Source organism: Pelobates fuscus, chromosome 10 (genome assembly GCF_036172605.1).
Source record: "Pelobates fuscus isolate aPelFus1 chromosome 10, aPelFus1.pri, whole genome shotgun sequence".
Taxonomy (NCBI): Eukaryota; Metazoa; Chordata; class Amphibia; order Anura; family Pelobatidae; genus Pelobates; species Pelobates fuscus.
Window position 1 is genome coordinate 152,233,746 of NC_086326.1, and position 144,179 is coordinate 152,377,924.

The following is a 144,179-nucleotide window of genomic DNA, read 5'->3' on the forward strand; positions in this document are numbered from 1 at the left end:
CTCACAGGTTTGGCAATAATTCCGGACGTCATCAGATACCCCAGGCCAGAAGTAGTATTTCCAAATGCCCTGCCAACGGGACGTCATGTCCAATATGTAATAACTCCCGCCGGTACTTCCTCGGGATTACTAGCTGGCGTTTTTGCCGGGGTCTGGGTGCATTGACCCAGGTCTCCGTAAGCCTATACAATCGATCATTTTCCCAGACTAATTGTTCCCCTCCTAGCCCCCCTAGGCCTACCCTAGCCTTTTCCCTGTATTTCCTTAGAGTGGTCCCCCACTAATTCCCTCCCAAAGTCCTCCGGGGTATACCAGGGAAGGGGCTCTACAGTTAGGGGTGGGGTAGGCTGGATTACCTGGGTCCCGGTGGGAGGCGGATGGCTCTCGGCAGCACGGCTTTGGGGTCTGGTGGTCACGGCTTGAGCCTCGTGAATAGTTGTGGGTACAAAAGCGGAGGTTAGTGGCCCAATGTCATTGCCCAATATGACCTCTGCGGGCAACTCTTTCATAACTCCCACATAGACATTGCCGGCTCCAGCACCCCAGTGTAGGTGGACCTGGGCAGTGGGAATCCGATAAATAGCCCCCCTGCCACTCGAATAGCAATAGATTTCCCTGGTCGTTCCGAATTGTCAATCAATTGCCTTTGGACTAGGGTGATGGCAGTTTTCCCATTGACCATCACTAACTGACAATGGTGTTTCCGGTTGTCAGTGATGGTGGACTGGACCAGGTGGGCTTCGTATAGCGTGCCTAGGGGTTCCTCACGGCTTAACTCCTTGGCGTCCCAAGCAGAAAGTAGGGGTTAGTCCACGCAATGGGCCGCGGCCCGGGGGTTGGAGAACCCAGGGTAAATCCAGTTGGACCTGGGGGCTTCCAGTGGGCAGTTGTTGCACAAGTGCCCCAGTTGATTGCAGCGAAAACAGTGGGGCTCGTTGCCAGCTGGGCGCCATGGGTTGGAGGTTATCGGTCTGCTGGGGGGTTGGTACCTGGTTACTGCTGGTTGTGGTGGTGTCTCGGTCGGAAGGGGTTGGTTTGCATGTTCCGTCACATTATTAATCACCTGCAGGATGATTTCGGTAGTTGGATTTGGCCCGAACAGTGCCCTGATCTCCCTGTTGATTGGTAGTTCGTTGACACAGCCAAGTTCTCCCGGTCTAGCTCCATAGTTCAGTAATTATGACCCGCTTGGCTTTGTTGCTGGCAATACCTCCACGAACTCCCAATAGTTCCTTTAATGTGCTGCGCTTAAGCTGTGTGTACCAGCCTTCCATTCACTGTACACCAGTGCCTTCCTTGGATTCTCTGTGCAGGAAAAAGGGATGATCCTGCTGCTGCAAACCAGTTGTGACAGTCTGAATGTGTTACCGTCTGTCATTCCCTTATTCTGATAAAGTAATATAGCCAATAATCCACAGGGTAAAATATCGCTGGTGTCGCGTAATAATCCACACATGAGCCAAAGCTTAATGCTGGAACAAGACTGGTTTAATGGCAGCTGGGGGTTGTGTATATATAAGCAGGCAACTTGGCCATAATAAACCAGTCCCTTTACACCCATCACTCAGTCTGGGCTAGTTTTGGGGTTGATCAGCTATACTATCTGCCTTAGAGCTTAATCACTTGCAGCTGTACCCAGGACCCTGTTCAAGGGCGGAAATCGATGGAGAGAACCCAGCCAAGCTGCGGCAGCTAGGGGCTGAAGCACTCCTGTGTCCCAAAGGAGAGCTAGGAGGTGAGCTTTACGGAGGTACCCAGTCGGGGTGCCAGGCTGTCCGTTACAGTCTGATATATAGATATATATGCATTAGAATATGTTTTTATCTTTTGTATTTTTGCACTTTAGTTTTCTTTCACTCTGATATAAATATATATATTTACTTTTCTAAGTGGTGGGGAAACACGGTCTTATAAACCAGTGCTTTTGTACATTTTACTCACATATTGATTGAGGCGCCCTATGCACTTATTCATTTTGTGGAAATAAAATATATAATTTTACTCACCTTTAGTCCCCCAGCACAACAGTCTCACTGTGGCCACAGATCCTTTTTCACGATTCCGGGAACCACACACGCTAACACACACAGAAAAGGTGCAGTACCGGATCTTAGAGTGGCCGGGCTAAGCACACAAAGAATAGTCAGGAGACAAGCCGAGTAAGGGGAACCAGAAGACAGGATAACGAGAAACAAGCCGAGGTCAAAGGGTAGGAGAAAGTCACAAAGTCGGATAAACAAGCCAGAGAGTACGTAACCAGAAACACAAGTTCAGTAGCAATACAAGCAAGCAAAGACCACAACAGGGCAGAGAGGAACAGGAAAGGTAAGTATATAAATCCATAGGTTAATTCTGATTGGATAATTTCCAATCAGAATTAACAATCACACGTGGGAGATATCTAGACCTCCCACTGTGATTGAGGCACTGTGCCTTTAACGCCGGGTCAGGTGGCTGACCCCGGCGTTTAATAAAATGGGCGGTCTCCCAGCGTGCAGCGTCATGCATGCTGCCGCTGGGGGACGCAGAGGAAGACGCGGGCGGCATCCGTGTCTTGGAGGTTGTCGCCCACCGAGCGCACACCAGGAAGGGGACCGCGGACGGCTGGAGGGTGAGTGCTGCGAGCGGACTGCAGCCTCTTCTCGCAGCCGCCCACGGGATCCTGACATCCGTCACTGGCTGAAATCATCAATAATCTTATCAGCCATTCCAGTGCTGCATTCAATCATTCCATCTCTGTGTGGTGCATTCAGCGATGCCGTAAATCAATCTTGCACCAGCAAGCCGCTAGAAGTGGTCCTAGGGACAAATGTAAACACTGCCTTTTGTCAAAGTGCAAGGAGCCTCTTTGCATAAGAACCATTTTGAGCTGTAGTCTTTCTGGTGCTCAGAGTTTCTCTTTGACAAAATGAGTGGAGTTGCAATTTCGGATCACTAATGAGGTACTTTCTCCAAATTGTGGCCTTGGAGGTCAATTTGGAATGTTCCATCCAATCTCTGTCATAATGTGACTGCCTCATGATGGTTACTGGTTAATTACACTCCCAATAACTGCTGCGAGCTCTGCCAACCTCCATAGAGGTATGATGGTCTGTAAACGTTATTTTCCCACAAAAAGAAAATACAAAAGAGTTTTTCTGTCTAATATTTCATCTTTAAAAACAGTGAAGAGAATTTACGTCCATTATTCCCACTACACTCCAGCACACGTAAATAAAATCCTCATATTAACATAAATATTCAGATGAATGATACGATTCTGACAAAAACAGTCTTGTGTATCGACTAAATCATTATACAGGCACCTTGTGGGGAACATTAAAGCCTTCTTTTTAGAGCTTACATTTTCTTATTAAAGTTTAATGAAACACTATAAAGTTAGTAACATAAATGCTTATTCATAATGCCCCGGGGAGGCTTGTGCACATGCACAGGAAAACACCAATCAGATGGTCGCTCAGATTTTTTTAAAGCTATTTCAGAGGATAGCCACTAGAAACATATTTAAGTCCTGCAGAACAGACATGTTTTACATTGCAGGGTCAACGCTAAAGGGACATGGCACACAGACATTGGTCTGGGTGCTAATCACGTCCCATTATTAATGCAGATTAATATTTAGAGCTTATTTGAAACTAAAACTTTGTATAGGCCCTACTTAACATACTTTTTTTTCAGTAATTAGGATGATTTTACCGCTACGGGTGATATTTTCCCATGAGTCCACTATAAGAAAAACAACCTGCTAAACACATTAAGAACACGGGGAGGCTTTATTTCCTGGCTGAATCGAGTGTATGTCTAAGAAGTGTCAAACTATCCACTCTCAGAAAAAGAATGGATTTTCACAGAACCATGTCAAGGTGAACGCTAGTCTTTTACTTATTTTCCAAGATCATCAAAATAATCATCAAAATAAATAGCATTGAGTTGAGTAAACAATAACATTTATACCCAAGGACAGTAAAAAGAGGCGACTACATCATTGTACCGTTTTCACAAAAATACTTTGCTATTACTGTGTGTATTCTTTCCATGTAAAATAATTCATCCAGCTTGGCAAGAGCACTTCTATTATTCTGCGCATTTAAATGCATTTCCTCCTGTGTGAACCCATTTATTTGAAGCAAGACTTGAGGCCCTAGTATAACATTTTCCACATTCATTGCATTTTGGTGGTTTTTCTCCTGTGTGAATCCTTCGATGTGCAGACAGATTCGTGGCTCGAGTAAAACATTTCCCACATTCATTGCACTTAAATGGTTTTTCTCCCGTGTGACTAGTTCTATGCAAAGTGAGGTTTGAGGCTTGGGTAAAACCTTTCCCACATTCAGTACATTTATATGGTTTTTCTCCTGTGTGAATCCTTTTATGTGAGGCAAGCTGCCCAGCCTGAGTAAAACACTTCCCACATTCAGTGCATTTGAAAGGTTTTTCTCCTGTGTGAATTCTCCTATGTGCAGCAAGATTTGCAGTCCGGGTAAAACACTTCCCACATTCCTTGCATTTAAATGGTTTCTCACCTGTATGAATTCTCTGATGAGAAATAAGATCATGTTTTAGGGTAAAGTATTTACCACATTCATCACATTTAAATGGTTTTTCTCCTGTATGAATCCTTTTATGGGAAGCTAGACTTGATGCCTGAGTAAAACATTTCCCACAGTCAGTGCATTTAAATGGTTTTTCTCCTGTATGAATCCTTCTATGTAAAGCAAGAATTTTTGCCCGAGTAAAACCCTTCCCACATTCATTGCATTTAAATGGTTTGTCTTCTGTGTGAATCCACTTATGTGATGCAAGATGTGTAGCTCTGGTAAAACATTTCCCACATTCAGTACATTTAAATGGTTTTCCTTCCGTGTGAAGCCTTTGATGAGCAATAAGACTGGCCTTCACAGTAAAATGTTTTCCACATTCAGAACACAAGAATGGATGTTTTCCTGTGTGAATTCTTTTATGTGTAACAAGGTGTGACATATGGGTAAAATTCTCCCCACATTCAGAACAAGAAAATATATTCCCTCCACTGGGAGATGAATTACATGTAATGTCACACTCAGGAATATAGGCTTTTCCAGTTTCAGAAATAATAATGTGATTCCCCTTATGAACGAACGGACGTGTAACAAGCTCTGCATTACTGTTAAAGATTTTTGGACACTCTGAACATTTAGATATTGCCTCTGTGTTGTGTACATCCTGAACAATAGTAATATTTTTGTCAGGTTCAGCTTTGGGCTTGTTAGCGTTTATTGCTTGTGAATTTACATAACCTTCAGTGTCACCATCCCTCACATTTCCTTCACACACAGCTGATTCCATCTTTATATCAGTAGATGGATGTTCGTTATGCATATAAATGTAAGTGTCTTTGAGTTTTCCTTCTTCACACGAGGCTGGTTCCTCCTTAATATAAGTAGATGGATATTCTGTCTGTGGATGTTCTGTGGGTGTAGAAATGTGTTTGAGATTTCCTTCTTCACACAAGGCTGGTTCCATCGTTATATTAGTAAATGGATACTCTGTCTGTGGATGTTCTGTGGGTATAGAAATGTCTGTGAGATGTCCTTCTTCACACGAGGCTGGTTCCACCTTTATATTAGTAGATGGATACTCTGTCTGTGGATACTTTGTGGGTATAGAAATGTCTATGAGACTTCCTTCTTCACTCGAGTCTGGTTCTAGCTTTGTATTAGTAGATGGATACTCTGTCTGTGGATGTTCTGTGGGTGCAGAAATGTCTATGAGACTTCCTTCTTCACACGAGGCTGGTTCTATCTTTATATTAGTAGATGGATACTCTGCCTGTGGATGTTCTGTGTGTGTAGAAATGTCTGTAAGATTTGCTTCTTTACATGATGGAGATTTTTGTGTTTCAGCTCTTATTTCTCTGTTCTTTGGTTTGTTCATTTTCAAATATTTTTCTAAATTGTGTTTATTTATAGTTTCATACTTGGTTCCAAAATTGGGAAAAGCAGCACGGGTGCATAATCCACTAGGTCCTATGGGAAGAAAGAGAACATTAGTAACTTATAAAATACTTTTAAAGATCAAGAATAGACGCACAAACATAATTCATGTGCACCTTTTAATAACACATTCTCTCTGCCAATACAGTGGTGGGAGAAAGTTTGAACATTTTTGAAAATGACCTGAATGTAATTTGAATGTGTCAAAGTACTGATATAAAATTAGAAGCTACAGGGTGGGGTTGTCATTTTTTGTAGGTTTAATATAATACAATGGTCATGTTGATCTTATTCTATACTATCCCACATTTGTGTCTTAAATGCCACCTATAGTCTAGCCAATCTACATAAGTGTGATACTGTCCATGCAGAATTAAAGGCAGAGAGAGCTAAGTTAACAGGGTTATGGTTCCCTTACGTAGCCCTTTAAAGAGATACTCTAAACGTTTTAGACTTCGTGAAGTGCTTTAGGGATTAGCTGCATGTCCTTTTCTGTTTGTTATAATAGTCACTAAAAACTATCAGCAGAAGAGAGTGCATTTTTTTAATGCAAAAATGGGTGAGGGATACATTTTAAATAAACACTTTGACATTAGGGGTGTTCCTTTTAAGGAACACACCAACCACCATAACATCTTAAGCTCATTTAACATGTTACGGGGCAGGCATAAGCATCTCACATTCAAAGGGTTAAAGCATTTAGCAACAGTTTAAACTTGCAGTTGGGCTCAATTACCTCCCGGACACCTTTCTCTCTGTGCTGAAGTAGGTGAAGGATACAAGGATATAATGAGGAGGTAATATGGCAGGTCACAGGAGAGTAAAACAGCCATACAATACAGATTTAAGAAACCCGATCTTGCGTCTATGGTATATTTCGTATCCTATAAATGATACATTGGCAAAGAACAGAGTTCCAGCTTTGCAGTGCTGTACTATATTAATCTCAATGATGATTCCCAATCCATGTTATGTGTACCTCTGACCCCACAACCAAGGAAAAACACATTTAAGGCGTTAGGGTAAATTTACCAAGTCTAATTGCAAGAATACCATTGAATATGGTCTTAGTGTGACGATAGTCACCACCTCCTGTGGTTTTTATATGGACACTTTTTGTAGGACCCTGGACTATGCCTAGGTCTATGTCACCCTGTGTCCATTAGAGGTGCAGGGTGTGTATTGTTGTTTTATTGTTGGATGTTTTGTCTGCTCTCCTGTCCTGCTGATGCTTGCGACCAACTAGGTGGATTTAGCTGTGGAGCCCGTACAACGCCACCTTTTGGGTGCAACAGCAATATACACTACCTGAATAGCAAGGCTTTTTAATTTCCATCATCAGGTAGATTTGGATATTACGGTTGCTGTGGGCGGGAGAGAAATTTCATGTTCGTTGTCTTCCTCACCCCTTTTATTAATATGTTTATGTGTTATTAGGAGTACCTGTATGTTTCTTCACATGATTTGGTGAGTGTCACAGTTAGCTTTATGTAATTAGCATATGGGCTAGTCTCAAGTAAAAATATGGCTTTGTAAGTGTTCCTTTTGCAACATGTGTCCTTGAGTCCTGTGGATTTTTAAGGATCACAGTAACCAAGTCGTCAGACCTGTTGGCTGGATGCACCATTTTTCTATCCCTGGGTTAAAGCGGCACTGTCATGCCGAATTCCGTTTTTTTTTTAACCCCCCTCCCGCCTCAACTACATCCAATCGACCCCCTAGTCATCCCCAAATGCCCCTATGCCCCCCACATTACCTATTTTTTATTCTTTATTTTCTGCCCGATCTTTATTCAGGGCGCCGCCATCTTTGTGTGGGTAGGTGAAGTCCCTGTGGGACACGTCATCTGCCCACACTAGATAGCCCTGAGATTCCCGCACATGCCCAGTGAAACATCTGGACATGCGAACGGGAATTTCACCTATTCATTCATTCATCAGACAGACGAATGAATGAATAGAAAAAATCAGACGAACAAACTAACACTGTGTATCAGTGTTAGTTTGTTCGTTCAGTTTATTACAAGGAGGGAGCTACCGGCGTGCAGCTCCCTCCTTGTAATATGTAACTATAGAAGCGGCAGTTACATATAAGCCCCCCAGGTCCCCCCCTCACTCTATGGGGGTCAATATGACCCCCATAATAGCACAAGGGAGATTAAAATCTCCCCAATGCCCCTACTCGCTATATCGCGAGTAGGGGCATGTCCACTAAACAGTGAGCAGCCTGTGGCTGCTCACTGTAAAAAAAAAAAAAAAAAAAAAGGGTAATGACGGGGGGCCTACTGTCCTCCCCCGCCGGCCCCCACCCCTGGACGGCGGGTGGGGGCCATAATGGGAATGAGGGGGGACCTACTGTCCTCCCCTCAGGCCCCCACCCCTGGGCGGCGGGTGGGGGCCATAATAGTAATAGGGAGGGGGGGGACCTACTGTCCCCCCCCGGCCCCCACCCCTGGGCGGCGGGTGGGGGCCATAATAGTAATAAGGGGGGGGGGGACCTACTGTCCTCCAGCCCCCGGCCCCCACCCCTGGGCGGCGGGTGGGGGCCCTAATGGAAAAAAGGGGGGGGGGGACCTACTGTCCTCCCCCCCGGCCCCCACCCCTGGGCGGCGGGTGGGGGCCATAATAGTAATAAGGGGGGGGGGATCTACTGTCCTCCCCCCCCCCGGCCCCCACCCCTGGGCGGCGGGTGGGGGCCATAACGATAATGGGGGGGGACCTACTGTCCTCCCCCCGCCCCCACCCCTGGGCGGCGGGTGGGGGCACTAAGTAAATTCCCCCCCCCCCCCATCAAGGTGACTAGGGGTGCCCAAGCCCCTAGTCACCCACCCCCCACCCAAATAAAAAATGCCCCTACCTACCCCCCTCACCCTAAAAAATAGTGAGGGGGGAATAAAATTGCTAACCTGTAAAGTAAAATTAAACTTACCATTCGACGTCTTCTTTTTTCTAAAATCTTCATTTTTCAGCCCGAAAAAAGGCCAAATAAAAAACCATCATAGCCGTCGAACTAAAAATAAAATAAAAAACCCGAGCGCAAAAAAAAAAACCCGACGAAAAAGAAAAAACCCGAGCGCACAAAAAAATAATCCATCTTCACCCATGGAGGGCTCCGCGCAGACTGAGCTCCGCAGGGCGGGGCAAGGCTTATAAAGCCTTGCCCCGCCCTGCAATTAGCCTAAGAACACTCTGATTGGTGGGTTTAAGCCAATCAGAGTGCTCTTTGTCATTTTACAAGCGTGGGAAAGTTCTTTGGAATTTTCCCACGCTTGTAAAATGTCACAGAGCACTGTGATTGGATGGCTTGAAATCCATCCAATCACAGTGCTCTGTGTCATTTTACAAGCGTGGGAAAGTTCTTTGGAATTTTCCCACGCTTGTAAAATGACACAGAGCACTGTGATTGGATGGATTTCAAGCCATCCAATCACAGTGCTCTGTGTCATTTTACAAGCGTGGGAAAGTTCTTTGGAATTTTCCCACGCTTGTAAAATGACACAGAGCACTGTGATTGGATGGCTTGAAATCCATCCAATCACAGTGCTCTGTGTCATTTTACAAGCGTGGGAAAGTTCTTTGGAATTTTCCCACGCTTGTAAAATGACACAGAGCACTGTGATTGGATGGATTTCAAGCCATCCAATCACAGTGCTCTGTGTCATTTTACAAGCGTGGGAAAATTCCAAAGAACTTTCCCAGGCTTGTAAAATGACAAAGAGCACTCTGATTGGCTTAAACCCACCAATCAGAGTGTTCTTAGGCTAATTGCAGGGCGGGGCAAGGCTTTATAAGCCTTGCCCCTCCCTGCGGAGCTCAGTCTGCGCGGAGCCCTCCATGGGTGAAGATGGATTATTTTTTTGTGCGCTCGGGTTTTTTCTTTTTCGTCGGGTTTTTTCTTTTTTGCGCTCGGGTTTTTTTATTTTATTTTTAGTTCGACGGCTATGATGGTTTTTTATTTGGCCTTTTTTGGGGCTGAAAAATGAAGATTTTAGAAAAAAGAAGACGTCGAATGGTAAGTTTAATTTTACTTTACAGGTTAGCAATTTTATTCCCCCCTCACTATTTTTTAGGGTGAGGGGGGTAGGTAGGGGCATTTTTTATTTGGGTGGGGGGTGGGTGACTAGGGGCTTGGGCACCCCTAGTCACCTTGATGGGGGGGGGGGGGAATTTACTTAGTGCCCCCACCCGCCGCCCAGGGGTGGGGGCGGGGGGGGGAGGACAGTAGATCCCCCCCCTTATTACTATTATGGCCCCCACCCGCCGCCCAGGGGTGGGGGGCGGGGGGGGGAGGACAGTAGGTTCCCCCCCCCTTTTTTCCATTAGGGCCCCCACCCGCCGCCCAGGGGTGGGGGCCGGGGGCTGGAGGACAGTAGGTCCCCCCCCCTTATTACTATTATGGCCCCCACCCGCCGCCCAGGGGTGGGGGCCGGGGGGGGGAGGACAGTAGGTCCCCCCCCCTATTACTATTATGGCCCCCACCCGCCGCCCAGGGGTGGGGGACGGGGGGTGGAGGACAGTAGGTGTCCCCCCCCCCTTTTTTCCATTAGGGCCCCCACCCGCCGCCCAGGGGTGGGGGCCGGGGGCTGGAGGACAGTAGGTCCCCCCCCCTTATTACTATTATGGCCCCCACCCGTCGCCCAGGGGTGGGGGCCGGGGGGAGGACGCCGGGGGGGAGGACAGTAGGTCCCCCCCCCCCCTTTATTACTATTATGGCCCCCACCCGCCGGCCAGGGGTGGGGGCCGGGGGGGGAGGACAGTAGGTCCCCCCCCCCTACTACTATTATGGCACCCACCCGCCGCCCAGGGGTGGGGGCCGGGGGGGAGGACAGTAGGTCCCCCCCCCCTCATTATCTTTATGGCCCCCACCCACCGCTCAGGGGTGGGGGCCGGGGGGGGGGGGGGGGACAATAGGTCTCCCTCCGTTATTTTACTTTACGGCCCCCACCCGTCATTTAGGGGTGGGGGGCAATATTTTTTTTATTTTTTTTCTACAGTGAGCAGCCACAGGCTGCTCACTGCTTACTAGACATGCCCCTACTCGCGGTATAGCGAGTAGGGGCATATTATTTACTAATACTAAGTAATCTTTACTTAGTATTAGTAAAGTTGGCTGAAAGACCAATTTAGGTCTTTCAGCCTTTTAGTAGATAGCTCCCTGATACCGTGGGAATTAGGGAGTTATCTACTAAGCGGCTGCAAGATGCAGCCACAGCAATGAATAGGATCGGAGTTTCATTCATTAGAATGAAATTCCGATACGATCAAAGTACCGAATTGCATCCTAACACCAATGGAGAAACGGTGCTCATTCTGTTAGGATGCAATTCGGCAGTTTTGCCGGCGTTCTGTCTAAGTGACAGGACGTTCGGCAATACTGACAGGAAGCATTGTGGGAACTGGGAGGAAAGCTAGGGATCATGGGAAAATTGCTCTGACCAGCGGAAATGAAGCACACTTTGCTCCTCCGCTGGTCAGAGCTGGTCAAGCGGAGGAATCCCATAAGACAAAGAGTCCCTACTTTGTCTTATGGTTTTAAAGAAAACTAAAGAAGACAGGAAGAAAAGAATAACAGATCCTGAGAGAGGGGGAGAAGAGGAAGAGATTGAGGAAAGGTAAGTTCGGCATGACAGTGCCGCTTTAAATCAAGAGAGCTAAGCCTGAGACCCGCAAGTGCCTTTGTAAAGGCAATAGAAATCACATTGCAGGCAGAGGTGGATACCTGCCTAGAAAAAGGGCTGCAGCGGAATAGGCAAAGGTGACGATATTTGCCTGGAAGAAGGGCTGCAGCAGAATAAGCAACGGAGACAAAACTTGCCTGGAAGAAGGGCAGCAGCGGAATATGCAGAGGGGACGATACCTGACTGTGAGAAGAGTCTTGTCGGGTGAAAGGTCCAGAGAAACCCCAGTCAAGCTTCTACGACTGGGGCTGAAGCATTCCAGGACCCCTTCCAAACATCTAGGAAGCGGATTGGGCAGAGTTACTTGGTCGGAGTACAGGAGCTATGCTACAATTAGGGTGCCAGTAGGCCTCCGGGCTCACTTTTACCTCAATGGGTTAAACCATTTTCAAAAGTTTCAGCAAGTGCTGATCTTAGCTTATTGGATGATATAGTAGGGGCGCCCCAGCCCAGCAGCACTCTATGGTCCACTTAAGATGATGTTTTGGTGCCTGGAGTGCTCCTTTAAAGCAATTTGTTTCAAAGTCACGAATAAAAAAAAAAACTGGTAGCCACCACTAGCTGTGGGCTACTCCAATGGCAGCAGATGGAAAGCAATGAAGCCAGTGGGCAACCTAAACTGCCTTAGATGATCTTCTGCATAACTTACAAGAGTGGCAGCAGTCTCAGACAGGAAGTTATTTCTATCCACAGAAACCAGCAGTTGACAGATACCATCACATCTGTCTACACCTTGTTTCTTGACGACTACGGGCACCTTTACAAAATATGTTTGCACCTCAAAGACAATGAGACACTACTAAAACTTTATTTTAATGAAAATAAAAAATGTTGTTTCTGATCTGAGAGCTTTGGGTGGTGACTAACATAACATTCAGCCCTCCATCTCTTTATGGTTAAGATCAGAGGGGCAATAGCCTCCTTAACAGCCCCGCCATAGCATCAAGTCTGAGTTGCAGTTGAAGATCACATGTTAGTGGTGCCAGCTGATCAAGAGCCGGTTCCAGTTGTACCAATAGGAGTTTGTCCAATCTCTCATGTATCAAACACGCATTCCAGTATAAGGAAGAAAAAACTGCAACACACATGAAGAACATCAGAATGCTTTATTTCCTGGCTGAATCTACTGTATGTCTAAGAAGTGTCAAGCTATCCACTTTTAGAAAATAAAAAGGTTTTCACAGAACTTTGTCAGAGTAAACGCTAGTCAATTACCTTTTTCCAATATCATCAAAATAAATAGCTGTTGAGTTGAGTGAAAAATAACATGTATACCCAAGGCCTGTAAAAAGAGTCATCGAGAAAAATGCTTTGAGACGGTTAGCATTCTTGTTTCTAAATGGCTTTACGCACCTCTACAAAATCTGTTTGCGCCTCAAAGACAATGAGACACTACTAAAGTGCAGTGACCTCTTCTCTCCAACACAAGGCAATTCCTGGTGAATACATAGCATGCAGAGTCCTGCATCTCTTCATGGTAGATACCTGGGGTACAAATACCAGCCCTGCCATAGTTTTTAGTTTGAGCGGTAGCCGAAGACCACACTTTAATGGTGCCAGCTGAGCTAGTTGTACCAGTTTGCGTTAGTCCAATCTCTCATGTCAAGCAAAAAAACAGGGCGCACGAGTATACTGAGAATCTCTCATGTCTCAAACATGCCAGGGCCAATCTAGCCGCCCAGTATTATTGAACATGACCATTCCCCTTTTACTTTGAGAAAGAATGCCATTTTTTTTTTTAACATTACACAGGAGTCTACCTAACGCAAGTGTACATATTTGTATTAAAGGGTTACTTATACCACCATGAGCGTTTCAGTGATTTTAAGTAGTTATGGTGTTAATAATCTGCTTGTTGCACCCCTGGCACAGATTAATTTGGAAGCCTGGAACTCAGAATTGCCAAATGTACATTTTGTGCAATAATTACATCTGTAGTCCACGCGTAATGCACAGTGCCAATGGATGCAATTCACTTCTCTCTTATAGGTAGAGCCTCCCAAGTATGGGTTTTGTTTGTTAAGCCCCCTCATCTGCTCAGAGGGTGTACATTCAGTTGGCAAAATGGTCCAGTCACAGGTTTCTGGACCGATTGAGGACAAGGAAGTTATAAAAAGCTTTTTTCACCTTTTAAGGGGATGACCTAGCAAGAAATGCCTAATAGGACATTATAAGGTAAAACATAACTTAATAAAGACAAAGGGTTGGAGAAACTCTTTAATCCACTACAAATAAGACTACAAGATACGGCATATACACAAAAAATTGTATGACACCCACAAAAAGTATGACACTCCAAACAAAGTTTTTATTAATTTATTTTAACGATGGAATGAACATAGAAATACTTTGCTTGCTTTCAATATTTCCAACAAGAGACCATCTTTTTCTAGGATTCAATAATACTCTAAAATTAATCCTCAATGGTAAGAAATGTCTCAGGAAGTGTAAAAAATACTTTAAAAGAACAGATAGACAATGTTGGTTATTTAGCCTTCCAACTGATGTGGTAGAGGCCAGGGACTAATGAAAGTATTTAGAAAATTGGGCAGACTAGATGGGCCGAATGGCTCTTATCTGCCGTCACATTCTATGTTTCTAATTTTTCCAGTTGTTGTAGCTCTGTTTCAGGCTCCATGTCCCTTTGCATCAGCTAACGGCTTTCAGATTTTTACCAAACAATAATTTATTTGAAGTGATGTAAGAAGTCTGGTGGATCCATTCTACAAATTTCAGAGGTTGCCTTTACCTTCTCCGGAACAGATATATTAACACTTCTCAATTTGGTCTTCACATGCCAAAGCTTTATTCTATTTTCCTTCTAATGGTGATTGGAGGCTCCTTATATATGGATTTAAAATGAAGGAGGGACCCTCTCCCCTAAGCTTATCCATCCCATTTTATTCTTTAAATTAACGAATCCCAATATTGCCTGATGCACTTGTAATCGTTTAATCGTCTTTGAAACTGCTTAGCATTTGACTCTCATTCTTCCCACTAACCTCTATCTTTTTCTTCCCATTCTCCCCTAGTCCCAGCCTTCTTTCGCCTCTTTTATACAATAGCAAGAGAATTAAGGTTTTGTGGACACAACTGTAAACAGGAATGTGTTAACAAGGGCATATCTGCCCAGAAGAAGACATTGCTATTACATGGTCCGTCTCATAAAAATAAACATTTAATTAGATACTTTAAAGAGAACATAGAGAAAGTGTGAACTAGCTCCAGAATTGTGTTTTATTATGTTAAGACCTTCGCAAATGTAAATCTACGATAGCTAATGTTGTCCTGTAAGTGTATGGTACTTCTATTGGGGTGACCACAGACATTTGCCATTGGATTCTTCCCTCCTATGGAGAGCACTGTATCTGGAGTACTTTACAGCTCGATCCATATCTCTGGACTCTTTCTATACTGGCTTGGTTTCTCTAAAGTACTAGTGCCTTTTGGTGACAGTATCGGACTTCGTTTTCAGTCCATGCGGTTCTACATTATTGCTGGTTTGGATTTGGCTCATTGATCCTGTGACTTTTTTGGGCAGATTTGATTGTCCTTACGTCTGTGCTGGGTTATGGTTCCCATTTGTTTTTTGTTTAACTTGTAATATGATACAGTCGGTAGATTCTTGATGGATACCTGGCATATACACTTGGTTTAGCTCAGGCCGCTCCAAGCAGATATGAAAAAGAAAAAAAAAACAACCCACTCCTTTACAAAAAAACTAAAACTTACTACGGGGTATGGAAGAAAAAAAAATCCCTTACCCCTAGGTGACAAATGTAAACTACAGGAATTATCTACTAAATATTTCTCTAAAAACTGGTATAAAAAGGCAACCAAAAACCTCTCAAAAGAAGAAATAACACAAGGTAAAAATCATGTGTGGTACCAGGAGCAAATATCCCGGGAGAAAAAATAAAGACAAAAAAGGCAAATGACAGATTGTGGGCAATGCAAATAAAACAAGTCGAATCTGGCTAAAAGTCGAAAAACCACATTAAACATTTATTGAAAAGTCTTAAAAACGAATATGCATAAAATTAGCAGCAACAAATAATGTGAACATATTCTCTCTTGTTCTTCACTTCTTAAACAAATAGTGCAGTATGATGACGTTTCTTTCTGACTTTATACCTGTGAATTTTCGATACTACTTGAAAATGTCTCCATATTTCGGTTTGACATACAATGCACTACTAAAATAAAGAATAAACAAACAACTTGGGTGAGCCTTCTGGTCCTCCACCTTCTTGGAATATAATCAGTATCTCCACCCAGTCGCAAAAAAATATAAAAATTAAAACGGTCTCAAAAACACTCAGGATAAAAGATACTTCTCATTGATAAAAGGTACTTTTACTTAAGTCATAGCATATGCACATTTGAGAAATGGTAAGATCACCACACAGGGTCTTCTTTGGTCACTAAATCACAGTCCACCATATCTCCTGCTCGAATACGCCTTTTTCAATCCTAGCCTAACCAAATCTGTACTGAAGTGGTGCAGAGCTCTATAATCCAATATTAGGTCATGGCTTTGGTGTCATGAGCCTTAATAGCCTTTTGAAACAAGGAGTAACTTCCGCTTTAGGAGCTTATTGACTTCTTACATCGGAGTGAGCTAGGTTCTTTGACATCTAGCCAGTGACTATTTGGAGGCTGCCTTTCAGTCGGCTGCACCGTGATAATGGACAGATTGCAGGACCCGGTTAACTTCATACAGCAGCACTGAAACGTGGACATCAGCTGATGTTTTTCCTCTATCTGAATACAGAAGGAAGGCCGCAATTTCCTGCTTTTTAATGTCCTACTTGAAACCATTTATCTACACCCATTTTTTTTATTTTATGGATAAAAAAAAAACTGGGTGTGAATTTGATATAGAAGAAAAAAAAAAAATGAAAAAATAAAAAACCCCACAGCTTACCTGGAATCCTCACTAGTTCCCCACCTCACCTGTTGTCACAGCATGTCACTATTGAGGTGCAATGGAATGCTTCTTATAGAGAAATATTTGATAAGACCAATCTTCCAGGCTCAGAATGCCTGCGCACGCGTTTTCAATGTTTAACACAAATAAAAGAAAAAAATCCAATTTCAGAAAATGCAGGGTGGGAGCGCACCAAGGAACGTAGGCAACACGGGGACTTCCCCTTTAACCCCTTAAGGACACCGATTCCCTTTTATTCCAGAAGTTTGGTCCTTAAGGGGTTAATAGGGGATTGTCAATGCGGTCGGAATAGCCCTGATAGAGGTTTTAGCATGGAAAGAATGTCAGAGTGGGCATCTCCCAATGGCCATCTTCAGCAGTCAAACATTTTGATGTGTCACTACAGATGCTCCTGCAACATTCTTCAAAATGAGATTTCCACCTTCTTGTCTATGGGTTCCTCTAAGCTCACTGTATCTCCAAGGGGAAAGCACTATTCTTTGATTGCTAAGCTACAGTCATATCTACTTTGGGCAGGATACCTCAATCCTTACAAATCTGCATTCTAGATAGGATGTTACCATTCTCTTTAAATCAACTGCACAAAATTCAAATAGACAATGCAAGGCATTGAACTTCCTCCAATAACCTGTATACTACCCCTGATCAGTCTGGGATTCTGCAAAAGCCATAGGTTTTGTCAGATTAATTATTTGAGAAAGAGGATGGATATGAAGACCAGCATTCACTTGATGAAAGCTCATACACTCGTGGCTTTCGCTACCTCATTACTGGATGGCTAAGATATTGAAAAGACATCGGAATACCTAGCAGAATGAATGGCTGCATTCTTAACTTTCACGAAGGATTGCTTAAGACCGATTTCAAACAAATACTAAAAGGCAAAGATTCCTCTCCCTAGGCAGTTTCCATAGCTTCCCTGGTACAGGTTCAGCAGCAATATTTCTTATTGTCCTCTGGAAAAGAAGTACTCCAGGTGCATAGTTCGAGGGGACATTGCTGAATTGGACAGCTACAGATTTAAAAAAAAAAATAACCCCACCATCTCCTATTGAAGACATTCGATTTAGAAGGTCTTCCTGTGCACAAATGGACAGGAGTGGAGCAAACCGTATACTTACTAGCTCTATTGCAGTTAGGATATTGAGAAGACTTTAAAGGATCACTATAGTGTCATAAAAACAAAGTGTTTTTTCTGACACTATAGTGCCCTGAGGGTGCCCCCACGAACACATGGCGGCGGCCATTTTAATGCAGTCGAACGCGGTCAGCGGTGTGTGCCGTCAAATCCCTGGAACGGAAATCGGCCACACATTTGAACGAACACCGCTGACCTGTACCTTCCCCTGCACTTCGACACTGCGGCTGGAGACTAAGTCCTGTTCGAACGGGACTTTGTCATTTTGGATGTAAAATAGACCTCCAGTAGACAATTGAACACCACGGAAACGCAACCCTGGTTTCACTTCGACAGAAGTCGAAGTGCGTTCAATAATTCGAATGCCGCCTTCGGATGGGACTTTGTTATTTTTCAGGGCAGAAATAGACCGACCGCACAGCCTGAATCTGTGGAACTGTTTTGGGCATGCAAACAGGTGTGCAGTCGGTCCAAAGAGACTTTTTCCATATCTCTGGAACCACTGAACCGATATGTACAAATTATTTATATGTTTGTCCCCAAGTTGTGTTGTTCATAAAAATATAAGTTTTATTCCTGTGTGATGAAAAATCATAAAGTTATAAAAATGCATTAAAAAAAGTATAAGTTTTAGCTTGGAGATAATTGAGTAGATACAGTAAGAAACTCAATTATCTCTTAAGCAGAGGAGGGAATCTGTGGGATGTAACCGTTGTCTGATTGGTTAATGCCTAATTGCCTGTGGGCGTCTCCCTTGCAGGGGAGCACTGCATAAAAGCAGAGTACCTGCCATTAAATATCAGTTCTTCTTGACCCTCAACACGTAGTCTTGTCTCATGATTGGAGGGGACAGCTATATTCACACTGGGGATTGCTTTGCTCTGCATACTCCCTTGGGCTTCAATCACTTAGCTCTTCTAAGAGCTTGTTCCTGTTACGCTCTCCTTGGAGGAGAGGTCTTCCCCACACGGTCCTGGAGGACAGAAGCTGATCTAGGGTGGACGGAAGACGGCGAGGCTCCAGTAAAGCTACGGCGGTTGTGGAGTCTGCGGTGGTTGTGGTGTCCAGTACGGTGCTTGTGGTCCAGAAGACAGCCACTAGAGGCTGGATTAACCCGGAAACTGCTATGTTTACATCTGAAGGGTTAAAACCTGAGGGACCTGGCACCCAGACCACTTCATTGAGCTGAAGTGGTCTGGGTGACTACAGTGTCCCTTTAAATAGCTGCCAGAAATTCTTGCACCAAAAATCTATTCCTAGTATATAGGCAGTAATACCCGAGAATGGCCACACATTGCAACAAAACCTGAGAGAGTGACCCACTTACAACTCTGCCTCTTCTGATATCTCTACAATCTGGATTGGCATCTTCTAGCATCCTGGTAAAAGGCAAACACCTTTGGCATGTGTTACACCTAGTGTTAGTGGAGGGAGCATATGGAGTACATGCCAAAATCTTTCTGATGCACCTCAGAACCGCCGGACAAACCTACAGAAGCACTACGCATCCTGTCTGCATATAAGACATGAGAAGATGGGATTTGGTGAAGGTGGTCATTATATACCAGAAAGGGAAGAAAGTGCCCAAGTTTTCTTGAGAGTCAAGCTGTCCATGCCATCAGACAGAAAGGAGAAACAAGCTGTGAGCACTGCCAAATTAAAACTACAAATAAATGATTGTGGTTAAGAAGAAGAATTTAAAAGGCAACTGCACAGATATAAAAGACATTGGAAGTTGAAGAAAAATAATACAGAATTAATAGCCAAGCAGTCAGCAAAATTACCTAATCCCAAAAGAAAACGAGGCAGAAGAGCCAGTGCAAGCAACAACTGACAACCAGAGCCAAATAAGCCAAACAGCACCAATGCCACCAAGTCTATCAATATAAAGTAAGGACACTAATTATTTACACGTGATTAGCTTGTTGACACATTTCTCAATTCTAAACTCCTTTAGCAGAATTTTCGATTACTGTCAAACCACTTGAAAACTATTTGCACGTTATAGGTGATGGCACCAAGGGCATGCTAGCATCTTAACCACTACATATGGTGTTGGCATGTGCCTTTAACATTTCACCACATTAAACCCATCTCAGGAAAGTGTTGGTGATGGTTACAGCATTACTACAAGCACTACTCCTGCATGGAATGCCAAGTTTTTTTGGCAACTACCAACGTTATGCTATTTATTTCATTCTGTACCATCATTATGGGTTTACAATCCTTTGATTATCACGGAGTATGGCGCTGGAAGTCATCTTACCCACTGAGATGAGGGCCTGGTGGTTCTCCATTATCAAGTCTTTGTAGAGATCATTGTGTCCTTCAATATAATCCCACTCCTCCATTGAGAAATAGACAGTGACATCCTCACACCTTATGGGAACCTGAAACACACGATACAGTCACAGTCCAGACACATCCCTTAGTTTTACTGTTTAGTGTACCATTCCCAGCAGCCTCACCTCTCCAGTCAGCAGCTCAATGATCTGATTGGTCACTTCCAGGATCTTCTGATCATTGTTTCTCTCACCGGTCAGGGAGGAAGGTGGAGGCACTGTGGTGGGGCTCCGGGTCCTGCAAAGTCCTTTGGGTATACAGGGGCTGCTGCTAGGTGAGATACTGTCACAGGTCTTCTTTACAACCATATGATCCTAAATATTGAAAGGGATAGAAGTACACACATTGTTCCTCATGTCCTCTATGCACCTCTCAATCCGATGTAAAAAAAAAAAAAAAAAAAAAAAAAAAAAAAAGGCCAAAGTTGCAAAATACAATCCCTCACCTCTCCAGTCAGCAGGTAGATGATCTCCATACTGACATTACCCAGAATCCCTCACCTCTCCAGCCAGCAGGTAGATGATCTCCATAATGACATTACCCAGAATCCCTCACCTCCCCAGTCAGCAGGTAGATGATCTCCATACTGACATTACCCAGAATCCCTCACCTCTCCAGTCAGCAGGTAGATGATCTCCATACTGACATTACCCAGAATCCCTCACCTCTCCAGCCAGCAGGTAGATGATCTCCATGGTGACATTACCCAGAATCCCTCACCTCTCCAGCCAGCAGGTAGATGATCTCCATACTGACATTACCCAGAATCCCTCACCTCTCCAGTCAGCAGGTAGATGATCTCCATAATGACATTACCCAGAATCCCTCACCTCTCCAGTCAGCAGGTAGATGATCTCCATAATGACATTACCCAGAATCCCTCACCTCTCCAGTCAGCAGGTAGATGATCTCCATACTGACATTACCCAGAATCCCTCACCTCTCCAGTCAGCAGGTAGATGATCTCCATGGTGACATTACCCAGAATCCCTCACCTCTCCAGTCAGCAGGTAGATGATCTCCATAATGACATTACCCAGAATCCCTCACCTCTCCAGCCAGCAGGTAGATGATCTCCATGGTGACATTACCCAGAATCCCTCACCTCTCCAGTCAGCAGGTAGATGATCTCCATAATGACATTACCCAGAATCCCTCACCTCTCCAGTCAGCAGGTAGATGATCTCCATGGTGACATTACCCAGAATCCCTCACCTCTCCAGTCAGCAGGTAGATGATCTCCATAATGACATTACCCAGAATCCCTCACCTCTCCAGTCAGCGGGTAGATGATCTCCATGGTGACATTACCCAGAATCCCTCACCTCTCCAGCCAGCAGGTAGATGATCTCCATACTGACATTACCCAGAATCCCTCACCTCTCCAGTCAGCAGGTAGATGATCTCCATAATGACATTACCCAGAATCCCTCACCTCTCCAGTCAGCAGGTAGATGATCTCCATACTGACATTACCCAGAATCCCTCACCTCTCCAGTCAGCAGGTAGATGATCTCCATACTGACATTACCCAGAATCCCTCACCTCTCCAGTCAGCAGGTAGATGATCTCCATAATGACATTACCCAGAATCCCTCACCTCTCCAGCCAGCAGATAGATGATCTCCATAATGACATTACCCAGAATCCCTCACCTCTCCAGTCAGCAGATAGATGATCTCCATAATGACATTACCCAGAATCCCTCACCTCTCCAGTCAGCAGATAGATGATCTCCATAATGACATTACCCAGAATCCCTCACCTCTCCAGTCAGCAGGTAGATGATCTCCATGGTGACATTACCCAGAATCCCTCACCTCTCCAGTCAGCAGGTAGATGATCTCCATACTGACATTACCCAGAATCCCTCACCTCTCCAGTCAGCAGGTAGATGATCTCCATACTGACATTACCCAGAATCCCTCACCTCTCCAGCCAGCAGGTAGATGATCTCCATATTGACATTACCCAGAATCCCTCACCTCTCCAGTCAGCAGGTAGATGATCTCCATGGTGACATTACCCAGAATCCCTCACCTCTCCAGTCAGCAGGTAGATGATCTCCATAATGACATTACCCAGAATCCCTCACCTCTCCAGTCAGCAGGTAGATGATCTCCATGGTGACATTACCCAGAATCCCTCACCTCTCCAGTCAGCAGGTAGATGATCTCCATGGTGACATTACCCAGAATCCCTCACCTCTCCAGTCAGCAGGTAGATGATCTCCATACTGACATTACCCAGAATCCCTCACCTCTCCAGCCAGCGGGTAGATGATCTCCATACTGACATTACCCAGAATCCCTCACCTCTCCAGTCAGCAGGTAGATGATCTCCATGGTGACATTACCCAGAATCCCTCACCTCTCCAGTCAGCAGATAGATGATCTCCATAATGACATTACCCAGAATCCCTCACCTCTCCAGTCAGCAGATAGATGATCTCCATAATGACATTACCCAGAATCCCTCACCTCTCCAGTCAGCAGGTAGATGATCTCCATAATGACATTACCCAGAATCCCTCACCTCTCCAGTCAGCAGATAGATGATCTCCATAATGACATTACCCAGAATCCCTCACCTCTCCAGTCAGCAGGTAGATGATCTCCATACTGACATTACCCAGAATCCCTCACCTCTCCAGTCAGCAGGTAGATGATCTCCATGGTGACATTACCCAGAATCCCTCACCTCTCCAGCCAGCAGGTAGACGATCTCCATACTGACATTACCCAGAATCCCTCACCTCTCCAGTCAGCAGGTAGATGATCTCCAAGGTAAGATTCAATATCTTCTCAGCAACCTCATTGCTGTCCTTGTTCATTATAAAACAGTTGACTCCAATGCCCTGACAATGGGCTCTGCTTTTCCTGTGAAGGATTGGTTACAGTATTTCTAATAACAAATGAAAATGATGTGATTTAAAACAAGGAGCAAGGAGTAGCACACATTTATAGAATTTTCTAAATAATATGAAATGCCTGATTGGATTGATTGAATGAATGAAATGGTCGGTTCCATTGGAACGCTTGATATACAGATAAGACTTCAGCAAAGCACATAATGCAGGCACCTGGCACTTTCTTTCACACAATTTTTATAATTTATATTCCAGTCTAAAATGTTAAAAGGTTACTTCAAATATCATAAGTAGACGTGCATTATCGGACAAACCAAACGTCAAATGCTTCCGAAATCCGCCACAATTAAGGGAACCAAATTAGGGTTGTTAATATATTGCTATCTATACATTAAAGGGACACTATAGTCACCTGAACAACTTTAGCTTAATGAGGTTGTTCAGGTGAGTGCTACAGCTACCCGGAGCCTTTTTCTTGTAAGCACTGTATTTTCTGAGAAAATGCAGTGTTTACATTGGAAGCTTGGAACACCCCTTGTTGAAGTCAATCAGACGGCCACCAGAGGGACTTCCGAGTTCAGAGGCCCTAAAAAGGCCTCTCGTCCGATGCATTCTGGGTGAATACATCAGACGGGCTATCAGCACACAAAGCACTGTGAACGCGCTTTGTGTGCTGATAGCCTGTCAGCACTGCTGTGGAGCCCGAACTCACAGGGATGCTGTCTGGCCACAATAGTGGTTGAAGGAGGGGGGGGGGGGGGGGGAAGACCTACCTACTGGCCCCCCCCCCCCCTGGCCCCCACCCCTGAGCGGTGGGTGGGGGCCCTAAAATTCACAATAGGGGGGGACCTACTGTCCCCCCCGGCCCCCACCCCTGTGCGGCGGGTGGGGGCCCTAAAATTCACAATAAGGGGGGGGACCTACTGTCCCCCCCGGCCCCCACCCCTGAGCGGTGGGTGGGGACCCTAAAATTATCAATAATGGGGGGACCTATTGTCCCCCCCGGCCCCCACCCCTGAGCGGCGGGTGGGGGCCCTAAAATTATCAATAAGGGGGGACCTGTTGTCCCCCCCGGCCCACACCCCTGAGCGGTGGGTGGGGGCCCTAAAATTCACAATAGGGGGGGACCTACTGCCCCCCACCCGGCCCCCACCCCTGAGCGGTGGGTGGGGACCTACTGTCCCCCCCCCCGGCCCCCACCCCTGTGCGGCGGGTGGGGGCCCTAAAATTATCAATAAGGGGGGACCTGTTGTCCCCCCCGGCCCCCACCCCTGAGCGGGGGTGGGGACAATAGGTCACCCCCTTATTGATAATTTTAGGGCCCCCACCCGCCGCTCAGGGGTGGGGGCCGGGGGGGACAATAGGTCCCCCCATTATTGATAATTTTAGGGTCCCCACCCACCGCTCAGGGGTGGGGGCCGGGGGGGACAGTAGGTCCCCCCCCTTATTGTGAATTTTAGGGCCCCCACCCGCCGCACAGGGGTGGGGGCCGGGAAGGGACAGTAGGTCACCCCCTATTGTGAATTTTAGGGCCCCCACCCACCGCTCAGGGGTGGGGGCCGGGGGGGGACAGTAGGTCCCCCCCTTATTGATAGTTTTAGAAAGCGAGCTGAGATGTCAGTCAGACAGCTCAGCTCGCGAACGCGCATTCCGCGCACATGCGCGGTAAAGCGCTCAGGTTCTTCATAGGGCGGCTGTCAATGCCGCTCTATGAAGAACGCGATTGGTGCAGCGCGAAGCCGCGCATGCGCACCACATCACGATGACGCTTCTCTCAGAGAAGCGTACTATTGGGCCCCGCGATTTCGTCATTTTGACGAAAAAGGGGGCGCGGCATGGCTGGGAGCTCGGCGCTGGAACGGAGGTAAGTTTTTAATATAAAAACGCCTCATATTTTTTTTTATTAAATGTAAGATCATATAAAAGCAAGAAGGAAGGCTGGGGGACCGGTCTTTCTTTCTTTTATATGTTGACTATAGAGTCCCTTTAATATAGCGATACTGAGTATCTTATATTACTATAATCCCTATATCCCTATATATTGCTAACTATACACCGATATAGCGATACTGAGTATCTTATATTACTATAATCCCTATATATTGCTATCTGTACACCGATATAGCGATACTGAGTATCTTATATTACTATAATCCCTATATATTGCTATCTATACACCGATATAGCGATACTGAGTATCTTATATTACTATAATCCCTATATCTCTATATATTGCTAACTATACACCGATATAGCGATTCTGAGTATCTTATATTACTATAATCCCTATATCTCTATATATTGCTATCTATACACCGATATAGCGATACTGAGTATCTTATATTACTATAATCCCTATATATTGCTATCTATACACCGATATAGCGATACTGAGTATCTTATATTACTATAATCCCTATATATTGCTATCTATACACCGATATAGTGATACTGAGTATCTTATATTACTATAATCCCTATATCTCTATATATTGCTATCTATACACCGATATAGCCATACTGAGTATCTTATATTACTATAATCCCTATATCTCTATATATTGCTATCTATACCCCGATATAACCATACTGAGTATCTTATATTACTATAATCCCTATATCTCTATATATTGCTATCTATACCCCGATATAACCATACTGAGTATCTTATATTACTATAATCCCTATATCTCTATATATTGCTATCTATACACCGATATAGCCATACTGAGTATCTTATATTACTATAATCCCTATATCTCTATATATTGCTATCTATACCCCGATATAACCATACTGAGTATCTTATATTACTATAATCCCTATATCTCTATATATTGCTATCTATTCACCGATATAGCCATACTGAGTATCTTATATTACTATAATCCCTATATCTCTATATATTGCTATCTATACACCGATATAGCGATACTGAGTATCTTATATTACTATAATCCCTATATCTCTATATATTGCTATCTAGACACCGATATAGCGATACTAAGTATCTTATATTACTATAATCCCTATATCTCTATATATTGCTATCTAGACACCGATATAGCCATACTGAGTATCTTATATTACTATAATCCCTATATATTGCTATCTATACACCGATATAGCCATACTGAGTATCTTATATTACTATAATCCCTATATATATTGCTATCTATACACCGATATAGCCATACTGAGTATCTTATATTACTATAATCCCTATATATTGCCATCTATACACCGATATAGCCATACTGAGTATCTTATATTACTATAATCCCTATATCTCTATATATTGCTATCTATACTCCGATATAGCCATACTGAGTATCTTATATTACTATAATCCCTATATATTGCTATCTATACCCCGATATAGCCATACTGAGTATCTTATATTACTATAATCCCTATATCTCTATACCGATATAGCCATACTGAGTATCTTATATTACTATAATCCCTATATCTTGCTATCTATACACCGATATAGCGATACTGAGTATCTTATATTACTATAATCCCTATATATTGCTATCTATACAGCGATATAGCCATCCTGAGTATCTTATATTACTATAATCCCTATATCTCTATATATTGCCATCTATACACCGATATAGCCATACTGAGTATCTTATATTACTATAATCCCTATATCTCTATATATTGCTATCTATACACCGATGTAGCGATACTGAGTATCTTATATTACTATAATCCCTATATCTCTATATATTGCTATCTATACCCCGATATAGCCATACTGAGTATCTTATATTACTATAATCCCTATATCTCTATACCGATATAGCCATACTGAGTATCTTATATTACTATAATCCCTATATCTCTATATATTGCTATCTATACACCGATATAGCGATACTGAGTATCTTATATTACTATAATCCCTATATCTCTATATATTGCTATCTATACACCGATATAGCCATACTGAGTATCTTATATTACTATAATCCCTATATATTGCTATCTATACACCGATATAGCCATACTGAGTATCTTATATTACTATAATCCCTATATATTGCTATCTATACAGCGATATAGCCATACTGAGTATCTTATATTACTATAATCCCTATATATTGCTATCTATACACCGATATAGTGATAATGAGTATCTCTATATATTGCTATCTATACACCGATATAGGCATACTGAGTATCTTGTATTACTATAATCCCTATATATCGCTATCTATACACCGATATAGCCATACTGAGTATCTTATATTACTATAATCCCTATATCTCTATATATTGCTATCTATACACCGATATAGCGATACTGAGTATCTTATATTACTATAATCCCTGTATCTCTATATATTGCTATCTATACACCGATATAGCCATACTGAGTATCTTATATTACTATAATCCCTATATCTCTATATATTGCTATCTATACACCGATATAGTGATGCTGAGTATCTTATATTACTATAATCCCTATATATTGCTATCTATACACCGATATAGCGATACTGAGTATCTTATATTACTATAATCCCTATATCTCTATATATTGCTATCTATACACCGATATAGCGATACTGAGTATCTTATATTACTATAATCCCTATATCTCTATATATTGCTATCTATACACCGATATAGTGATACTGAGTATCTTATATTACTATAATCCCTATATATTGCTATCTATACACCGATATAGCGATACTGAGTATCTTATATTACTATAATCCCTATATATTGCTATCTTATATTACTATAATCCCTATATCTCTATATATTGCTATCTATACACCGATATAGCGATACTGAGTATCTTATATTACTATAATCCCTATATCTCTATATATTGCTATCTATACACCGATATAGCGATAAGGGTATCTTATATTACTATAATCCCTATATCTCTATATATTGCTATCTATACACCGATATAGCGATACTGAGTATCTTATATTACTATAATCCCTATATATTGCTATCTATACACCGATATAGCGATACTGAGTATCTTATATTACTATAATCCCTATATCTCTATATATTGCTATCTATACACCGATATAGCGATACTGAGTATCTTATATTACTATAATCCCTATATCTCTATATATTGCTATCTATACACCGATATAGTGATACTGAGTATCTTATATTACTATAATCCCTATATATTGCTATCTATACACCGATATAGCCATACTGAGTATCTTATATTACTATAATCCCTATATATTGCTATCTATACACCGATATAGTGATACTGAGTATCTTATATTACTATAATCCCTATATATTGCTATCTATACCCCGATATAGCCATACTGAGTATCTTATATTACTATAATCCCTATATCTCTATATATTGCTATCTATACCCCGATATAGCCATACTGAGTATCTTATATTACTATAATCCCTATATCTCTATACCGATATAGCCATACTGAGTATCTTATATTACTATAATCCCTATATATTGCTATCTATACACCGATATAGCGATACTGAGTATCTTATATTACTATAATCCCTATATCTCTATATATTGCTATCTATACAGCGATATAGCCATACTGAGTATCTTATATTACTATAATCCCTATATATTGCTATCTATACACCGATATAGCCATACTGAGTATCTTATATTACTATAATCCCTATATCTCTATATATATTGCTATCTATACAGCGATATAGCCATACTGAGTATCTTATATTACTATAATCCCTATATCTCTATATATTGCTATCTATACACCGATATAGTGATACTGAGTATCTTATATTACTATAATCCCTATATATTGCTATCTATACACCGATATAGCGATACTGAGTATCTTATATTACTATAATCCCTATATCTCTATATATTGCTATCTATACACCGATATAGTGATACTGAGTATCTTATATTACTATAATCCCTATATATTGCTATCTATACACCGATATAGCGATACTGAGTATCTTATATTACTATAATCCCTATATCTCTATATATTGCTATCTATACACCGATATAGTGATACTGAGTATCTTATATTACTATAATCCCTATATATTGCTATCTATACACCGATATAGCGATACTGAGTATCTTATATTACTATAATCACTATATCTCTATATATTGCTATCTAGACACCGATATAGCGATACTAAGTATCTTATATTACTATAATCCCTATATCTCTATATATTGCTATCTAGACACCGATATAGCCATACTGAGTATCTTATATTACTATAATCCCTATATATTGCTATCTATACACCGATATAGCCATACTGAGTATCTTATATTACTATAATCCCTATATCTCTATATATTGCTATCTAGACACCGATATAGCCATACTGAGTATCTTATATTACTATAATCCCTATATATTGCTATCTATACACCGATATAGCCATACTGAGTATCTTATATTACTATAATCCCTATATATTGCTATCTATACACCGATATAGCCATACTGAGTATCTTATATTACTATAATCCCTATATATTGCCATCTATACACCGATATAGCCATACTGAGTATCTTATATTACTATAATCCCTATATATTGCCATCTATACACCGATATAGCCATACTGAGTATCTTATATTACTATAATCCCTATATCTCTATATATTGCTATCTATACTCCGATATAGCCATACTGAGTATCTTATATTACTATAATCCCTATATCTCTATATATTGCTATCTATACACCGATATAGCCATACTGAGTATCTTATATTACTATAATCCCTATATATTGCTATCTATACCCCGATATAGCAATACTGAGTATCTTATATTACTATAATCCCTATATCTTGCTATCTATACACCGATATAGCGATACTGAGTATCTTATATTACTATAATCCCTATATATTGCTATCTATACAGCGATATAGCCATACTGAGTATCTTATATTACTATAATCCCTATATCTCTATATATTGCCATCTATACACCGATATAGCCATACTGAGTATCTTATATTACTATAATCCCTATATATTGCTATCTATACACCGATGTAGCGATACTGAGTATCTTATATTACTATAATCCCTATATCTCTATATATTGCTATCTATACCCCGATATAGCCATACTGAGTATCTTATATTACTATAATCCCTATATCTCTATACCGATATAGCCATACTGAGTATCTTATATTACTATAATCCCTATATCTCTATATATTGCTATCTATACACCGATATAGGCATACTGAGTATCTTATATTACTATAATCCCTATATATCGCTATCTATACACCGATATAGCCATACTGAGTATCTTATATTACTATAATCCCTATATATTGCTATCTATACACCGATATAGCGATACTGAGTATCTTATATTACTATAATCCCTGTATCTCTATATATTGCTATCTATACACCGATATAGCCATACTGAGTATCTTATATTACTATAATCCCTATATCTCTATATATTGCTGTCTATACACCGATATAGTGATACTGAGTATCTTATATTACTATAATCCCTATATATTGCTATCTATACACCGATATAGCGATACTGAGTATCTTATATTACTATAATCCCTATATCTCTATATATTGCTATCTATACACCGATATAGCGATACTGAGTATCTTATATTACTATAATCCCTATATCTCGATATATTGCTATCTATACACCGATATAGCGATACTGAGTATCTTATATTACTATAATCCCTATATCTCTATATATTGCTATCTATACACCGATATAGTGATACTGAGTATCTTATATTACTATAATCCCTATATATTGCTATCTATACACCGATATAGCGATACTGAGTATCTTATATTACTATAATCCCTATATCTCTATATATTGCTATCTATACACCGATATAGCGATAAGGGTATCTTATATTACTATAATCCCTATATCTCTATATATTGCTATCTATACACCGATATAGCGATACTGAGTATCTTATATTACTATAATCCCTATATCTCTATATATTGCTATCTATACACCGATATAGCGATAAGGGTATCTTATATTACTATAATCCCTATATATTGCTATCTATACACCGATATAGCGATACTGAGTATCTTATATTACTATAATCCCTATATCTCTATATATTGCTATCTATACACCGATATAGCGATACTGAGTATCTTATATTACTATAATCCCTATATCTTTATATATTGCTATCTATACACCGATATAGCGATACTGAGTATCTTATATTACTATAATCCCTATATATTGCTATCTATACACCGATATAGTGATACTGAGTATCTTATATTACTATAATCCCTATATATTGCTATCTATACACCGATATAGCCATACTGAGTATCTTATATTACTATAATCCCTATATATTGCTATCTATACACCGATATAGTGATACTGAGTATCTTATATTACTATAATCCCTATATATTGCTATCTATACCCCGATATAGCCATACTGAGTATCTTATATTACTATAATCCCTATATCTCTATATATTGCTATCTATACACCGATATAGCAATACTGAGTATCTTATATTACTATAATCCCTATATCTCTATGTATTGCTATCTATACACCGATATAGCCATTCTGAGTATCTTATATTACTATAATCCCTATATCTCTATATATTGCTATCTATACACCGATATAGCAATACTGAGTATCTTATATTACTATAATCCCTATATCTCTATGTATTGCTATCTATACACCGATATAGCCATTCTGAGTATCTTATATTACTATAATCCCTATATCTCTATATATTGCTATCTATACACCGATATAGCAATACTGAGTATCTTATATTACTATAATCCCTATATCTCTATATATTGCTATCTATACACCGATATAGCCATTCTGAGTATCTTATATTACTATAATCCCTATATCTCTATATATTGCTATCTATACACCGATATAGCCATACTGAGTATCTTATATTACTATAATCCCTATATATTGCTATCTATACACCGATATAGCGATACTGATTATCTTATATTACTATAATCCCTGTATCTCTATATATTGCTATCTATACACCGATATAGCCATACTGAGTATCTTATATTACTATAATCCCTATATCTCTATATATTGCTATCTATACCCCGATATAGCCATACTGAGTATCTTATATTACTATAATCCCTATATCTCTATACCGATATAGCCATACTGAGTATCTTATATTACTATAATCCCTATATCTCTATATATTGCTATCTATACACCGATATAGCGATACTGAGTATCTTATATTACTATAATCCCTATATATTGCTATCTATACACCGATATAGCGATACTGAGTATCTTATATTACTATAATCCCTATATCTCTATATATTGCTATCTATACAGCGATATAGCCATACTGAGTATCTTATATTACTATAATCCCTATATATTGCTATCTATACACCGATATAGCCATACTGAGTATCTTATATTACTATAATCCCTATATCTCTATATATATTGCTATCTATACAGCGATATAGCCATACTGAGTATCTTATATTACTATAATCCCTATATCTCTATATATTGCTATCTATACACCGATATAGTGATACTGAGTATCTTATATTACTATAATCCCTATATATTGCTATCTATACACCGATATAGCGATACTGAGTATCTTATATTACTATAATCCCTATATCTCTATATATTGCTATCTATACACCGATATAGTGATACTGAGTATCTTATATTACTATAATCCCTATATATTGCTATCTATACACCGATATAGCGATACTGAGTATCTTATATTACTATAATCCCTATATCTCTATATATTGCTATCTATACACCGATATAGTGATACTGAGTATCTTATATTACTATAATCCCTATATATTGCTATCTATACACCGATATAGCGATACTGAGTATCTTATATTACTATAATCACTATATCTCTATATATTGCTATCTAGACACCGATATAGCGATACTAAGTATCTTATATTACTATAATCCCTATATCTCTATATATTGCTATCTAGACACCGATATAGCCATACTGAGTATCTTATATTACTATAATCCCTATATATTGCTATCTATACACCGATATAGCCATACTGAGTATCTTATATTACTATAATCCCTATATCTCTATATATTGCTATCTAGACACCGATATAGCCATACTGAGTATCTTATATTACTATAATCCCTATATATTGCTATCTATACACCGATATAGCCATACTGAGTATCTTATATTACTATAATCCCTATATATTGCTATCTATACACCGATATAGCCATACTGAGTATCTTATATTACTATAATCCCTATATATTGCCATCTATACACCGATATAGCCATACTGAGTATCTTATATTACTATAATCCCTATATATTGCCATCTATACACCGATATAGCCATACTGAGTATCTTATATTACTATAATCCCTATATCTCTATATATTGCTATCTATACTCCGATATAGCCATACTGAGTATCTTATATTACTATAATCCCTATATCTCTATATATTGCTATCTATACACCGATATAGCCATACTGAGTATCTTATATTACTATAATCCCTATATATTGCTATCTATACCCCGATATAGCAATACTGAGTATCTTATATTACTATAATCCCTATATCTTGCTATCTATACACCGATATAGCGATACTGAGTATCTTATATTACTATAATCCCTATATATTGCTATCTATACAGCGATATAGCCATACTGAGTATCTTATATTACTATAATCCCTATATCTCTATATATTGCCATCTATACACCGATATAGCCATACTGAGTATCTTATATTACTATAATCCCTATATATTGCTATCTATACACCGATGTAGCGATACTGAGTATCTTATATTACTATAATCCCTATATCTCTATATATTGCTATCTATACCCCGATATAGCCATACTGAGTATCTTATATTACTATAATCCCTATATCTCTATACCGATATAGCCATACTGAGTATCTTATATTACTATAATCCCTATATCTCTATATATTGCTATCTATACACCGATATAGGCATACTGAGTATCTTATATTACTATAATCCCTATATATCGCTATCTATACACCGATATAGCCATACTGAGTATCTTATATTACTATAATCCCTATATATTGCTATCTATACACCGATATAGCGATACTGAGTATCTTATATTACTATAATCCCTGTATCTCTATATATTGCTATCTATACACCGATATAGCCATACTGAGTATCTTATATTACTATAATCCCTATATCTCTATATATTGCTGTCTATACACCGATATAGTGATACTGAGTATCTTATATTACTATAATCCCTATATATTGCTATCTATACACCGATATAGCGATACTGAGTATCTTATATTACTATAATCCCTATATCTCTATATATTGCTATCTATACACCGATATAGCGATACTGAGTATCTTATATTACTATAATCCCTATATCTCGATATATTGCTATCTATACACCGATATAGCGATACTGAGTATCTTATATTACTATAATCCCTATATCTCTATATATTGCTATCTATACACCGATATAGTGATACTGAGTATCTTATATTACTATAATCCCTATATATTGCTATCTATACACCGATATAGCGATACTGAGTATCTTATATTACTATAATCCCTATATCTCTATATATTGCTATCTATACACCGATATAGCGATAAGGGTATCTTATATTACTATAATCCCTATATCTCTATATATTGCTATCTATACACCGATATAGCGATACTGAGTATCTTATATTACTATAATCCCTATATCTCTATATATTGCTATCTATACACCGATATAGCGATAAGGGTATCTTATATTACTATAATCCCTATATATTGCTATCTATACACCGATATAGCGATACTGAGTATCTTATATTACTATAATCCCTATATCTCTATATATTGCTATCTATACACCGATATAGCGATACTGAGTATCTTATATTACTATAATCCCTATATCTTTATATATTGCTATCTATACACCGATATAGCGATACTGAGTATCTTATATTACTATAATCCCTATATATTGCTATCTATACACCGATATAGTGATACTGAGTATCTTATATTACTATAATCCCTATATATTGCTATCTATACACCGATATAGCCATACTGAGTATCTTATATTACTATAATCCCTATATATTGCTATCTATACACCGATATAGTGATACTGAGTATCTTATATTACTATAATCCCTATATATTGCTATCTATACCCCGATATAGCCATACTGAGTATCTTATATTACTATAATCCCTATATCTCTATATATTGCTATCTATACACCGATATAGCAATACTGAGTATCTTATATTACTATAATCCCTATATCTCTATGTATTGCTATCTATACACCGATATAGCCATTCTGAGTATCTTATATTACTATAATCCCTATATCTCTATATATTGCTATCTATACACCGATATAGCAATACTGAGTATCTTATATTACTATAATCCCTATATCTCTATGTATTGCTATCTATACACCGATATAGCCATTCTGAGTATCTTATATTACTATAATCCCTATATCTCTATATATTGCTATCTATACACCGATATAGCAATACTGAGTATCTTATATTACTATAATCCCTATATCTCTATATATTGCTATCTATACACCGATATAGCCATTCTGAGTATCTTATATTACTATAATCCCTATATCTCTATATATTGCTATCTATACACCGATATAGCCATACTGAGTATCTTATATTACTATAATCCCTATATATTGCTATCTATACACCGATATAGCGATACTGATTATCTTATATTACTATAATCCCTGTATCTCTATATATTGCTATCTATACACCGATATAGCCATACTGAGTATCTTATATTACTATAATCCCTATATCTCTATATATTGCTATCTATACCCCGATATAGCCATACTGAGTATCTTATATTACTATAATCCCTATATCTCTATACCGATATAGCCATACTGAGTATCTTATATTACTATAATCCCTATATCTCTATATATTGCTATCTATACACCGATATAGCGATACTGAGTATCTTATATTACTATAATCCCTATATATTGCTATCTATACACCGATATAGCGATACTGAGTATCTTATATTACTATAATCCCTATATCTCTATATATTGCTATCTATACACCGATATAGCCATACTGAGTATCTTATATTACTATAATCCCTATATATTGCTATCTATACACCGATATAGTGATACTGAGTATCTTATATTACTATAATCCCTATATCTCTATATATTGCTATCTATACCCCGATATAGCCATACTGAGTATCTTATATTACTATAATCCCTATATCTCTATATATTGCTATCTATACACCGATATAGCAATACTGAGTATCTTATATTACTATAATCCCTATATCTCTATATATTGCTATCTATACACCGATATAGCCATTCTGAGTATCTTATATTACTATAATCCTTATATCTCTATATATTGCTATCTATACACCGATATAGCCATACTGAGTATCTTATATTACTATAATCCCTATATATTGCTATCTATACACCGATATAGCGATACTGAGTATCTTATATTACTATAATCCCTGTATCTCTATATATTGCTATCTATACACCGATATAGCCATACTGAGTATCTTATATTACTATAATCCCTATATATTGCTATCTATACCCCGATATAGCCATACTGAGTATCTTATATTACTATAATCCCTATATCTCTATACCGATATAGCCATACTGAGTATCTTATATTACTATAATCCCTATATCTCTATATATTGCTACCTATACACCGATATAGCCATACTGAGTATCTTATATTACTATAATCCCTATATATTGCTAACTATACACCGATATAGCGATACTGAGTATCTTATATTACTATAATCCCTATATCTCTATATATTGCTATCTATACACCGATATAGCCATACTGAGTATCTTATATTACTATAATCCCTATATATTGCTATCTATACAGCGATATAGCCATACTGAGTATCTTATATTACTATAATCCCTATATCTCTATATATTGCTATCTATACCCCGATATAGCCATACTGAGTATCTTATATTACTATAATCCCTATATCTCTATATCTTGCTATCTATACACCGATATAGCCATACTGAGTATCTTATATTACTATAATCCCTATATCTCTATATATTGCCATCTATACACCGATATAGCCATACTGAGTATCTTATATTACTATAATCCCTATATCTTGCTATCTATACACCGATATAGCCATACTGAGTATCTTATATTACTATAATCCCTATATCTCTATATATTGCTATCTATACACCGATATAGCCATACTGAGTATCTTATATTACTATAATCCCTATATCTCTATATATTGCTATCTATACACACCGATATAGCCATACTGAGTATCTTATATTACTATAATCCCTATATCTCTATATATTGCTATCTATACAGCGATATAGCCATACTGAGTATCTTATATTACTATAATCCCTATATCTCTATATATTGCTATCTATACCCCGATATAGCGATACTGAGTATCTTATATTACTATAATCCCTATCTCTCTATATATTGCTATCTATACACCGATATAGCCATACTGAGTATCTTATATTACTATAATCCCTATATCTCTATATATTGCTATCTATACACCGATATAGCCATACTGAGTATCTTATATTACTATAATCCCTATATCTCTATATATTGCTATCTATACCCCGATATAGCCATACTGAGTATCTTATATTACTATAATCCCTATATCTCTATATATTGCTATCTATACCCCGATATAGCGATACTGAGTATCTTATATTACTATAATCCCTATATATTGCTATCTATACACCGATATAGCCATACTGAGTATCTTATATTACTATAATCCCTATATATTGCTATCTATACACCGATATAGCCATACTGAGTATCTTATATTACTATAATCCCTATATATTGCTATCTATACCCCGATATAGCCATACGGAGTATCTTATATTACTATAATCCCTATATATTGCTATCTATACACCGATATAGCCATACTGAGTATCTTATATTACTATAATCCCTATATATTGCTATCTATACACCGATATAGCCATACTGAGTATCTTATATTACTATAATCCCTATATCTCTATATATTGCTATCTATACACCGATATAGCCATACTGAGTATCTTATATTACTATAATCCCTATATCTTTATATATTGCTATCTATACCCCGATATAGCCATACTGAGTATCTTATATTACTATAATCCCTATATCTCTATATATTGCTATCTATACACCGATATAGCCATACTGAGTATCTTATATTGCTATAATCCCTATATCTCTATATATTGCTATCTATACAGCGATATAGCCATACTGAGTATCTTATATTACTATAATCCCTATATCTCTATATATTGCTATCTATACCCCGATATAGCGATACTGAGTATCTTATATTACTATAATCCCTATCTCTCTATATATTGCTATCTATACACCGATATAGCCATACTGAGTATCTTATATTACTATAATCCCTATATATTGCTATCTATACCCCGATATAGCCATACTGAGTATCTTATATTACTATAATCCCTATATCTCTATATATTGCTATCTATACCCCGATATAGCCATACTGAGTATCTTATATTACTATAATCCCTATATCTCTATATATTGCTATCTATACCCCGATATAGCGATACTGAGTATCTTATATTACTATAATCCCTATATCTCTATATATTGCTATCTATACACCGATATAGCCATACTGAGTATCTTATATTACTATAATCCCTATATCTCTATATATTGCTATCTATACACCGATATAGCCATACTGAGTATCTTATATTACTATAATCCCTATATCTCTATATATTGCTATCTATACACCGATATAGCCATACTGAGTATCTTATATTACTATAATCCCTATATCTCTATATATTGCTATCTATACACCGATATAGCCATACTGAGTATCTTATATTACTATAATCCCTATATATTGCTATCTATACACCGATATAGCCATACTGAGTATCTTATATTACTATAATCCCTATATCTCTATACCGATATAGCCATACTGAGTATCTTATATTACTATAATCCCTATATCTCTATATATTGCTATCTATACCCCGATATAGCCATACTGAGTATCTTATATTACTATAATCCCTATATCTCTATATATTGCTATCTATACAGCGATATAGCCATACTGAGTATCTTATATTACTATAATCCCTATATCTCTATATATTGCTATCTATACCCCGATATAGCCATACGGAGTATCTTATATTGCTATAATCCCTATATATTGCTATCTATACACCGATATAGCCATACTGAGTATCTTATATTACTATAATCCCTATATATTGCTATCTATACACCGATATAGCCATACTGAGTATCTTATATTACTATAATCCCTATATATTGCTATCTATACACCGATATAGCGATACTGAGTATCTTATATTACTATAATCCCTATATCTTGCTATCTATACACCGATATAGCCATACTGAGTATCTTATATTACTATAATCCCTATATCTTGCTATCTATACACCGATATAGCCATACTGAGTATCTTATATTACTATAATCCCTATATATTGCTATCTATACACCGATATAGCGATACTGAGTATCTTATATTACTATAATCCCTATATATTGCTATCTATACACCGATATAGCCATACTGAGTATCTTATATTACTATAATCCCTATATATTGCTATCTATACACCGATATAGCCATACTGAGTATCTTATATTACTATAATCCCTATATCTCTATATATTGCTATCTATACCCCGATATAGCCATACGGAGTATCTTATATTACTATAATCCCTATATATTGCTATCTATACACCGATATAGCCATACTGAGTATCTTATATTACTATAATCCCTATATCTTGCTATCTATACACCGATATAGCCATACTGAGTATCTTATATTACTATAATCCCTATATCTCTATATATTGCTATCTATACACCGATATAGCCATACGGAGTATCTTATATTACTATAATCCCTATATATTGCTATCTATACACCGATATAGCCATACTGAGTATCTTATATTACTATAATCCCTATATCTTGCTATCTATACACCGATATAGCCATACTGAGTATCTTATATTACTATAATCCCTGTATCTCTATATATTGCTATCTATACACCGATATAGCCATACTGAGTATCTTATATTACTATAATCCCTATATCTCTATATATTGCTATCTATACCCCGATATAGCCATACTGAGTATCTTATATTACTATAATCCCTATATCTCTATACCGATATAGCCATACTGAGTATCTTATATTACTATAATCCCTATATCTCTATATATTGCTATCTATACACCGATATAGCGATACTGAGTATCTTATATTACTATAATCCCTATATCTCTATATATTGCTATCTATACACCGATATAGCCATTCTGAGTATCTTATATTACTATAATCCCTATATCTCTATATATTGCTATCTATACACCGATATAGCCATACTGAGTATCTTATATTACTATAATCCCTATATATTGCTATCTATACACCGATATAGCGATACTGATTATCTTATATTACTATAATCCCTGTATCTCTATATATTGCTATCTATACACCGATATAGCCATACTGAGTATCTTATATTACTATAATCCCTGTATCTCTATATATTGCTATCTATACACCGATATAGCGATACTGAGTATCTTATATTACTATAATCCCTATATCTCTATACCGATATAGCCATACTGAGTATCTTATATTACTATAATCCCTATATCTCTATATATTGCTATCTATACACCGATATAGCGATACTGAGTATCTTATATTACTATAATCCCTATATATTGCTATCTATACACCGATATAGCGATACTGAGTATCTTATATTACTATAATCCCTATATCTCTATATATTGCTATCTATACACCGATATAGCCATACTGAGTATCTTATATTACTATAATCCCTATATATTGCTATCTATACACCGATATAGTGATACTGAGTATCTTATATTACTATAATCCCTATATCTCTATATATTGCTATCTATACCCCGATATAGCCATACTGAGTATCTTATATTACTATAATCCCTATATATTGCTATCTATACACCGATATAGCAATACTGAGTATCTTATATTACTATAATCCCTATATCTCTATATATTGCTATCTATACACCGATATAGCCATTCTGAGTATCTTATATTACTATAATCCTTATATCTCTATATATTGCTATCTATACACCGATATAGCCATACTGAGTATCTTATATTACTATAATCCCTATATATTGCTATCTATACACCGATATAGCGATACTGAGTATCTTATATTACTATAATCCCTGTATCTCTATATATTGCTATCTATACACCGATATAGCCATACTGAGTATCTTATATTACTATAATCCCTATATATTGCTATCTATACCCCGATATAGCCATACTGAGTATCTTATATTACTATAATCCCTATATCTCTATACCGATATAGCCATACTGAGTATCTTATATTACTATAATCCCTATATCTCTATATATTGCTACCTATACACCGATATAGCCATACTGAGTATCTTATATTACTATAATCCCTATATATTGCTAACTATACACCGATATAGCGATACTGAGTATCTTATATTACTATAATCCCTATATCTCTATATATTGTTATCTATACACCGATATAGCCATACTGAGTATCTTATATTACTATAATCCCTATATATTGCTATCTATACAGCGATATAGCCATACTGAGTATCTTATATTACTATAATCCCTATATCTCTATATATTGCTATCTATACCCCGATATAGCCATACTGAGTATCTTATATTACTATAATCCCTATATCTCTATATCTTGCTATCTATACACCGATATAGCCATACTGAGTATCTTATATTACTATAATCCCTATATCTCTATATATTGCCATCTATACACCGATATAGCCATACTGAGTATCTTATATTACTATAATCCCTATATCTTGCTATCTATACACCGATATAGCCATACTGAGTATCTTATATTACTATAATCCCTATATCTCTATATATTGCTATCTATACACCGATATAGCCATACTGAGTATCTTATATTACTATAATCCCTATATCTCTATATATTGCTATCTATACACACCGATATAGCCATACTGAGTATCTTATATTACTATAATCCCTATATCTCTATATATTGCTATCTATACAGCGATATAGCCATACTGAGTATCTTATATTACTATAATCCCTATATCTCTATATATTGCTATCTATACCCCGATATAGCGATACTGAGTATCTTATATTACTATAATCCCTATCTCTCTATATATTGCTATCTATACACCGATATAGCCATACTGAGTATCTTATATTACTATAATCCCTATATCTCTATATATTGCTATCTATACACCGATATAGCCATACTGAGTATCTTATATTACTATAATCCCTATATCTCTATATATTGCTATCTATACCCCGATATAGCCATACTGAGTATCTTATATTACTATAATCCCTATATCTCTATATATTGCTATCTATACCCCGATATAGCGATACTGAGTATCTTATATTACTATAATCCCTATATATTGCTATCTATACACCGATATAGCCATACTGAGTATCTTATATTACTATAATCCCTATATATTGCTATCTATACACCGATATAGCCATACTGAGTATCTTATATTACTATAATCCCTATATATTGCTATCTATACCCCGATATAGCCATACGGAGTATCTTATATTACTATAATCCCTATATATTGCTATCTATACACCGATATAGCCATACTGAGTATCTTATATTACTATAATCCCTATATATTGCTATCTATACACCGATATAGCCATACTGAGTATCTTATATTACTATAATCCCTATATCTCTATATATTGCTATCTATACACCGATATAGCCATACTGAGTATCTTATATTACTATAATCCCTATATCTTTATATATTGCTATCTATACCCCGATATAGCCATACTGAGTATCTTATATTACTATAATCCCTATATCTCTATATATTGCTATCTATACACCGATATAGCCATACTGAGTATCTTATATTGCTATAATCCCTATATCTCTATATATTGCTATCTATACAGCGATATAGCCATACTGAGTATCTTATATTACTATAATCCCTATATCTCTAAATATTGCTATCTATACCCCGATATAGCGATACTGAGTATCTTATATTACTATAATCCCTATATATTGCTATCTATACCCCGATATAGCCATACTGAGTATCTTATATTACTATAATCCCTATATCTCTATATATTGCTATCTATACCCCGATATAGCCATACTGAGTATCTTATATTACTATAATCCCTATATCTCTATATATTGCTATCTATACCCCGATATAGCGATACTGAGTATCTTATATTACTATAATCCCTATATATTGCTATCTATACACCGATATAGCCATACTGAGTATCTTATATTACTATAATCCCTATATCTCTATATATTGCTATCTATACACCGATATAGCCATACTGAGTATCTTATATTACTATAATCCCTATATCTCTATATATTGCTATCTATACACCGATATAGCCATACTGAGTATCTTATATTACTATAATCCCTATATCTCTATATATTGCTATCTATACACCGATATAGCCATACTGAGTATCTTATATTACTATAATCCCTATATATTGCTATCTATACACCGATATAGCCATACTGAGTATCTTATATTACTATAATCCCTATATCTCTATACCGATATAGCCATACTGAGTATCTTATATTACTATAATCCCTATATCTCTATATATTGCTATCTATACCCCGATATAGCCATACTGAGTATCTTATATTACTATAATCCCTATATCTCTATATATTGCTATCTATACAGCGATATAGCCATACTGAGTATCTTATATTACTATAATCCCTATATCTCTATATATTGCTATCTATACCCCGATATAGCCATACGGAGTATCTTATATTGCTATAATCCCTATATATTGCTATCTATACACCGATATAGCCATACTGAGTATCTTATATTACTATAATCCCTATATATTGCTATCTATACACCGATATAGCCATACTGAGTATCTTATATTACTATAATCCCTATATATTGCTATCTATACACCGATATAGCGATACTGAGTATCTTATATTACTATAATCCCTATATATTGCTATCTATACACCGATATAGCGATACTGAGTATCTTATATTACTATAATCCCTATATATTGCTATCTATACACCGATATAGCCATACTGAGTATCTTATATTACTATAATCCCTATATATTGCTATCTATACACCGATATAGCCATACTGAGTATCTTATATTACTATAATCCCTATATCTCTATATATTGCTATCTATACCCCGATATAGCCATACGGAGTATCTTATATTACTATAATCCCTATATATTGCTATCTATACACCGATATAGCCATACTGAGTATCTTATATTACTATAATCCCTATATCTTGCTATCTATACACCGATATAGCCATACTGAGTATCTTATATTACTATAATCCCTATCTCTCTATATATTGCTATCTATACACCGATATAGCCATACGGAGTATCTTATATTACTATAATCCCTATATATTGCTATCTATACACCGATATAGCCATACTGAGTATCTTATATTACTATAATCCCTATATCTTGCTATCTATACACCGATATAGCCATACTGAGTATCTTATATTACTATAATCCCTATATCTCTATATATTGCTATCTATACACCGATATAGCGATACTGAGTATCTTATATTACTATAATCCCTATATCTCTATATATTGCTATCTATACACCGATATAGCGATACTGAGTATCTTATATTACTATAATCCCTATATATTGCTATCTATACACCGATATAGCGATACTGAGTATCTTATATTACTATAATCCCTATATATTGCTATCTATACACCGATATAGCTATACTGAGTATCTTATATTACTATAATCCCTATATCTCTATATATTGCTATCTATACCCCGATATAGCCATACTGAGTATCTTATATTACTATAATCCCTATATATTGCTATCTATACACCGATATAGCCATACTGAGTATCTTATATTACTATAATCCCTATATCTTGCTATCTATACACCGATATAGCCATACTGAGTATCTTATATTACTATAATCCCTATATATTGCTATCTATACACCGATATAGCCATACTGAGTATCTTATATTACTATAATCCCTATATATTGCTATCTATACACCGATATAGCGATACTGAGTATCTTATATTACTATAATCCCTATATATTGCTATCTATACACCGATATAGCCATACTGAGTATCTTATATTACTATAATCCCTATATATTGCTATCTATACACCGATATAGCCATACTGAGTATCTTATATTACTATAATCCCTATATCTCTATATATTGCTATCTATACCCCGATATAGCCATACGGAGTATCTTATATTACTATAATCCCTATATATTGCTATCTATACACCGATATAGCCATACTGAGTATCTTAATCCCTATATCCTGCTATCTATACACCGATATAGCCATACTGAGTATCTTATATTACTATAATCCCTATCTCTCTATATATTGCTATCTATACACCGATATAGCCATACGGAGTATCTTATATTACTATAATCCCTATATATTGCTATCTATACACCGATATAGCCATACTGAGTATCTTATATTACTATAATCCCTATATCTTGCTATCTATACACCGATATAGCCATACTGAGTATCTTATATTACTATAATCCCTATATCTCTATATATTGCTATCTATACACCGATATAGCGATACTGAGTATCTTATATTACTATAATCCCTATATCTTGCTATCTATACACCGATATAGCCATACTGAGTATCTTATATTACTATAATCCCTATATCTCTATATATTGCTATCTATACACCGATATAGCGATACTGAGTATCTTATATTACTATAATCCCTATATATTGCTATCTATACACCGATATAGCGATACTGAGTATCTTATATTACTATAATCCCTATATATTGCTATCTATACACCGATATAGCGATACTGAGTATCTTATATTACTATAATCCCTATATATTGCTATCTATACACCGATATAGCTATACTGAGTATCTTATATTACTATAATCCCTATATCTCTATATATTGCTATCTATACCCCGATATAGCCATACTGAGTATCTTATATTACTATAATCCCTATATATTGCTATCTATACACCGATATAGCCATACTGAGTATCTTATATTACTATAATCCCTATATCTTGCTATCTATACACCGATATAGCCATACTGAGTATCTTATATTACTATAATCCCTATATATTGCTATCTATACACCGATATAGCCATACTGAGTATCTTATATTACTATAATCCCTATATCTTGCTATCTATACACCGATATAGCCATACTGAGTATCTTATATTACTATAATCCCTATATCTCTATATATTGCTATCTATACACCGATATAGCTATACTGAGTATCTTATATTACTATAATCCCTATATCTCTATATATTGCTATCTATACCCCGATATAGCCATACTGAGTATCTTATATTACTATAATCCCTATATCTCTATATATTGCTATCTATACACCGATATAGCCATACTGAGTATCTTATATTACTATAATACTTATATCTCTATATATTGCTATCTATACCCCGATATAGCCATACTGAGTATCTTATATTACTATAATCCCTATATCTCTATATATTGCTATCTATACACCGATATAGCGATACTGAGTATCTTATATTACTATAATCCCTATATCTCTATATATTGCTATCTATACACCGATATAGTGATACTGAGTATCTTATATTACTATTTATTATTTATTTATTTATTAAAAATTCTTAAGAAACGCAGTCTTATTACCCATAGGGTCTCGATGCGCATACCAGCAATAAAAAACAGACAAAACAATATCCAGCAAACAACAGCATTATAATCACATGCATTTGGACCAAGTTAAAAATTTTCATGTCATCCCGTACGCCTGAGCAAATAAAGCTGTTTTTAAGCTCCGGCGGAACTTCAGTAGATCGTTCTCAAGCCTTACTGACAGTTGGTGGCCAGTGGTAGCTTGCTTGTCTAAAGCCTTACTGACAGTTGGTGGCCAGTGATAGCTTGCTTGTCTGAAGCCTTACTGACAGTTGGTGGCCAGTGATAGCTTGCTTGTCTGGAGCCTTACTGACAGTTGGTGGCCAGTGATAGCTTGCTTGTCTGAAGCCTTACTGACAGTTGGTGGCCAGTGATAGCTTGCTTGTCTGGAGCCTTACTGACAGTTGGTGGCCAGTGGTAGCTTGCTTGTCTGGAGCCATACTGAGTATCTTATATTACTATAATCCCTATATCTCTATATATTGCTATCTATACACCGATATAGCCATACTGAGTATCTTATATTACTATAATCCCTATATCTCTATATATTGCTATCTATACCCCGATATAGCCATACTGAGTATCTTATATTACTATAATCCCTATATCTCTATATATTGCTATCTATACCCCGATATAGCCATACTGAGTATCTTATATTACTATAATCCCTATATCTCTATATATTGCTATCTATACCCCGATATAGCCATACTGAGTATCTTATATTACTATAATCCCTATATCTCTATATATTGCTATCTATACACCGATATAGCGATACTGAGTATCTTATATTACTATAATCCCTATATCTCTATATATTGCTATCTATACACCGATATAGCCATACTGAGTATCTTATATTACTATAATCCCTATATATTGCTATCTATACACCGATATAGCGATACTGAGTATCTTATATTACTATAATCCCTATATCTCTATATATTGCTATCTATACACCGATATAGTGATACTGAGTATCTTATATTACTATAATCCCTATATTTCTATATATTGCTATCTATACACCGATATAGCCATACTGAGTATCTTATATTACTATAATCCCTATATCTCTATATATTGCTATCTATACCCCGATATAGCGATACTGAGTATCTTATATTACTATAATCCCTATATCTCTATATATTGCTATCTATACACCGATATAGCCATACTGAGTATCTTATATTACTATAATCCCTATATCTCTATATATTGCTATCTATACCCCGATATAGCCATACTGAGTATCTTATATTACTATAATCCCTATATCTCTATATATTGCTATCTATACACCGATATAGCCATACTGAGTATCTTATATTACTATAATCCCTATATCTCTATATATTGCTATCTATACACCGATATAGCCATACTGAGTATCTTATATTACTATAATCCCTATATCTTGCTATCTATACACCGATATAGCCATACTGAGTATCTTATATTACTATAATCCCTATCTCTCTATATATTGCTATCTATACACCGATATAGCGATACTGAGTATCTTATATTACTATAATCCCTATGTCTCTATATATTGCTATCTATACACCGATATAGCCATACTGAGTATCTTATATTACTATAATCCCTATATCTCTATATATTGCTATCTATACACCGATATAGCCATACTGAGTATCTTATATTACTATAATCCCTATATCTTGCTATCTATACACCGATATAGCCATACTGAGTATCTTATATTACTATAATCCCTATCTCTCTATATATTGCTATCTATACACCGATATAGCGATACTGAGTATCTTATATTACTATAATCCCTATATATTGCTATCTATACCCCGATATAGCCATACTGAGTATCTTATATTACTATAATCCCTATATCTCTATATATTGCTATCTATACCCCGATATAGCCATACTGAGTATCTTATATTACTATAATCCCTATATCTCTATATATTGCTATCTATACACCGATATAGTGATACTGAGTATCTTATATTACTATAATCCCTATATATTGCTATCTATACCCCGATATAGCCATACTGAGTATCTTATATTACTATAATCCCTATATCTCTATATATTGCTATCTATACCCCGATATAGCCATACTGAGTATCTTATATTACTATAATCCCTATATCTCTATATATTGCTATCTATACACCGATATAGCGATACTGAGTATCTTATATTACTATAATCCCTATATCTCTATATATTGCTATCTATACACCGATATAGCGATACTGAGTATCTTATATTACTATAATCCCTATATCTCTATATATTGCTATCTATACACCGATATAGCCATACTGAGTATCTTATATTATTGTTATTTATTCTATCTCTCTCTATATTGCTATATAAACACACTGTTACCATGGTTACTGTAATACCCACCTCACTGGGTGTCCCAGCCCTGTATCCACTCCCTCTCTTGGCTCCAATGTCCTCAGTGAAGCCACTTCCGGTCTGTCTGGAGCACAATGGCTGCTCTCACTGCGCATGCGGCTCCTATTAAGAGGGCAATGACTCTGACGTCATGACGTGCTGTTTAGCTATCGGCCATGTTGGATGAGGGCATTGGTCCGGTGGCTGTGTATTAAACAGTAAGGGCAGAGAGTGACACCTGGTGGTCAGTCCGGGGAGACATTGTGGGTTATGGGTTTAATAAGGAAATAATGTATCTGGACAGGTCTAATGTCTGATCTCTGGGAGTAAGAAAAGGTGCTATTAATCAGGCAATAATCAACCTGGAGAACCCTGAGAGTGGGGAGTCAGCTCATAAACACACAGCCTCTAAACCCACAGTCTCCACAATCCACAGCCTCCTTAACACACAGCCTCTAAACACACAGCCTTCTAAACCCACAGCCTCCTTAACCCACAGCCTCCTTAACCCACAGCCTCCTTAACCCACAGCCTCCTTAACCCACAGCCTCCTTAACCCACAGCCTCCTTAACCCACAGCCTCCTTAACCCACAGCCTCCTTAACCCACAGCCTCCTTAACCCACAGCCTCCTTAACCCACAGCCTCCTTAACCCACAGCCTATCCAACACACAGCCTCCTTAACCCACAGCCTCCTTAACCCACAGCCTATCCAACACACAGCCTCCTTAACCCACAGCCTCCTTAACTCACAGCCTATCCAACACACAGCCTATCCAACACACAGCCTCTAAACCCACAGCCTATCCAACACACAGCCTCCTTAACCCACAGCCTCCTTAACCCACAGCCTCCTTAACCCACAGCCTATCCAACACACAACCTCTAAACCCACAGTCTCCACAATCCACAGCCCCCCCCAACCCACAGGCTCCTGAACTCACAGCCTTCTCAACCCACAGCCTCTACAACCACCACAAGCCACAGCCTCTAAACCCACAGTCTCCTGAACTCACAGCCTCCTTAACCCACTCTCTCCACAGCCTCCTGAACCCAGTCTCCCCAATTCACACTCTCCAAAATACAGCCGCCTGAACTCAAAGCCTCCCCAATTCACAGCTTTCTTAACCCACAACCTCCTCAATCCACAGCCTCCTTAACCCACCGCTTTCACAATCAACTCACAGCCTCCTGAACTAATAGCGTTTACAACCCAAAGCCCCCATAACCCACAGGTTCTCCAGCCCTCAGCCTGCTCAACATACAGCCTCTCACACCCACAATCTCCTTAACTCGCAGCCTCCCCAAACCACAGCTTCTCCACTTCACTCCCTCATCCCACAACCTGCAGCCACCTCAATTCAAGCCCCCCACCCTCCTCAACCCACAGCCTCTCCAGCCCTCAGCCTGCTCAACATACAGCCTCTCACGCCCACAATCTCCTTAGCCCACAGCCTCCCCAACCCACAGCTCCCTTAATCCATAGCCACCACTGTAGCGGATTGGTACCGGGCTGTCCCACAACATGTATGAGAATAATTGTATTTGGTCATATTGCTGGTTTAATGTGTGTGAACATGTATAGAAATCATGGTATCCGGTTATATGGACAGTTGAATGTATGTAAAGAACTGTATTCCTCTAGTTGTTCGGTAGAATCATTCATATAAAACAAGGGAATGAAACTACCGAACAACCAGACCACCCTGTGTAAAGTGTGCCTTCAATTACCGTTTGCAACAATGTTGCAAACGGGTAATTACCTATTCGTGCAGTGTGGTCTTTGTCCTCTGGGTGGCCGCCATTCGGGATACGAACACGTGGCGGCGGCCATCTTAAACTGCCGAACAGCGGTGTTTTGCCGTCGAGTGTCTGGAACCGAAATCGGACACTTGACTAGGCAACCACCGCTGAGACCTCCAGACTCCTAATACTTTGTGGGGAAACTACCGAACGGCCCGCCGTTCGGTAGGAAGAACCCCACGAACTAGGGGATTCATCCGACTCCCCGTCAGGCCACTTAACAGCAATATTTCACCCATTTGTATTCGCCTGTTTATGACCGACCGCAGGGCCAAAATGCATGGAACTGTTTTCGGATACTTTACCTCTGCGGTCGGTCCAAACTTCAAAGTCCCATAACTCCCGAACGCTTTATCCGAATGGGCTGATTTTAAAGTATGTTGGTCCCCCAGAATAGAGCTATCTGGGGATATTAGATTTGTGGATGTACCCCAAGTATTTAGGGTACATCCAAAACTCGGGGAAAACTATGTACCTGCTAAGGGGATTATGATGCTAGAGGAGGGGAGGAGATCTGTGGGAGGTTACTGCTTGTAGATTGGATAATGTCTTAAGTGATAGAACCTCCTCCCTTGCATGGGAGAGGGCTTTATAAGGAACTGTGAAATAAAGCTTGTCAGTTCTACTCCTGAAACTGTGTGTCGTCCAGTTATTGGGATTGCGATGGGGATATTGCTGTATTACTCTACCTGCTAGAAACCTTGCCTGTGGACTGATCATCACCTTGTTCCTGAGCCTCACTGGGATCTCTAGTGGAGAATAGCTGTGCAAGATCGGCTCTCCGCTACATTGGTTGGCAGCGCTGGGATCCAAACTCACAGAGGAACAAGCGTAAATGGAGTACGGATGGAGATTGATTTTTCTGCGCTAAAACGCTCCACGCTAAAGGACCTCCTAGAGGCAAGGGGTATACAAGCCAGCAATAAGAAGAAAGCAGTACTTGTTACAGAACTCATGGCAGAGTACAGAATGGAGGGCGATTCAGTTCCGGCACAGAGGGAGCCGGGAGGAACACCACAAGGATCGGAATTCCAGAGGCAGGTTCAGTTCAGGCTATCCCTTTATGGGGAAAACCCCCCAGCAGAAATTGTTACCAGGACAATGGCCGAGGTACAAGAATTCATCCTAAGGACACAGGCACCAGAACAAAGCTCTGCAATTAATGTGCCACAGGAAGGTAAGCCTAAAATACCGTACCAGGCTTTTAAAACATATGTGGAGGCAGAGGAAGATATAGACGCTTTCCTGCAAGACTTTGAGAGACTGTGTGCACTGCATAAAATTAACGCAGAGGACTGGGTACCTATTTTGGCCGGAAGGTTAACCGGGAGGGCAGCAGAGGCATATCGGACTGTACCTAATGACGAAATAAGGAATTACAGTAAAGTAAAAGAAATTATACTCGCCAGGTATGCTATAACACCCGAGGCATACCGGCGGAGGTTCCGGGATCTAAAGAAAGCAGAGAAGGACTCGCACGCAGAGTGGGCATGCCGATTACAGGGGGCAGCACTCGGGTGGGTGCAAGCTAGCAAGGCACGTTCTATGGAGGATGTAATACAGATGTTGCTGATGGAGCAGTTCTATGAGGGAGTAACCAGTGAGGTCCAGGAATGGGTAAGGGACAGAAACCCTACTTCCCTCACCGAGGCTGCTAGAAAAGCGGATGACTACCTGGATGCACGCAGGCCACAAAAACCTGCAGCTCCAAAAGCAACCTTTAAAACATTCGGGGGAACCACCTACACCCCAGCTCCACCGAGACCACTACCACCACCACCACCACCCGCTGCACAGCCCCGGTTCCGACAACCCACCGCTGGCCCCTGTTATCACTGCCAGAAGTGGGGACATTATAAAAGGGAATGCCCACAGCTACGGGACCGTTCCACCTGGATTCGTCCAGGCCCACCTCCACCCAGGGCGGCCGCAGCCCACCACTACCAGGACCTAGTTACCACCCCGTATGGTTCCGCAGTCCCCATTACCACTGTGGAACAATGGGAGGTACTGCACGAGGCAGATCCTGTCCAGGCCAATGTGGATAATCTACGGCACCATCGACAGACGGTATATCTGAATGGTACAGCAGTCCGGGGATTACGAGATTCGGGAGCCACCATCACTTTGGTACAGAGCCACCTGATTTCAGATCAGGCAAAACTGAACAAAACTGTTGCCGTCCGGGTAGCTGGGGGAGCAGTGTACCGGCTACCTACAGCAAGGGTACATTTACATTGGGGAGCGGGGGCAGGGGAAGTGGAGGTGGGATTGATGCCTCATTTACCGGCGGAGGTTTTATTGGGGAACGATCTGGGGAGGCTCACTTCTGCTTTTGAGCCCCAGTCGCCCACCACAGGGGAGGTCAACCCTGTAGTCACCCGACAACAGGCCCGCACCCAGGACCACAACACACTGCCGGAGGTCCAGGTAAGCAACCCTACCCCCCCTCTAGAATGTGTCCCCTGGGCTCCACCTAATGAATTTGTAGCTGAAGTTGCAACAGACCCCACGCTTCAGGTGTATAGGGACAAGGTTGTCACGGGTTCCCCCGGGGCGGAGGGAGAGAGGTTTATCTGGGATAAACAACTTTTGTACAGGGAAACAAGCAAACAGATTACGGGGTCAGACCCGATAGCGAGGAGACAATTAGTGGTACCGCAGCGGTACCGGGCTGAATTACTCCGGATAGCGCATGATATTCCGCTATCCGGACATCTAGGGGTTAGTCGCACCAGGTACAGACTAACCCAGAGTTTCTTCTGGCCAGGGATTAGCCAGGAAGTACGCAGATATTGCACGACTTGCGATACCTGCCAGAGAGTGGGAAAAAGGGGAGATCGCAGGAAGGCTAAACTTCACCCCTTACCCATAATAGAGGAACCTTTTAGCCGAATAGCGGTGGATCTGATAGGCCCCCTCAATAAAGCTAGCCCGTCAGGAAAACGGTATATTTTAACGGTAGTAGATTATGCCACCAGGTATCCAGAGGCAGTGGCTCTGACCAACATCCACGCTGAGACGGTCGCGGATGCCCTCATGCGGATATTCTCCCGGATGGGATTACCCAGGGAGATTATCTCGGATCAGGGTACCCAGTTTACCGCAGAATTCACCCAACACCTCTGGAGGATCTGTGGCATTAAGCCTATTATCAGTGCCCCTTACCACCCCCAGACGAACGGGCTCTGCGAACGATTCAATGGTACCTTGAAGCAGATGCTCCGAACCTTCGCAGAGACCCACAAGGACTGGGAACGATTCCTGCCGCATCTCCTATTCGCATACCGGGAGGTGCCGCAGGAATCCACAGGGTTCTCCCCGTTTGAATTATTGTTTGGGAGGAGGGTCCGAGGCCCATTAGATCTTATTAGAGAGCATTGGGAGGGAGACCGGAGCACAGATGGCACTCCCATCATACCATATGTGTTGGCCTTTCGGGACCGCCTAGAAGCGCTGACCAAGACGGTGAGGGAAAACCTTCAGGAGGCCCAGACCCGCCAGCGCACATGGTATGATCGGGGAGACAGGGACCGTAGCTTTCAGGTCGGGCAGAAAGTACTAATTTTAAAACCTGTCCGACATGATAAGTTACAGGCCGCCTGGCAGGGCCCATATAAGGTGGTGGAGCAAAGATGTGATACCACCTATATTATCGGCCCCTGCACAGGGACTGGGGGGCGACGCATGCTCCATGTGAACATGCTGAAACCCTACCACGAGCGTACTGAGGAGGTAACCACCATCTGTGCCCCTAACACGGAAGAGTTTGACAGCTTACCCCTCCCCGATTTGCTGGGGGATGGGCAGTTGTCCGGAGATTTAGGGGAGGTCACGCTGGGAGATCGGCTGAGCCCACAGGAGCGGATCGAGGTACAGCAACTATTAGAAGAGAAACGCGACACGTTCTCTAATGTACCTGGATACACGCCTCTGGCAACTCACCGGGTCGAGGCCCCAGGGCAACTACCCATGCGCCAGACGCCCTACCGCATCCCAGAAGCGGTACGGGCAAACATGCGTAAGGAGATCGACGAGATGCTCCAACTGGGGGTGATTGAACCCTCAGACAGTCCTTGGGCATCTCCTGTAGTCCTCGTACCAAAGCGAGACGGTACGACCCGCTTCTGCGTGGACTATAGGAGATTGAACGAGAAGACTGTATCCGACGCCTATCCGATGCCCCAGATAGACGAGTTACTGGACAGAATGGCCAGGGGCCAATACCTCACCACTATTGACTTGTGTAAAGGTTATTGGCAAATCCCCCTGGCCCCAGACGCCATCCCGAAGTCGGCCTTTGTCACCCCATTTGGCTTGTACCAGTTTAAAGTCATGCCATTTGGGATGAAAAACGCCCCAGCCACCTTCCAAAGGATGGTGGATCGACTCCTGGATGGATTGCAGGACTATACCTGTGCATACCTGGACGATATTGCTATTTTTAGCGATACGTGGCAGGAACATTTAGCTCACATAGGAGCTGTGCTAGATAGGATAAGGGAAGCAGGTTTGACCTTGAAGCCGGCCAAGTGTAGTATCGGAATGGCTGAGGTACAGTACCTGGGACATAGAGTAGGGTGCGGTAAACAGAAACCCGAGCCCGCCAAAGTAGAGGCTGTAGCCCAGTGGCCCACCCCTAGGACTAAGACCCAAGTTTTAGCATTTCTAGGGACAGCGGGGTATTACAGGAAGTTTGTTCCCAATTATAGCGCCCTGGCCAAACCCCTCACTGACCTGACCCGTAAGAACCTTCCCCGCCAAGTAAACTGGACCCCGGAGTGTGAGCAGGCATTCCAACAATTGAAAAATGCACTGATAAATGCCCCTGTCTTGGCAGCTCCCAATCCAACTAAACGTTTTCTTGTTCACACAGACGCTTCTATGTTTGGATTGGGGGCAGTACTGAGTCAAGTCGGGGCCGATGGCGGAGAACATCCAGTGGCTTACATCAGTCGCAAACTGTTACCTCGAGAAGTAAGCTACGCCGCCATCGAAAAGGAGTGCCTGGCTGTGGTGTGGGCCCTAAAGAAACTGCAGCCCTATTTATATGGACAGCCCTTTTCCTTGCTCACGGATCACAACCCGTTAGTCTGGCTGAACCGGGTGGCTGGGGACAACGCCAGGCTGCTGCGCTGGAGTTTGGCGCTACAGCCTTTTGACTTTAATATCCAGTACCGGCCGGGTAAGCAGAATGGAAATGCTGACGGGTTGTCAAGACAAACTGACTTAGAGAAATGATCCGTGAGCCCCCGGACATCCCCAAGCCGATCCGTGTTGGATCAGACTGTGTATGCCGGCTTGTGGGCAAGGGGGAGCAGTGTAGCGGATTGGTACCGGGCTGTCCCACAACATGTATGAGAATAATTGTATTTGGTCATATTGCTGGTTTAATGTGTGTGAACATGTATAGAAATCATGGTATCCGGTTATATGGACAGTTGAATGTATGTAAAGAACTGTATTCCTCTAGTTGTTCGGTAGAATCATTCATATAAAACAAGGGAATGAAACTACCGAACAACCAGACCACCCTGTGTAAAGTGTGCCTTCAATTACCGTTTGCAACAATGTTGCAAACGGGTAATTACCTATTCGTGCAGTGTGGTCTTTGTCCTCTGGGTGGCCGCCATTCGGGATACGAACACGTGGCGGCGGCCATCTTAAACTGCCGAACAGCGGTGTTTTGCCGTCGAGTGTCTGGAACCGAAATCGGACACTTGACTAGGCAACCACCGCTGAGACCTCCAGACTCCTAATACTTTGTGGGGAAACTACCGAACGGCCCGCCGTTCGGTAGGAAGAACCCCACGAACTAGGGGATTCATCCGACTCCCCGTCAGGCCACTTAACAGCAATATTTCACCCATTTGTATTCGCCTGTTTATGACCGACCGCAGGGCCAAAATGCATGGAACTGTTTTCGGATACTTTACCTCTGCGGTCGGTCCAAACTTCAAAGTCCCATAACTCCCGAACGCTTTATCCGAATGGGCTGATTTTAAAGTATGTTGGTCCCCCAGAATAGAGCTATCTGGGGATATTAGATTTGTGGATGTACCCCAAGTATTTAGGGTACATCCAAAACTCGGGGAAAACTATGTACCTGCTAAGGGGATTATGATGCTAGAGGAGGGGAGGAGATCTGTGGGAGGTTACTGCTTGTAGATTGGATAATGTCTTAAGTGATAGAACCTCCTCCCTTGCATGGGAGAGGGCTTTATAAGGAACTGTGAAATAAAGCTTGTCAGTTCTACTCCTGAAACTGTGTGTCGTCCAGTTATTGGGATTGCGATGGGGATATTGCTGTATTACTCTACCTGCTAGAAACCTTGCCTGTGGACTGATCATCACCTTGTTCCTGAGCCTCACTGGGATCTCTAGTGGAGAATAGCTGTGCAAGATCGGCTCTCCGCTACAACCACCAACCCACAGCTTCCTGCAACCTTCAGCTCCCAAAACCCACAGCCTCCTCAACCTTCAGCCACCTCAATTCAAGCCCCCCACCCCCACAGATTCTCCAGCCCACAGCCTGCTTAACCCAATGGCCACCCCAACACACAGCCTCTTCAATTCACAGCCTCCCCAACCCACACCCTCAAAAACACAGTCTCCTCAATTCACAGTATCCCCTGCCTACAGCTTCCTTAATTTACAGCATCCCCAACTCACAGCCTCCTCAATTCTTAGCCTCCACAATTCACAGGGTCCTACACCCACACCCTTCACAGCACAGCCTCACCCATTCACAGCCTCCTGTACTCTCAGCCTCCACAATCCACATCCTCATCAACTCACATCCTCATCAACTCACAGCCTCCTCAATCCACAGCCTCCCCAACCCTCAGCCTGCTCAACAGCCTCTCATCCCCAACAGCCTCCCCAACCTACAGCCTTTTCAATTCACTGCCTCTCATACCCTCCTTAACCCACAATTGATATTGCCAATATAGAAGTGGTATAGCAAGCTGGCATTGGGCCTGCAGACCACTCAGAAAGGGTTTGAGCAGCCATTTAGTACTGTAACCAACCCATACATGATGATACTGGTTGTGGTACTTTGAGAAGATGGATGATGCATTCACTGTCCGGGAGCACATACTATCCTGCATACACTGTCCAGGAGCACATACTATCCTGCATACACTGTCCGGGAGCACATACTATCCTGCATACACTGTCCGGGAGCACATAATAACCTGCATACACTGTCCGGGAGCACATAATATCCTGCATACACTGTCCGGGAGCACATACTATCCTGCATACACTGTCCGGGAGCACATACTATCCTGCATACACTGTCCGGGAGCACATACTATCCTGCATACACTGTCCGGGAGCACATACTATCCTGCATACACTGTCCGGGAGCACATACTATCCTGCATACACTGTCCGGGAGCACATACTATCCTGCATACACTGTCCGGGAGCACATACTATCCTGCATACACTGTCCGGGAGCACATACTATCCTGCATACACTGTCCGGGAGCACATACTATCCTGCATACACTGTCCGGGAGCACATACTATCCTGCATACACTGTCCGGGAGCACATACTATCCTGCATACATTGTCCGGGAGCACATACTATCCTGCATACACTGTCCCGGAGCACATACTATCCTGCATACACTGCCCGGGAGCACACGATATCCTGCATACACTGTCCATGAGCACACGATATCCTGCATACACTGTCCGGGAGCACACGATATCCTGCATACACTGTCCGGGAGCACATACTATCCTGCATACACTGTCCGGGAGCACATACTATCCTGCATACACTGTCCGGGAGCACATACTATCCAGCATACACTGTCCGGGAGCACATACTATCCTGCATACACTGTCCGGGAGCACATACTATCCTGCATACACTGTCCGGGAGCACATACTATCCTGCATACACTGCCCGGGAGCACATACTATCCTGCATACACTGCCCGGGAGCACATACTATCCTGCATACACTGTCCGTGAGCACACGATATCCTGCATACACTGTCCGTGAGCACACGATATCCTGCATACACTGTCCGGGAGCACACGATATCCTGCATACACTGTCCGGGAGCACATACTATCCTGCATACACTGTCCGGGAGCACATACTATCCTGCATACACTGTCCGGGAGCACATACTATCCAGCATACACTGTCCGGGAGCACATACTATCCTGCATACTGTCCGGGAGCACATACTATCCTGCATACACTGTCCGGGAGCACATACTATCCTGCATACACTGTCCGGGAGCACATACTATCCTGCATACACTGTCCGGGAGCACATACTATCCTGCATACACTGTCCGGGAGCACACAATATCCTGCATACACTGTCCGTGAGCACACAATATCCTGCATACACTGTCCGTGAGCACACAATATCCTGCATACACTGTCCGTGAGCACACAATATCCTGCATACACTGTCCGTGAGCACACAATATCCTGCATACACTGTCCGTGAGCACACGATATCCTGCATACACTGTCCGGGAGCACACGATATCCTGCATACACTGTCCGGGAGCACATACTATCCTGCATACACTGTCCGGGAGCACATACTATCCAGCATACACTGTCCGGGAGCACATACTATCCTGCATACACTGTCCGGGAGCACATACTATCCTGCATACACTGTCCGGGAGCACATACTATCCTGCATACACTGCCCGGGAGCACATACTATCCTGCATACACTGTCCGTGAGCACACGATATCCTGCATACACTGTCCGGGAGCACACGATATCCTGCATACACTGTCCGTGAGCACACGATATCCTGCATACACTGTCCGTGAGCACACGATATCCTGCATACACTGTCCGTGAGCACACGATATCCTGCATACACTGTCCGTGAGCACACAATATCCTGCATACACTGTCCGTGAGCACACAATATCCTGCATACACTGCCCGGGTGCACACAATATCCTGCATACACTGTCCGGGTGCACATAATATCCTGCATACACTGTCCGGGAGCACATACTATCCTGCATACACTGTCCGGGAGCACATACTATCCTGCATACACTGTCCGGGGGCACATACTATCCTGCATACACTGTCCGGGTGCACATAATATCCTGCATACACTGTCCGGATGCACATAATATCCTGCATACACTGTCCGGATGCACATAATATCCTGCATACACTGCCCGGGAGCACATAATATCCTGCATACACTGCCCGGGAGCACATCATATCCTGCATACACTGCCGGGGAGCAAATAATACCCTGCATACACTGCCCGGGAGCACATCATATCCTGCATACACTGCCCGGGAGCACATCATATCCTGCATACACTGCCGGGGAGCAAATAATACCCTGCATACACTGTCCGGGAGCACATAATAGCCTGCATACACTATCCGGGAGCACATACTATCCTGCATACACTGCCCGGGAGCACATACTATCCTGCATACACTGTCCGGGAGCACACAATATCCTGCATACACTGTCCGTGAGCACACAATATCCTGCATACACTGTCCGTGAGCACACAATATCCTGCATACACTGTCCGTGAGCACACGATATCCTGCATACACTGTCCGGGAGCACACGATATCCTGCATACACTGTCCGGGAGCACATACTATCCTGCATACACTGTCCGGGAGCACATACTATCCTGCATACACTGTCCGGGAGCACATACTATCCAGCATACACTGTCCGGGAGCACATACTATCCTGCATACACTGCCCGGGAGCACATACTATCCTGCATACACTGTCCGTGAGCACACGATATCCTGCATACACTGTCCGGGAGCACACGATATCCTGCATACACTGTCCGGGAGCACACGATATCCTGCATACACTGTCCGTGAGCACACGATATCCTGCATACACTGTCCGTGAGCACACGATATCCTGCATACACTGTCCGTGAGCACACAATATCCTGCATACACTGTCCGTGAGCACACAATATCCTGCATACACTGCCCGGGTGCACACAATATCCTGCATACACTGTCCGGGAGCACACGATATCCTGCATACACTGCCCGGGAGCACATACTATCCTGCATACACTGCCCGGGTGCACATAATATCCTGCATATACTGTCCGGGTGCACATAATATCCTGCATACACTGTCCGGGAGCACATACTATCCTGCATACACTGTCCGGGAGCACATACTATCCTGCATACACTGTCCGGGGGCACATACTATCCTGCATACACTGTCCGGGTGCACATAATATCCTGCATACACTGTCCGGGTGCACATAATATCCTGCATACACTGTCCGGATGCACATAATATCCTGCATACACTGCCCGGGAGCACATAATATCCTGCATACACTGCCCGGGAGCACATCATATCCTGCATACACTGCCGGGGAGCAAATAATACCCTGCATACACTGCCCGGGAGCACATAATAGCCTGCATACACTATCTGGGAGCACATACTATCCTGCATACACTGTCTGGGAGCACATACTATCCTGCATACAATGTCTGGGAGCACATACTATCCAGCATACACTGTCTGGGAGCACAGAATATCCTGCATACACTGTCCGGGGGCACATAATAAAGGTATACATCATTCGGCCTAGTTAAAGTGGATGGCACTATTGGGGTCTTCGCATATTTTGCTAAAAGCCTCCAATTAGGGCCCAGAGGCCGTTGGGTGCAGAGGAAGGTAGATTTACTTGCCTTAAGTGGTTCCTCGCAGCCACCGCCATTTTCTTCCTCCAGACTTTGGATCCTGTAACTTCTGTAAGGAACTGTGGCAGTGTCGGGCATACAAGAAAGCACAACACTGAAGTCTATAGATGTTCCTGCGAGACCCTCCACAGATTACATTTCGTGATGAGGAAGATGATGCCCAAATCACACGGCCGTTACTTGTGACGGCAGCTGGGGTTGGACAAAGGTTGACGGTGGCGTTCCACTTTTTGTTGAGCTCAGGCTTGCCCTTAATACGCAGTAGCCCCTACTTTTTCATAAAGGGATACTACAGACATTAAAACAACGTTAGCTCAATGAAGACGTTTAAGTGTATATATCATGCCCAGCAGGCTCACTGGTCCGTTCTCTGCCATTTAGGAGTAAACTCATTTTTGTTTGTGCAGCACTAGTAACACCTTCCCTAGCTTTGAATCGCACATCCTGCATAAAAAATGGTTTAATTTTCAGTCAAACGGTAACTTGCTCTGTGAATTAAACTTTAAAAATGAACAGGAGACTCTGACAGGGTCAAGACGACTATTAACAGAGCAGGAGACCAGAAATTCTAAATTAAACAGACTGTGCAATAAAGGAAGTTTAAGCATTAGATCTCTTTACAATTAGTGTTTAGGAAGACTCTGCAAGTGACATACAGGTAGGTGTGACTAGGGCTGCATAAGCAAAATTATCCAACTCCTAAATGGCAGAGACATAATCTATACACCAAAACGGCTTCTTTAAGCTAACGTTGTTTGGGTGCCTATAGAGTCCCTTTAAGGTATCTTTAGATGACATTGGCGTTTCAATGAATATCCAATGCAGTCAGCATGAGTATTTCATAAAGGTATTGATAGGAAATTCTCAGAACTGACAGAGCCACTATAATTCATGGGTCAGTGTTATAAATTGAAGATTATATTAGCTTTAGTGTACTAATAATCTTAATTTTAATAATGACAGGAGGCAAATATTTGCATAACTTTCTTTACTGAAATCTCCAGCAGCATAGAAACAGAAAAAGTTAGGATGCCCATAAAAGGCCCTGTCTATGACATCACTTCCTCTTTCTTTGAAGCGAAAACCAACAGATAAACATATGTAACGTAATCATAAATTCCAACAGTTCAATATAACAGTAGAGTTCCAATCCCAAGTAGATCCTTGATGTAGAGACATGGGAGGTGAATCTTTGTCTTGACGATAAGACATTCACACTGAAAGAAAAAGTAAAAAGGTGAAAGGTCTCTGATGTGGCAAGTTGCCCGCATATAATAAACATTATGAACATGACATAACATTGAATGCATGAGCTGACCAATTCTAGAATTATGTTATTTAACTAAACAACATTCTACAGGTACATGTCTAAGTTATTTAACCATATCACAATATATACTGATACAGGTCTTCCTGAACATAAAGGATGTATTCTATTTAACTTGATTTATGATATGGGAGGGGCCCAATAGGGTGGGAAATATTCGCCTCCTGTCATTATTAAATTAAGATTATAAGTACACTAAAGCTAATATAATCTTCAATTTTATAACATGACAGGAGGCTTCATATTTGCATTTTTAAAGCTTAGAATTAACCAATGTGAAGGAAGCATGAGATGTTTGACGAAAATAAAATGTCCTAAATGTACTCTTGCGCGTCCAATCCGCGCAAAGCATAATATCGGCTAGGAAGGCACCTGCCGTGAGGTGACCGCACCTCTGACCGAGTACGCCCCAAAGCAAGATTCAACGCCAGCTAACGATAATAGCCAGCGGACCCATCTAGCCAGTGTCGTCGTAGACACTGGTCCGTGAGGCTTTACGTATGAAATCAGAAGCTGACTCGTCTAAGTAGTTCAAAGGGGAGCTGAGATTTCGGTATATATCATCAGTGCCCTGACTACACATAGTAGATCACGTTGAGGGATCGATATGATCGACCCAATGAGAACAGATGAGACAGGTAGTTAAGGATTAGTGGGACAGGCGCAGTATAAGGATCGGAGTCCCTTTCCAAACACCAATTACACCAGGCTGACCAAGTGGAAATATAGCATTTTCTGGTGCCGGGAGCCCATGAGTCCCATAGGAGGTCTTTAGCCGATTGTGATAGGCTGTGGACTGACCAGGATCCCATGAAATCGTCCAGGCCACTAGGTCCAGCTGCCCTTCCAGGACGAGGGTGTGAGCTTCCCCTCGAGGTCCTGTCAGCAGTAGAGGGAATGTTGGTAATAGTAGTGGGGCTTCGTGAGACATTTCCAGAAGATCCGGAAACCATGGTTGACTCTGCCAGAGAGGTGTTATGAGAAGGAGCGATAGCCTGTGGGTGCGTGTATACAGTGGGACGGTGGGAATGCATATGCCCCTTGGTTGGGCTAAGTTTGCAGAAATGCGTCCGCTGCTTGGCATTTCGGATCCGGGAGCCAACTGTATCTCGGTAGTTGGTGATTGGTCCTGGAGGCGAACAGATCTAGTAGTAGTGGGTCTTTCCACCGTCTTAGTTCCTGGAATATCTCTTTGTTGAGTTGCCAGTCGCTGTTGTCTCGCCAGTGGTGCGAGAACCAGTCCGCCGTCAGATTGGAGATTCCCAGTAGGTATTCTGCCTGTAGCGTGATGTTCCGCGATAGGCAAAATCTGTAAATGTCCTTCGTGGCTTCTTTCAGAGCCCGTGACCTGGCTCCGCCCAGGTGGTTGATGTACTGTACCGACCGAGATATTGTCCATGCGGAGCAGGATGCAGCAGTTCGACTTGTCTTTGGCCAGGCTGCGAAGGACCCTGCGATCAGTTCCAGGCAGTTGATGTGCAGGTCGGTCTCCTCCCCTTGCCATGGGCCTCCTGTGGAGGCATCCGCGCAGTGGGCGCCCCAGCCCCACTGGCTGGCGTCCGACTCCACGATGAAGTCCAGGGAAGAGCCAAAGATCGCCATGTGAAGTAACCACCATTGAAGTTCCGTTCTCACTTCTGAAGACAGTGGGATCCAGTGGTCCTATGAATGACCGGTGCGTAGATTTCTCGCCTTCAGTCGTTGCATGGCCCTGTAGTGTAGTGGGCCCGGGAATATCGCTTGTATGGAGGAGGAGAGGAGTCCCACAATCCGGGCGAGCATTCTGAGAGGGATCGTATCCATCTTTAGTACCCATCTGATTTCCATCCGTATGGAGACTATCTTTGCTGAAGGTAAACGTAGAACGCAGTCCTTCGAATCGATGTCAAAGCCGAGGAATTGGACCGACTGGGAGGGAGAGAGAGACGATTTTTGTCTGTTCACCACGAAACCCAAAGATTCCAGAAAGTGAACCACAAATTTCGTCTGCAATCGCAGTCTGGTAGCGGATTCGCAAAAGATTAGCAAATTGTCCAGGTACACAAGACATCGTATGCCAAAGGTTTGGACGTGTGCCATCACTGGCTTCAGCAGCTTCGTGAAGCACCACGGAGCCGAACTGAGGCTGAATGGCAGACATGTAAACTGGCATATTTGTCCTCTCCACCGGAAACGGAGAAAGCGCCGGCAGTATACGGCCATCGGTACCGACAGGTATGCGTCCTTGAGGTCCAGGAGCGTAAACCAGTCGTTCTCGATGAGGAGGTCCTGTAGAAGATGGATTCCTTCCATCTTGAAATGTCTGTATATTAAGTGGGAGTTCAACTGCCGTAGGTTGGTAACTGGTCTGTAGTCACCTGTTTTCTTCTTGACCAGGAAGATATTGCTTAGGAAGCCTCCCTCTCCTGGTGCGTATTGTATCGCGCCTTTCTTGAAGAGTGCGTGGATCTCCTCATCCACCAGGCGTTCCTGTTCCGCCGACATGTGTATTGGAGGTGGAGGGGCGATTTGAACAGGCTGTGAATAAAACTCTATGACATAACCTTGTACCGTCTGCAGAACCCAGGCGTGTTTGGTAATCAACTCCCAATTCTGTAAGAAAAGAGACAGGCTGCCTGCTACAAAATTGGCGACAGTTAGGTATGTAGGTGTACTCACCATTAGAGAAACGGCCGCGTCTTCGACCTCTGAAGCCTCTGGCCCTATCTGCACCTCTGTATGCTGAGGGCCTCTGTGTTGTAGATGGGAAGAAGTTTGAAGACTGCAGGTACAATCTGGAACCTGTCGTCCAAAAGCGGCTGGTGGCTCGGTTCCGCTGCCGACCAGCCCTCCCACAAACACCTCTTCCAGTGGGGGAGCAGAAAACTTGCTTTAGTGAGGTTTGGGCTTTATTCAAGGTGGTGAATAGATTCACATGTTTCTTGAGCTCCGCAATGAAAGTGTCGCCAAATAGCAGTCATTGTGCTTTTGGGACGAATTCCTTTGCTCCTAGATCCAGGAGCTTGTTATCTATGCGGATCAGCGCCGACTTGCGTCTCTCGGTGCACAATGCATTGCCCAGAAGACATATCGATTGCTGAGCCCACTCTCTTTTGATGTTAGGGTCGCGTTGTGAACCGTGACTGAGTGCTAGATTGCCAAAAAAGAGCACCTTGGTGATGGGGCCGAGCAAGTCCAATACTTTGTCTTGTGCCGCCTTCATGCCTTTCTCCTCACCCTTTCGAGGGTCTCGTCCCGAGCGTGACATAAAGATCACTACTGTGTTGTCGAACGCGGGCGTAAGTGATACTTTGTCTGGTTGCAGTGGCCTAGGACATTCGGCCTTGGGGCGGGCGCGTACCTCTTTTTCCAGAGGTTTGCGCAGTCAATAGTGCACGAACCGTGTCAGATGTTCCGTGAGGCTCCACTCTGAAGAGCGTGGGTGTCGGATGTTGCGGGGATCAAAGAGTGGGATCCCTTGTTCAGTTATGAACATTCCTTCTGTCATTCCGGCGCTGGTGCCACTGGGGCTCTCTCTGTCTCGGTCGCTGTCGCCGAGTAAGGCCTCTCTGACGTACCTCGAGGAGGTGGGGGGGTAGGTCCTGCCACTCTTCCTCCTCTGATGGTGATCCGTCCTCGTGCCATTCATCTACCACTCCCAAGGTGCGTGGTGCATAATAGTCTTCCTCATCGGAAGATTGTAGTGGACGGGATTTGGGTTCCCAGTGTTCCGTACACTTGATCCGTTTAACGGGTGTCTTGCCCTTGATTTTAGTGGAAGAGGGGCTGGAGCCCTTCCATTGTCATTTTGCTTTGGAGACTTTGGAGCCTGAGGCTTCCATCAATTCTGAGGGGCTTGTGTCGCCCTAGCTTTGGGGTAGAGCCCGCAATAGAGATTTTTCTACCGAGGCCGCTACTTGGCTGGTTTGAGTGTCTTCCATGACTCGATTCTGTCGTCCATTTGGGCGATAGTGAGAGTCAGTGAGGGTAGTGGAAAAGGGTTAGTATATAAAATGCCAGACTCCTGGTACAACTGGGGGTCGCCTAGATAAGCTGAATTGCTTATATAAGAGTTTTGAGTGTATGAATTTTGGTGCCTAAGTTTGGTGGTCACCTGTAGTAGATTAGTCTGGCACAGTATGGTGTCAATGGAAGTGGTGAGTTGGGTTCACCACAGTTGTACGCCAGAGCTGTATGCACGGTGTTACAAACTGCCATTTGTAACTGTTATTTTATTTGACAAATTGCCCTGCTTCCCTGTGTTATGGAGAAGCCTAATTGCCAGCCTTCTGCCCCATGACTATGGACCTAGTGTGTATGGCGATTTGACTGTATTTGTGGGATCTGAGCGCTGTTTGGATATATTGAGCGCTCAGATCCAAGCTATCTGGGGATAGGCTGAATGTGGGGGTTCTGTTCAGTATGATAGGAGTTATGTATTTTTGTGTATTTTTGCTGTTGTTGTGAATGGAGATATTTTCTGTACCTGGAGATAGCTGGCTTACCACACCCAGTTAAGCCAATTATCTCCAGGATAGAGGACTCCGTGGAACTGGTTTGGGCTGGAAAGCCATGCTTCAGTTGTCCACAAAGTATTTCGACCTAACTTTTAAACCACTGGAGGGAATTACATACAAAACAAGCACAATGGATGGAGCAATACTAGTCCTCTCTTCTCAATGGAAGTTCTGTGGAGACAGAGGGGTATACACAATAGTGCAGATGGCTACAGCCAACTGAGGAAGCCACAGGGGCGAAACTCGTTTTGGCTATTATCTTTAACTTATCTTTCCAAAGTTATATTTTATTTTTAAATGTACCAATAAATTGTATTTTATTTTCAATCAAGTTGAATCCCTTCAGTTTATGGTGGAATACGAAATCATCCTTGGATATCCAGAACACCCACAGAGGGATTTGGATCACCCCTAAAAGATCCTGAAGCCAGTGACACCAGAGCCAGGTTCAATTGGCTCTAATTTTGTGAGTGTTTCCATCTATTGCCTATTTTTATTTGTGAATAGCCATCTGCACTATTGTGTATACCCCTCTGTCTCCACAGAACTTCCATTGAGAAGAGAGGACTAGTATTGCTCCATCCATTGTGCTTGTTTTGTATGTATATTACAGTGTTGGTATAGGGGATCCTACACGGGTGTTTTAGAGCAATCCACTTTTGTCACTATTTAGTCATACCATTTATATTTGTTTTGTGCACTGGATGGAATTGTCTGATTTTTGGATATGTTTGTATTTTAAGTATGTTTGTATTTTATCTGTGATAATTATGTTAAACCATTGTGTAACATAATTATATCACAGGCAGAGGGGAGGATTTTGTGTGTAATTGCTGGGAGTGTTTTCTGTAATGTACGTGTGTTATTGGTTGTTTTGTAACACCCTGTGGGTGGTTCTATCTAAGGGGATCCTGCATAAAAGAAGATTATTTTGGTGCCAATAAACAGAATGACTTGACCCTCTAACTTGCAGCCTTGACTCATGTTTGTAGGGAACAGCTCATAATCACTACAGGGATTGCTATGCTCTTCATACTCCCTTTGCTACTGAGTTCTGGTAAGAGCTCTTGTTCCTGATCCTGCTTCGCTCTGCAGAAGGAAGAGAGATCACCCACTGGACCCTGGAGCCTGGTTGTAGGTCCAGGGCGCAGAGCAGACGGCAAGATACCAGCCCAGCAGCGGTGGTTTGTGGAGTCTGCAGTACTTATGGTGGCTATGCAGTAGTTATGGTGTTTACTGTGCTGATGGTCCTTTGGTGATCGCTAGGAGCATCCTTTTCTACGGTCCAACTTCCAGCCAGCCTGGAGGCAACCGCAACACACGGTTCATTAGCAATCAGAAAATATACTTGTAAAATGTCGTAAGACCCTCGTGCCTGTGGCTGGGGGGTCACCCCAGGTGGTGTGCCGTGGTAACCCAAAGGATACCCACGTTATAGTTATTGGTCTGTGACCGACATTGCATGCATATCTGGGGGGTCACCCCAGGTGGTGTGCCATGAAAAAATACCCAGAGGACACCCACGTTAAAAGTGAACATTAGGTACAGTAAATATATATATGTCCCTGTGCAGGGTATATTAATACACTCAGTCTCCTTTAATGCTTTGCATGCCCCATATATCCAGCAAGTGGAATGGAAAATAAATTATATGTGTGAAGCTGACAGTTCAGTGTAAAACGTGAGCTGTTTGATCCAGTGAGGGCACTCCTGAGAGGAAAATGTGATGGGGATTGCCATGCAGTTTAAACCAATATATGGTAGATGCAGCTTAAAACAGAGGGTAACCGTCCTGTGGGGAAATTATTTAGTGCTGAACGTGCAGATCGGGTGATTCCCGATCTGCAGAGCGAGCAGGGAAAATGGCCGTCTTGGATCTCGCGAGCCGCGAGATCCAAGATGGCCGCCGCTTGCGCAAGGGTGTGCAACGGACTCGCTCGTCGAGGTTCCGTAGCGCGAAGGAAAACCAACACCGTCCCGGCCTCCCTCCACCCGTCCCCACACAGTCCCAACAAACGCCGACAAGCAGTACAAAGGCAGGTCCGCGAAGCAGACGCGGCACGGGCAGTGGTGACGCCCGCGGACCGTAATAGGGGAGAAATGCAACCTGCAAATTACTGAGAATACAAGGGGACTAGAGGAGAAATCGTGGAAAAAATGAGAAGGGACAGGTATAGGAGAGCCAGGGGTAACTAAGGTAAGATTAAAAGACAAGGAAATTCATAGATAATCAGTGTAAAATTAGGCTATTCAGGAGAGGCAAAATACTGACCTGTGTAGGCTGGAGCAGCAAAGCAAGAGGAAGTGATGTCATAGACAGGGCCTTTTATGGGCATCGTAACTGTAACAGATCCCTACCAACCTCTGGTGGATGTGAAGCAAACAAGGGAATTACAACTTACACATCCATTCGTTTCATTCCTCTGTTCGTCTGGTTCCGTGCGAATTTCGTGTGTAATATATAGGTGGCCGCCATTTCGGGACTTTGCACGTGTTCGCGGCCATCTTGTGTGCGAACAGCGGTGTTTGCCTGTAACCGCATGGAACTGAAAACGGATACGCAAACAGGCGAAAACCGCTGAGTCCTCCAGACCTCCATAAGTTCGTACGGAAACTACCGAACGTCCCACCATTCGGTAGTTATACTCAATCATCTATGGGGATTCCAGCGAACCCCGCGATTCGAATGGATGGCAAGATTTTCGTACCTTTTTACCGTGCGAACGGAGACCGACCGCAAGGCCAAAACTCATGGAACTAATTTCGGCTAGTTGGTCTGTGCGGTCGGTCAAAACTTTGGAACGTTGTATCTCCCGAACTATACATCCGAATGGGTTGATTTTTGGATATATTGTCCCCCTGAAGGAGAGCTATCCAGCGCTACCGGATTTAAAGCTGTACCCCCTGTTTTTGGGGTACATCCAGAACTTGTGGAAAAATGTGGACATTTTAATTATGTTATGTAGTTATCTGAGGGGAGGAGACGTGGGGGTGTTACCATCTGTATTATTGGTTGTTTTCATCCTCCCCCTGGGAGTGTCCTGTATGTATCTGTTTCTAATAAAAAGCAGGCTGGGTGTTCCAGTCCTCAGTTCATCTTGACCCTTCAAAACGTAGCCTCGTCTCGTTCTTGGAAGGGGATTATTTGGGAATATTATTCTGCTCCTGTTTACAGCTGAACCTGCCTCTCTCTCTGGATATCGTGGATGGGATTACACCAGCTCTACTTCTCCACAGCAGCCTGCCCCAAAAAGGACGTCTACAACGGCTGATACCCTCTCTCTCACTGGGTAGCCGTTACAGTAACTTTTTCTGATTGGTTGTTCTGTTTCTATGCTGCTGGAGATTTTAGTAAAGAAGGTTATGCAAATATGAAGCCTCCTGTCATGTTATAAAATTTATAATTTTTTCAAGGACTGAATATGTTAAGCAGGTAAAGTATGCAATTGCTTTCAGACAGTGCAAATCATTTCAAATCTTAATAGAGAATACTGTTCACGTATTTGGAAAATGTGACGTGCTGGTGTTCATTGTCCAACTAAATAAACCCCTTAAATCTCACAGCAAGCTAATTTGTTTCCTAATGGTTTCTATTTCTACCAATACATCACCCAACCCCACTGCCTCCACCATTCTACACTCAGAGGAGGTTTCTGCTCTGCTCAGGTGCTCCCGCCCCACCACCTGTTCCCTAGATCCTATTCCCTCGTATCTCGTCCGCACTTTGTCTCCCTCTCTTGCTCTTCCTCTCACAAAAATTTTCAATCTCTCCCTTTCCTCAGGCACATTTCCCTCATCCTTTAAACATGCAACTGTAACCCCCGATCCTGAAAAAGCACAGCCTTGACCCAAACTCTCCATCCAACTACCGCCCTATCTCACTATGGCCATTTGCCTCCAAGATCCTCGAGAGAGTTGTGTACATCAGACTGACTGACTTTCTCGAATCCAACTCTCTGCTTGACGCCCTTCAGTCTGGATTCTGTGCTGGTCATTCTGTCGAAAACGGCAGTGACCAAAGTACCCAACGATTTAATTGTTGCTAAATCTCGCGGCCATTACTCTATCCTAATTCTCCTTGATCTTTCTGCTGCCTTTGAAATGGTTGATCATCAACAGCTTCTTCGCATTCTCCGTAATTTTGGTCTACAGGATACTGCTCTCTCCTGGTGCTCCTCCTACCTCTCCCAGTGCTCTTTCAGAGTTTCTTTCTCTGACTCTGCCTCTTCCCCCCAACCACTCTCTGTTGGCATCCCCCAAGGTTCTGTCCTCGGTCCCCTACTGTTCTCTATCTATACTGCCTCCCTGGGTAAACTCATCAGTTCCTTTGGCTTCCATTATCATTTCAATGCGGATGACGAGCAAATCTACCTGTTCTTTCCTGATCTCTCTTCGCCCATCTTGACTCGTGTCTCTGACTGCCTCTCTTCGATTTCCAACTGTATGGCTGCTTACTTCCTTAAACTCAACCTGTCCAAAACAGAACTTCTGGTCTTTCCTCCCTCAAATGTTACTACTCCCGTGTCGGTCTCCCTCCACGTCAACGGCGCTACCATCACCTCTACTTTGAAGGCTCGCTGCCTGGGTTTTTTTTTTTTACTCCAACCTCTCCTTCAGCCCTCATGTCCAATCAATCGCCAAATCCTGTCGCTTCCATCTCAAAAACATAGCACGCATTCGCCCCTATTTAACCCCAGATGCAGCTAAGGTGCTGGTCCATGCTCTTGTTCTCTCTCGCCTTTACTACTGCAATACCCTTCTCAGTGGTCTTATGTGTTCCCAGATTGCACCTCTGCAATCTATAATGAATGCGGCGGCAAGGCTCATTTTCCTGTCCGCTCGCACCTTCCACGCCTCCCCCCCCTCTGTCAGTCCCTGCATTGGCTTCCAGTTATAGGGCTCAATTTAAAATTCTGGTGCTCGCTTACAAGTCCCTACATAATGCTGCTCCAACCTACCAATCCTCCCTAATACACAAGTATGTCCCGTCAAGGCCTCTACGCTCTGCCAAAGACCTACGTATATCCTCTGTCCGTACGCCCACCTCTAATGCTCGCCTCCAAGATTTCTCCAGGGCTGCACCTCTTCTGTGGAACTCCCTTCTCCATAAGACTTTCACCCAGTCTCCACTCATTCAAAAACTCATTGAAAACTCAAGAAAGCATATCAATTAACTGTTAGCAGGTTTTCATCCCCCACCCCCTCCCCCCCATGACTCCTCTCCTGCAACTGTCAAAAATTACCTACTAAGCCCTCAGCGAATACATTTCTAACAACCTACTTTTACCCTTTGTGTCACTATACCCCACTCCCTCTAGAATGTAAGTTCATTGAGCAGGTCCCTCCACCTCTCTGTTCCTGTACGTCCAAATGTCTGGTTTAAATTACATGTCTGTTAGTCCACCCATTGTACAGTGCTGCGGAATGTGATGGCGCTATATAAATAATAATAATAAAAAGAATAAGTGGATTCTCAATCTATTTGTTGATATAAATATTAAGGCTGTCTTAGCAACTCATAATAAAACCATGTTAACAATGTGTTTACTTTTGTTCAGTGTCTCAGTTCATGCGTATGCTTTTTTCCTTTGGATTGCACTTGGCTTTGACATATTAATAAACAAAAAGAAAATTGTCTTGTGTGTACATTGTTTTCCATATCTGCCACAAGAGTATGATTTATAATCTATAGGAATTCTTGTCAGTTTAATATAAGTAAAATGATTTGTAGAGCAGTATCCAGATTAATTACTTAAGACTGGCTCTCTCATGCCTGAAATGAAGTCCAAGCATTGACTTTCTGAAACGTAGTGATTGGTTTTGCTAGCCATGAGGATAAATTCTGTTTCTCATCAACAAAATGACTGCAAAAATAAATATCTTAATTCCAAAACAGTGAATTCCAAAATCAAATACATTAATACTAGTCTCCTGTATGAAGCTTTTTATGTGACGCAAGACTTGAGGCTTGGTTAAAACATTTCCCACATTCAGTGCATTCAAATGGTTTCTCTCCTGTGTGAATCCGCTTATGTGCAACAAGATTTGTGGCCCGGGTAAAACTTTTCCCACAGTCTGTGCATTTAAATGGTTTTTCTCCGGTGTGAATCCTTTCATGTAAAGTAAGACTTGAAGCCTGAGTAAAACCTTTTCCACAGTCAGCGCATTTGTATGGTTTTTCTCCTGTGTGAATCCTTTTATGTGTAGCAAGACTTGAGGCTTGGGTGAAACCTTTCCCACACTCAGCACATTTATATGGTTTTTCTCCTGTGTGAATCCGTTTATGTGCCGCAAGATTTGAAGCTCGAGTAAAATATTTACCACATTCATTGCATTGAAATGGTTTTTCTCCTGTGTGTATTCGTACATGTAAAGCGAGAATTTTGGCACGCGTAAAACATTTCCCACACTCATTGCATTTAAATGGTTTTTCTCCAGTGTGATTTCTCTGATGAGTGATAAGATCATGTTTTAGTGTAAAACATTTTCCACATTCATTGCATTTAAATGGCTTTTCTACAGCATGAACCCACTTATGTGAAGCAAGATGTGTGGCTCGAGTAAAACTTTTCCCACATTCAGTGCATTTAAATGGTCTCTCTCCTGTGTGAATCATTTGGTGAGCAATAAGACTGGCCTTTTCAGTAAAATGTTTTCCACATTCAGAACAAGAGTAGGGTTGCTCTCCTGTGTGAATCCTATGGTGTATAACAAGATGTGTTACATTATTAAAATTTGCTCCACATTCAGAACATGAAAATGGTTCAATGCCTCTGTGATCTCTCTCACGCGTAACAAGGTCAGACTCCGAAAAAAATACTTTTCCCATTTTGGGAGAAGTCATATTGCTTTCTTTGTGAACTGACTGATGTTTCACAAACTCTGAGTCACTAAGAAAACACTTTGAACACTTAGAACATTTAAATAGAGCCTCGGTGTTGTGTCGATTTTGGGAAACGTTAACATTTCTGTCAGGTTCAACTGAGGATATGTTAGAAGTTATTTGTGAGTTGGTATAACTTTGTATATTGCGACCTGCAGGATTTCCATCATGCACAGATTCCTCCTTCACAAAAATGGATCGATATTCTGTCTGTGGATACACTGTGTGTGTATAAAGATTGACTTCTTCCCAACGTTCCTCCTTGATATGAGTCGACTGATTTTTTATTTTTGTATGTTCTGAGAGTGCAGAAATGTTATGATCTATGATATTCCCTTCTTCCCACGAAGCAGACTCCTCCTTAATATGAGTAGATGTATATTCGGTCTGTTCGGTGGGTGTAGAAATGTCAGTGAGATTTCCTTCTTCACATGAGGCTGGTTCCTCCTTAATATGAGTAGATGGATATTCTGTCTGTGGATGGTCTGCAGATGTAGACAGGTCTGTGGCATTCCCGTCTTCATGTGACAAAGATTCATTCAACGTGTGTGTCACAGATTTAGTCTCTCTGTCTTTTTGTTGGTTAATTTGCTGAGATTTTCCTCCAATATTGAATTTACCTAGCTTGTATTTGGATACAAAACCGAGCAAAGCAGCATCAGTGTGAAATCCAGCAGTTACAGGTTGAGCTATGGGAAGAAAGAAAATACATTAATTGTTGACAATTCTTTTTATGAACATCGAGAACATGTGGAATTACAGAACAGTAAATGTGCATTTCTTTCAATATATTTTCTCTGCTATTACAGGACATTCAATCTTACATAGAATAATACTAAAGTACAATATAAGGTGATAATACAATAGACAAAATAAGAATATAAAATATAACAATAATAACAAGTTGAAGGACAGGAAGCAATCTAGAACCAGAGCCGGTGGCAAGGATTTCTGCCACCCTAGGCAAAAGAAAGATTTGCCACCCCCCAGTGACATCACAATGCCCCACCCATACGATCTGCCATATGAACTAACGCCAGTGCTGCACACAGTGTGTGTTTACATTAAAAAGCCTGCAGGGACCGGCTATAGACACCAGAACCACTTCATTAAGCTGCAGTGGTTCTGGGGACTAAAGTGTCCCTTTAATGTGAGGTTAATTAGAGATTAGTGTCACTAATAATATACTAGATTGCCTACTTACAACCAGATGAGGATGGTGATGGGCTCTGGCTGCAGTCTGGCTCCACTGATCTGGTGTAGAACCGGATCTCTGGAGGCTGTTTGCAACTGTGGTCACACAATTCAATGTTCTGGGAGAACGTCAAGCAGCTCCATTTTTGGGGCCCGTTACACAGCTCAAGGTCTGGGCGCCAGGGCCTGACAGTGAGTATGCCAATAAGGCCCACCCATAAGTCCACCTACATGTTCCACCCATGAGTTCGTTCACAGGGAGTGGAGTGTGTAGGGGATGTGTTATGTGTTACTGTAGTGTAGAGGATCTAATGTGGGTGCTTATGGAATGTAGTGTATAGAGATACCAGTTTGTGTAGGTGATGCAGTGTGTTTTTGTGTAAGGGATAGAAAGCAGTGTGTGTTTGTGTATAAGGGATGTATTGTGTTTCTTGTTGTGTGTAAGGGATGCATTGTGTGAATCTGTGTTTGTATGCATAAGGTACGCAAAGTGTGTTCCTGTGTATGTAAGGGATGCAGTGTGTGTCTGTAAGGGGTGCATTGAGTGTGTGTAAGAGATGCATTGTGTTTCTGTGTGTGTGTGTGTGTGTGTGTGTGTGTGTGTGAGAGAGAAGCAGTGTGTGTTTGCATGTGTGTGTAATGGATGCATTGTGTGTTTCTCTGTGTGTAAGGGAAGCATGCTGTGTTTCTGTGTGTATAGGGATAGATTGTGTGTGTGTGTGTGTGTGCGCGTGTGTAAGGGAAGCATGCTGTGTTTGTGTGTATAGGGATAGATTGTGTGTGTGTGTGTGTGTGCGTAGTGTGAAAGAGCTCCCTGTCCTGCCCCCTGTCCTATAGAGCTCTCCCTTCCATCCCTTAGAGATCTCCCCAGCCCCTTAGTGGTCTCTCCTCTCCTCCCCACCTCCCTTAGTGGTCTCCTTTTCTCCCCGACTTTCCATTAGTGGTCGTCTCCCCCTTAGTGGTCTCTGCTCTCCTCTGCCCCCCCTTTCCATTGGTGGTCTCTCCTCTCCCCCCACCCTCCCCTAGTGGTCTATCTTCCAACCCCCTCCCTTAGCAGTGTCTCCTCACCCCCCTCCCCTAGTGGTCTCTCCACCACCCCCTCCCTCCTTTAGTGGTCTCTCCCTCCCCCATGTTCTCCTCAACCCTGTGTTCTCATCTCCCCCCCGTGTTCTCCTCTTTTTCTCCCCCCCGTAATCTCTTCTTCTCCCCCCGTAATCTCTTCTTCTCCCCCCTCCCTGTAATCTTCTCCTCTCCTCCCTGTAATTTTCTCTTCTTCTCCCCCCTTCCCTCCCTGTAATCTCTTCTTCTCATCCCCTCCCGCCCTGTAATCTTCTCCACTCCCCCCTCCCTCCCTGTAATCTTCTCCACTCCCCCCTCCCTCCCTGTAATCTTCTCCCCTCCCCCCTCTCTCCCTGTAATCTTCTCCCCTCCCCCCTCTCTCCCTGTAGTCTTCTCCACTCCCCCCTCCCTCCCTGTAATCTTCTCCACTCCCCCCTCCCTCCCTGTAATCTTCTCCCCTCCCCCCTCCCTCCCTGTAATCTTCTCCCCTCCCCCCTCCCTCCCTGTAATCTACTCCACTGAGTGTGCACTTCCCGTCAGTCCTGCAGTCACATATTGTATACCGCTTTTTAAAGGACAAAAAAGGGCTTTAATTTTATGTAACATACAGATATAAATGCTTATTTATCATTAAAGGGACACTGTAGGCACCCAGACCAGTTCTGCTCATTGGAGTGGTCTGGGTGCCAACTCCCACTACCCTTAACCCTGCAAGTGTAATTATTGCAGTTTTTTATAAACTGCAATAATTACCTTGCAGGGTTAAGTCCTCCCCTAGTGGCTGTCTATTAGACAGCCACTAGAGGGAACTTCCTGCTTCATAGCACAGGTTTTCTGTGCTAGAGCGTCGCTGGACGTCCTCATGCTGTGTGAGGACCTCCAGCGTCGCTCAATTCCCCATAGGAAAGCATTGAAAATCGTTTTCAATGCTTTCCTATGGGGTGCGCTAATGCGCATGCGCGGCATTGCCGCGCATGCGCATTAGGTCTCCTCGGCCGGTGGGCGGGATCAGTCTCGCCCACCGGCCGACGTAGGCAGAAGGTGGAGCGGCGGGGGAGGAGCAGGCAGCGACGAGGGACCTGTCCCTGCCTCTGGTAAGTCACTGAAGGGGTTTTCACCCCTTCAGCAACTGGGGAGTGGGAGGTGGGAGGGAGAGGAATCCTGCAGTGCCAGGAAAACAGATTGTTTTCCTGGCACTGGAGATTCACTTTAAAAAAAAAATAAATAAAAAAAACACAAGTTGCCACACAAAAGTATATATTTATATAAAGTAGACATCACAGGCTATTTACCTAAGGTTGTTTTGACATGTTTTACGTAGCCATTTCATCACCAAGAGAGATGAACACAGAGAGTGCTGTGTGTGTGGGGGAGGGTAGGGTGCTGTGTGTGTGTGTGTGTGGGGGGGGGGTAGGGTGCTGTGTGTGTGTGTGTGTGGGGGGGGGGGGGGGGGGTAGGGTGCTGTGTGTGTGTGTGTGTGTGGGGGGGGGGTAGGGTGCTGTGTGTGTGGGGGGGTAGGGTGCTGGGTGTGTGGGGGGTAGGGTGCTGTGTGTGTGGGGGGGTAGGGTGCAGTGTTTGTGTGTGGGGGTAGGGTGCTGTGGGTGTGGGGGGGTAGGGTGCTGTGGGTGTGGGGGGGTAGGGTGCTGTGGGTGTGGGGGGGTAGGGTGCTGTGGGTGTGGGGGGGTAGGGTGCTGTGGGTGTGGGGGGTAGGGTGCTGTGTGTGTGGGGGGGTAGGGGTAGGGTGCTGGGTGTGTGGGGGGGGTAGGGTGATGTGTTTGTGTGTGGGGGTAGGGTGCTGTGGGTGTGGGGGGGTAGGGTGCTGTGGGTGTGGGGGGGTAGGGTGCTGTGGGTGTGGGGGGGTAGGGGTGCTGTGGGTGTGGGGGGGTAGGGGTGCTGTGTGTGTGGGGGGGGGGGTAGGGGTGCTGTGGGTAGGGGTGCGAGTTGAAGATGCATTAAATTTTTTTTTTTTTTTTAAACATAAAATATTTATTAAATCAGTACCCCCCCTTCCCTTCTTCTTACTTTTGGTGAAGGGGAGGGGGGGGAACACAGCCATCCCTGGTGGTCCGGTGGTGGTATGCAGGACAGGAGGACAGGTCCTGCAGCTCTCCTGTCCTCCCGCGTGATGCTGTGTGGAGCGTTGCCATGGTAATGCGTGGCAACGCTCCACACAGCTCGCGGGAGGACAGGAGAGCTGCTTCCTCGATCCCTCCCCCCTGCTTCCGATCCTCCCGACACGGAAGCAGAGTAGGCGCCTGCCGTTTCAGGCAGGCAGGCGCCTACTCTGCAGTGATGGCAAACCTATGGCTGCGTGCCCACAGAGAGGGCACGGCGTGCCACCTGTGGCACGCGTGCCATAGGTTCGCCATCACTGGCCTATGATACACTTGCTAAATTCCCCATTTGAGATTGGGATTATTTTTATGTTATATATGTTATAAGTTTAAGGCCGAAGGCCTGTATTTGTGGGAGGAGTTAGTGTTCCTATATAAACGCTACTCCCCCCTTTCTACCTTGCCGTATGCACGCTGTTTACTCCTGGTCCTCGCTTCTCCTCGACTCGCACTTCCGGTTTCCGGCCGTCGGCCGCACGTCCTGCCAAGTTCAGAGTCTCCCCTCCGTTCGGGGAAACTCAACTGAAACACTTCCAGCGACGGAACGCAAACCATACGAACGCCAAGGTAACTGTCGGGAATAGCCACGTTCGGGCTATTCCCGCCGTTCACATATACAATTACTTCACGTTTTAATGTTGATCCGGTACGAATATCTGTCAGACCTGTCATACCAGGTAAATTCATTATCAACCACAATATATATAGCAGTCTGTTGAATCTGGTGACCAAGGAATTAGAACAGGGTGCATAAATGCGCTTTCAGTACAATTCCTGTTGGTGGGTTAGCTCAATTACTCTATACAATGGAATGGAAATGTCTAAATTAGGGTACCAACTTGATTTAAAGTAGTGGAGCTGGACAAAGTTAATCTAACATTGGATAGTAAAGTAGTATCTCTCTTGGTTGTCTCTGCCCTGCATGTTTTCTGAGGAGTACCATAATTCATTAATCGTAAATGGGTTATATGAGTTGGTAAATGTAAGCATCATGACCTCTCAAGTCTCTGAACAAAGATCCTAAGCAAAACTGGACACTATGCCCTCTCAGAAGTCAGGTTAATACTTTGTCGCTTACCAACCTGTCCCATTGATTTATTTTGGTAAATCAGCCCTCAGTACCTGTTCAAGTGGGTACGCTAGCATCTACCCGAATATGCGATCTGTACCTAATTAATCTTAATTCACATCGCTATTCACTGCCACTCCGTGAGCTCAGCATAGCGAGCCTGCAGATCACTGCCCTTAAAAATGCCTTGCGCACACAGCGTCTGCTTCATTACCTGTTCGGGTCCTGCACTATCCGCATGGATCACCACTCCCATCACAATCAGCACCAAGTAAGGCAGATTTTATACAGCAGCTGAGTGTGATAAGCCTTATGTACAAGTTAAATTAACAGTTAGTTTGGAGTATAATGTGGCTGCCTGAATGTGTTGAGAGCTATTCTCCTCAACAGCTGCCTATTGTCTGTCTCAGACTGCAGTTTTCCTAATTGAAATCACCTGTACCTCCACACAGCCCAAACTTTAAGAAGAAAAAAGTTATACATTAGTTTCGCAAATTACTATTGTTGTTGCATATTGTCATCTGCCTCTATTAGACAAATTACTGGTTCGCGATTGTCGCCTGTTTCTATCAGGTATAAATAAGTTTTTCGTTCACATTCCAGACAACTGCCTCTACAAGGCCACGTTGTTACACGATTAGGTATTGGGGTATGGGGGCTTGATTCCCGCCTTGCCTCGTCAGGCCACGGCTTCACTTGACAACTCGTCATACGTTCAGTCAAACACTATCCGTAACATTTGTCCTGTTATTCACTACCTTGCTAATTTCACCCTCCTCTCTCCGTCAGGTACTATCACGCTTTCTTGGCACAACGCCTTCCTACATCTCGCTTCAGGAATATATAGAAGCCATCACGAGAATCTTCAGCACCCTAAGGGTCTAAGGATACTGTACTATCAGCTATATCTCCAAGAACTGCACTATACTGCATTAAATTTTCTTTCCCTCGACCACAGTTCCTTTCCTCTTATTTCTTCCTCCTTTCCCTCCTTTTCCTTTTCTCTTTCTCCGACTGGGAATCTCCAGGTACCTATCATTAACCACAAATTGGGTTTGCCAAGCATGTTACGTTACCCCCTTATCAAGCCCCCATCTAGGGTCAGAGAACTGGCTATCTAGGGTTAGGAGCTGGCCTTAGCTGTACAACGTAGCTGGTCCCGCGAGGCCAACTCCCCAATCTCCACACAGAGATTTTCACCCCTCGGTCCAAATCATAGTTAGAGCCTCGCATTCACCCACCTATCGGGTTAATAGTTAGGGCGTCACCTGACATGGCCACACGTTTTGGATCTTTTACTGTAACCGAGAGGCCGACACCCCGCCACCACGCTAGTGGCTCGAGCCCCACGCCCAAATCATAGGTAGAGCCTCTCACCAGCCGCTTGGCAACTAGCAGGGCCTCACTTGTCAGGGGGTAGAGCGCTTTTCGCTTCGGCACTAGTTAGCCAGCCAGTTCTATATTAATTAACCGTATTGTGTTTAATCAGTTCATTGTTGTTGTCATGTTCTTTTTCAGTATGTCCTAAGAAGGCAACATCGGACAAGGGATTGCAGCATTTACATAACTATTAGGGATTACTGACCAAGAGACACTCGGTCTCGTACCTCACCCAACTGACAACACCCGAGCATAATCCGCATTTCAGCATCCCCATCCGGCCACTATTGGGGCTCGACAACGTTATCACATATAGCATTATTCGCTTGCACTAAGATACATACGACAGAGACGTGACATACTTCCAAGACTCAGTGGAACACAACATCCACAGGCATACCGATCAACTTGTAGTCTTTTCTGCATTTTTTGCCACCTTTCATTCAAACCCTCATACAACACTATCGCACCAATCAGACATACAACAACACATTTTGACAAGACTTCCAAACCATACCCAGTCCTCTTAAACGCTTAACATAAGAGATCATAGGTAAAAATAGTTGCTTTATCACTCTACAATTACATACATCCACAGATGGGAATTCCAGGCAGTATTATACTCCCTAAACAGCATCCGTACCACACATACCTGGTCTTAAACCTCTGTGCCTTTAACCTTCCAAGGGTTCCGGAGCCCTACAACTTCACGCTCACAGCTAATCAGACTGGCAAGTCATGTCTCCTCAAGGGAATTTAAGAAGGCACAGACACTACCTCATGTCACGACAACATTCAAACCAGACAATCAAGACAATTGATCTACTAAATATTCCGCTAACTACTTCTAAATGCGGTTCTACATTCATACTCCTTGCGTTAGATTAGGTTGGAACCTCTGGCTCCTATTTAGAACATCCTATCATCAAGTACAGCATCCAGTAGCAGTACGCCGGTATACATAATAATTAGTCATTGGAATCAGCAACGTTATACAGAAACATTCTGAACGGATAAGATGTAAGGCAAACGAATCTCATGGGATAATTAGATTGCAATATACCACCTACGTCGGTTCAGGCACACCACGCCGACTTAATCCAGTCACAAGGTATTTCACGATACGATATTAAACGACCACAAATGTATTTTGTAGATTCATGTTTTATGTCTAGCTCTGGGCCAGGGGCGGTTGGACATTTGGGGACCGCCGGCATTGGTTAGAGATGAATTGATTTGAATGGTCAGGTTTATTTCTATCAATGCACAGGGTCTTAACTCATTCCAAAAAAAGGAGTTTGCTTCTTGATATGCTAAAAAAAAGAAAAAGTTCAAATGGGATGTATACAGGAAACACACTGGGGATTACATTGCATACAAAGCATTTTTTCCCCTTATGATCTAACAATTTAGTCCTCTCTTAATAATACATTTTTTTTTTTTAAAAGAGGGGTGGAGCAATAATTTTCTCCAAAAATATTAATCCGATAATTACATTCCAAGACATAAATACGGATCAAGGAAGATGGATTATTTTGATTTGTGAGATTCCTTATGTATTGTACACCATAGAAAATGCAACAGTTATATAACCTGGCGATCGCGGTATGGGGGACTTACCTGGGAGCCCAGGGAGTCCCCCTCTGTCCTCTTCGGACCCCCAGGGCCATGTGATCGCGAGGTCCTTGCGAGGACCCCGCGATCACATGGACGGCATAGCCGTCCATGTCAATGCCAGCAGGGGGAGTGCCTGTAATGACAGGTACTCCCCCTGCTGTCTGAAAAAAATAAAAAAAATGTTAAAACAGTGTAAAAATAAATTATATATACTTAGATCATATATATATTTATTATATATATGATCTAAGTATATATATACACACATATACATAAATATGCATACACTGTCTACGTGTATTTTAATATTAATATATACATAATTATATATATATATATATATATTAATATCAAAATACACGTACAATGATATTGATTAAATATATATATAATTTTCATTATATATATTTATATATAATAAAAAATAAATAAATATAGAAATACGTTAAAAAATTAAATGAAAAAAATAATAAAAAATAAATAGATACAAAATATATAAACATGCGTAATTTCGTTCTAACTGTATTTTAAAATGAATATATATATATTGATATCAAAATACATGTAGAATAAAATAATATATATAATCTATATACATAAGTATATACGTATATATCACTATATATATACCTATATATAAATAAAAATAATAAAAAAAATTATATACATAAATATATATACACATCCTGATGAAAGTCCTGTTGTAGGACTGAAACGTTGATCACCTTTGGTTGTTGCAGAATAAAGCTAAGTTTATTTTCACCTATATGAAGTCCTTGGAGTGCTTTTCAAAACTACTATGTATATATATATATATATTTACACACATATATATATACACACACACACACACATATAATAATTCTACGCATATATTTATGTAATAATTTTTCATAATTAGGTCCTTTTATTACAATTAGCGGGACCTGCCTGACAACACAGGCCGAAAGTTCAGGGAATTAAATTTGCTAGCACTATATTTAACCCTATAACTTTCCAAGACACCATAAAACCTGTACATGGGGGGTACTGTTTTACTCGGGAGACTTCGCTGAACACAAATATTAGTGTTTCAAAACAGTAAAATATATTACAACGACGATATCGTCAGTGACAGGGACTTTTTTTGCATTTTTCACACACAAATGGCACTTACACTGACGATATAATTGTTGTGATACGTTTTACTGTTTTGAAACATTAATATTTGTGTTCAGCGAAGTCTCCTGAGTATAACAGTACCCCTCATGTACAGGTTTTATGGTGTTTTCAAAAGTTACAGAGTAAAAATAAGGTTTGTGTTTCAGTTTTTTCCAGGGCTCGAGTCCTGCAGGAACGCGTGGGAACGGCGTTCCTGCACTTTTTTCACAGCAGGAACGCCGTTCCCCCTGCAGGCACTCAGGGGGCGGCAAAAAATGCCGCCCCCAAATGCCCTCTGTTCCCCCTGTCATGGGGGGGCCACCTGATTGCCCCCCCTCCTCACCCCCGGCGGGCGGCTCTCTCCCTGTCACACGCGGCGAGGGAGCTGTGTCCTCTCTGCTCCCTCTCGCCGCGTGGGTTGTCTGCTGATGCCGGGAGCCGGAATATGACGTCATATTCCGGCTCCCTGCATCAGAAAACGGCGCGCGGCGAGAGGGAGCAGAGAGGACACAGCTCCCTCGCCGCGTGTGACAGGGAGAGAGCCGCCCGCCGGGGGGGAGGAGGGGGGCAATCAGGTGGCCCCCCCCATGCCAGCCTCACTGCAGCCCCACTGGACCCCAGGGACCCATCCATGCCAGCTTTCCTGAAAGGTAGGGAGGCTGGGTGGGTGGGAAATGTTTATTTGAATAATTTGTATGTGTGTATGTCTGTTAGTGTATGTGTATGTATGTCTGTTAGTGTATGTGTATGTATGTCTGTGTGTATGTCTGTTAGTGTATGTCTGTTAGTGTATGTGTGTGTATGTGTATGTATGTCTGTGTGTATGTCTGTTAGTGTATGTGTATGTATGTCTGTGTGTATGTCTGTTAGTGTATGTGTATGTCTGTTAGTGTATGTGTGTGTCTGTTAGTGTATGTCTGTTAGTCTATGTATGTGTGTATGTCTGTTAGTGTATGTCTGTTAGTCTATGTATGTGTGTATGTCTGTTAGTGTATGTCTGTTAGTGTATGTGTGTGTCTGTTAGTGTATGTCTGTTAGTCTATGTATGTGTGTATGTCTGTTAGTGTATATCTGTTAGTGTATGTGTATGTATGTGTGTGTATGTCTGTTAGTGTGTGTGTGTGTGTGTGTGTGTGTATGTCTGTTAGTGTATGTGTGTGTATGTCTGTTAGTGTATGTGTGTGTCTGTTAGTGTATGTCTGTTAGTCTATGTATGTGTGTATGTCTGTTAGTGTATATCTGTTAGTGTATGTGTGTGTATGTCTGTTAGTGTGTGTGTGTATGTCTGTTAGTGTATGTGTGTATGTCTGTTAGTCTATGTGTGTATGTTAGTTCATGTCTGTTGGTGTATGTATGTGTGTGTTTGTGTCAGTGTGTGTGTATGAGTGTATTTACGTCTGTTATCATATGTACGTGTGTGTGAGTGTATGTGCTTCTGTTAGTGTATGCATGTTTGCGTGTATGTGCTTCTGTTAGTGTATGCATGTGTGTGTGCGTATGAGTGTATGTGCTTCTGTTAGTGTATGCACATGTTTGCGTGTATGTGCTTCTGTTAGTGTATGTTTGTAAGTGTCTGTCAAATCAGTGAGAGTCTGTTTGTCATTTAGTGTGTGTGTGACTATTAGTGTGTGTCTGTCAGTGTGTTTGTGTGTGTCTCTCTGTCAATGAATGAGTGTGTGTCAGTGAATGTGTGTGTGTGTCAAATCAGTGACGTCTGTGTGTTTGTCACGTAGTGTGTGTGTTACTGTCAGTGTGTATCTGCCAGTGTGGGTGTCTGTCAGAGAGTGTGCTTAGAGGGACACTATAGGCACCCAGACAATTTCAGCTCATTGAAGTGGTCTGGGTGCAGTGTCCCAGTCCCCTTAAACCTGCAAGTGTAATTATTGCGGTTTCTCAGAAACTGCAATAATTACCTTGAGGAGTAACTCCACCTCTAGTGGCTGTCTATCAGACACTAGAGGGACTTTCGGGTGGTTAGGTGACCAAAATTCGCCTAACTGATGCTGGACGTCCTCACCCCTGTGCATGAGGACATCCAGCATCTGCTAAATACCCATAGGATTTTAACCCCATCAGTGTCGAATGAGGGAGGGGGGGCACTACAGGGAATTATAGTGCCTGGCACTATAGTATTTCTTTAAAAGGAGCAGGAAAAGGTGGAGTCTAAAGAGGAAGGGGTGGGTTCTTAATCAGGAAGCGGTGCGCCCTTGACAGGAAGGGGTGGTAAATTTAGATTAGGGGGTGCTCCGGTATAGTCATGCCTAGGGCAGCACAAAATTAAAATACACCACTGTGTGAGTGTCTGAGTATGTGTGTGCGTCTGTGAGTGTCTGAGTGCATGTGTGTGTCTGTGAGTGTATGTGTGTGCACGCGTTTATATATGCATACGAGTGGGGGAGAGTTCCCACACTTTTTTCCCCAGGACTTGACCCCTGTTTTTTTCACATTAAAATTCGCCAGGTTGCCTTTGAGACCGTGTGGTAGCCCAGGAATGAAAATTATCCCCATGATGGCATACCATTTGCAATAGTAGACAACCCAGGGTATTGCAAATAGGGTATGTTCAGTTTTTTTTAGCAGCCACTTAGTCACAAACACTGGCCGAAATTTGCATTCAAATTAGTTTTTTTGCATTTTCAAATATTAACACTAACTTTGGCCAGTGTTTGTGACCAAGTGGCTACTACAAAAGACTGGACATACTCCATTTGCAATACCTTGGGTTGTCTACTTTTGCAAATGGTATGCCATCATGGGGGTAATTCTTATTCCTGGGCTACCATATGGTCTCAAAGGCAACGTAACCAATCTGGCGAATTTCAATGTGAAAAAAATTAAATATGTAACGTGCTATATTTGACCCTGTAACTTCCCAAAACACCATAAAACCTGTACATAGGGGGTACTGTTTTACACGTGAGACATCGCTGAATACAAATATGTGTATTGTATTGCAGTAAAAGCAAACAGTATTTTGACATTCACAGTTAAAATGTCACGTAGAATTAAAACAATTTTAAAAAAAATCATATTTTCTCCCATTTTTTTATAGATTTTTTTCATATTAAATTATGTTCCATACCTAAATATTTGATGTTAAACTAAAGCCCTGCTTGCCCTGAATAAAATGATATATAATAAGTGTGGGTGCATTTAATATGAAAGAGGTGAATTACGGTTGGACAGACATATAGCGCAAATTCCAGGTTTTGTTTATGTTTTTTTTGGATCATAACTTGTACATTTGGCTGCAATCTTAAGGGGTTAAGGCCACTAAAAATGGCCCCAGATGGTAGAGGGGAGTCCCAGGTATCCATTGATAGCTGGAACCCCCTGATGTGCACAGGGATTTAACCATGAACACACTGCACAATGTAACAATGGGAAATTTAAATCCTCAATTAGATGCCTGTTTGCAGTGCTCACTTTGAACACACAGCTTCGGTCAGTCTAAGGCCACTATTTTTGGCCCCTGTCTAAGAGAGGGGAACCCCAGGAACGAATTGGTCCCTACTGTTTACATACAGCGTGACAAATATTCGGTCATGCATTCTTAAAGGGACACTGTAGGCACCCAGATCACCAATATCAGAATTATTAGAAACTAAACACCAATCAGATCACATTCATGAATGCATACTGATGAATTGATGGGGTCACATATTTTCTCCTAGTAATGCATACACACCAATTAAAAATATTAATCTTACCCATTAAGCTGTGGAACTGGTGGTTCGCCATCATGATGTCCTTGTAGAGCTCTTTGTGTCCGTCTATATAGTCCCACTCCTCCATGGAGAAATATACCGTGACATCGTCACATCTTATAGGAACCTGATACACACAATGATACAGTCACCATCCAGACACATCCCTTGGTTTTACTGTATGATGTCCCATTCCCAGCAACCTCACCTCTCCAGTCAGCAGCTCAATGATCTGATTGGTCAGTTCCAGGATCTTCTGATCATGGTTTCTCTCATTGCTTAGTGAGTGTGGTGGATGAGGCATATTATAGATTAAGTTCCTCTGTGAACCTTCAGGCGCATGAGAACCGTTGTTAGGCAAGTCAAAATTACTGGGCTTCTTCACAACCATGTGATCCTAAAAATTGAGAGTAAACAATACAAGCACGATACGGGCTACCTTCCAATTGTATCTCAAGTACATGATCTCCAGGTTGAAATTACCCAGAATCCCTCACCTCTCCAGTCAGCAGGTAGATGATCTCCATAATGACATTACCCAGAATCCCTCACCTCTCCAGTCAGCAGGTAGATGATCTCCATAATGACATTACCCAGAATCCCTCACCTCTCCAGTCAGCAGGTAGATGATCTCCATAATGACATTACCCAGAATCCCTCACCTCTCCAGTCAGCAGGTAGATGATCTCCATAATGACATTACCCAGAATCCCTCACCTCTCCAGTCAGCAGGTAGATGATCTCCATAATGACATTACCCAGAATCCCTCACCTCTCCAGTCAGCAGGTAGATCATCTCCATACTGACTGTGACGGAACCAATCTCGCCACATTGTTTTGGAGGAGCCTGGTTGCCCGCCTGCTGCCTTTGGACTATGGCCCTGGGAGATTGGGCCCTTTAAAAACAGTATACGGCCATACCAGAGTGTATGTCACTCATTCTGACCCTTTAAATACAGTGGGGTCATTTGGTACTTGCCCTGTGTGAGCTGTGGTAACCCAGATAGCTATGCCATGGAGCCTATTTGTGTGATTAAAGACTTTGGCTCTATGGCGATCAAACTGTATTCGGTTGGTCTGAGTGCCATTCACCTAATAATGTGCACTCAGACCTGAGCTATCTGGGGATATGTGAAATGTCTGTGTGTATGTGTAAAATGTGACTTCATGTATTTTAAAGTGTTTTATGTCGTTTTGCAACCATGTGGTTAATGGAGTCTGCCTCTAGTCCTGGATAATTGGATTACTTCTCCAATTATCTCCAGGGCAGAAGGGAGGAAACCGGGATGCATTGTGGGGATGTTTTTCTGCCAGCCAGGGGGAACAAAAGATACTTTTACTAACTTTTGAACCCCTGGTCTGATTCATGCCATTTTTTAATATGTTGTTCCCCTGAATGGATTGATTGAGGATATGTATTTTTATGTGAATGTGATGTATGGTTTTAAAGTTATGAAAGTTGTGTAAAAGTATATTTTGAACTGTATGCATGATGGGATTATGTGTCACACTAAGGGGAGGGGATGTGTGGGATGTAACATCTATGTCATTGGTTATTTTATGCCTCCCCCTGGGTGTGGCCTGTATGTGTACTCATGTAATAAAAACCAGGCTGGGTGCCCCAGCACCTCAGACCACTGCTTGACCTTCAACACGGAGCCTTGTCTCGTTCTTGGGGGGATTCACTGTATGCTGTTGGAGATTGACTGCTAGGAGTGTAAGCTGATGTCTGCTTTTCCTATTCATCTGCTAGCAGCTATTCGGGAGGTTCCAGCTTGGAGTGCTATCTTATTCCCTGGTATTCAGTTCGGGAGTTTGATGCATTCACCTATATCCAATTCGTGAGTTTTTGATGTTCTGCAGTAGCTGTGCCTTTCTGAGAAAAGGGGATTATCGCCTAAACGGATTTTATTCCCTTTTATGCTGAAATGGTCCGTTACACTGACATTACCCAGAATCCCTCACCTCTCCAGTCAGCAGGTAGATGATCTCCATACTGACATTACCCAGAATCCCTCACCTCTCCAGCCAGCAGGTAGATGATCTCCATGGTGACATTACCCAGAATCCCTCATCTCTCCAGTCAGCAGGTAGATGATCTCCATGGTGACATTACCCAGAATCCCTCACCTCTCCAGTCAGCCGGTAGATGATCTCCATAATGACATTACCCAGAATCCCTCACCTCTCCAGTCAGCAGGTAGATGATCTCCATGGTGACATTACCCAGAATCCCTCACCTCTCCAGTTAGCAGGTAGATGATCTCCATACTGACATTACCCAGAATCCCTCACCTCTCCAGCCAGCAGGTAGATGATCTCCATACTGACATTACCCAGAATCCCTCACCTCTCCAGTCAGCAGGTAGATGATCTCCATAATGACATTACCCAGAATCCCTCACCTCTCCAGTCAGCAGGTAGATGATCTCCATGGTGACATTACCCAGAATCCCTCACCTCTCTAGTCAGCAGGTAGATGATCTCCATAATGACATTACCTAGAATCCCTCACCTCTCCAGTCAGCAGGTAGATGATCTCCATAATGACATTACCCAGAATCCCTCACCTCTCCAGTCAGCAGGTAGATGATCTCCATGGTGACATTACCCAGAATCCCTCACCTCTCCAGCCAGCAGGTAGATGATCTCCATAATGACATTACCCAGAATCCCTCACCTCTCCAGTCAGCAGGTAGATGATCTCCATGGTGACATTACCCAGAATCCCTCACCTCTCTAGTCAGCAGGTAGATGATCTCCATAATGACATTACCTAGAATCCCTCACCTCTCCAGTCAGCAGGTAGATGATCTCCATGGTGACATTACCCAGAATCCCTCACCTCTCCAGTCAGCAGGTAGATGATCTCCATGGTGACATTACCCAGAATCCCTCACCTCTCCAGTCAGCAGGTAGACGATCTCCATGGTGACATTACCCAGAATCCCTCACCTCTCCAGTCAGCCGGTAGATGATCTCCATAATGACATTACCCAGAATCCCTCACCTCTCCAGTCAGCAGGTAGATGATCTCCATAATGACATTACCCAGAATCCCTCACCTCTCCAGTCAGCAGGTAGATGATCTCCATAATGACATTACCCAGAATCCCTCACCTCTCCAGCCAGCAGGTAGATGATCTCCATACTGACATTACCCAGAATCCCTCACCTCTCCAGTCAGCAGGTAGATGATCTCCATAATGACATTACCTAGAATCCCTCACCTCTCCAGTCAGCAGGTAGATGATCTCCATGGTGACATTACCCAGAATCCCTCACCTCTCCAGTCAGCAGGTAGATCATCTCCATACTGACATTACCCAGAATCCCTCACCTCTCCAGTCAGCAGGTAGATGATCTCCATGGTGACATTACCCAGAATCCCTCACCTCTCCAGTCAGCAGGTAGACGATCTCCATGGTGACATTACCCAGAATCCCTCACCTCTCCAGCCAGCAGGTAGATGATCTCCATACTGACATTACCCAGAATCCCTCACCTCTCCAGTCAGCAGGTAGATGATCTCCATGGTGACATTACCCAGAATCCCTCACCTCTCCAGCCAGCAGGTAGATGATCTTGTGGCAAACCTAGCCACTTCGGGACTATATGTATTGCAGGTTGTCCATAGGCTGAATGTATACTGTATGTCCTTACCTGTATAAGTGCTGTGTTATGGCCGTTCGCATGCTGGCAGCCGTACGCTGCCAGCATACAAAGCATTCGTTCGACGAAACACGGCTATCCCAGCCGTTCGCCGTACGAATGCGGGCTCCCCAGGTAGACCACACATTCACAAGTCGTGTGGCACCAATTAACCGATTGCAACAATGTTGCAATCGGTAATTAAGGGCTCTCCTAGGTGGCCGCCGTCCTGCTACCGACCATGCGGCGGTCGGCCATCTTGGATCCTTTGTCTCTGCAGCGGTGTTCGGTCGTCGAGAGCCTGGAACTGAAAACGGTTACTCGATGATCCGAACACCGCTGGACTTCTAGAGCGTTCGGGAGTTCCGCGTTCGGCACATTCTGTTCCCCATAGAGGTTCGGTACTTTTAAACCGAACTCAATGTTTTAATGTATTTTGTGCGGCGTTCGGTTAGAGTAGCTGGGATCAGAGCGGTATTCTCACTAAATGTGCCCGCCGACCCCAGCTATCTACCGAACGGTCATTCGTCTAAAAGCGAGCAAAAATGTATAAAATATGGATTTCTGTATAAATTGTCGGTTTTGCTCCACGAGGGGATAATCCACTTAATTGTCCATTTTAGTGGGAGTATCCCTCTCGTGTAGCAATGCCTGTTGGGATAATTACAATGCCTGATGGGAGAAATCCCCTGTAACAGCTGTAAGGAAACCCCTTGCAAGGGGAACTGCATAAATATGGAAGTCTGTGAATAAAGCGAGTTAGTTGACTCCCAAACTGTGTTTCGTCCGGTTATTGGGAGGATGGGGAATATTGCCGTGCTTTCTGTCTTGACTGTGGATTTCCTGAGGATACCAACGGATATCGTGGACTAATATACTGCGTTCCGTTACAATTGGTGGCAAGCGACGGGATCCGAACCTTACAGCCGAAAAACGGAGTTCGTGTAACTGGAACTACCGAACGAGGAAAGCAAAGGCAATTCGTATGGAGATTGACTATACCATACTGAAGCGACAGACGTTAAAGGAACTACTGGAAGCCAGAGGGAAAGTAGCCAGCAGCAAAAACAAGGCGACAATCATTGCCGAGCTGATGGAGGGAGACCAAGCCCGCAGCGCTACCCCCCCGGTAGTTATGGAGGAAACGCTCTATGAAAGAGAAATGAGGACCAGGCTAGCATTTTTGCCGCAACCGATATCAGATGCCATGTTAAATATGGTAATGGCAAATGTGCAGGAATATGTTATGGCACACAGCCCGCAACACACCCTGGCTCGAACCGAGTCAAACCCAGGGTCCCTCTACAACCCAGTAAAGCCCAAGATCCCGTACCAGGCCTTCAGGGCTTTTTGCGAGGAAAAGGACGAGATAGACGGGTACTTGCAGGACTTTGAAAGACTGTGTGATCTGCATGAGCTAGAACGGTCCGTATGGGTACAACTGCTAGCAAGCAAACTAGCAGGTCGAGCAGCCGAAGCGTACCGTGCTGTACCCAGTGAGGACAGCAAAGATTATGCCAAAGTAAAGCGTGCAATCTTGGAGAGGTATGCCATTACCCCAGAGGCATACCGGCGCAAGTTCCGACACTTACGCAAACCAGAGCGAGATTCGCACGCAGAATGGGCACACAAATTGGATCAAGCCTCCCAAGGGTGGATCCAGGCCAGCAACGCCACCACCATGGAGGAATTACGCCAGCTGATGTTGCTGGAACAATTTTTTAATGGATTATCCCCGGAGACGCAAGAATGGGTACGGGATAGGAAACCCCTTACCCTAACGGAAGCGGCTAGATTGGCCGATCAACATTTTGATGCCCGGAGACCCCAGGGACCCGTAGCCAAAAGCTACTCCCGACCCCCAGGACTACCTAGCGCTACAACCCCCCTAGCGCCCACCGCTGCCCCGTTCCGTCCCTCCCAAGGACAGATACCGCCACCGTCCAGATACAACGGGCGGGCCAACATCCAATGCCATTCCTGCAAACAATGGGGGCATATGGCCCGAGAGTGCACCCAGAATCGCAGCAGGCCCACCTGGAATCAGGGCCGTCCAAACCCCGCACCCAGGGCGGCTGCTCACCATTACCAGAGGGACCCCGCCACTCAGGATTTATGGAGTGTGCAGGCGGAGGAACCTCTGGGCATATTGCACGAAGTCATGTCGGTCCGAGCCACTGATAACCGGCAACATCACCGACAACTGGTAACTCTTGAGGGAACCGAAGTGCAGGGTCTGCGAGATTCGGGAGCTACCTTAACCCTGGTAGCCCCCCATTTGGTTTCGGAGGGCACGCATACCGGCGGATCTGTGGCCGTTCGGGTAGCCGGGGGAGCTGTATACCGACTACCCACGGCGAAAGTACGTTTGAACTGGGGTGCGGGAGAGGGGACAGTAGAAGTGGGACTAATGCAGAACTTACCAGCAGATGTTGTGTTAGGGAATGATTTGGGTCAGATGACCTCTGCCTTTGTTCCACAGGCACCCTACCAGGAAGCCCATCCAGTAACCACACGGCAACAGGCACGCACCACGGCTACACCGATACACTCTGAGGCTCAGGTAAGAGACCACGACCCTTCCCCGACTTCCATATCCTGGGATACCCCGACTACCTTTATCACCGAAGTACAGACTGATCCCACTCTACAAGTCTATAGGGACCGGGCACAAGCTGTCCAGGCCGGGCTAGAGGGGGAGCATTACACGTGGGAGAAAGAGTTACTATACCGTATCACGGCCAAAGACGTGGGGGGGTCCGTCACTTTGACGAACAAACAACTAGTGGTACCCCGGAAGTATAGGCAGGAGCTGCTCAGAATTGCTCACGATATCCCCTTATCAGGACACCTAGGGATGACCCGTACCCGGTACCGCCTAACGCACGCGTTTTTCTGGCCCGGAATCTCACAGGATGTGCGACAATATTGCACGTCCTGCGACGTCTGCCAGAGAGTAGGAAAACGAGGGGATCGCCACAAGGCCAAGTTATGCCCCCTTCCCATTATCGCCGAACCCTTCAGCAGGGTCGCAGTAGATATAATAGGGCCCCTGCCGAAACCCAGTCCTTCTGGGAAGAAATACATTTTAACTGTGGTGGACTACGCCACCCGATATCCCGAAGCGGTAGCCCTCTCTAACATTCACGCTGAAACCGTGGCAGAAGCTCTAATAAAAATATTTTCCCGAGTAGGGTTCCCCCAGGAGATAATATCTGACCGGGGCACCCAATTTACTGCTGAGGTTACCCAACAGATGTGGAAAGTGTGTGGCATTAAGCCCATAGTCAATTCAGCCTACCACCCCCAGTCCAATGGACTATGTGAACGCTTCAATGGGACGCTGAAGCAGATGCTTCGGACGTTCGGGGAAACCCACAAAGACTGGGAGAGGTTCCTACCTCACCTGCTCTTTGCGTATAGAGAGGTTCCCCAAGAATCGACCGGGTTCTCCCCATTCGAACTACTGTTCGGGAGAAGAGTACGGGGACCTTTAAACTTAATTAGGGAGCACTGGGAGGGGGAGAGTATCGCTAGCGAAACCCCTATAGTATCGTATGTACTGGAGTTCCGAGACCGACTGGAGGCGCTAACCCAGGCCGTACACACCAACCTCCAGGCGGCCCAACAACGTCAGCGGCGATGGTACGATAGGGGAGCCAGAGACCGCAGCTTTCAAGTAGGGCAGAAGGTTTTAATTTTAAAACCTGTCCGCACAGATAAGCTGCAGGCCATCTGGCAAGGCCCATACCAGGTAGTGGAGCAGCGATGCGACACTACCTATGTGATTGGCCCCTGCTCCGGGGTAGGGAAGAGACGCATGCTTCACGTCAACCTGCTCAAACCCTACCACGAGCGGATAGAGGATGTGACGGCAATCTGTGCCTCAGCCATGGAAGATCAGGAGAACTTACCACTACCTGATCTGCTAGAACAGGAAGAGCCGGTAGAGCCCTCCCGGGGGGTGCAACTGGGGGAGCGGCTAAGCCCTCGCGAGCGTGCCCAGATACAGGCGCTGATCGTAGCTAAAGGGGCTACGTTCTCTAATTTACCTGGGTACACTCCGCTGGCCACCCACCGAGTTGAAACCCCGGGACAGCTACCTATGCGGCAGGCACCATATAGGGTCCCGGAATCAGTCCGGACTCATATGAAGGCCGAGCTGGATGAAATGCTGCAGTTAGGGGTTATCGAACCCTCAGATAGCCCCTGGGCATCACCGGTAGTCCTGGTGCCTAAAAAGGACGGCACGACCCGATTCTGCGTTGACTACCGGAGGCTGAATGACAAGACCGTGTCTGACGCCTACCCGATGCCCCGTATAGACGAACTGCTAGATAAAATGGCACGGGGCCAGTATCTCACTACAATTGACTTATGTAAGGGATACTGGCAGATTCCTTTAGCCGATGATGCCATCCCCAAGTCGGCGTTTGTCACCCCGTTTGGCCTGTACCAGTTCAAGGTCATGCCCTTCGGGATGAAAAACGCTCCGGCTACTTTTCAGCGGATGGTAGATCGACTACTGGACGGCTTCCAGGACTATGCCTGTGCCTACCTGGACGACATAGCCATCTTCAGCCAGACTTGGGAAGACCACCTCCAACATATAGGGGCGATCCTAGATCGTATTGGGGGAGCGGGGTTAACGCTGAAACCGAGTAAGTGCCACATAGGGATGGCCGAGGTGCAGTATCTAGGACACCGAGTAGGGTGTGGGCAGCAGAGACCCGAGCCAGCCAAAATTGAGGCCGTGGCCAAGTGGCCTACCCCCAGGACCAAAACCCAGGTGCTAGCGTTTCTAGGGACTGCAGGGTATTATAGGAAATTTGTACCCGACTACAGTACCCTGGCCAAACCCCTGACGGACCTGACCAAAAAGAACCTTCCCCGACTGGTTGTCTGGGCCCCAGAGTGTGAGCAGGCATTCCAACAGCTCAAGACCGCACTAACTAATGCTCCCATGTTAACTGCTCCTGATCCAACTAAAAGATTTCTTGTCCACACAGACGCTTCAATGTTTGGATTGGGGGCAGTGCTGAGTCAAGTGGGAGCCGATGGCGGAGAACATCCCGTAGCCTACTTAAGCCGCAAGTTGTTACCCCGTGAAGTGAGCTACGCCGCTATTGAGAAGGAATGCCTGGCCGTGGTGTGGGCCCTTAAAAAGTTACAGCCGTATTTGTATGGACAACCTTTCTCCTTACTCACAGATCACAACCCGTTGGTGTGGCTAAACCGTGTATCTGGGGACAACGCCCGGCTGTTGCGCTGGAGTTTGGCGCTGCAGCCCTTTGACTTTACCATCCACTACCGGCCAGGAAAACAAAACGGTAACGCTGACGGGTTATCCAGACAGACTGAACTAGAGAAGTGATCTGTGAGTACTCCCCCGGACATCCCCAAGCCGATCCGTTGGGATCAGACTGTGTATGCCGGCTTGGTTCTGGGGGAGCATTGTGGCAAACCTAGCCACTTCGGGACTATATGTATTGCAGGTTGTCCATAGGCTGAATGTATACTGTATGTCCTTACCTGTATAAGTGCTGTGTTATGGCCGTTCGCATGCTGGCAGCCGTACGCTGCCAGCATACAAAGCATTCGTTCGACGAAACACGGCTATCCCAGCCGTTCGCCGTACGAATGCGGGCTCCCCAGGTAGACCACACATTCACAAGTCGTGTGGCACCAATTAACCGATTGCAACAATGTTGCAATCGGTAATTAAGGGCTCTCCTAGGTGGCCGCCGTCCTGCTACCGACCATGCGGCGGTCGGCCATCTTGGATCCTTTGTCTCTGCAGCGGTGTTCGGTCGTCGAGAGCCTGGAACTGAAAACGGTTACTCGATGATCCGAACACCGCTGGACTTCTAGAGCGTTCGGGAGTTCCGCGTTCGGCACATTCTGTTCCCCATAGAGGTTCGGTACTTTTAAACCGAACTCAATGTTTTAATGTATTTTGTGCGGCGTTCGGTTAGAGTAGCTGGGATCAGAGCGGTATTCTCACTAAATGTGCCCGCCGACCCCAGCTATCTACCGAACGGTCATTCGTCTAAAAGCGAGCAAAAATGTATAAAATATGGATTTCTGTATAAATTGTCGGTTTTGCTCCACGAGGGGATAATCCACTTAATCGTCCATTTTAGTGGGAGTATCCCTCTCGTGTAGCAATGCCTGTTGGGATAATTACAATGCCTGATGGGAGAAATCCCCTGTAACAGCTGTAAGGAAACCCCTTGCAAGGGGAACTGCATAAATATGGAAGTCTGTGAATAAAGCGAGTTAGTTGACTCCCAAACTGTGTTTCGTCCGGTTATTGGGAGGATGGGGAATATTGCCGTGCTTTCTGTCTTGACTGTGGATTTCCTGAGGATACCAACGGATATCGTGGACTAATATACTGCGTTCCGTTACAGATCTCCATACTGACATTACCCAGAATCCCTCACCTCTCCAGTCAGCAGGTAGATGATCTCCATATTGACATTACCCAGAATCCCTCAGCTCTCCAGTCAGCAGGTAGATGATCTCCATGGTGACATTACCCAGAATCCCTCACCTCTCCAGTCAGCAGGTAGATGATCTCCATACTGACATTACCCAGAATCCCTCACCTCTAGAGTCAGCAGGTAGATGATCTCCATGGTGACATTACCCAGAATCCCTCACCTCTCCAGCCAGCAGGTAGATGATCTCCATAATGACATTACCCAGAATCCCTCACCTCTCCAGTCAGCAGGTAGATGATCTCCATAATGACATTACCCAGAATCCCTCACCTCTCCAGTCAGCAGGTAGATGATCTCCATAATGACATTACCTAGAATCCCTCACCTCTCCAGTCAGCAGGTAGATGATCTCCATGGTGACATTACCCAGAATCCCTCACCTCTCCAGTCAGCAGGTAGATCATCTCCATACTGACATTACCCAGAATCCCTCACCTCTCCAGTCAGCAGGTAGATGATCTCCATGGTGACATTACCCAGAATCCCTCACCTCTCCAGTCAGCAGGTAGACGATCTCCATGGTGACATTACCCAGAATCCCTCACCTCTCCAGCCAGCAGGTAGATGATCTCCATACTGACATTACCCAGAATCCCTCACCTCTCCAGTCAGCAGGTAGATGATCTCCATGGTGACATTACCCAGAATCCCTCACCTCTCCAGCCAGCAGGTAGATGATCTCCATGGTGACATTACCCAGAATCCCTCACCTCTCCAGACAGCAGGTAGATGATCTCCATACTGACATTACCCAGAATCCCTCACCTCTCCAGTCAGCAGGTAGATGATCTCCATACTGACATTACCCAGAATCCCTCACCTCTCCAGTCAGCAGGTAGATGATCTCCATAATGACATTACCCAGAATCCCTCACCTCTCCAGTCAGCAGGTAGATGATCTCCATACTGACATTACCCAGAATCCCTCACCTCTCCAGCCAGCAGGTAGATGATCTCCATACTGACATTACCCAGAATCCCTCACCTCTCCAGTTAGCAGGTAGATGATCTCCATACTGACATTACCCAGAATCCCTCACCTCTCCAGTCAGCAGGTAGATGATCTCCATAATGACATTACCCAGAATCCCTCACCTCTCCAGTCAGCAGGTAGATGATCTCCATAATGACATTACCCAGAATCCCTCACCTCTCCAGTCAGCAGGTAGATGATCTCCATACTGACATTACCCAGAATCCCTCACCTCTCCAGTCAGCAGGTAGATGATCTCCATAATGACATTACCCAGAATCCCTCACCTCTCCAGTCAGCAGGTAGATGATCTCCATGGTGACATTACCCAGAATCCCTCACCTCTCCAGTCAGCAGGTAGATGATCTCCATACTGACATTACCCAGAATCCCTCACCTCTCCAGCCAGCAGGTAGATGATCTCCATACTGACATTACCCAGAATCCCTCACCTCTCCAGTTAGCAGGTAGATGATCTCCATACTGACATTACCCAGAATCCCTCACCTCTCCAGTCAGCAGGTAGATGATCTCCATAATGACATTACCCAGAATCCCTCACCTCTCCAGTCAGCAGGCAGATGATCTCCAGGGTCAGATCCAAGATTTTCTCATCCATCCAATGCCTCTTATTGTTCATTATTACGAAGCCCTGACAATGAAAGATGTGTGAGTAAATTCATATCCACATATTGCTAAAACCATATTACTTGCACACAATCTCAAATCCCAATTCATATTTTAAATAACAGCTTTATCATCTTGCTGCTGTCATCTAAAAGGTGAGATATCTAATGAGACAAAGAGCTTTCATTTTCTAAACCACTACACACTAACCCTTAATGGTAAACACATGGGGTGATACTGAGTATCTTATATTACTATAATCCCTATCTCTCTATATATTGCTATCTATACACCGATATAGCCATACTGAGTATCTTATATTACTATAATCCCTATATCTCTATATATTGCTATCTATACACCGATATAGCCATACTGAGTATCTTATATTACTATAATCCCTATATCTCTATATATTGCTATCTATACACCGATATAGCCATACTGAGTATCTTATATTACTATAATCCTTATATCTCTATATATTGCTATCTATACCCCGATATAGCCATTCTGAGTATCTTATATTACTATAATCCCTATATATTGCTATCTATACACCGATATAGCCATACTGAGTATCTTATATTACTATAATCCCTATATCTCTATATATTGCTATCTATACACCGATATAGCCATACTGAGTATCTTATATTACTATAATCCTTATATCTCTATATATTGCTATCTATACCCCGATATAGCCATACTGAGTATCTTATATTACTATAATCCCTATATCTCTATATATTGCTATCTATACACCGATATAGCGATACTGAGTATCTTATATTACTATAATCCCTGTATCTCTATATATTGCTATCTATACACCGATATAGTGATACTGAGTATCTTATATTACTATAATCCCTATATATTGCTATCTATACACCGATATAGCGATACTGAGTATCTTATATTACTATAATCCCTATATATTGCTATCTATACACCGATATAGCGATACTGAGTATCTTATATTACTATAATCCCTATATCTCTATATATTGCTATCTATACAGCGATATAGCCATACTGAGTATCTTATATTACTATAATCCCTATATCTCTATATATTGCTATCTATACACCGATATAGCCATACTGAGTATCTTATATTACTATAATCCTTATATCTCTATATATTGCTATCTATACCCCGATATAGCCATACTGAGTATCTTATATTACTATAATCCCTATATCTCTATATATTGCTATCTATACACCGATATAGCGATACTGAGTATCTTATATTACTATAATCCCTATATCTCTATATATTGCTATCTATACACCGATATAGCGATACTGAGTATCTTATATTACTATAATCCCTATATCTCTATATATTGCTATCTATACACCGATATAGCCATACTGAGTATCTTATATTACTATAATCCCTATATCTCTATATATTGCTATCTATACCCCGATATAGCCATACTGAGTATCTTATATTACTATAATCCCTATATATTGCTATCTATACACCGATATAGCCATACTGAGTATCTTATATTACTATAATCCCTATATCTCTATATATTGCTATCTATACACCGATATAGCGATACTGAGTATCTTATATTATTGTTATTTATTCTATCTCTCTCTATATTGCTATATAAACACACTGTTACCATGGTTACTGTAATACCCACCTCACTGGGTGTCCCAGCCCTGTATCCACTCCCTCTCTTTTCTCCAATGTCCTCAGTGAAGCCACTTCCGGTCTGTGTCTGGAGTACAATGGCTGCTCTCACTGATATGATGTCACAGGAAGTGGTTGTCACCGAGCGGCCATTTTGGATGAGGGCAGGAGTTCTATGAATCTGTGCAGAGAGTATGGGCAGAGTGTGAGCTCTGTTGGTTACAGAGAGCTGCAGAGTCAGTGTGTCACATTGTTTTAGACCAAACCAAGTGTTTGTTTGAGTATCTGCCCCTGTCCAGATTTTTAACGTGAGATTCGTGCCCGCTGTAGTAAATCACACCGAGACACAGGTTCAGGTTAATGAAAACGTTGAATGTTTAGTTAGGGGGGCTTAAAAAAAAAAAATCAGATCATAGTAAAATGTAATCCCTGCCAATTGATCACTGTAGTCAGATTACAGGGAAGGGGTTACTTTTATATTAAACTAGGTAAAGGGGGGTGCGATTTTAATTTAACTTTATTTATTTTTTACAGGGGGCAGGTTCAGTGAAGATGCGTCTCCCTGCACTTCACAGTGAACCCAGAAGTGCAGGGAGGCGGAAGGTAAGTATACACAGCACATGAGCGCAGGTATGCACAGTAAATAGACATTTTACCTACGTTCATTTCTATCCGTCACAACATGAAGACGTGTAACACATGGACGGAGTGTGAGTGAGTCTGGAACGGTTCATTATAGACAGGAGGCTGGATTCTACACCCACCTATATACATCATAAACTGACTGCAATACAGAGACACCGACTGACTGCAATACAGAGACACCGACTGCCTGCAATACAGAGACACCGACTGCCTGCAATACAGAGACACCGACTGACTGCAATACAGAGACACCGACTGACTGCAAAACAGAGACACTGACTGACTGCAATACAGAGACACCGACTGACTGCAATACAGAGACATTGCCTGCCTGCAATACAGAGACACCGACTGACTGCAATACAGAGACACCGACTGACTGCAATACAGAGACACCGACTGCCTGCAATACAGAGACATTGCCTGCCTGCAATACAGAGACACCGACTGACTGCAATACAGAGACATTGCCTGCCTGCAATACAGAGACACAGACTGACTGCAATACAGAGACACAGACTGACTGCAATACAGAGACATTGTCTGCCTGCAATACAGAGACATTGCCTGCCTGCAATACAGAGACACAGACTGACTGCAATACAGAGACACCGACTGACTGCAATACAGAGACACAGACTGACTGCAATACAGAGACACCGACTGACTGCAATACAGAGACACCGACCTGCAATACAGAGACATTGTCTGCCTGCAATACAGAGACATTGTCTGCCTGCAATACAGAGACACTGCCTGCCTGCCTGCAATACAGAGACACTGCCTGCCATACAGAGACACTGCCTGCCTGCCTGCAATACAGAGACACTGCCTGCCATACACAGACACTGCCTGCCTGCCTGCAATACAGAGACACTGCCTGCCATACACAGACACTGCCTGCCTGCCATAACCAGAGACACTGACTGCCTGCCATACAGAGAGACACTGACTGCCTGCAATACACAGAGACACTGACTGCCTGCCATACAGAGAGACACTGCCTGCCTGCCTGCAATACAGAGACACTGCCTGCCATACACAGACACTGCCTGCCTGCCATACACAGACACTGACTGCATGCCATACACAGAGACACTGACTGCCTGCCATACACAGAGACACTGACATTCTGCAAGACACTGACAGCAATACACTAGCGTTGCCAGCTGGCCAGTATTTTGTGCGCGCACAGCGCTCCCTCCTTCCTGTCACTCTGTGTAGCGTGGCTGAGCGGAGCAGTGCGCACCACTGTACAGGAACTTCTGTTTCCTGCACCCAGCCGGACTGAAAGGAAGTGCTCAATGAGAGAGCACTTCCTGTCAGTCCGGCTGGGTACAGGAAACTGAAGCTCCTGTACCGCGGTCCGCCGTGCTACAAGAAAAGGTAAGACACACCGGGGACCAAGGGGTGTTGAGAGAGGAACACTAATGGACAGGGGGAAGGAACACTAAAGAACAGGGGAGGGAGGGGAGTGGAACACTAAGGGACAGGGAAGAAGACCACTAATGGACAGGGATGGGAGTGGACCACTAATGGACATGGAGGGGAGAGGAACACTAAGGGACATGGAGGGGAGAGTGGCACACACGGGGGCCTGAGTGGGGAGAAAGACACACAGATGGGCATGGGAGTGAGAAAGATGCACAGAGGGGCTGGGGATGAAAGCGACACACAGAAGGGCCTGGGGGTTGAAATAAAAAGGGTCTGGGGGTAAAAGAGAAACAGAGGGGCTGGAGAAGAGGAAAAGGAGACACAGAGGGGCTGGGGGGAGATAAACACAAAGGAGCTGGAAAGAGTAAAAGACACAAAGTGGCTGGGGGAGTAAGACACACAAAGAGGGGTTGTAAGAGATACACAAAGGAGGTGTATGTCCAGTGGTGTATCCTGGTTTTGTGCTGCCCTAGGCAGGACAAAACTCAGGCGCCCCCCCTCCGCCCCGCGCCACCCCCACCCAACCTTTCCCCCCGCCCCGCATTCTAAATACACACACATTCACTGACAGATACGCATACACTAGCTAACAGAAACACACACACACTAACAGACTCACTCACACTCAGTAACAGACAAACACACTCACTAACAGACACACACTAACAGACACACACTCACTAGCAGAAACACACACTCACTAACATACACACACACTCACTAACATACACACACACTCACTAACATACACACACACTCACAGGCAAACACACACTAACAGACACACACACACTAACAGACACACACACACTAACAGACACACACACACTAACAGACACACACACTGGCACACACACTAACAAACACAAACACTAACAGACACACACACTGACACACACACTAACAGACACACACACACACACTAACAGACACAAACACTAACAGACAGACACACTGACACACACAATAACAGACACAGACACACACTCACCCACATTAACACATTTTTTTTTATTTTTTTTTAACACATTTTTTTACATTTATTTTTAACACATTTTTTTTTTTATTTAACACCCCCCCTCCCCCCAGCCTCCTTACCTTTGGGAATGCTGGGGAGGTGGGGTGTCTCTTCCTCCCTGGTGGTCCAGTGGCTGCTGGGCGATCGGGCGGCACTGCTTGGCGGGCGGCCGGACGGCGAGGGAGCACTTCGAGACACAATGATGAGGGAAAGCCAAAAGTCAAGGATACCGGAAACCAGGGAAGTCAAAAGGAAGCAAAAGTCAAAAAACAGAAATAATACGATCAGGAACACACTCTCAGATAACCAGCAAAGGGAAACCACGACAGGGCAATGAGTGGAAGGAAAAATGTGTTTAAATAACCCTCCTGCAAATCCGATTGGCCGTACCTGACCTTTGACCCCAAAATATCCGTGTGCGTCTTTTGCGTGACGTCACACGCACATCGACATCATCATTACCGTGAGCGACGTTTATCGACATGTTACAAAAGTCAGGTATCACGCAGGACAGCTGGGCGGCACTTCCACCACTCTCAGAAAGGTAACCTTCACTACAATCTCCACATGGAGAAGATGCATACATGGCAGTGTACGACACAATGGGGAAAAATAGGGGATAAGCTACACTAAAGTGGGTAAGACATGTTAAAAAGGGATAAGAAACCAAAGGCAGGTTGAGAGGCACACATGTGAAGATGCTGTTTGGGAAGGGGGGGGTCGCCAACATCATCTTCGCCTGTGTACCCAAAAATCCATGCACCGGCCCTGGGAACACACAATAAATTAAACACACGGGGCTGGTTAAGGGCTTTTATTTTTTTCTGCATTAAATTTGAGCCAGCCAAGCACTGCATATCGGCTGAAAACACCAGCCTGTGACTCTTCTGACACTGAGAGACTCTGCGACTGCAGGCTGTGACTCTCCTGAATACAAACAGAAAAAATATATCTACAGAGGGAAAAATGGGACAACTCATATAATAGTATGTCAAAACCAGTAAATATTTCTAATTCAAGGTTACACTCACACTAGTAGGTTGATTGTAGGCATGTCAAAATTTATGAGGATAATGTAGAGCTGATGTAGATGTTTCAAACTCCTAGATGTGGCTAGATGTGGCTTCACTATACACTATTATTGACCATTCGAAAGGTATAGAGGCAGTTAGATTGAACCTCATCAAGGATAAAGAGATTGATCCACTTTTTGGAGAATTTTTATTACAATCTATTGAATTCATTTTAACCCACAATTTCTTTGGTTTTAACCCCTTAAGGACCAAACTTCTGGAATAAAAGGGAATCATGGCATGTCACACATGTCATGTGTCCTTAAGGGGTTAATGGGAAGTTTTACCTCCAAATCAATGGGACGGCCATGGGCACCACGTTCGCGGCAAGTTATGCTAACATTTTTATGGATTACTGGGAAAATAAGACTATATGGAACAATAATCCTTTTGGCGCGAACTTGGTGCTATGGAGAAGGTACATTGATGACATTTTAATTATTTGGCATGGGTCAGACTCCTCATTGGAAGATTTTATTAATTTTATCAACACTAATGATATGTCTCTTAAATTTACCCCCAATTTTGGAAAGAAAGAAATAGATTTTTTGGATCTCACTTTTTTATATAGAAGACTCACTGATTAAAACAAAAACTTTTTTCAAAACTACAGACACCAACAGTTATATAGATAAAAGCAGCAGTCACCATCCTACGTGGTTGACTGGGGTTCCAAGGAGGAACTGCACAAATGTAAATATGTATTTTAAACAAACAGGTGTTCTTAAAGATAGCTTTTTAGAGAAAGGTTACTGTGAGAAATTCTTAAACAAAGAGATCATAGAAGTTGTCAGTAAAGAGAGACACTTTGCTCCAGAATAATAGACAAGAAAAAGGAAACTCAAGTTTCGAATATGCATTTAATACTAAATACAACTCCAGAGCCTTTGATTTACAACGAATCCTTAAGAAACATTGGAAATTGCTTTTAGAGGATGACTTTTTGAAACGTAAGATCCCAGATTTCCCGAAAACAATTTTTAAAAGAGGGAATAATTTTAAGAACATTTTGGCACCTAGCACTTTTCGAAATAAAGATCATATTAACAAAATAAATGCTTGTGGTAACTGCAAAGCATGTGGACACTCCTATAAAACTTTTAAAGAATTTAAAAGTACCCAAACAGGTGAAACTTTTAGAATGAATGGCTGCTCATCATGTTCTTCCTCACATGTTGTGTACCTGATATCATGTGGTTGTGGTGAGAACAGGTAGAAAAGCCAAGGTTAGAATCTTAATTTTATAGTTATAGAACAGGTACTTTTAGACGAAAGAGGGGGTGACATTATGTTAAAATTAAGGAAAAGAGAAGGATTCTGGATCCATAAACTTAAAACTTTGCCACCTAGAGGCTTGAACGTAGATTTTGATTTAGTGTGTTTTTTAATATAGTACTTTTATATGAATTAACTTTTTTTTTTATATATTTTTATATATATTTATATATATTCTTATGTTTTTGGGGTTTATCATCTAACTGCTTTTTTACCTTTTTGAGCTTATATTATAGATTGTATTTAACCTCTCTTTGAATTGTATGTCTTTTTTATGTTCATTCTTGAAATACATCTCTCTATTCTTAGCAAATCCTTCTGAAAGTATGAATCTTTATAATAGTAATAATAATATCTCAATGATTTAAGGAATGATGTCATTATAATATTGGTAGAGCATGTCTAAAGGAATGTTTGAAACATTAATACCTTTTGGTTTTAACTTCTTGTAATATTTTGTCTTTTGTTGTAATATTGTTTCCAATTATGAGCTAATACAAGATGAATGAATCAACTCAATGCGAGCAATGAGCCGCAAGAACTGTATAAGTCCTCATACAGATGGAACGCACACGCATACGTCCATCCGTATGAACGTATGACGTCATCTAATTTTGGAGCGATAAGACACAGCCGCGACTTACAACACCGGATTGGTCCACGGGCAGAAAGAGGAGGGGCCAGCAGACAGTGAAGAACCATCAGATTGCCTTTACACGGAGGACTTAACAGACATTACCCCTGAGGAAGTCCGGATTACCGGACGAAACGCGTAGGGTTGGGCCCCTGTGGGATCCACATCTGATTTTATTTTAATTCTTTAATTATATTGATTTTGTTATATTTAATACATTTTTGATACCATCATTAAGCAGTAAATTTCCATCATTGGAATAACAGCATCTTGAGACCATTATATGCCTGAACATCACTTCAAGCTTGTAAGTGTTATTTAATCTAAGCGCAGTGGATGGTCTTTAAAATCTGCACTTATTGCTATTTATATGTTTTGTTTCCCACATGCCCTCTCTTGGAGTTTGAAACATCTACATCAGCTCTACATTATCCTTATAAATTTTGACATGCCTACAATCAACCTACTAGTGTGAGTGTAACCTTGAATTAGAAATATTTACTGGTTTTGACATACTATTCTAAGAGTTGTCCCATTTTTCCCTCTGTAGATATACTTTTTCTGTTTGTATTCTCTGTGAGGACTGGGAGGAGTCCTTTTTATCTACATTGTGGGAGATACATATAGGTAAATTATCCTATATATGTTATTCACCGTTTGGTGCACGTTTGTTCCACTTTAAGGGTATATACTATATATATATATATGTGACTCTCCTGACACTGAGAGACTCTGTGACTGCAGCCTGTGACTCTCCTGACACTGAGAGACTCTATGACTGCAGCCTGTGACTCTCCTGACACTGAGAGACTCTATGACTGCAGCCTGTGACTCTCCTGACACTGAGAGACTCTATGACTGCAGCCTGTGACTCTCCTGACACTGAGAGATGCGGTGACTCTCCTGACACTGAGAGACTCTGTGACTGCAGCCTGTGACTCTCCTAACACTGAGAGATGCGGTGACTCTCCTGACACTGAGAGACTCTGTGACTGCAGGCTGTGACTCTCCTGACACTGAGAGACTCTGCTACTGCAGCCTGTGACTCTCCTGACACTGAGAGACTCTGTGACTGCAGCCTGTGACTCTCCTGACATTGAGAGACTGTGACTGCAGGCTGTGACTCTCCTGACACTGTGAGACTCTGTGACTGCAGCCTGTGACTCTCCTGACACTGAGAGACTCTGCTACTGCAGCCTGTGACTCTCCTGACACTGAGCCTTCTCTCTTACTCACGCTTGCTCAAATACTAAGTCTGTTGATGGAAAATGCAAGTAGGATATTATGTCATAACCCCATGATCTTTGTCAATAAGCCTTAAGTGCAAAGGTACAACACGATTACACTGACAGCAGTGACAAGATCAGAGCATGAAAAAGCACTTTATAAATTACACTTTACTCAGAAATATGTAAAAGTACTAAATACATAAAAAATTAACATGATGTAATTCCGGCTCCGGCATCAGTAACCAGCGCGCGAGGGAGCTGGGCAGAGAGCGCTCAGGGGAGAGTGCTCCCTCGCGCGCCCACAGGACCAGCCGCTGGGCTGCACCACTGGACCCCAGGGAATCCCCTCAGCACTCCCAAAGGCAGCGAGGCTGGGGGATCACATTTTTAAAAAAACGTGTGTGTGTTAGTATTAGAGTGTATGTGTGTGTGTGTTAGTGTTAGTTTTTGTGTCAGTGTGTATGTTACTGTGTGTGTGGCTGCTAGTGAGTGTCAGTGAGTGTGTTAGTTTTTGTGTGTGTGTTACTGTGTGTGTTGTGTGTTAGTTAGTTTGTGTGTGTCTGCTAGTGAGTATCAGTGTGTGTTAGTTTGTGTGTCAGTGTGTGTGTGTCAGTGAGTGTGTTACTGTGTGTGTCTGTTACTGAGTGTGTTAGTTTGTGTGTGAATGTTAGTGAGTCTGTTTGGTGTCTGTTAGTGAGTGTGTGTTTGTCAGTGAGTGTGTGTGTCTGTTAGCTAGTGTGTATGCGTCTGTTCGTGAGGGTGTGTGTGTGTGTTTAAAACCCCTCTGCTCCAATCCGCCTTTCAGCTCCAAATGCGCATGCGCGCGCATTCAAGCCACCCATAGGAAAGCATTACTCAATGCTTTCCTGTGGACGCCCAGCATCTTCTCACTGTGATTTTCACAGTGAGAATCGCGGAAGCGCCTCTAGCGGCTGTCAGTGAGATAGCCACTAGAGGCTGGGTAACCCTCAGTGAAACATAGCAGTTTCTCTGAAACTGCTATGTTTAGAGCTGCAGGGTTAAAACTAGAGGGACCTGGCACCCAGACCACTTCATTGAGCTGATGTGATCTGGGTGACTGTAGTGTTCCTTTAAGTGTATGTGTATCTGCATGCACTGGTGTACATACATACCGCGGTCGCAGGTTGTGGCGGAACCAACCTCGCCACTGGGCACTGGAGAAGCCTGGTTGCTTGCCTGCTCCCTCTGGACTAGGGCCCCATGTTAAACGCTGTTCTTTTCCCCTTTAGAAAGGCTTGTTTGTGCCTTTCTGCCTGGGCGTTAGGTAGATTGAATCTACCGAACCAACGCACAAATGGGGGGACCACCTGGGCAAGGAGTGTGCCAGTGATTTACCTCCCAGAAGCTGCGGTTAACGAACACGTGGCAGCAGCCATCTTAAACTCCCGAACGGCCAGCGGTGTTCAGCTCCAAATCTATGGAACTCAAAACGGACACTTATTTGCACGAACACCGCTGAGCCGCCGACCTCCCTTCTCCTGCAATTCATACGAACGCTGTCCGTTCGGTACTTTCCCTATGTGAGCAGTGTTACCCCAGATAGCTATGCTATGGAGCCCATTCGTGTAACAAAATGCTATGTGAAAGACTTTGGCTCCATGGTGATTGAACTGTATGAATGTGATCTGAGCGCCATTCGGTAATAATGTGTGCTCATATCTAAGCTATCTGGGGATATGTTGAATGTATATGTTTTATGTAGTAATTGTAACACTGTGTAATTTTATGTCTTTTTACTAACATGTGGCTAATGGAGTTTTGCCTCTGTCCTTGGAGATAATTGGATTACTTCCCAATTATCTCCAGGATAGAGAGGAGGGATTACAATGTGAATATGGGAGTGGTTAAGGTTAAACTGTCCTGATTGGTTACTGTCCAGTTTGTGTCCCAGTGTCCCACCAGGTTCCCTATGTGTCCACCTGGTGGGAAACCTGCATAAATACCAGGCAGGTAGCCCAGATTAAACAGATCACTGCTTGACCCTCAAAACGAAGTGTCGTCTCATACTTGGGGGGATTTGATTGTATGCTGTTATAGTTCGACTGCCAGGAGTGTAAACTGTTCGTATGGTTTTTCCTGTTTGGCTGTTTACAGCATTCGTATGGTTCCAGTTTGGGAGTTGGAGAATTTGTGTGTTTCCTGTTCGGGAGATTGGTGCTTGCAGTAGCTGCCTGTGTATCTGGAAGGGAATATCCTCTAAACGGCTGTTTAAAACCTTGTGTGCCTGGGGGTGCCGTTACACAGGTGCCCGCCACCATGTGTTGCCGCCCCGGCCCACGCAGAGAAAGCGCGTGGGGGGGGGAGGCACGGATCAATTTTTTCACCGGGATACCATGGGTGGTGTGTACGCCACTGGTGACAAGGTGGGGTCAAGGAGAAAATTTAAATAAAGATTTACTGCAGACAAAAAGACCCAATATTTCACAGCATAATAACTGAAAAGGTTGAGATTTCTAGGTTACTACGCAACAGACACTCGGTATCATTCACAATGAGACACGCGCTCGATTTAGCCCGTCTTATAAAACACACGTATTCTTTAACCCCTTTGTAACGGATCACCTGGGACCCCGACTGGGTACCTCCGTTGAAGGATGCTCCTAGCGCTTCCTGAGGGCTCCAAGCACTCCAGCCGACACCATTAACCACCGTAGACTCCTTCAGAGAGCAAGACAGGAACAAGCTCTTACAAGTATAGCAAGAGAGTATGACTAGCATAGCAATCCCTTGTAGCAGATTCCCTCAATAAGAGACGGCACTCCAAATTGAGGGTGAAGTAGAACACACACTCTGCTTTTATGCAATTCTCCCATGCAAGGGAGATATCCACAGACAATTATGAATGACCCAATCACACAATGGTTACATCCCACACATCTCCTCCCCTTAGCCTGAGAGGTAACACAATTAGCCGTACAGTTTAAAACATACTTTTACCCAACTTTCATAACTCTAAAACTATACATCCAATATTAATATCCAATAGTCACATATTGTTAATCGGCAGATTTCAAATACAAACATACCCAAAAATCATTCGAATCCGTTCAGCCGTTTGGGAGATAGATATAAGTCACTTTTGACCGACCACAAGCACATTTTCATGCCCAAAACAGTTCCAGAGAATCAGGCTGTGCGGTCGGTAGACATGTGCAATTTGTTTCGGTCCGAATATGAATTCGGATGAATTTCGGGCAATTCGGACATTCGGGTACTTCCGAATGTCCGAAGTGCCGAGGTCCCGAAGTTGCCGAAGTGTCACGTCCTGCTCTGTTCTGTGGAGATGTCTGGCCTTGGCTTCTAGTATCCAGTACTCTTGTTACAATTCTTGTTTAGTTTTTCTTGGTTTTTGGTTTTCCATTCTATGTCTGGTTTTCTTTATGCTGGGATTTCTGGGTTCATTCCTGTAATCCATCCCTGGGATTCCCAGTCTCCAGGTTTCATTTAAATGTTTGTTTTATGTTGCCACACCCGTTTGTTTTCCTTCATTCACTCTGTTTCAGTGTTCCTGCAGGCAGCTCCTCAAGGCTTCTGCCCTTTCTTGCAGGTAAGTGCTATATATGTCTTTTGGTTGTTTTAACATACATTAGGCAGTGTAGGACCTGCCAGATATGGGGTACATTGGCGTTGTTGGCAGGCTTATGCAATGTATGATCATATAGTGTGACTAAATCCCCATAGTTTCCATATGTAGCACTTAGTTATTTCTCCTCTTGTTTTGCCTATGTTATCTTGTCTTGTTTTAGTTTGTATACCCAGTCCATGTACAGTCCTGTCCAGTCATGCCCATGTTATGTTCATGTTTTCCTCATGTCTTGTGTATATGTTCTGGGTTTAGCTTACTATCCTTCTCTGGTTCTGGGTTCTCCTAGTTCTGTCTTGTCTTCATGTTTGGTGCCTATCTCTAGTCTTGCCTTGTTTCTAATACTGGATACAATCCTGCTGCAGAGCCTCCCTATTTAGCTCCTGGGAGGTCTGCTTAATTTCCATGGTCCTAGTTCCTGGTATCCGCTGAAGCTGATTCAGGGTCTTGGTATGTGGCTGCACAAACGCTGGTGCTCAACACCAGGGGGCGTGCGGTTACCCTGCTAATCCCCCTCCACACTGTGACTCCTACTCTGAACATCAGGCATACTGGGTCCCAGTCCTGCTCCGCCACCTGGACACTGTGTCCGGATTCCGGACCGCCACCCTGACAGTATGGCCATAGGCCCTTGGAGTTCGTGGAGTGGACCCTGCAGCTTTCCTGATCTGTTACGCTACTAGGGGTGATTTGGATTGGAACTCAACTGCAGCTTGTAATCTCCCTAATTACAATAGTGAAGAAATGGAGAATCATTAAGTATCAATACTGTAGCTTTAAGAAAAGAGAGAATCACTGGTAACTTGATTCAACCGAAGTTTTAATAAGTGTTAAACTTAAATGAATTGCATTTAGGCAATAATCCAATAAGAAGAAGTGCAAGTAATCAACAACACAAAGTTCATTATTTTTTCAGAGATGCATTAAGTAACATTAGTTCATGAGAATAATCTTCAATAGGAACAATAATCAAGTAGCTAAGGATATTTGCAAAGCAAGAAACAGTTCATAGTGAATAAGCATGATGGGAGTTTTCCTTCATGAGATTAGTAACTTGAAGCAATGAAGGTTTGAGTAAGCAAGCATTACTTAATTAATAAATGATATTGTAGACAATAGCTGAAAGATATACTTAAGGTTAATATGGGTAGTCCTCCAATAGTTCAGAGATATGGTCCAATTGTAAAGTAGCAAAGTATCCGTTCTCCAGTAATCCTTTATGGCATGCAGCAATCCTTGCATTTGCTCAAAGGCTGGAAGGGCTTGTCTGAGCTTGTGGAGAGGTAAGTCTGGTGGAAGCAGTTCCCAGTAGCTGAGCCTGTGGAGCCCGCGGTCTCGCGGAGGCAGCTCACACAATCAATCACCAAGCACCCTCTCTCTGGCCCAGTCTCCCTAAATACCGTCAGAGCAGTGTCAGAGGGGGGTGGGGTCCGGCTCCTCACCGCTGAGTGCCGAACCCGGAAGTGTTACTCCATGACACAAAGTTCCGAAGTGTCAAAGTGCCGAAGATCCGAAGCACAGTATTGCCTAAGTACTAATATACTTACCCAGTGAAAGAAGAAGGTTACATTGTTTACAATTTTAAATAAAAAGTATACAAACATAGCCAGGATTCACCTGTAAGCATTTGCAACACTTACAACAATCAAGTAACATACATTCATATAAAATGTAAGTTACTTAGCCAGTCAGTGTAATGACAGGAATGAATAAGTAGATAACTCCCTAATTCCCACGTTATTAGGGAGCTATCTACTAAAAGGCTGAAAGACCTAAATTGGTCTTTCAGCCAAATTTACTAATACTAAGTAAAGATTACTTAGTATTAGTAAATTATGCCCCTACTCGCTATACCGCGAGTAGGGGCATGTCTATTAAACAGTGTTAAAAAAAACTGTTAAAAAAAAAAAATTACAAAAAGTACCCTGAGCGGTGGGTGGGGGCCCTACAGTAAAATAAGAGGGGGGGACCTAATGTCCTCCCCCCCGGACCCCACCCCTGAGCGGTGGGTGGGGGCCCTAAATACTAATAAGGGGAGGACCTATTGTCCTCCCCCCCCCGCCCCCACCCCTGAGCGGCGGGTGGGGGCCCTAAAAAAAATGTCCCCCCCAGGTGACTAGGGGTCCCCAAACCCCTAGTCACCCCCTCCTGTCCCCCCCAAAAAATGATCCCCCTACCTACCCCCCTCACACTTAAAATAATGAGGGGGGGACCTTTAACTAAGAACCTGTTAAAAAAAAAAATAATAACTTACCATTCAATGTTTTCTTTCTTCTATAATCTTCTTTTTTCAGCCCCCAAAAAGGCCAAATAAAAAACCATAATAACCGACGCAATAAAAAAAAAAAAAAAAAAAAAACGAGCGCATAAAAAAATAATCCTTCTTCACCCATGGAGGGCTCTGCGCAGACTGAGCTCTGCAGGGCGGGGGAAGGCTTCCCCCGCCCTTCAATTAGGCTTAGAGCACTCTGATTGGTGGGTTTAAGCCATCCAATCAGAGTGCTTTGACAGGTAAATGAAGAGACTGACAGGTAAGTCTCTACATTTACCTGTCACAGCACTCTGGATTGGTGGGCTTGAAATCCACCCAATCAGAGTGCACTGTGTCATTTTACACAGCGTGGGAAAGTTCTTTGGAATTTTCCCACGCTGTGTAATTTCACTCCTAACTCTCTGATTGGTTACTTAATCAATGTGTGTTACTTGATTGTTGTGTTTCAAATGCTTACAGCTGAATCCTGGCTATGTTTGTATAGTTTTTATTTAAACTGCTATACAGTGTAACATTCTTCATTCTTCCACTGGGTATATTAGTACTTCAGCAATGCTGTGCTTCGGAACTTCGGCACTTCGGAAATATTGCAATTTTGGAACTTCGGCAATTCAGACATTCAGAAGTATCCGAATGTCCGAATTGCCCAAAGTTTGTCCGAATTGACATTTGGGACGAAACAAATTGCACATGTCTAGTCCCAGCTTCAAAGAGTAATTTGGATTGTAAGCTCTGACCGCCCAGGCAATGTGTATTTTTGGAGTGTTTTAGAATATTGTATTTTTTTGGTAGAGGATCCTGGGAGGAAAAGCCGAGTGTTGTCTATGTTGTCTGTGCTTCATTTGAACTGACATATTGCACTATTAGAGGTTTCCTTTGTTTCTGCTTTCTTCTACATATTTATACAGAACAGCCATTAACATCAAGTCTGGAACAGCCATTAACATCAAACCTGAAACAGCCATAAACATCGACATGGAACAGCCATTATTAACATCAACTCTGGAACAGCTATTATTAACATCAATGGGGGAGAAAGGAGAAAGAATCACATAGCATAAATCTGTGATGGATACATGGAAATAGAGAGGAGACTTATGAGATGTAAACTCACATGCATTAGAGCCTCTAGATGGACAGGCTCAAATCACATCAGCGTATGTGCCGCCTGGTGGCACTTGATCCTTGAGTGGTCCCAGTTAATATCCTCAGAAGATAAAAGAATAAACAAACCGCTTATGGTGTAATATATTATAACATATGAGCAATAACTCAATTTCAAATGTAAATAAGTGCTTACTGTGGCAAAAGTAACCTCGCCACTTGTACTTGGAGAGGCCTGCTTGCCAGCCTCTTGCCCTGTGACTATGGCCCATGGCTAAAACTGTGGTACAAGACTGTAAAAAGGCTTGTTTGTGCCTTTTTCTCTATGTGGTTCGGTAAATGGAGTTTACAAACTGGCGAACAGCCGACCACCCTGCATGTGGAGTGTGCTGCTCATTAACCACACAGAAGCTGTGGTTAACCGCAGCTTAACTGACAAATGGCTGGATGGCTGGTGTTCGTATGAACGAACACGTGGCGGCGGCCATTTTGTTTAGCCGAATGCGCTCAGCTGTGTTTTGTCATCGAACGCCTGGAACTAAAATCGGCTACTATAAGCTGCACGGATCCGTTCGTGCAATTTATACATTATGGGAATGAGAAGATAGACCGGCCGCACAGGCCAAATCTGTGGAACTATTTTGGGCATGAAAGCCACGCTTGCGGTCAATCAAATGTGACTTTCATGGAATTCGGGAACCCCTGCTCTGATCTGGGTGATTTTTGGATATGTTGTTCACCCAGGTCAGGGCTATCCATGGATTATGGGGATATGTAATGTTTTTGGAGTGTTTCTGGACTTTGGAGAAAAATTGATATTTTCTGCCTGTGGATAATTAGGTTATTTCAATAGCTAGCTTCATTATATCACAGGCAGAGGGGAGGGCTTACTGACTGTATGTGGGAGTGTTACAGTGATAATTATTGTTCCTATTGGTTTGTGTGGTTTTGTCCCAGTTTACCATCAGGTCCAGGGGGTGTGCCTCTGGCCTGAAAATATGTTTATTGCACTCAATAAACAGATCTGCTTTACCCCTTCATGAAGTCTTGGCTCATGTTTGGGGGATGGGATAACTACACTCTTGGGGATTGCTATAATCACAATACTCCCCTGAGTATAAGCTCTTGTTCCTGCTACGCTCTCTGGAGTAGGAGAGGTCTACCCACTGGAAGCTGGATCCTGGTCTTGGGTCCAGGGTAGGTGGAGGACGGCAAGAACCCAGCGCAGCTGCATCGCTGGAAGTGGGGTCTGCAGTACTTATGGTGTCTGGTGGAGTGCTTGGAGTCCTTGGCAAGCGCTAGGAGCATCGATTGGCGGAGGTACTCAGTCGGAGTGCCAGCGGTCCATCACACTTACCTTCTCCAGAGCCAACAGAACCTGGCTCTGGGTAATACTGCCTGTAAAGAGGGCACCAACCCTTCTTTGGAAGCAGAAGTGGAGGAAGCCGGAGTAGGACTAGATTGATTTATTATGCATAAAGATAAATATGCAAGAAAAAACAAAGTTAAAAAAAAAATACAATAAAATCTAAAAAGTGCCCTGTATAGAGACAGTGTGTGTAGCGGAGTAGTAGTATTATCCACGGTATATCCGCTGGCAGACAGAATAAAGCAGGTACAAAGTAGGTAAAATCCAGGTAGCGTAGTTACAATCCCTTCCTCCCAGGAACTAGACGACACATAGCTTGGAGGTCAACTGAGGTTTTAATCACAGGCACAGTATTTATGTGGTTACAAATGTAAGGGGTTTCCCAAGTCACATTGCAGGGTTTGTCCAGTAGAGGACTACATGGGGTACTGAGTTTACAAACAGACTACCCATCATACACTGCTGTACCAATGAGATAATTACCCCGCCTCGAAGAGGGACGTCAAAAATTGCAGGACCATGGTTACAGGGGCCGAAATGGGATCCGCGTCCCTAGCCATGCACCAGCTAGTCCAAGCTCGCCAAGCTGACCCATAAGCTCGTCTAGTTCCTGGGGCCCATGCTTCCGCCAACAGGCGTCTAGTCATGTCCGAAACTCCTTGGATTTCCCAGGGTCCCCGGAGATCCGCCATGCCAGGAGTGGGAGGGAGCCGTCCAACCAGAGCGGGTGGCACCGTCCCATCGGGTCTAGCAATAGATTGTGGCGTGACGGTAGGAGCCGTGGGTAGTCCATCGTCATCTCGAGAATTTGGGGGAACCATGACTGGGTTTCCCAGGATGGGGTCACCATGACTAATTCTGCCCGGTGTCTGCGGGTCTGGAGGAGGGAGCGTGGAATCATGGAAAACAGTGGAAAGGCATATAGGAGGTCCCCGCTCCAGTCTTGAAGGAAGGCGTCTACTGCCTCCGCCATCGGGTCTGGTCTCCAGCTGAAGAATCGAGATAGCTGGGTGTTGAGACGGGAAGCGAAGAGGTCGATAGAAAAGGGACCCCAGAGAGACGATAAACTGGAGAACGCCTCCGTGTCCAACTTCCAGTCGCTGGAGTCTGAAAGATAACGTGACCCCCAGTCTGCTTGGACGTTGTGGAGACCAGGTAGATACTCCGCGTGGACCATCAGGTTCCGTTCCAGGCAGAATTCCCAAAAGTCCTTCGCCAGGGTGGCCAACACTGCTGACTGTGTACCCCCCAGGTGGTTGACATATCTCACCGCTGAGACGTTGTCCATGCGCAGACGGATGCAAGTCAGGGCTCTGTCCCTCACGAAGCTGCGGATGGCGAAGGAGCCTGCCAGAAGTTCCAGTGCGTTGATGTGTAGCCGTGATTCGGCTGCCGACCAACGGCCTCCTGTAGAAATCCCGTCGCAATGGGGCCCCCATCCGTGGAGGCTTGCATCGGAGTCGATTGTGAATTCCGGTTGCGGGCCGAAGATCGCCTTGCCGTTCCATGCGGACAGGTTGAGAATCCACCAACGCAGTTCGTCTTTCGTTTCGGTGTCCAGTGACACCTGGTCTGCGTAGGATGCACCGGCTCTCAGGTGTGCGATCTTCAGTCGTTGCAGTGCCCGGTAGTGTAGTGGGCCCGGGAACACTGCCTGTATAGATGAGGCCAGTAGGCCAATGAGCCGTGCCAGCTGTCGCAGGGTGAGTTGGGGCCGTACCAGTGATCTGCGTAACTCCTTGCGTATGGCGAGTATCTTGGACCTTGGCAGGCTCAGAGTCGCCTCCCCTGAGTCCACGAGGAATCCTAGGAATTCCATCCGCGTGGCGGGGGTTAGGCATGACTTTTCCCAATTGATAACGAAGCCCAAGCGGGAAAGGAGGTTTATGGCCAGCCGTAGGTGGGCAAGGAGAGTGGAGCGATCTTGAGCCATAAGGAGTATGTCGTCTAAGTATACAATTAGACGAACTCCCCGGCTGCGTAGCCATGCCATCACAGGGCGTAGTAGCTTTGTGAAGCACCACGGTGCTGAGGAGAGGCCGAAGGGTAGGCATGTAAACCGCCAAGTCTCGTGTTGCCATTGGAAGCGTAGGAGGTCTCGGGAGTCCGAGGCAATCGGCACCGTCAGGTATGCATCCCTGAGGTCTAGCTTTGCCAGCCAGTCTCCGTGAAGGAGAAGGTCCCGTAGTAGGTGAATACCTTCCATTTTGAAATGGCGGTATCGGACTATGGCATTGAGGGGGCGCAGATTTATGACGGGCCTCAACTGTCCGCCTTTCTTTTCCACCAGGAAAATATTGCTTACGACCCCTGTGGGTTCGGGAGGTGCTTTCTCTATAGCCCCTTTGGTAAGAAGGGTGGAAAGCTCCATGTCGATCCGTCTGCGATCCTGGAGTGAAAAGCAGATCGGTCGAGGAGGGGGAATGTGTACGAAGTTGTCTATCAGTTCTATGTGAAACCCTCGAATGGTAGTCAGTACCCAGCGGTCTGAGGTAATTTGTGACCAAGCTGGCAAAAAATTTGGAGTCTGCCCCCTACACAAACATGAGAAAAAACATGAGGCTTGAGGTAACTCACCGTAGGGTCGTCTCGAACCAGATTGTCCTCGGAAGCCTCTAGATCGCCACGGGCGTCCTCGAGATGGGAAGAAGGAGGGGCGGGTGTTAGCCTCCTGGTATTGGGAGCGTTGGTGAAAGGAGCCTCGTCCCGTGCCACGGGATTGGAAATAGTTCCGGCCGGACAGACGGCTCCTGGATCTGCCGGCCCTGGTAGAGACCCGTCCCTGGAAAACTCGCCTCATAGAGGATTGAGCCTTATCCAGTGCAGTAAATGCCCCAACAAATCGACCCAGGTCTTTTATAAAGGAATCGCCGAAGAGGAGGCCTTGGGCGTCCCTACCGGCTTCTGTTAGGGCGAGGTTAGCCAATTTGGGCTCTATCTTAAATAAGATAGCCTTACGTCTCTCAATTGATAATGAGGTGTTAACATTCCCTGCAATACAGATTGCTCTCTGGACCCAACCACGGAGGTCTTCAGGGTCAACCATGCGGTTTTCCGCTCTGGCGTCTTCCGCCAAATCAAATAGTTTAGCCAATGGGCCAAATATGTCCAGGTGCTTATCCTGGCAGGATTTTAAGGCGGATTCGAGCCCTTTACGGGGATTCCAGCCTAGCTTGGTAAGGAATTGGGTCATCTTGGGGTCTACCTCGGGAGTGTCACAAACTATGTTAGGCACAACAGGCCTTGGACACTCTGCCCTCAATTTGTTGCGTGCCGCTTTACTAAGTGGGTGTCGCACCCACTTCTCCAAATATGTGGCAACATGGTCGGCCGGGAGCCACTCTGCCGATCTCGGATGGTGTAAATCATCCGGGTCGAAGAGTGGAACGCCCGACGGATCCACAAGGGCGGACTCCGCGGCCGCGGAGTGCCTAGTCCCTGGTTCGCCCCCGGACGTCTCTGCCTGGGCAGAGGGAAGGAGGTCAAAACCTGTATGAGCGGCATCCGCTTCAGAGTCGCTGTCAGACTCAATCCTAGCCTCCTCACTTGACCCGATTTCTGAGTCGGAGTCGCTCTCTACCTGTGCTCTGGCACTTTTCCATAGCCGCGCCCGTTCTGCCTGGCGCGGAAAGGCTCTCTTGCGTGGTTGTGACACGCTTTCAGGGGCGACCGAAGGTACGCCAGTCATGGTGTTTCTGGAGGCAGAGGGACATCTAGATTTGTGGGTAGCTTTCCTGGGTAAATCTCCCGGTGGGTCCACAGGAGGACGCGGCTGAGGCATCGTGGAGCCCGAGTAGCGCTCGTCCAAAGGATGTGGCAGGAGGGCCTGGGAACTGGTGTGGGAGAGAGTAGAGGACATGGACCCCATGGCTGCCATAATGGCGTCTGTCACTGAGCGCTGTAGCGCTAAGAACTGAGTCCCATCTGAGTGGGTAGTTCTGTCGGAGCGAGCAGGTGAATTACCTGAGGTGACAGGGGCTTCTCCCCTGCTGAGTGGGGCATCAGACTCCCCAGAGGGAGGTGAACCAGAATTTAGTCTGGGTTTAGGCATTTTAGATAGAGTGAGTATAATTAGTGAATCAATACTAAATCTCAGGAAAACTGACAAGGAACAGATTTGGGTTAGTCACCCAAAGTACTAACAAGCAAAGAAAAAACGATCTCACCAGGGCCCAGACCAGTGCACACTCTGACAGGGAATAGGGAAGGAGACAGGAAGTTTAGAAAATGGGCGCCGAGAATCTCGCGAGATTCGCGGCAAAAATGAAGTAAGGTGAATAAAGAGAAAAAAACGGACATTCGGTTAAAAGAGGTGAATTAAATGAATACAAGGTGAGTATAGGACAAAATACAAAACTGACGAACGGGCCGTTCGCAAGAAACAGGCGAACGCGGCAAACAGCCGAATGGCCCTAACTGCCGAACGGTGAGCGGAGTGTGTGCATAATGAAAAAGACAGCTTGAGAAAAACGTGCGCAAAATGGCGCCGATGCGGGAAAAAGCAATGAAGAAAGTAAAACGGAGAGTAAGAGGAAATAAAGGGGGTCTGGACCCTGGGCACAATAGCAACTACCAAGTATGCAGAGAGGAAAACAATTAAAGCAAGAAGCAATAAGGTAAATCAGGATGAAAATACAATATTAATAAAATATTAATAAAATACTAATAAAATTAATAACAATAATAAGAATATAGTAACAATAGCTAAAGGTTATACAGAGTAAACAACTAATAATACTGAGAATAAATTTAAAACGGTATTGAAAGAAATAATTATAAAGACAAAGTGACATGTACTTATCTTTGATCGGAGCAGCAAAGAAAGAGGGATATGGAAGGGAAGTGCTGCCTAATATACCGGGACCTGAGCGGGGAGGGGCCTATGTTAATGTATGTTCTTCATTTTTTCATTATGTTTGTATTCTTTGCTGCTATTGGTGGACAGTAAAGAAAGGGTTATGCAATATGAGCCTCCGTGTCTTGTTATAAAATTAAGCTGCGGTTAACCGCAGCTTCAGGGAGGTAAATTGGCAGCACACTCCAGCTCCTGGGTGGCCAATTAACAACGCCGGCCGGCTTCCCACGGCTCTGGGGAGGCTGAAAAAAGGCTGTTTGTTCGGTAGATAGAATCTACCGAACGGCTGTGCAGAAAGGGAGAAATAAATCCTTCTGCACAGCAAAATTAACCCTTTAGCTGCCGGTCCATAATCTAAAGGCAGCAGGCGAGCAACCAGGCTCCTCCAATGCAATGTGGCGAGATTGGTCTCGTCACACTTGGTTCGTGTGATTTCCCTGGTTTATTTTTGGGGTTCCTATATGTGTGGGATGTATATTTCATAGTTTATGTTTTGTGATCTGTAATTCTAGTGCCTGGAGGATAAATGGGGTTAGGACAATGTCTCTTTTGGATATGGTATTGAATCAATGGTTTCCTGTTTCTAGAAGGCTTGATCATTACCATACCAAAAGACTTCCTATCTGAGAGGCAAGCAAGACATATGGTAGATGTGAGCTCAGACTTCCAGGGACATGTCTGTGTGACTTTCTAACTCTGCTGGAGTCCAAGCTTCAAAGAGGATCTGGGGTTGTAAGGTAGGGCATTCCATGCAATCAATTAACCCATTTTAGAAATTGGTAATATACTTTTGGGGTTTTGTAAAAATGTTTGTTTTCTGTGCCTGGAGATAATTTGATTAGTACAATTCCTGGTTCAATTATCGCACAGACACAGGGGAGGGATTGTCCTATTTTGTATGGGAGTGTCCTGGACCTGAGAGCCAATCCAATAGTGTAGAGTGTAATAGTGTTTATGTTTTTAATGTAGCTACTCCCAGGTCCAGGGGGAAGTGCCCCTTGCATTGTGACCTGCATATAAGGCCAGTTGTGGTTGCCAATAATTGAATTCCTGTTTACCCTCCACACAGAGCCTCGTCTCGTGCTTGTAGGGGAAAGTTATACCAGCTATAATCCCTGCTCCTGGGATTGTTCTTTGGATTGCTATTGTCACGATACCTTACCTGTCATCCTCGGACCCACGCACTACAGCCTCCTCCTTCACTGAGCGGCACGGCACCTCTGACGCCGGCCGCTCAGACAGAGCGGAATTTCTAAGTTCGGCGCATGCGCGCCACTGCCGTCGGCTTGAAGCCGACAAGATCCTGACGCAGCCACGCCCCCGGACCTTTTGGGGGCGTGGTTTTAAGGCAACACACCACACTATAAAAGGGCTGTCCTGACAGCAGTAAGACGCCCTAGTGTGGTTCTTGCTGGTTCCCCTAGTGCTATTTATGTTACATTTGTATTCTCTCCTGGTATTTGACTTTTGGCTACTCTATTTGACTACTCTACTCTCTGGTTCCCTGTACTTTGGCTTGCTTATCGTTATTCTCGTATTCTGTTATCCCTTAACCTCTGGCTATCCCATTTGACTACTCTAACGTGAGTCCGGCCATTCTAAGGTCCGGTATACGTTCTATAGTTAGGTTACACTCTGCGAGAAGGGGTCACTATCGTGACATTACACTAGGGCCATGGACCCTGCAGGTGTTAACCCTCTTGGGCTTGGTACGGACAATAGGTTTGAGGAACTGGACCATCGTATGGACCAGATCGCCCTCGCCGTACAGACATTAATTAACCACACTGCTTATCTCCAGCCGGAGGAGCAGACTCCTAGTCAGAGACCCCAAGAACATCCCATGGAAGTGCTACCTACAGGCACTTCCAATCAGGCTACAGCACCTCTCAGGTATGGGGGTGATCCTAACGGATGCAGGGGGTTCCTAAACCAAATAAGCATCTACTTTGAACTCCATCCTAGAGCTTACCCTACCGATAGAGCTAAGATTGGGTATATTATCACCCTGTTAGTTGATAAGGCTTTAACCTGGGCTAATCCCTTATGGGAGAATGACAACCCAATAGTCTTTAATTACACTAACTTTGTTGCAGCTTTCAGGAGAACTTTTGATACCCCAGGCAGAAAAACTAACGCTGCCAAATCCTTATTACGTCTAAGACAAGGTACCCGTTCTCTAGTAGATTATGCTTTGGAGTTCCGTACTTTAGCTGCAGAAGTCAGATGGAACGAACAAGCATTCGTGGATGTGTTCCTGAATGGAGTGTCTGATAGAATCCTAGATGAAGTGGCCACAAGAGATTTACCAGACACTCTAGAGGAGCTAATAACATATTTAGCTCATATTGATGAACGCCTTAGGTATAGGCAGAATACCAGAGAGAGACCTAGGAGAGTACCGGAACGTCTTGCTCTAACCTATCCCTCGTCAGAAACCCCTCCAGAACCCATGCAATTAGGGGCTACAAGATTGTCTGAGACAGAGAGACAATACCGTAGGAGGGAAGGTTTATGTTTATATTGTGGCAGGAAGGGACATACACGAGTGAATTGTCCTAACCGGCCGGAAAACTCTCGCACCTAAGTTCACAGGGGGGACAGGCCTTGGGTGTTATGTGTATGTCCTCCTTCAATGATAAAAAAGATCTCCGGCTTCTTCTACCTATTACTTTAGAATGGGAGGGAAAGAAAGTATCCACCCTTGCTTTAATTGATTCTGGGGCTGCTGAGAATTTTGTAGATCACTTATTCGGGCAGAAAAATACCCTTCCATTCCAAAAAAGATCGGCACCCTTGGCCGTTGAGGCCATAGATGGTAGACCATTATCGATACCTCTTATTACCCAGGAGACCATTCCTCTAGTATTATCTACAGGTCTTCTTCATAGGGAGGTTATCACTCTGCAACAGATAACATCTATTTTTCCTGTAATCCTTGGGTTTCCTTGGTTAGCCCAGCATAATCCGTCGATTGACTGGGAAAAGAGGGAGATTATTAAGTGGGGAGATTCTTGTCACAGTAAATGCATTACTCCGATTAAACCAGTGGGGTTAATCAATATACCTACTATGGAACCATTGACCACCCAAATACCCAACCAATATATTGATCTTAAAGATGTCTTTGAACCTAAAGAGGCAGAAAAATTACCTCCTCATCGTCCCTATGATTGTCCTATTGAATTGTTGCCCGGTACTATGCCTCCACGAGGTACAGTTTATCCCCTGTCGATAGCCGAGAATAAAGTATTAGAGGAGTACATTGCCGAGAACTTAAAGAAAGGGTTTATCACTAAATCTTCATCGCCTGCGGGCGCTGGGTTTTTCTTTGTATCTAAGAAAGAGGGGGATTTAAGACCCTGTATTGATTACAGAGGGTTAAATAAGATTACTATACGTAATGCTTATCCTATTCCCTTAGTGACTGAACTATTTGACAGGTTGAAAGGAGCTACTGTCTTTTCTAAATTAGATTTGCGGGGAGCATATAATTTAATCAGAATAAAAGAAGGGCATGAATGGAAGACTGCTTTTAATACTCGTTATGGTCATTATGAGTATCGAGTTATGCCCTTCGGGTTATGTAACGCCCCAGCAGTCTTCCAGGACTTCATTAATGATGTGTTGCGAGAATTTTTACAAATGTTTGTAATAGTATACTTGGATGATATCCTGATTTACTCTAAAAACATGAACGAACACTATGAACATGTCAGATTGGTTCTTTCAAGGTTATTAGAGAATGGTCTCTATTGTAAACTGGAGAAATGTTTGTTCCACAAGGAAGAAGTGCATTTCCTGGGATATATCATTTCTAGTACGGGTTTCCAAATGGAGCCGAAAAAGTTAGAAGCCATTCAGCAATGGCCCTTACCAGTTGGACTTAAAGCAATCCAACGCTTCTTAGGGTTTGCCAATTACTATAGAAAATTCATTAAAGGATTCTCTTCTATAACAGCCCCTATTACTGCTATGACGAAGAAGGGCAGAAATCACAGGGAATGGGGTACAGAAGCTAAAAGAGCTTTTGATTCATTGAAAGAAGCCTTTTCCTCAGCACCAGTATTAAGACACCCTGATCCTTCTCGTCCTTTTATACTGGAGGTAGATGCATCCGAGTCAGGGATAGGAGCAATACTATCTCAAAGACCTTCGGATGATCAACCATTGCATCCATGTGGGTTTTTTTCGAAGAAATTAACGGAAACTGAGAAAAGATACGATATAGGGGAGAGAGAGTTGTTGGCAATTATTTCTGCCCTTAAAGAATGGCGATACTTGCTTGAAGGGTCACCCATCCCTGTTACCATTTTTACAGATCATAAAAACCTCTCTTACTTCAGTGAAGCCAAGAAAATGTCTGACAGACAAGTACGTTGGTCTTTATATCTCAATCGTTTCAATTATGTTGTTACATACAGGCCAGGGTCAAAAAATATTAAGGCTGATGCCCTATCCCGCCAATATGAACCTGTTACTTACTCCAATGAAGTTATGTCCTCTTTAATCCCTCATAATCGTATTGTCGCAACTGTCTATGCTAAACTCTCATCGGGATTAATAGAGGAGATCTCTACATTCCAAGATCGCACTACCTTGACTGTTCCACAAGGAAAACTATATGTACCATTAGCCTATCGGGATAGAGTACTATCCCTCATGCATGACTCCAAAATGGCAGGGCATCAAGGGATACATAAATCCACATCATTACTGGCGGAACGGTTCTGGTGGCCTTCCTACAAGAAGGATGTGCGTGAGTTTGTCCTTGCTTGTAATATTTGTTCCACTACAAAATCTCCTAAGGGTCGTCCTATAGGACTCCTCATGCCCTTACCTATTCCGGAGACTCCATGGTCAAGTATTGCCATGGATTTCGTAGTAGACCTACCCCCTTCTAAGAACTACACTGTCGTATTAACGATAATTGACAGATTTTCCAAGATGTCTCATTTGGTCCCTCTTTATAAATTACCTACATCATCTGAGCTGGCGTATATATTTATAAGAGAAGTGGTCCGTTTACATGGGGTACCCCATGATATTGTCTCTGATAGAGGGCCTCAATTTATTTCTCGTTTCTGGAAAGCGTTTTGTGGACAGTTGGGTATCAACCTTAACCTTTCCTCTTCTTATCATCCCCAATCTAATGGGGTTACGGAAAGGATGAACCAATGCCTGGAACAATACATCCGTTGTTTCACTTCGGTTCATCAAGATGACTGGGCGGACTTGTTATCATGGGCAGAATTTGCTCACAATCATCATGTCCATGAATCCACTTTACACAGCCCCTTTTTTTATAAATTATGGGTTTAATCCTACAACTTTACCAAGTTCCATTCATTCTACAGGAGTGCCAAGTGTGGATGACACCGTTAGGAACATGAGGGAGACTTGGTTAGGGGTTAAACAAATATTGACTCAAAGGGCTAGTGTGTACAAAGCTAATGCGGACAGGCATCGGAAACCTGCTCCCACGTTCATGATCGGGGATAAAGTGTGGTTAAGTACCCGTAACATTAGACTTAAGGTCCCATCTATGAAATTTGCTCCCAGATTCATTGGTCCATTTCAGGTTCTCAAACGTGTCAACCCTGTTTGTTACAGTCTTCGTTTGCCCTCTAATATGAAAATACCCAATTCGTTTCATGTCTCACTTCTTAAACCATTAATTTGTAATCGGTTTACTCGTAATACCCCTCCTCCTCTTCCTGAAGTTGTGGAGGGACAAAACGAATATGAAGTGAGGTCTATTTTGGATTCTCGTTTTTCTAGGGGTAAACTTCAATACCTTTTAGACTGGAAGGGTTATGGTCCTGAGGATCGTTCATGGGTGGACGCTTCTGATGTGCACGCCCCTCGCCTGATTCGTTTGTTTGAAAGGAGGCGTTCTAACCGCCCTGGGGGCGGTCCTTGTGGTACTGTCACGATACCTTACCTGTCATCCTCGGACCCACGCACTACAGCCTCCTCCTTCACTGAGCGGCACGGCACCTCTGACGCCGGCCGCTCAGACAGAGCGGAATTTCTAAGTTCGGCCCATGCGCGCCACTGCCGTCGGCTTGAAGCCGACAAGATCCTGACGCAGCCACGCCCCCGGACCTTTTGGGGGCGTGGTTTTAAGGCAACACACCACACTATAAAAGGGCTGTCCTGACAGCAGTAAGACGCCCTAGTGTGGTTCTTGCTGGTTCCCCTAGTGCTATTTATGTTACATTTGTATTCTCTCCTGGTATTTGACTTTTGGCTACTCTATTTGACTACTCTACTCTCTGGTTCCCTGTACGTTGGCTTGCTTATCGTTATTCTCGTATTCTGTTATCCCTTAACCTCTGGCTATCCCATTTGACTACTCTAACGTGAGTCCGGCCATTCTAAGGTCCGGTATACGTTCTATAGTTAGGTTACACTCTGCGAGAAGGGGTCACTATTGTGACAGCTATAATCCCTGCTCCTGGGATTGTCCTTTGGATTGCTATAATCCCTGCTCCTGGGATTGTTCTTTGGATTGCTATAATCCCTGCTCCTGGGATTGTCCTTTGGATTGCTATAATCCCTGCTCCTGGGATTGTCCTTTGGATTGCTATAATCCCTGCTCCTGGGATTGTTCTTTGGATTGCTATAATCCCTGCTCCTGGGATTGTTCTTTGGATTGCTATAATCCCTGCTCCTGGGATTGTTCTTTGGATTGCTATAATCCCTGCTCTTGGGATTGTTCTTTGGATTGCTATAATCCCTGCTCCTGGGATTGTTCTTTGGATTGCTATAATCCCTGCTCCTGGGATTGTCCTTTGGATTGCTATAATTCCTGCTCCTGGGATTGTACTTTGGATTGCTATAATCCCTGCTCCTGGGATTGTTCTTTGGATTGCTATAATCCCTGCTCCTGGGATTGTTCTTTGGATTGCTATAATCCCTGCTCCTGGGATTGTTCTTTGGATTGCTATAATCCCTGCACCTGGGATTGTCCTTTGGATTGCTATAATCCCTGCTCCTGGGATTGTCCTTTGGATTGCTATAATCCCTGCTCCTGGGATTGTACTTTGGATTGCTATAATCCCTGCTCCTGGGATTGTTCTTTGGATTGCTATAATCCCTGCTCCTGGGATTGTTCTTTGGATTGCTATAATCCCTGCTCCTGGGATTGTCCTTTGGATTGCTATAATTCCTGCTCCTGGGATTGTACTTTGGATTGCTATAATCCCTGCTCCTGGGATTGTTCTTTGGATTGCTATAATCCCTGCTCCTGGGATTGTTCTTTGGATTGCTATAATCCCTGCTCCTGGGATTGTTCTTTGGATTGCTAGAATCCCTGCTCCTGGGATTGTCCTTTGGATTGCTATAATCCCTGCTCCTGGGATTGTTCTTTGGATTGCTATAATTCCTGCTCCTGGGATTGTTCTTTGGATTGCTATAATCCCTGCTCCTGGGATTGTTCTTTGGATTGCTATAATCCCTGCTCCTGGGATTGTTCTTTGGATTGCTATAATGCCTGCTCTTGGGATTGTTCTTTGGATTGCTATAATCCCTGCTCCTGGGATTGTTCTTTGGATTGCTATAATCCCTGCTCCTGGGATTGTCCTTTGGATTGCTATAATTCCTGCTCCTGGGATTGTACTTTGGATTGCTATAATCCCTGCTCCTGGGATTGTTCTTTGGATTGCTATAATCCCTGCTCCTGGGATTGTTCTTTGGATTGCTATAATCCCTGCTCCTGGGATTGTTCTTTGGATTGCTATAATCCCTGCACCTGGGATTGTCCTTTGGATTGCTATAATCCCTGCTCCTGGGATTGTCCTTTGGATTGCTATAATCCCTGCTCCTGGGATTGTACTTTGGATTGCTATAATCCCTGCTCCTGGGATTGTTCTTTGGATTGCTATAATCCCTGCTCCTGGGATTGTTCTTTGGATTGCTATAATCCCTGCTCCTGGGATTGTACTTTGGATTGCTATAATTCCTGCTCCTGGGATTGTACTTTGGATTGCTATAATCCCTGCGCCTGGGATTGTTCTTTGGATTGCTATAATCCCTGCGCCTGGGATTGTTCTTTGGATTGCTATAATCCCTGCTCCTGGGATTGTTCTTTGGATTGCTAGAATCCCTGCTCCTGGGATTGTCCTTTGGATTGCTATAATCCCTGCTCCTGGGATTGTTCTTTGGATTGCTATAAATCCTGCTCCTGGGATTGTTCTTTGGATTGCTATAATCCCTGCTCCTGGGATTGTTCTTTGGATTGCTATAATCCCTGCTCTTGGGATTGTTCTTTGGATTGCTATAATCCCTGCTCCTGGGATTGTCCTCTGGATTGCTATAATTCCTGCTCCTGGGATTGTCCTTTGGATTGCTATAATCCCTGCTCCTGGGATTGTTCTTTGGATTGCTATAATCCCTGCTCCTGGGATTGTTCTTTGGATTGCTATAATCCCTGCTCCTGGGATTGTTCTTTGGATTGCTATAATCCCTGCTCCTGGGATTGTTCTTTGGACTGCTATAATCTCTGCTCCTGGGATTGTTCTTTGGATTGCTATAATCCCTGCTCCTGGGATTGTTCTTTGGATTGCTATAATCCCTGCTCCTGGGATTGTTCTTTGGATTGCTATAATCCCTGCTCCTGGGATTGTTCTTTGGATTGCTATAATCCCTGCTCCTGGGATTGTTCTTTGGATTGCTATAATCCCTGCTCCTGGGATTGTTCTTTGGATTGCTATAATCCCTGCTCCTGGGATTGTTCTTTGGATTGCTATAATCCCTGCTCCTGGGATTGTTCTTTGGACTGCTATAATCTCTGCTCCTGGGATTGTTCTTTGGATTGCTATAATCCCTGCTCCTGGGATTGTTCTTTGGATTGCTATAATCCCTGCTCCTGGGATTGTTCTTTGGATTGCTATAATCCCTGCTCCTGGGATTGTTCTTTGGATTGCTATAATCCCTGCACCTGGGATTGTTCTTTGGTTTGCTATAATCCCTGCTCCTGGGATTGTTCTTTGGATTGCTATAATCCCTGCTCCTGGGATTGTCCTTTGGATTGCTATAATCCCTGCTCCTGGGATTGTTCTTTGGATTGCTATAACCCCCGCTCCTGGGATTGTTCTTTGGATTGCTATAATCCCTGCTCCTGGGATTGTTCTTTGGATTGCTATAATCCCTGCTCCTGGGATTGTTCTTTGGATTGCTATAATCCCTGCTCCTGGGATTGTTCTTTGGATTGCTATAATCCCTGCTCCTAGGATTGTTCTTTGGATTGCTATAATCCCTGCTCCTGGGATTGTTCTTTGGATTGCTATAATCCCTGCTCCTGGGATTGTTCTTTGGATTGCTATAATCCCTGCTCCTGGGATTGTCCTTTGGATTGCTATAATCCCTGCTCCTGGGATTGTCCTTTGGATTGCTATAATCCCTGCTCCTGGGATTGTTCTTTGGATTGCTATAATCCCTGCTCCTGGGATTGTTCTTTGGATTGCTATAATCCCTGCTCCTGGGATTGTTCTTTGGATTGCTATAATCCCTGCTCCTGGGATTGTTCTTTGGATTGCTATAATCCCTGCTCCTGGGATTGTCCTTTGGATTGCTATAATCCCTGCTCCTGGGATTGTTCTTTGGATTGCTATAATCCCTGCTCCTGGGATTGTTCTTTGGATTGCTATAATCCCTGCTCCTGGGATTGTTCTTTGGATTGCTATAATCCCTGCTCCTGGGATTGTCCTTTGGATTGCTATAATCCCTGCTCCTGGGATTGTTCTTTGGATTGCTATAATCCCTGCTCCTGGGATTGTTCTTTGGATTGCTATAATCCCTGCTCCTGGGATTGTCCTTTGGATTGCTATAATCCCTGCTCCTGGGATTGTTCTTTGGATTGCTATAATCCCTGCTCCTGGGATTGTCCTTTGGATTGCTATAATCCCTGCTCCTGGGATTGTCCTTTGGATTGCTATAATCCCTGCTCCTGGGATTGTTCTTTGGATTGCTATAATCCCTGCTCCTTGGATTGTTCTTTGGATTGCTATAATCCCTGCTCCTGGGATTGTCCTTTGGATTGCTATAATCCCTGCTCCTGGGATTGTCCTTTGGATTGCTATAATTCCTGCTGCTGGGATTGTGCTTTGGATTGCTAGAATCCCTGCTCCTGGGATTGTCCTTTGGATTGCTATAATCCCTGCTCCTGGGATTGTTCTTTGGATTGCTATAATCCCTGCTCCTGGGATTGTCCTTTGGATTGCTAGAATCCCTGCTCCTGGGATTGTCCTTTGGATTGCTAGAATCCCTGCTCCTGGGATTGTTCTTTGGATTGCTATAATCCCTGCTCCTGGGATTGTTCTTTGGATTGCTATAATCCCTGCTCCTGGGATTGTTCTTTGGATTGCTATAATCCCTGCTCCTGGGATTGTTCTTTGGATTGCTATAATCCCTGCTCCTGGGATTGTTCTTTGGATTGCTATAATCCCTGCTCCTGGGATTGTTCTTTGGATTGCTATAATCCCTGCTCCTGGGATTGTCCTTTGGATTGCTATAATCCCTGCTCCTGGGATTGTTCTTTGGATTGCTATAATCCCTGCTCCTGGGATTGTCCTTTGGATTGCTATAATCCCTGCTCCTGGGATTGTTCTTTGGATTGCTATAATCCCTGCTCCTGGGATTGTCCTTTGGATTGCTATAATCCCTGCTCCTGGGATTGTTCTTTGGATTGCTATAATTCCTGCTCCTGGGATTGTCCTTTGGATTGCTAGAATCCCTGCTCCTGGGATTGTCCTTTGGATTGCTATAATCCCTGCTCCTGGGATTGTTCTATGGATTGCTAGAATCCCTGCTCCTGGGATTGTCCTTTGGATTGCTAGAATCCCTGCTCCTGGGATTGTACTTTGGATTGCTATAATCCCTGCTCCTGGGATTGTCCTTTGGATTGCTATAATCCCTGCTCCTGGGATTGTCCTTTGGATTGCTATAATCCCTGCACCTGGGATTGTCCTTTGGATTGCTATAATTCCTGCTCCTGGGATTGTTCTTTGGATTGCTATAATCCCTGCTCCTGGGATTGTCCTCTGGATTGCTATAATTCCTGCTGCTGGGATTGTTCTTTGGATTGCTATAATCCCTGCTCCTGGGATTGTTCTTTGGATTGCTATAATCCCTGCTCCTGGGATTGTTCTTTGGATTGCTATAATCCCTGCTCCTGGGATTGTTCTTTGGATTGCTATAATCCCTGCTCCTGGGATTGTTCTTTGGATTGCTATAATCCCTGCTCCTGGGATTGTTCTTTGGATTGCTATAATCCCTGCTCCTGGGATTGTTCTTTGGATTGCTATAATCCCTGCTCCTGGGATTGTCCTTTGGATTGCTATAATCCCTGCTCCTGGGATTGTTCTTTGGATTGCTATAATCCCTGCTCCTGGGATTGTCCTTTGGATTGCTATAATCCCTGCTCCTGGGATTGTTCTTTGGATTGCTATAATCCCTGCTCCTGGGATTGTCCTTTGGATTGCTATAATCCCTGCTCCTGGGATTGTTCTTTGGATTGCTATAATTCCTGCTCCTGGGATTGTCCTTTGGATTGCTAGAATCCCTGCTCCTGGGATTGTCCTTTGGATTGCTATAATCCCTGCTCCTGGGATTGTTCTATGGATTGCTAGAATCCCTGCTCCTGGGATTGTCCTTTGGATTGCTAGAATCCCTGCTCCTGGGATTGTACTTTGGATTGCTATAATCCCTGCTCCTGGGATTGTCCTTTGGATTGCTATAATCCCTGCTCCTGGGATTGTCCTTTGGATTGCTATAATCCCTGCACCTGGGATTGTCCTTTGGATTGCTATAATTCCTGCTCCTGGGATTGTTCTTTGGATTGCTATAATCCCTGCTCCTGGGATTGTCCTCTGGATTGCTATAATTCCTGCTGCTGGGATTGTTCTTTGGATTGCTATAATCCCTGCTCCTGGGATTGTTCTTTGGATTGCTATAATCCCTGCTCCTGGGATTGTCCTTTGGATTGCTATAATCCCTGCTCCTGGGATTGTTCTTTGGATTGCTATAATCCCTGCTCTTGGGATTGTTCTTTGGATTGCTATAATCCCTGCTCCTGGGATTGTTCTTTGGATTGCTATAATCCCTGCTCCTGGGATTGTTCTTTGGATTGCTATAATCCCTGCTCCTGGGATTGTTCTTTGGATTGCTATAATTCCTGCTCCTGGGATTGTCCTTTGGATTGCTAGAATCCCTGCACCTGGGATTGTTCTTTGGATTGCTATAATCCCTGCTCCTGGGATTGTTCTTTGGATTGCTATAATCCCTGCTCCTGGGATTGTTCTTTGGATTGCTATAATTCCTGCTCCTGGGATTGTTCTTTGGATTGCTATAATCCCTGCTCCTGGGATTGTTCTTTGGATTGCTATAATCCCTGCTCCTGGGATTGTTCTTTGGATTGCTATAATCCCTGCTCCTGGGATTGTTCATTGGATTGCTATAATCCCTGCTCCTGGGATTGTCCTTTGGATTGCTATAATCCCTGCACCTGGGATTGTCCTTTGGATTGCTATAATCCCTGCTCCTGGGATTGTCCTTTGGATTGCTATAATCCCTGCTCCTGGGATTGTTCTTTGGATTGCTATAATCCCTGCTCCTGGGATTGTTCTTTGGATTGCTAGAATCCCTGCTTCTGGGATTGTCCTTTGGATTGCTATAATCCCTGCTCCTGGGATTGTCCTTTGGATTGCTATAATCCCTGCTCCTGGGATTGTTCTTTGGATTGCTATAATCCCTGCACCTGGGATTGTACTTTGGATTGCTAGAATCCCTGCTCCTGGGATTGTCCTTTGGATTGCTATAATCCCTGCTCCTGGGATTGTTCTTTGGATTGCTAGAATCCCTGCACCTGGGATTGTTCTTTGGATTGCTATAATCCCTGCTCCTGGGATTGTCCTTTAAATTGCTATAATCCCTGCTCCTGGGATTGTCCTTTGGATTGCTATAATCCCTGCTCCTGGGATTGTGCTTTGGATTGCTATAATCCCTGCTCCTGGGATTGTCCTTTGGATTGCTATAATCCCTGCTCCTGGGATTGTCCTTTGGATTGCTATAATCCCTGCTCCTGGGATTGTTCTTTGGATTGCTATAATCCCTGCTCCTGGGATTGTCCTTTGGATTGCTATAATCCCTGCTCCTGGGATTGTCCTTTGGATTGCTATAATTCCTGCTCCTGGGATTGTGCTTTGGATTGCTATAATCCCTGCTCCTGGGATTGTGCTTTGGATTGCTATAATCCCTGCTCCTGGGATTGTCCTTTGGATTGTTATAATCCCTGCTCCTGGGATTGTACTTTGGATTGCTATAATCCCTGCTCCTGGGATTGTCCTTTGGATTGCTATAATCCCTGCACCTGGGATTGTCCTTTGGATTGCTATAATTCCTGCTCCTGGGATTGTGCTTTGGATTGCTATAATCCCTGCTCCTGGGATTGTGCTTTGGATTGCTATAATCCCTGCTCCTGGGATTGTCCTTTGGATTGCTATAATCTCTGCTCCTGGGATTGTCCTTTGAATTGCTATAATCCCTGCTCCTGGGATTGTCCTTTGGATTGCTATAATCCCTGCTCCTGGGATTGTCCTTTGGATTGCTATAATTCCTGCTCCTGGGATTGTGCTTTGGATTGCTAGAATCCCTGCTCCTGGGATTGTTCTTTGGATTGCTATAATCTCTGCTCCTGGGATTGTCCTTTGAATTGCTATAATCCCTGCTCCTGGGATTGTCCTTTGGATTGCTATAATCCCTGCTCCTGGGATTGTCCTTTGGATTGCTATAATTCCTGCTCCTGGGATTGTGCTTTGGATTGCTAGAATCCCTGCTCCTGGGATTGTTCTTTGGATTGCTATAATCCCTGCTCCTGGGATTGTCCTTTGGATTGCTATAATCCCTGCTCATGGGATTGTCCTTTGGATTGCTATAATCCCTGCTCCTGGGATTGTTCTTTGGATTGCTATAATCCCTGCTCCTGGGATTGTCCTTTGGATTGCTAGAATCCCTGCTCCTGGGATTGTTCTTTGGATTGCTAGAATCCCTGCTCCTGGGATTGTTCTTTGGATTGCTATAATCCCTGCTCCTGGGATTGTCCTTTAAGTTGCTATAATCCCTGCTCCTGGGATTGTCCTTTGGATTGCTATAATCCCTGCACCTGGGATTGTGCTTTGGATTGCTATAATCCCTGCTCCTGGGATTGTCCTTTGGATTGCTATAATCCCTGCTCCTGGGATTGTCCTTTGGATTGCTATAATCCCTGCTCCTGGGATTGTTCTTTGGATTGCTATAATCCCTGCTCCTGGGATTGTCCTTTGGATTGCTATAATCCCTGCTCCTGGGATTGTCCTTTGGATTGCTATAATTCCTGCTCCTGGGATTGTGCTTTGGATTGCTATAATCCCTGCTCCTGGGATTGTGCTTTGGATTGCTATAATCCCTGCTCTTGGGATTGTTCTTTGGATTGCTATAATCCCTGCTCCTGGGATTGTCCTCTGGATTGCTATAATTCCTGCTCCTGGGATTGTCCTTTGGATTGCTATAATCCCTGCTCCTGGGATTGTTCTTTGGATTGCTATAATCCCTGCTCCTGGGATTGTTCTTTGGATTGCTATAATCCCTGCTCCTGGGATTGTTCTTTGGATTGCTATAATCCCTGCTCCTGGGATTGTCCTTTAAGTTGCTATAATCCCTGCTCCTGGGATTGTCCTTTGGATTGCTATAATCCCTGCTCCTGGGATTGTTCTTTGGATTGCTATAATCCCTGCTCCTGGGATTGTTCTTTGGATTGCTATAATCCCTGCTCCTGGGATTGTTCTTTGGATTGCTATAATCCCTGCTCCTGGGATTGTTCTTTGGACTGCTATAATCTCTGCTCCTGGGATTGTTCTTTGGATTGCTATAATCCCTGCTCCTGGGATTGTTCTTTGGATTGCTATAATCCCTGCTCCTGGGATTGTTCTTTGGATTGCTATAATCCCTGCTCCTGGGATTGTTCTTTGGATTGCTATAATCCCTGCTCCTGGGATTGTTCTTTGGATTGCTATAATCCCTGCTCCTGGGATTGTTCTTTGGATTGCTATAATCCCTGCTCCTGGGATTGTTCTTTGGACTGCTATAATCTCTGCTCCTGGGATTGTTCTTTGGATTGCTATAATCCCTGCTCCTGGGATTGTTCTTTGGATTGCTATAATCCCTGCTCCTGGGATTGTTCTTTGGATTGCTATAATCCCTGCTCCTGGGATTGTTCTTTGGATTGCTATAATCCCTGCTCCTGGGATTGTTCTTTGGATTGCTATAATCCCTGCTCCTGGGATTGTTCTTTGGATTGCTATAATCCCTGCTCCTGGGATTGTCCTTTGGATTGCTATAATCCCTGCTCCTGGGATTGTTCTTTGGATTGCTATAACCCCCGCTCCTGGGATTGTTCTTTGGATTGCTATAATCCCTGCTCCTGGGATTGTTCTTTGGATTGCTATAATCCCTGCTCCTGGGATTGTTCTTTGGATTGCTATAATCCCTGCTCCTGGGATTGTTCTTTGGATTGCTATAATCCCTGCTCCTAGGATTGTCCTCTGGATTGCTATAATTCCTGCTGCTGGGATTGTTCTTTGGATTGCTATAATCCCTGCTCCTGGGATTGTTCTTTGGATTGCTATGATCCCTGCTCCTGGGATTGTTCTTTGGATTGCTATAATCCCTGCTCCTGGGATTGTTCTTTGGATTGCTATAATCCCTGCTCCTGGGATTGTTCTTTGGATTGCTATAATCCCTGCTCCTGGGATTGTTCTTTGGATTGCTATAATCCCTGCTCCTGGGATTGTTCTTTGGATTGCTATAATCCCTGCTCCTGGGATTGTCCTTTGGATTGCTATAATCCCTGCTCCTGGGATTGTTCTTTGGATTGCTATAATCCCTGCTCCTGGGATTGTCCTTTGGATTGCTATAATCCCTGCTCCTGGGATTGTTCTTTGGATTGCTATAATCCCTGCTCCTGGGATTGTCCTTTGGATTGCTATAATCCCTGCTCCTGGGATTGTTCTTTGGATTGCTATAATTCCTGCTCCTGGGATTGTCCTTTGGATTGCTAGAATCCCTGCTCCTGGGATTGTCCTTTGGATTGCTATAATCCCTGCTCCTGGGATTGTTCTATGGATTGCTAGAATCCCTGCTCCTGGGATTGTCCTTTGGATTGCTAGAATCCCTGCTCCTGGGATTGTACTTTGGATTGCTATAATCCCTGCTCCTGGGATTGTCCTTTGGATTGCTATAATCCCTGCTCCTGGGATTGTCCTTTGGATTGCTATAATCCCTGCACCTGGGATTGTCCTTTGGATTGCTATAATTCCTGCTCCTGGGATTGTTCTTTGGATTGCTAGAATCCCTGCACCTGGGATTGTTCTTTGGATTGCTATAATCCCTGCTCCTGGGATTGTCCTTTAAGTTGCTATAATCCCTGCTCCTGGGATTGTCCTTTGGATTGCTATAATCCCTGCTCCAGGGATTGTGCTTTGGATTGCTATAATCCCTGCTCCTGGGATTGTTCTTTGGATTGCTATAATCCCTGCTCCTGGGATTGTTCTTTGGATTGCTATAATTCCTGCTCCTGGGATTGTTCTTTGGATTGCTATAATCCCTGCTCCTGGGATTGTTCTTTGGATTGCTATAATCCCTGCTCCTGGGATTGTTCTTTGGATTGCTATAATCCCTGCTCCTGGGATTGTTCATTGGATTGCTATAATCCCTGCTCCTGGGATTGTCCTTTGGATTGCTATAATCCCTGCACCTGGGATTGTCCTTTGGATTGCTATAATCCCTGCTCCTGGGATTGTCCTTTGGATTGCTATAATCCCTGCTCCTGGGATTGTTCTTTGGATTGCTATAATCCCTGCTCCTGGGATTGTTCTTTGGATTGCTAGAATCCCTGCTTCTGGGATTGTCCTTTGGATTGCTATAATCCCTGCTCCTGGGATTGTCCTTTGGATTGCTATAATCCCTGCTCCTGGGATTGTTCTTTGGATTGCTATAATCCCTGCACCTGGGATTGTACTTTGGATTGCTAGAATCCCTGCTCCTGGGATTGTCCTTTGGATTGCTATAATCCCTGCTCCTGGGATTGTTCTTTGGATTGCTAGAATCCCTGCACCTGGGATTGTTCTTTGGATTGCTATAATCCCTGCTCCTGGGATTGTCCTTTAAGTTGCTATAATCCCTGCTCCTGGGATTGTCCTTTGGATTGCTATAATCCCTGCTCCTGGGATTGTGCTTTGGATTGCTATAATCCCTGCTCCTGGGATTGTCCTTTGGATTGCTATAATCCCTGCTCCTGGGATTGTCCTTTGGATTGCTATAATCCCTGCTCCTGGGATTTTTCTTTGGATTGCTATAATCCCTGCTCCTGGGATTGTCCTTTGGATTGCTATAATCCCTGCTCCTGGGATTGTCCTTTGGATTGCTATAATTCCTGCTCCTGGGATTGTGCTTTGGATTGCTATAATCCCTGCTCCTGGGATTGTGCTTTGGATTGCTATAATCCCTGCTCCTGGGATTGTCCTTTGGATTGTTATAATCCCTGCTCCTGGGATTGTACTTTGGATTGCTATAATCCCTGCTCCTGGGATTGTCCTTTGGATTGCTATAATCCCTGCACCTGGGATTGTCCTTTGGATTGCTATAATCCCTGCACCTGGGATTGTCCTTTGGATTGCTATAATTCCTGCTCCTGGGATTGTGCTTTGGATTGCTATAATCCCTGCTCCTGGGATTGTGCTTTGGATTGCTATAATCCCTGCTCCTGGGATTGTCCTTTGGATTGCTATAATCTCTGCTCCTGGGATTGTCCTTTGAATTGCTATAATCCCTGCTCCTGGGATTGTCCTTTGGATTGCTATAATCCCTGCTCCTGGGATTGTCCTTTGGATTGCTATAATTCCTGCTCCTGGGATTGTGCTTTGGATTGCTAGAATCCCTTCTCCTGGGATTGTTCTTTGGATTGCTATAATCTCTGCTCCTGGGATTGTCCTTTGAATTGCTATAATCCCTGCTCCTGGGATTGTCCTTTGGATTGCTATAATCCCTGCTCCTGGGATTGTCCTTTGGATTGCTATAATTCCTGCTCCTGGGATTGTGCTTTGGATTGCTAGAATCCCTGCTCCTGGGATTGTTCTTTGGATTGCTATAATCCCTGCTCCTGGGATTGTCCTTTGGATTGCTATAATCCCTGCTCCTGGGATTGTCCTTTGGATTGCTATAATCCCTGCTCCTGGGATTGTTCTTTGGATTGCTATAATCCCTGCTCCTGGGATTGTCCTTTGGATTGCTATAATCCCTGCTCCTGGGATTGTTCTTTGGATTGCTAGAATCCCTGCTCCTGGGATTGTTCTTTGGATTGCTATAATCCCTGCTCCTGGGATTGTCCTTTAAGTTGCTATAATCCCTGCTCCTGGGATTGTCCTTTGGATTGCTATAATCCCTGCACCTGGGATTGTCCTTTGGATTGCTATAATCCCTGCACCTGGGATTGTGCTTTGGATTGCTATAATCCCTGCTCCTGGGATTGTCCTTTGGATTGCTATAATCCCTGCTCCTGGGATTGTCCTTTGGATTGCTATAATCCCTGCTCCTGGGATTGTTCTTTGGATTGCTATAATCCCTGCTCCTGGGATTGTCCTTTGGATTGCTATAATCCCTGCTCCTGGGATTGTCCTTTGGATTGCTATAATCCCTGCTCCTGGGATTGTCCTTTGGATTGCTATAATTCCTGCTCCTGGGATTGTGCTTTGGATTGCTATAATCCCTGCTCCTGGGATTGTGCTTTGGATTGCTATAATCCCTGCTCCTGGGATTGTCCTTTGGATTGCTATAATCCCTGCTCCTGGGATTGTGCTTTGGATTGCTATAATCCCTGCTCCTGGGATTGTCCTTTGGATTGCTATAATCCCTGCTCCTGGGATTGTCCTTTGGATTGCTATAATCCCTGCTCCTGGGATTGTTCTTTGGATTGCTATAATCCCTGCTCCTGGGATTGTCCTTTGGATTGCTATAATCCCTGCTCCTGGGATTGTCCTTTGGATTGCTATAATTCCTGCTCCTGGGATTGTGCTTTGGATTGCTATAATCCCTGCTCCTGGGATTGTGCTTTGGATTGCTATAATCCCTGCTCCTGGGATTGTCCTTTGGATTGTTATAATCCCTGCTCCTGGGATTGTCCTTTGGATTGCTATAATCCCTGCTCCTGGGATTGTCCTTTGGATTGCTATAATCCCTGCACCTGGGATTGTTCTTTGGATTGCTATAATCCCTGCTCCTGGGATTGTCCTTTGGATTGCTATAATCCCTGCTCCTGGGATTGTCCTTTGGATTGCTATAATCTCTGCTCCTGGGATTGTCCTTTGAATTGCTATAATCCCTGCTCCTGGGATTGTCCTTTGGATTGCTATAATCCCTGCTCCTGGGATTGTCCTTTGGATTGCTATAATTCCTGCTCCTGGGATTGTGCTTTGGATTGCTAGAATCCCTGCTCCTGGGATTGTCCTTTGGATTGCTATAATCCCTGCTCCTGGGATTGTTCTTTGGATTGCTATAATCCCTGCTCCTGGGATTGTCCTTTGGATTGCTATAATCCCTGCTCCTGGGATTGTCCTTTGAATTGCTTTAATTCCTGCTCCTGGGATTGTGCTTTGGATTGCTATAATCCCTGCTCCTGGGATTGTCCTTTGGATTGCTATAATCCCTGCTCCTGGGATTGTCCTTTGGATTGCTATAATCCCTGCTCCTGGGATTGTTCTTTGGATTGCTATAATCCCTGCTCCTGGGATTGTCCTTTGGATTGCTATAATCCCTGCTCCTGGGATTGTCCTTTGGATTGCTATAATTCCTGCTCCTGGGATTGTGCTTTGGATTGCTATAATCCCTGCTCCTGGGATTGTGCTTTGGATTGCTATAATCCCTGCTCCTGGGATTGTCCTTTGGATTGCTATAATCCCTGCTCCTGGGATTGTCCTTTGGATTGCTATAATTCCTGCTCCTGGGATTGTGCTTTGGATTGCTATAATCCCTGCTCCTGGGATTGTGCTTTGGATTGCTATAATCCCTGCTCCTGGGATTGTCCTTTGGATTGTTATAATCCCTGCTCCTGGGATTGTCCTTTGGATTGCTATAATCCCTGCTCCTGGGATTGTCCTTTGGATTGCTATAATCCCTGCACCTGGGATTGTTCTTTGGATTGCTATAATCCCTGCTCCTGGGATTGTCCTTTGGATTGCTATAATCCCTGCTCCTGGGATTGTCCTTTGGATTGCTATAATCTCTGCTCCTGGGATTGTCCTTTGAATTGCTATAATCCCTGCTCCTGGGATTGTCCTTTGGATTGCTATAATCCCTGCTCCTGGGATTGTCCTTTGGATTGCTATAATTCCTGCTCCTGGGATTGTGCTTTGGATTGCTAGAATCCCTGCTCCTGGGATTGTCCTTTGGATTGCTATAATCCCTGCTCCTGGGATTGTTCTTTGGATTGCTATAATCCCTGCTCCTGGGATTGTCCTTTGGATTGCTATAATTCCTGCTCCTGGGATTGTGCTTTGGATTGCTATAATCCCTGCTCCTGGGATTGTGCTTTGGATTGCTATAATCCCTGCTCCTGGGATTGTCCTTTGGATTGCTATAATCCCTGCTCCTGGGATTGTCCTTTGGATTGCTATAATTCCTGCTCCTGGGATTGTGCTTTGGATTGCTATAATCCCTGCTCCTGGGATTGTGCTTTGGATTGCTATAATCCCTGCTCCTGGGATTGTCCTTTGGATTGTTATAATCCCTGCTCCTGGGATTGTCCTTTGGATTGCTATAATCCCTGCTCCTGGGATTGTCCTTTGGATTGCTATAATCCCTGCACCTGGGATTGTTCTTTGGATTGCTATAATCCCTGCTCCTGGGATTGTCCTTTGGATTGCTATAATCCCTGCTCCTGGGATTGTCCTTTGGATTGCTATAATCTCTGCTCCTGGGATTGTCCTTTGAATTGCTATAATCCCTGCTCCTGGGATTGTCCTTTGGATTGCTATAATCCCTGCTCCTGGGATTGTCATTTGGATTGCTATAATTCCTGCTCCTGGGATTGTGCTTTGGATTGCTAGAATCCCTGCTCCTGGGATTGTCCTTTGGATTGCTATAATCCCTGCTCCTGGGATTGTTCTTTGGATTGCTATAATCCCTGCTCCTGGGATTGTCCTTTGGATTGCTATAATCCCTGCTCCTGGGATTGTCCTTTGAATTGCTATAATTCCTGCTCCTGGGATTGTGCTTTGGATTGCTATAATCCCTGCTCCTGGGATTGTGCTTTGGATTGCTATAATCCCTGCTCCTGGGATTGTCCTTTGGATTGCTATAATCCCTGCTCCTGGGATTGTTCTTTGGATTGCTATAATCCCTGCTCCTGGGATTGTCCTTTGGATTGCTAGAATCCCTGCTCCTGGGATTGTCCTTTGGATTGCTAGAATCCCTGCTCCTGGGATTGTCCTTTGGATTGCTAGAATCCCTGCTCCTGGGATTGTTCTTTGGATTGCTAGAATCCCTGCTCCTGGGATTGTCCTTTGGATTGCTAGAATCCCTGCTCTTGGGATTGTTCATTGGATTGCTATATTCACTAGCTCTTGTAAGAGCTGTTCCTGCTCTGCCTTACAGCATCCTTCCCACTACGGGGAAAAGAACATCTCTGGTGGCGGAACCCTACTTCCTATAGGGGCAGTTGTTATGGTGCTCAGAGTGTTCCTTACGAGTACTCTTACGAGGATCGTTGCACAAACTGATGTTTTAAAGTTTGTATTCCTGTTTTCTTAATTTTAATGATAACTGCTACTAACGTATGTAAAGTGCTAGTTATGGAAACGTTAAAACAAGTCTTACAGGGGATTGCATGAACAGACATTTGGAATTCTATGCAATATCTTATCAGGCTCCATATGAATCATGTCTACTTGCAGTGCTTCTGTAATGGCAATCTCTGTATGACAGTAATAATGAATGTAATAAGTAGACTTGGGCATTCGTATTCGTACGAATGGATTTTCGTACGAAAATATG

At 43.5% G+C, this 144,179-nt stretch overlaps 1 protein-coding gene and 1 pseudogene across 1 annotated transcript; both read right to left on the reverse strand.

Moving 5' to 3' along the window:
* Positions 1-3,754: 3,754 nt before the first annotated feature.
* LOC134575164 (zinc finger protein 23-like) lies at positions 3,755-101,623 on the reverse strand (annotated as a pseudogene).
* Positions 73,644-119,060, reverse strand: LOC134574876 (zinc finger protein 724-like). Its single transcript, XM_063433924.1, has 8 exons — positions 118,775-119,060; positions 118,089-118,348; positions 117,230-117,328; positions 101,595-101,765; positions 99,857-99,946; positions 88,373-88,561; positions 88,168-88,291; positions 73,644-75,573 (listed from the first exon to the last, which is right to left on the reverse strand). The coding sequence occupies exons 1-8, from the start codon at positions 119,058-119,060 to the stop codon at positions 73,925-73,927; spliced, it is 2,868 nt and encodes a 955-aa protein (XP_063289994.1). The 3' UTR covers positions 73,644-73,924.
* Between the last annotated feature and the right edge of the window lie 25,119 nt (positions 119,061-144,179).

Excerpts from the sequence above, each read along its gene's own strand:
- LOC134574876 (XM_063433924.1), bottom strand. The coding sequence starts at position 119,060 with ATGGAATTCCTAGGATTCCTCGTGGACTCAGGGGAGGCGACTCTGAGC. Across the intron at positions 101,766-117,229 it reads TTCTGTTGGCTCTGGAGAAG|ATTCATAGAACTCCTGCCCT; the intron begins GTAAGTGTGATG and ends CTCTCTGCACAG. Across the intron at positions 75,574-88,167 it reads CCAGTTCCACAGCTTAATGG|CTCAACCTGTAACTGCTGGA; the intron begins GTAAGATTAATA and ends TTCTTCCCATAG.